The sequence below is a fragment of the Myxocyprinus asiaticus genome, chromosome 30, assembly GCF_019703515.2.
Source record: "Myxocyprinus asiaticus isolate MX2 ecotype Aquarium Trade chromosome 30, UBuf_Myxa_2, whole genome shotgun sequence".
NCBI classification, from domain to species: Eukaryota; Metazoa; Chordata; class Actinopteri; order Cypriniformes; family Catostomidae; genus Myxocyprinus; species Myxocyprinus asiaticus.
The window spans coordinates 5889833-6034011 of record NC_059373.1 but is presented as its reverse complement, the minus strand read 5'-3'; the positions used below and the strand labels follow the sequence as shown (position 1 = coordinate 6034011).

The window sequence follows — 144179 nt, the reverse complement described above, 5'->3', positions numbered from 1 at the left end:
CATGAGGTTTGAGAGTTTGTCAAAGTATTTCTCTCTCACCTCTGTACATTTCTCACAGTGAAGGAGAAAGTGTGTCTCTGTCTCGACCTCACCAATGTCACAGTGAGCACAGACTCGTTCTTCCTTTGGAAGCCATGTTTGTCTGTGTCTGCCTTTTTCTATGGCCAGACTGTGATCACTGAGCCTGTATTTGGTGAGGATCCATCTCTGTTTTGGATATCTTACAGTGTAGAGCTATTCTGCTAGATTATACGTTCTGTTTAGGGTCTGATAACATTCCAATTTGCTTTGGTTTTTACTATCATTTTCCCAATGGACCAAATATGAATTTTTGCTTTCTTTTATGATTTGGTTTATTCTGATTTGGTTTTGTTCAGCAGTGCTGGTCTGAAACTGGTGTTTGTTAGTTGTTAGTGGGTTTGTGAGTTTCAGAGCCAGCTGACAAAAGGGACTGGTTTTAGGCTTCAGCTCTTGGGTTTTAAGGGCTTCATGTTGCAGTGTGTTAGGGAAACTTGAATTTTCGGATATACCGATCCTGTGCAGGTGTTGTTACATGTGGTCTGCAACTGCAAGGACAATCAGCTGTCCTTCCTGTCTCCCTGTAGCGCTGTCTTAGGTGTCTCACAGTACGGACATTGCAATTTATTGCCCTGGCCACATCTGCAGTCCTCATGCCTCCATACAGCATGCCTAAGGCACGTTCACACAGATGAGCAGGGACCCTGGGCATCTTTCTTTTGTTGTTTTTCAGAGTCCTCTTTAGTGTCCTACGTTTTTATAACTGTGACCTTAATTGCCTACCGTCTGTAAGCTGTTAGTGTCTTAATGACCGTTCCACAGGTGCATGCTCATTAATTGTTTATGGTTCATTGAACAAGCATGGAAAACATTGTTTAAATCCTTTACAATAAAGATCTGTAAAGTTATTTGGATTTTTACAAAATTCTTTAAAATACTGTGTCCTGAAAAAGGGACGTTTCTTTTTTTGCTGAGCTTATATGTGTGTGTGTGTGTGTGTGTGTGTGTGTAAATGTATGTGTGTGTACATGTGTGTATACATGTGTGTATGTATATATGTGCATATATATGTATGTATTTTACTATGTTTTACTATGGTCTAAAGAGATTCCTAAAGAGAGTTCTAAAGAGTTCTTTTTTAAAACTTCATCGTTTCATTGTGTATAAAGGCATTTATAAGGACAAATATAAATACACATATATATGTATATTATAACATTTACATATACATACACTTAAATAAATTATATATTTGTATGTATGAATACATAGAACCCTATAAGTTGATTTTGAATGGCCTGTTTTCATTAAGAGTTGTGTTTTTATGTAAACCCCAGTTATTTCAATGTAAATAATATAAGTAAACTATCAACCATTAATTATTTAACTTGGCTATCATGACAGTTTGGCACAATCCCCAAGTTATAAAGTATTAGCTAACTGCTAACACTTGAACTTGACATGTATTAGTTTGCACATGTCAGGTACCATTAGCACCTGTCAATTGGTTTTGGGTATGGCATTTATTCTTAAAATATAGAACAACCCAAATAGGTGGGTGATCATGATGTGCAATGGTAAAACAGACAAAAATAATTAAAATAAAGTGGTTCCAGAATCTGACATTCATTATCTAAATTCTCTAATTACTGCAGCATGACTTACCACAGGAAGGGATGAGATGACAATGAATATCATGCCCCTTGCCTGCAAGATGCCAAGCAAGTATTATGTAATTAATCTCATGTTTCTGTTGGCAAAGTATCATATACACAAATGCAAGTTTAGTAATTCAAGACCCTGTATTTCTTTATTTTTGAGTGAACTACAACAGTATCACAGTCCAAAGTGTGTTCCAAACATCCTAAAGCAAAAAGAAATGTGCTTCTGCTGGCATATTACCACATCTGTGAATATTTTTTATTCTTTTTCTTTTTTCGTTCTTCTGTACTTATGTTTATGTACCTACAGTATTTGTTAACACCCCTTGTGATTTTTACATTTGAGGTTGCGTTGTCTTTATTATATGTTGTACCATGTATATTAATGAACCTTTTAATAAAAATCAATCAATCAATAAATAAATAGAACATTTGAATGAAAAACTTTATTGGTAGGATTGCTTGTTTTGTTAGTACAAAACAAAATATTAAAAAATAAAATATTTTGAATTTCTTAATTATAAACCAACATAAGCATTCGAGAATAGCCTACATGAAAGTTATATAGCCTAATATTATAATATTACTCCGTAAAAAATGTAATAAAAAATAAATAAAAACCTGTCCTAGTAATTTTGTGTAGGAGTTTACGGTGTGTTTTGATTGGCCAGCATAATAAGACTTCAACAACCACAGCAGTAAAAGTACGTTAATCTGGTAATATTCGACTGAAACCATTAACAGTAGCGAGCTGCTAATTAATTCATTAATGTCGCTGGGATCAAGTATAAGAAATATAGCGCAGTCCACAAAACACAAATACATTAAATGTCAGCCCATAAAATATACAAATAAAAGGAATAGACATGAAGTGTAACATTGGGCATCTACAAATATATGTGTGTGTGTTTTTTATTTTTATATTTCATTCTTATGAGAGCTTTAGAAAATTGCAATGATGTATTTAACAGGAGACCGCGGTCTACATCGGCTCATTTGCCTTATGCGTCTTGATTTGACGCACAAGGCTTGCAGTTGAAAGCAATAGAGTTAGTAGTTCGTCTATATGGCGACGCCTGAGGGTACCTTTTGCGTCTTAATAGTGACGCGCAAGGCGCTTGACCATGCTTCAGTTTTTGACGGGTTGGTATATTAGAAATGACTGCATTTTCAAATAAATGTCTTATCACTGTGGTACAACTAATTTCATAGTAGAGATCAAATTTGACACTGTGGACTGATACATACTGTAGTCAATTGAACCATCCTTATTAAAGTTTAAGGCAAGACAAGTTAACTGATATGGCACATTTCATACACAGTGGTAATTCAAAGTACTTTACATAAAGAAAAATTAAAAAACAGGATACAATTTTAATCTTACTTAAAAACAATTAAGAACAGGCAATGAGAATAAAAAGAAAAATATGTTTTAAAAGCTATTTTATATAAAAAAAAATCAAAAAAAAAAAAATTCATTTTTGTTCACCCCTTATATGCTCATTTTATATACCCTAAATGCAAAGTTTGAGAAAAGTAGATGAGACCATTTTAATTTTATATACCTTTAACTTTCACGTCTGTGTTCACACAAAAGTAAATGTTTTGCTCCATCTGCCACGGTGAAGTCGATCTAGAGCAATTACTGCATTCTATGAGATAAAATTGACACATTGGGATGGTACATAGGCTATTGGACTATCCAGTAGCGGATTTAGGCATGGGCGACGTGCAGTTGCCCAGGGCAGCACCCTGGTTCACCTGATTCACTTAACACATGCTCAGTTTAGTCCTTATTCCACATGTGAGGAAGTGGAGTCCTGTGGCAGTCACAGCAGATTTTAGAGGGGAAAAACTAACTTAGAGGTAAGAAAATAACTTTTTTTACTTCATTTATTTTTGTGATGGCAATGCCTGCTTTGTAGTTAAACTCATCAAAGTTAAATTATGTTTATTGTGTGTCTGTGTAGAAATTTTTCATGTAAGTTGTTAGTGCTAATGTTTTGGCTGTTAGCTGTAAGGTGAGCTAGTTCATGGCTACAAGACTCTGGGTTAGTTGTAACATCAATGAAATATGTTACAACCTACCCCAAGCAAATGTTTTGTTGTATTTATATGTTTTCTTTGAATTTCAGTATGCCTAGGTCTGGAAGAGAAAGACAAACCGAGGGGTGTCTCTCAGCATTTTGAAGAGAGCATCAGATGATGTAAAAGAGCAGGGAAAGTCTGTAAGATCTGTGGCAAAATTGTATGGCATTTGCCATGTAACCTTGTACAGATTCTGACACTCCAGGAGTGCCATACATCTGTCACCACTGTGACTCTGATGGTGAACACCTTGCACACACACACACACACACACACACGTTCAAGTTCGATTTTATTCTGGCCAATTACTATGACTGACAGTAACAAACATGCTTACACACGCATGCACGTTATTCAGTTTTATTATTATGATGCTAATTATCCCACATCCGACTTGAATGGCACGCAGCATAACCGTGTACCCTGACGAAATGAAATTTATTGCAAGCAACATTTAAATAGCAAATATTATTAGATCGATTTTTCCAGGTATTATAGACCTCCTTGGTAGATTCATATGAAAAATGATGATTTTTGAATGTCTGTTCGTGAGATGTTCATTTTAAAAAACAGTCATGCTGCAGTTAAAATTAGGCTTGCTTGAACATTAAGTGTCGTAAATGTCAGTTGGTATTATTAGTTAGCTGCGACATAATGTATGATGCCCAAAGGCATAGGGTGTCTTATTCATTGTGAAACCGTGTTTTCTTAATGGCATGAATCACACTGAAGGCGTAGACTTTTAATGCACAGCCCGCCACAGGTGGATTGTTTCAAGATTATTTTATTTTGTTTTTTGGTAATTTCAATGTTTTAATTTGATGAGAAATGTCTATTCATATATCTAATTGATATATAAATATATTGAAATATATACACTTGATTGCAGACTTTGGTATCTTGGCAAATCTGAGCACAGTTAGTGATATTGTTAAGATCTCTTCTGAAACTATAGAGTTCATTTAGTCTTGTGCTGTCTAGGAGAAACATTTGAGATTTTAAGGGGATCTCATTTGTGATTTTTCTTTCCTGTGGGTTGGGTCATGTGAAAGAAAAATCCTTTTTTATTTTGAGATTGTTAAAAAGTAATTTATCCAACCTGGTCTAATAGAATCACGCTACTGTAACTACGTTTTTGCACATTTATTTTTACGTGGCTCGTTGTACGTATCATGACAGCTTCCTGGTGAAATGAACTCTAGAGGCGCTACAATAATTGTTCACTTTCACACAAATCACAAGTACATTTGATCTTTTCTGTTCCTTACACAGTGCCATCTTATGACATCAAAACACTTTTAGTTTAGTGTATGACTTGTAAGGTGATACATTTTAACGTTTGCATTAAATAACCAAAAAGGGGTGTAAAAAGCAAGTTTAATCACGATATGAACTTGTATCAATTCTTTTAGCCAGCGGTTTGATGTTTGCCGATACTTCAAAGTCTGCCGCGATACGATTTCGATTCAATTCAGGGGCCTGCGATCGATATTACGATATTATTTACACAATTTATATGCAACCAAAATATAAGTTGAATAGTTTATTGAGCTCTCTGAAAAGTGCAAATCCAGTATCCACATTGGGACATCCACAGCAAAATATAATTCAGAAAAATAAATAATGTCACATTCATGTGATCATCAATCGTTTGCTTAAATGACTGGCGTCGTTTGAAACACTACCGTGACAATTTGTCATATTTACACCAGTCAAGCAAGTCTTTCAATGCAAAATACTCACAACAGGAGAGTATGTGCTATCTGTGTTTTTTCTTGGCTACAACTTCCACAGTTGTATTGAAAAATGCTGTTACAGTTTACTGTGATAAATGTTAGTATCAGTGTTTATGTGTAGATGGGAAAAGTTTTGTAATTGATGTTGGTGCAGGGCAAGTTAAGCCGTTTGACATGGTTGAACTGCTCCAGAGTGCTTTAAAATATAAAATTTATCATGCAGAATTCAAATGCGCCACAATATCGATTGAAGCCTGATTTAACGGCGTATGTGATCGGCTCTGCGCTATCCTGTTACCAGGGCTCGCAGCCCTGTTGATGGGCATGCACGGATAGACCAGACCGCAACTTCAGGGTTCAGTCACTTCGCGCACACCCGTGTCCCATGTGAGAAGCATATTTAGTGCTTAAAAAGTGAGATGAATATCATAAGGTTTCTGCATTGCTGACGGAAATGCGTATGGCTGTTATTAGAATATCAAAATAAACATGCATCATTTTTAAAAAATTTTTTTCATTGATTCCTATATAAACAACAAAGAAAAACCTAACACATATATAACAAATCAACATTTAACATTTAACCCCCACTAATATCCCTCCCCAATCACCAACCCCACCCTGACCCCCAACGAACACCCCTGTGGTCACATATAATAATACACACACACACATAGAAAAAAACCAAAACAGAAAACAAAGAAAATATAATAAAAATACACAATTAAACTAAACGTCTCTCTCCACATCCCCTCCCCGAGAGTCCCCCAAAAATGCTAAATAATTGCCCCATTTGTTATCGAACAAGTCCCAAAACCCCAGCCTTCAACTTGCCACCTCCTCGAAGGTTGCCACCCTCCCCATCTCCGCACACCACCCCGGAAATCAGGGTGCTCCATCTGACTTCCATCCCCTTAAAATAATTTGCCTGCCAATCATGATACTGGTCAGAACCCAATTATTTTTCTGCTTATCCCCCATATTTATGACTGCCCCATCACCCAAAATACAGAGTCTAGGGCAAAGTAAAATTTGAGAACCCAAAACTTCACAACTCTGAACCTTCAACCAAAATTCTTGGATTTTAACACACCCCCAAAAAACATGGGTTGTGTCTCCATCTTCAGATTGGCATCGCCAGCAGGTGGGTGCCTATACAATCTAGAGGGGGTCCAATAGAATCTATGTAAAATCTTGAATTGCATAAGGCGCACGCTTCCATCTCTAGATGCAGACTTGACATTTTTTAGAATCCTAGCCCACACTTCCTCCTCCAATACCAAATTTAAATCTTTCTCCCATAATCTCTTGATAGAGGTTAAAGCTCCGACCCCCAGACTCTGAATTAGTAGGGAGTAATACACAGATGCCTCATGACCTTTTCCAAAAGCCGTAATCACCTCTCCCAGAGTATCTGCCGCTTTAGGGGGGTGTGTGCTACTCCCAAAAACAATACAGAGCAGGTGGCGCAGCTGTAAATACCTATAGAACTGAGATCTGGGAATTTCAAAATGTTGAACCAAATTTTCAAAAGATCTCAACACTCCAATCTCATATAGGTTGCTGAGTGTATTAACCCCCCTCACAATCCACTCTGACCAGCAGAAATGGGACTTATTAATACATAATTTAGGGTTCAGCCATATGCTTGAGGTAACATTTAAATAAATGTCCGAATTAAACACCCTGGACACTTTTGTCCATACCACATGCAAATGTGAGATAACCAGGTGAAACTTAACTTCTCCAATTAGTTTGATAGAAAGTAGAGCCTGACCAATATGGGATTTTTGAGACCGATACCGATTTTAGAGAGGGAAAATTCACAGATTACCGATATGGTGACCGATATAGCTAATTTTTGAGCTGGAATGAAAACAGACCTTTTCTATATCAAATCAAATCAAATCACTTTTATTGTCACACAGCCATATACACAAGTGCAATGGTGTGTGAAATTCTTGGGTGCAGTTCCGATCAACATAGCAGTCGTGACAGTGATGAGACATATACCAATTTACAATAACATCAAATTAACACAACACAATTTAAAGTCTAATATACACATAATTACACACAACAATATACAAATAATAACATACACTGTACAGTATACAATACACACAATATAGATACACATTATTCAATAAAAAATAAAATAAAAAAAAGTATATATAGTAGTATATATAGAATGTACAGTAGGTTGTATTGTACTGTATTGACATTCAGGCTGACATTCAGGTTGATAGTAAGTTGTTAAGAGAGAATATAATATAATAATAATATAATTTATGACAGTCCGGTGTGAGATATAAGAGTAAGAGTAATAAAGTGCAGTGCTGATGTATTTTGATCGTGGGAGATCAAGAGTTCAAAAGTCTGATTGCTTGGGGGAAGAAGCTATCATGGAGTCGGCTGGTGCGGGTCCTGATGCTGCGATACCGCCTGCCTGATGGTAGCAGTGAGAACAGCCCATGGCTCGGATGGCTGGAGTCTCTGATGATCCTCCGATGATGTGTCTGGCAGTTCGCACCACCCTTTGCAGTGCTTTGCGGTTGTGGGCAGTGCTATTGCCGTACCAGGCGGAGATGCAGCCAGTCAGGCTGCTCTCTACAGTGCAGGTATAGAACCGTGTGAGGATGTGGCGGTTCATTCCAAACTTCCTCAGCCGTCTCAGGAAGAAGAGGCGCTGATGAGCCTTCTTCACAACGACTTCAGTGTGGATGGACCATGTGAGTTCCTCAGTGATGTGGACACCCAGGAACTTGAAGCTGCTGACTCTCTCCACTGGTGCTCCATTGATGGTGATGGGACTGTGTTCTCTGTCTTTTCTTCTGAAGTCCACCACAAGCTCCTTTGTCTTACTGACATTGAGGGAGAGGTTGTGCTTCTGACACCAGTGTGTCAGAGTGTGCACCTCCTCTCTGTAGGCTGTTTCTTCATTGTCAGTGATCAGACCTACCACTGTCGTGTCATCAGCAAACTTAATGATGGCATTGGAGCTATGTGTTGCCACACAGTCATGTGTGTACAGGGAATATAAGAGTGGGCTGAGAACACAGCCCTGTGGGGCTCCAGTGTTGAGGGTCAGTGATGAGGAGATGTTGCTGCCTATTCTAACCACCTGGCGTCTGCTTGACAGGAAGTCCAGGATCCAGCTGCACAGCGAGCTGTTTAAGCCCAGAGCCCGGAGTTTCTCATCTAGCTTGGAGGGCACTATGGTGTTGAATGCTGAGCTGTAGTCTACAAACAGCATTCTCACATAAGTGTTCTTTTTTTCCAGGTGGGAGAGAGCAGTGTGTATTGTAGATGCAATGGCATCATCAGTGGAGCGGTTGTTGTGGTAAGCAAACTGCAATGGGTCAAGAGAGAGAGGCAGCACAGAGCAGATGTAATCTTTGATTAGTCTCTCAAAGCATTTGCTGATGATGGGGGTCAGAGCAACAGGACGCCAGTCATTTAAGCAAGTTATTTTTGATTGCTTTGGAACAGGCACAATGGTGGATGTTGTAAAGCATGTGGGCACTACAGACAAAGAGAGGGAAAGGTTGAAAATGTCCGTGAAAACACCAGCCAGCTGGTTCGCGCAAGCTCTGATGATGCGGCCCGGAATGCCGTCTGGGCACGCGGTTTTGCGGATATTCACCCGTCGGAAGGATCGGGTTACATCCGCTACAGAGACGGAGAGTGAACTAACCTCTGTGGCTTCGGCCGCGAGAGCTCTCTCTGTGAGGGTGGTGTTATTTCCCTCAAAACAAGCATAAAAACTATTTAGCTCATCCGGGAGAGAGGCAGCGGTGTTCATGGCAGAGTTTTTATTCCCTTTAAAGTCCGTGATGATGTTAGTTTCCATAAGGCAGATAATGCAGCAGTCCCTCGTCCGTCTCTCGTTGGAAAGAGATCCGCGCTTTCAGCTCGCAGAGCTTGTTATCCAGAGACTGAACATTTGCCAGCAGAATAGTGGGTAGCGGGGGTCGATTTGCGTGGCGTCTTACTCTGATGAGAACGCCGGCTCTGTTTCCCCTTTTCCTTTTGCGTTTCCAAGTCCAGACTGCCCAGACAAAGGGCTCCGCTTCCGTGTTTGTAAACAGCGGGTCGGCATTGAGGAATTTGAAGTCTGGTTTATGGTGTGAAATTGCTTAACCAATGTCCAAAAGTGTTTGTCTGTCGTAGACAACAAGACAGACAACATCCAAGACAAAAAACATAAGAATTGTGAACAAAACAAACAAAACACTACCATGTTGTGTCGGAGCTCGCAACACAGCAGCCATACTCGGCGCCATCTTGAGTCTGAGTTAAATGTGGATTGTGCACCGATTTTGCACCTATGCAAAGGTACTCAGAAGGCTACTTTCTTAAACAAATATTTTTATCAAAGAACATTTGACATTATTATTATACATTGTCAACAAATTCTAGAAATGAACACTGAGAAAATAAAGAATAAATAAAAATACAATAAATAGCTTAATAAACATCAGTACTGTTAGTATCAGTCAATTGCTGACCATTAAAATAAAGAATAAATTCAAATAAAATAAATAGCTTAATAAACATCAGGGGCCGGTTGCACCAGCTATACGTACGTTACAACTTAGCCTAGTTGTGGCATAAATGGGCACTAAGTCACAATTTACGCTCTACTAAATATTTGACCGTTGCACCATCAAACTTAGGTAGAACGTAACCATACATATAAACTAAATAGCCTCCGACCAGGAGCAACTGATGGAATAAAAAAGCAGATTCATTTAATGACATCGATGAGCTCATGTTTTGGTTGACAGGCTTCAGTCCTTTCGACATATATGATGGTGTTGGCATTTACACTTGTTTACATTTACGAGAGAGAGAAAAAACTTACTTTTAAGCGGCTCTTCAGCATGAAACCGATCTAAAGGTGCAGTTTTTTGGGTGCGTCGCCTGGTGTCAGGTTTCAACACATTCAAAATATATACAGAATATTAATTTCAAAACACATTACAGACAGAGTTTAGTCAGAGATTTGATTCACAATAGAAAAGTAATTCATGTTCTGTATCAGTATTATTAATACTGAATAAGGTTTTATATCATAAATGAACAAAGATGCAGAAAGAAATGTATTCATTTTATGTTGGTATTGTTTGTGTAAAAAAAAACTTGTCATGTAAATATGTCATGATAAAAACATTGTCACGTTTATGTGTTTTGTTCATGTTTTGTGTTCATGTCTTTTATTTTGAAAGTTTAATTCCTGTTTCATTGCCATGTCGTGTGATCTCATGTGATCCTCTCTTGTTCCATGTGTTTTGTTCTCATTGGTTTGTGTTCATGAGTCTTGTTATCAGTTCTGTTATGTCATTGGTTCATGTTTCATTGTCTTATTAGTAGTTCAGTCTTGTGATTGGTTGTCTTGTTTACTTGTTACCCATGTCTGTGTATTTAGCCCTGATGTTTGTCATTGTTCTGTGTCAGGTATTGTTTGTGTAGCATTGTGTCAAGTCAAGTCAAGTCAAATCAAGGTTTTGTTTCACGTTTGGATGCCACTGTAAATAAACTGTACTTGGGTTCTCATCATCATCATCGTCATCTGCCTGTCATTGCCAGCGATTGTTACAAAAATAATTAACTTAATTTTTTGACACTCAAAGTTAATTTGTTTCCTAACTGCTGTTTTGTGCAAGGTATGGAATATGGATAAACCTTTACTAAATTATCCATTTTGGAAGCATTGGAATCAAAAGAATTAATTAGTGGTGCACTGATCAGGAAATTTGAGGCCGATACTGATACCAATTTTTTTAAAGTGCTCTTTGCCTCACATTTGCAAGTTATATGCTGCAGTTATATGTTTATGCCCCACACAGTAAAATTACGATAACGCTTTAAAATAAAGCTCCATTTGTTAACAACATTTGTTAATGAACTAATTCACTTAATGTTAGTTACAACATATACTAACACATTTTTTTAAATCAAAAGTTGTATTAGTTAACATAGTTTATAGTGCATTAACTTAACACGAACTAACAATGAACAATTGTATTTTTATTAACTAACATTAACTACGATTAATAAATGCTGTAAAAATATATTGTTTTAACTAATGCATTAACTAATGTTAACGAATGGAACCTTTTTATAAAGTGTTACCAAAATTACATTAAAATTGAATTAATTGTGATTTGCTGACATTTATTTGTATTGAAAATTGTTATGTACAATTCTGTTGTCACAAAGGTCTTTGCGACATACTGGCAACCAGAAAAAGCCATGAGAGCATCACACACAGCAGAGATACAGTACATTCAAAAATAAGATATATATGCATTACAAGCTCCAAAACTGCTCCATTGAATCATTAATATCTATGATTTGTTTACAGTCGTTGGTGTTTTGTTGTAATACAAATTACGAATTATTAAGCAAATGCATGAAGAAGCGGTGCTGTTACTGAAGATTAAACTGTTACATCTGTTAATAGTGGTATTGCGACCAGCATTAATCTGATTTAAAGGGATAGTTCACCCAAAAATGAAAATTTTCTTATTTACTCACCCTCATGATATCCCAGGTGTGTATGACTTACTTTCTTCACCAGAACACTTTTGAAGAAAATTAGAAAAATTTCTTAGCTCAGTAGGTTCTTAAAATGGAAATGGATGGTGATCTGATATTTGAAGCTTCAAAAATCACAGACAGTCTGCATAAACGTCATCTATACGACACCAGCTGTTAAATCAATGTCTTCTAAAGTGACACGATCGCTTTTGGTGCAAAAAATATCAATATTTAAGTACTTTTTTTTAACTCTAATTCATTCTTCCTAGGAAATCCCAGGAGATCAGCAGTTACAGAAATACTCAAACCAGCCCGTCTGGCACCAGCAATCATGCCATGGTCCAAATCACTGAGATCACATTTTTTCCCCATTCTGATGGTTGATGTGAACATCAACTGAAGCTCCTGACCCATATATGCATGATTTTATGCACTGCACTGCTGCCACACAATTGGCTGATTAGATAATCACATGGATGATTGTTGGTGCCAGACAGGCTGGTTTGAGTATTTCTGTAACTGCTGATCTCCTGGGATTTTCACACACAACAGTCTCTAGAATTGACTCTGAATGGTGCCAAAAACAAAAAGGGGCAGTTCTGTGGATGAAAATGCCTTGTTGATGAGAGAGGTCAACAGAGAATGGCCAGACTGGTTCGAACTGACAAAGTCTATGGTAACTCAGATAACCGCCCTGTACAATTGTGGTGAGAAGAATATCATCTCATGAATATCATCTCAATGCTGATGCGGGTTGGCGCTGTTTTGGTGGTACGAGTGGGACCTACACAATATTAGGCAGGTGGTTTTAATGTTGTGGCTGATCAGTGTGTGAGTGTGTGTGTGTGTGTGTGTGTGTGTGTATGTGTATATATATATATATATATATATATATATATATATATATATATATATATATATTTGTCTTTTTGTGAATTTCTATATATACTTATATTTTCTATTCACTTTTTATTTTTATTCAATTTTTTATTATCTCTGTCTTGTTGTATTGTTTGTGCACTGGAAGCTTATATGTGAAAGCATACTTGGCAATAAAGCTCATTTTGATTCTGATTCTGAAAAGCGTATCACCATCCACTTCAATTTTAAGGACCTACTGACTGTGGCGGAGACAGGGGCTGGCCAGGGTGCCCGGCCACCCCAGTGAAAAAATCCTGGCTCCATCTCTGCCTACTGAGCTAAGTCATTTTTTTTTTAATTTTCTTCAAAAGTGTTCTGGTGAAGAAAGAAAGTCATACACACCTGGGATATCATAAGCATGAGTAAATTATGAGAGAAATTACATTTTTGGGTGAACTATCCCTTTAAATTGGGCTCCTCACAGAATAGTGCTGGGATGAGTGACTGATGATGAGATCATATTGAGAGCACCTGGAAAGCGCACATATTTAATTGACACCAAGAGCGCATGTTGAAGCGATACAATTACCCTGTAGTGACGGTCATTATCCAATTTTGTGGACAAAACATAGTGTCGAGGCTGTGGTTAGTTCCCGTCTCACCCATCCACTAATCTTGGGTACAAATTGGCCAGCATTTACAAATTTATTAAGGAGAATTTGTGTGCATGGGTCCTGTAACAAAGTGTCTCAGTGTGTGGTTTGTGATTCACTTGCTGGGGAGGCGGAGTCGGGGCCATCTACGTCAGCTCCGCGTCAGGATGACATAAGGGAGGGGGAAATGTCGGCTTCCCCAGCCCTTAGAGGATTCTTTGCTGGGGATTTCCCTCTGGAGCAGATGCGAGACAAGACCCTTAGGCATGCCTTTGACCAAGTGAAAGTGATTGATTGGTCAACATCTTCAGCCAGAAGTTGTACTCGCATATTTGTATTTTTAAAATATGAAGGATTGTTGTATCGAGTGATGCAGGACACTCTGACAAAAGAGGATACAACCCAATTGGTAGTACCGAAGAGCCATCGGGAAATGTTATTCCAGGTGGCTCATTATAATCCCATGGCAGGTCACTTAGGGCAGGGAAAACACTAGACTGTCTGATGGCCCTTTTCTATTGGATGGGCATTGGCGGGGATGTTCGCAGGTGCTGTGCGGCATGCTGTGAATGTCAGTTGATGAATCCCACGGCCACCACAAAAGTGCCATTGCGCCTCCTTCCATTGATCGAGGTCCTCTTCGAAAGAATTGGCATGGACTTCATCGGGCCATTAAAGCAGACAGCATGCAGGCATAGCTTTGTGTTGGCTCTGGTGGACTATGCAACGTGATATCCGGAAGCAGTGCCTCTGCGCAACATCTCACAAGTTGTGAGTGCACCATAGTGCACCATATCGAAACGACCCCAGGGGTAGTGGTACGTAGTCGTCCCTACTGATTACCCAAACACAAAAAAAAGTGGTTCGGGAAGAATTAAAGGCCATGCTAGATATGGGGGTAACAGAAGAATCCCACAGTGACTTGGCCAGCTTGGTTGTGCTGGTTCTGAAGAGTGACGGCTCAGTTCTGTGTGGATTATAGAAAAGTAAATGCGGTGTCTAAATTTGATTTCGTACCCAATGCCTCAGATTGATGAACTGCTCAATCGGTTAGGCACGGCTGACATTTATTCAACATTATATTTGAGAAAGGGATATTGGCAATTTGGGGTTTTGGCCCCAAATTGATAAGACTGCAGTGATTGCAGCCTGCCTGATACCTAAGACCAAAAAGGAGGTTTCTGGGGCTGGCTGGCTATTATTGTAGGTTTGTGCCTAACTATTCGATTGTTATCAGCCCACTGACTGATCTTACTAAAAAGGGGGCACCAGATCCGGTCCAGTGGACGAAGTCATGTCAGCAGGCATTCACACAAGTAAAAGCTGCACTCTGTGGCAGGCCATTATTGCACTCTCCTGACTTCTTTTTCCCTTTTATCTTGTAGACGGATGCATCAGACAGGGGGTTGGGAGTGGTATTGTCCCAGCTGGTGAAGGGGGAGGAGTGTCCCATGCTGTACATTAGTTGCAAGCTCTCGCTGAGAGAGACCAAGTACAGCACCATTGAGAAGGAGTCTTTGGACATTAAGTAGGTGGTCCTCACAGTCCGGTACTATCTGTTGGGATGTGCTTTCAACCTCTGTTCGGACCACGCCCCCTCCAGTGGCACCATCACATGAAGGATGCCAACACGTGGATCACCCGTTGGTATCTATCTCTGCAGCTTTTTAAGTTCGAGGTGGTCCACAGGCCGTGGGTGCAGACGGCTGTTGCGGATTTCCTCTCCAGAAACGGGGGAGGAGTAAGTGACAGGCCGGATGGCTCCCTGGCCTGAGTCAGGCAATGGGGGTATGTGGTGATGGGGGCGTGTCCGAGTTACGTTTGCAGAGAGTGAGGCTGAGAGAGACAGAACAGTAAGGATTGACACCTGTGGGAAATCACCTCTAACAGCTATTTTGTGTTTGCAGTGAGAGTGGAGAGGCATTAAATGGGCAATCCAGACCGCCGGAGGAGAAAGAGAGAGATGCATGCATCCGTGTTCATGTGTGTGTGCATTATGTTATGCTGAAAAGCATCTATTTATGTTATGTGGATTATTAAAAATAAAGACTTATGTGGATTGTTTCTCCGGTTCCCACTTCCTTCATAGCCCAGCAACAGATTTATCACACTTGTATTTTGTGGCTTATATACAGTGATGAATACATTTAGACTGTCAGGTTTCTAAACAGCTAGGATAAATTGCATCTTATCAGTGTGCTTGGAAGAGTGTTTAGGCTTATTTAAGTTCAGACCTTCTCAATAGTTCTTCATTGGATCTTCATAAGATCACTGGAAACAACATGTTTTTCGATATACTGTAGTTATGAGATCTGTTATTTTTATTATCTTGTTTGGATTAAATCCAACCAGTGTTTGGGGAGGTACTTTGAAACTGTAGCTTGCCTAGATACAAGCTACTCATCATAATTTAAAGTTGCTGAAGTCAAGCAACCCTTTAGAAAAATGTATTAAATAACTGATTTAATAACTGATAAGAAAACATAGTGCCAAAAAGCAGTATTTTAGTATATTTAAAGGAATGTTCCAGGTTCAATTAAAGTTACAAATATACAGCATACAGCCTCTTATGGACTAACTTGAACTTGAATTCCACTGTTGTTTGTGAATGAAAGTGGGTTATCATGATATCAGGACAGCAGAAGTGAAATCTAGATGTAAAAAGATACAAATAATTCAGTTTAACTGAAAAATAACAATTGTTCAAACATCTGATATATGTCGGTACATTAGAAGTGCAGTTAAACACATGGAGTAACAAAGTGCTTCTTCACGATAAAAATAACATAAAAAATAGGGTACATGTATGTGCTGAGACAACATTGCACGAGATCACACCTGTTGCCTTTTTTGTCTGCAGTTAAACAACCTGCTCTTCCATGATGCGGTGGGGGGTGAATCATCATTAAAATACCATAAAAGTAGTCCATACAACACTAACGCTTTTCTATGGCCCCAGAAAGCTTGGAAAATTGTGCACAAGTCATTTGGACTACTGTTATGTCTTTCTACTGAACCTTTAATTACGCTTTATAGTATTTGTGCTTTATGAAGCTTGACTGCTCCTGCTCCTGCTCACTATATACTGTTATTCTATGGAATAGAGCTGCTTTAAATATATATTTTTATGTTCCAAGAAAAAGTAATTTTCTTTAATAGCTATGCAATAGGTATGCTATGCATACCGCATATACACATTGATGGATGTTCCTTATACTAAGACCAAAAGTTTCCCCCACTACTTGGTGCAGGCTGCCAGCTTGAACAGGGCCATGACGATTTGCTTTCGGGTTGGAACCGGTGGCAACCTGCGATAGGCGAAATATCAGGACCAATATCAGAAGGGCAACTGCTCCCTTTTGATTGCAAGATGGGAGGTGAAAGGTAAACAATTAGCAATAAACCCTCATTTCTCTATGGAAACGGCTTAAGAGCAGATTTCATACCAAAACTTATGCGACAAAGTGTTTTTTTTTTTTTTTTAGGCATGACATCACGCAAACCATTTTTATCGATAAAAGGCCATTTGAATGGAAACGGGCAGAAGACGGCAAATTTCGTAAACATTTTCTTCATGCTTTTTCACTTTGTCGATAACAAAATAGCGCGAAAAGTGGATGGAAACTAGGCTACTGGCTCACATCCAGACTTCTTCAAAGAGATGATATGGTCCAGAGGAGGAGTTTGAGTCTTGAATGCTGCTTGACATTTCAGTGGAAATGTTAAGTGTGTGCTGTTGCTGTAGCTGTAATTTTTATGTTTGGGGTTGAGAGAAGTTCGTGTGAAACATTTGCTGGGTAAAAATATTCTTATTAGAGATTATTTTGACATAATTAGAATAGATAAATTGGAGTGATACTTTAGGGTCTCTCAAATAGTACTTGAATTTGTTATGGCTATTGTAACCCAGATTAATTGAGGATTAAAAAGGAAGAATATATATTAATATAAATTAATGAGGTTGACAAATAAAAATATTGTTGATGATTGTTGATGCTATCGAATATATCTCATAAAATAAAATGTGATTAAATTAATTTCTAATTCTTAAGTGAGTTAGTTCCTTAACCAATCAGAATGTTGTGCGACAGAGCCTGCCTACTTGAGTCAGCAGATACACAGATTGCACGAGACTGGAGAAGAGAGAAGGTGGAAAGAGATTAGCTAGCATTTAGTGCTTAAGAAAAGGGAAATAACCGAGTAAAACTTTGAAAATAGTTTCAAAGCTGTTCAAGTTAGTTGAAAGAGTGAGTGAATGAATTAGTGAATTTTGTACCTGTGACGATTGATGGGTTAATCACATCTCTGTATTGCTGAAAAGTGAATATCTGAATGTGGTGAGTTCATTTTATGTATGTTGAGTTTAATGTTTATATAAGAACATGACATTTCTTTTGTAAGAAAAACAAAAGTATATTTCTTTTATGTTCATATTGTATTTTGGAAAGTTAATGTACAAATGAATCGCAGGGAGTAGTTGTTCTCACGTGGCGTGATTTGTTTCATGTGGACTGTGCTGTGAAGTACATGTGCCTGAAAAAATAATTACTTTGTATGTTTATTTTCTGGATTTTGAAGATACTTACTGAATCTGATGTTATAGGTGACTAAATGCAGTATATGTATGCATTCCTGGCCTTTTGAACAGGTTTTTCCTAAGTGGAGTTGATCTTTGTTGATGGCGAGCCAACCCAAATTGGACACTGGAAAAGAAAGAGGAAAAGTCATCACACAGGATCAAAACAGTATCTTGATTTCTTCTTTTCCTTGTACAAGGTAAAATAATTCCTGGATAGAGACTGTGGTTCTTTGTATATGGAATGAAAAATGGCTATGTACAACTCTGTATAGATTATCGAAAGCTAAATCTTCAAACAGTCAAGGATGCCTATGCCTTGCCAAACCTTGAAGAGATGTTTTCAGCTTTAAATGGTTCAAAGTGGTTTACTGTACTTGACTTAAAATCTGGTTCCTGTCAGATCAAGGTGGAGGAGATGGATAAGCCCAATACTGCTGTCATGTGTCCGCTGGGGTTTTGGGAATTTAACAGAATGCCCCAGGGGGTAACAAATGCACCAAGCACTTTCCAAAGGCTGATGGAATGGTGTATGGGAGACATCAACCTGAAAGAAGTGCTTGTGTTTTTGGATGACCTTATTGTGTTCTCCAAACCCTATAGGAACATGAGAGATGGTTGTTACAAGTCCTCACTCGTCTGAAAGAGTATGGGTTAAAATTCTCACCAGAGAAGTGCCAATTTTTCCAAACTTCTGTCAGGTACTTAGGGCACATTGAGAAACATTTTGTCCAACAGAACGATGATTCTGATGCCATCTTGGTTGAGTCTCTTGCAATTCACCCAGCTGCAGTACCTGATTGTTATGAGCGAGAAAAGAACTTGAGCGGGTTACCTGCTAAACCTCACTTGATGAAGGAAGATTTAGTTGAAAAGCAGAGATCTGATCCAGTCATTCATGAGATAATAATGTACCTGGAATCAGGTGAGAAACCTCTGCCTGTATTAAGGCAGGAATTTCCAGGTCTTTCCTTCTACTTACGAGAATTGGAACGTCTTGAGTTGAAGAGTGGAGTTCTGTATAGGAGACGACGAGATGTAGACTCGGTCTTTTACCAATTGGTGTTGCCAGAAGATCTCAGAGCTTTTGCTTTGAGCAGCCTACATGATCAAATGGGTCATATGGTTATGAAAAGGACTCTGGATCTGGTCCGTTCTAGATTCTATTGGCCAAGGATGGGAACTGACGTAGAACAAAAGGTTAAGACCTTTAGTTGTTGTGTCCGCAGGAAAACTTTGCCACAGATAATGAACATCCAAGCCACAAGACCCTTACATCTTGTCTGTATGGATTTTCTTTCTCTTGAACCCGACAAGATATCTTGGTGATTACCGATTTTTTTCACTAAGTATGCTATGGCCATACCAATGCCAAATCAAAAAGCCAGAACAGTTGCAAAATTCTTGTGGGATCAATTCATTGTGCATTATGATTTCCCTGAATGGTTACACAGTGACCAAGGACCAGACTTTGTGTCACATACCATCAAGGAACTTTGTGCAATTGCTGGAATCCAGAAAATCCGAACAACACCATATCACCCTCGAGGGAATCCTGTAGAGCGTTTATAACTGGACTTTGCTAAACATGCTCGAAACATTAGAAGAAAAAGACAAAAGTCATTGGAAAGATTTTGTTAAACCATTGGCCCATGCACATAACTGCACCAAGCATGAAGCCACAGGCTTTTCCCCGTATGAACTGATGTTTGGGTGTCAACCTCAGTTGCCGCTTGATCTTGCTTTTGGATTACCTGGTAAAGACAGTTAGCAAATATCTCATTCGCAATATGTTCAACATCTTAAGTCTTATCTGAAAGAAAGTTATGAAGTTGCTTCGCGAAATGCACAGAAAATTGCAGAGAAAAACTTAATCCGTTTTGACAAAGTGTGACGAATTCTTCCTTGGAAGCTGGAGATCGTGTGTTAGTAAGGAATGTCTGTATCCGTGGGAAACACAAGTTGGCAGACAGTTGGGAATCTGAAATCTATGTAGTTGTGAAGCAAGCAGCTGATATACCGGTTTACACGGTCCATCCGGAGACAAAGGATGGTCCACTTCACACTCTCCATAGAGATCTTTTGCTTTCTTGTAGGTTCCTACCAGTTTCTGAAATCTCAAACCCAGCTGTGAGTAAACCTACTGCAAGGCGCAGGACTCGGCTGAATCCTGATTCACAAAACCTTGACGGTCTGGATTCTGTTCCTGAGACAGATGATGAAATTCCTGATCCAATATGTAATAATTATCCAGTCAAGGAGACAAGGTTTACTACTGTTCAAGAAGTCCTTAGGCAAAATGATCCAAAGGAAGGCTCTCCTAACATTAAGTTTGTTAATTCACCTTTATCAGACAATGTATCTCCAAAGGATCAGAGTAATGACTTACCTGTAGATGTTCCAGAGCAATCCTTACCTACAAGAGCTGTAGAAGAACGCTTACCTGTTGAAGTTCCAATAGAATACTTACCTGATGTTCCAGAAAAACTTGAGGCAAGTTATCTCCCTGATACAAGCAAAATATAGAAGTGGAGGAAAATGAGTTTTCAGGAGATCTACCCAGACAATCTGCTCGACGAAGAGAGAATCCTAAAATACTTACCTATCTCCAACTTGGAAACCCTTTGATACATGTAGTACAGTCCTTGATTTTGTTTGCTTGATGTGTAAAGTGTTGAGTCACTCTAATTTGTGTCACGGGACGTGCACAGCTGGGGGGGAGGATGTAACCCAGACTAATTGAGGTTTATAAAGGAAGAATATACACTACCAGTCAAAAGTTTTGAAACACTTACTCATTCTTTATTATAATTTTTTTTTTAGAATAATAGTAAAGTCATCAAACCTATGGAATAACATAAATGGATCTATGGGAATTATATTGTGACTAAAAAAAAATCCAAAATAAATCAAAACTGTGTTATATTTTAGCATCTTCATAGTCACACTTTGCCTAGAATTTGCAGACATGTACTCTGACATTTTCCAACTTCTTGAGGTATCACCCTGGGATGCTTTTTAAACAGTATTGAAGGAGTTCCCATCTATGTTGGGCACTTATTGGCTGCTTTTCTTTATTAATTGGTCCAAGTCATCAATTTCAAAAACGTTTTTTTTATTTTAAATAAATTTTAGTTTTATAATGAAATAAATCAATATGGTGGCACAATTATATTTTTGTCTACAAAACTAATTTCAAACATTTAATCATACGCCTTCAGATCAAAAGATTTTTAAGATCATGAGAAACATTTCAGTCAAGTGTTTCAAAACTTTTGACCGGTAGTGTATATTCATATAAATTAATGAGGTTGACAAATGAAATAAATAACTTAATGATTGGTGATGCTATCAAATATATCTCATAAAATAAAATGTGAGGTGAAAATATTTCTAATTCTTAAGTGTGTTAGTGCCTTAATCAATCAGAATGCTGCCTACATGTTAAGTCAGCAGACACACAGATTGCACGAGACCGGAGAAGAGAGAAGGTGGAAAGAGATTAGCTAGCGTTTAGTGCTTAAGAAAAGAGAAGTAATGGAGTAAATCTTTGAAAATAGATTGTGAAGATACTTACTGAATGTGTTGTTACAGTTGACTGAATGCAGTATATGTATGCATTTCTGGCCTTTTGAACTGAGTTGATCTGTGTTGATGGTGAACCAACCCAAATCGGACACTGGAAAAAAAGAAGAAAAGTCATCACACAGGACCAAAACAGTATCTTGATTTCCTCTTTTCCTTGCACAAGGTAAAATAATTCCTGGATAGAGACTGTGGTTCTTCTATACGGAATAAGTAAAAGAAGAAGCTGATATCAGTGATTGATTTGAACTTTGAAAATTGAACTTACCATTATCATACGTGACATTTGAAATTGAACACCACTTGCAGACAGTGATTTTGAGTTTGTTGGATCTGAACAAATCTGTGTTATATTTCACTGTATGAGTATGTGGTAAATGTATCTCCAGTGTGAACTTAACAGTGATTTGCTTGAGTTTTTCTTTTTCTTTTGTTGAATTGATGTAATTTACTTTGAATTGTTTATTCTTTTGATTTTATTTTATTACAAGTATTTTATTTCTTTTAAAAAGGGGAAGGCCTACAGTTAAAGGGGACAATTTATTAATTTATTTTGAATACTTACCTTAATTTTGGTCTCCTGCCATCCCTCAGCAATTGCCCTCTACCTCCATAGCCAAGCTTAGTGGTCTTCCGAATTGCTAATTGGTCCAAAAAGGAGAAACTAAATTATAAGTAACACGACCTGTTACATAAAATTGGTGCGCCAGCCAGGAGGTGGCGTTGTATTGCTGAGGACAGGCAGCTGAGATTGAAACCCAGTTTTGGTGCTCAGACTAACCAAACCATTGTCAGAATGGATGTAATTGTCGAAGAAGGCATCAAAATCCCAAATGCTGTAATAGTTAGTGGGGTAACTGAAACAGAGTATGATGAAGAACTGATAAAAATTCTGCAAGAACATGGTTCTATTGCTAGGTCAATAAAAATTCAAGATCCTGAATCTGAGTTTCATCAGAACTTAATAATTGAGTTTGACAATGGGCATGCTTTACAGTCCTTAGAGCCCATGCTGCCATCCACTTGCCAGTTGACCAGTGATCCAAATGTCACTTATGTAGTGAGACCTTTACCTAGTGTTTACACCTGACAACTGGGGTAGCGCTACTAGATCCTACCTCAAAGGGTTAAAAGAGATTGCAAAACATAGTGGGGCAAATTTTGAAGCAATGAGTGAAATGCTGACAGAAATGAGTGCTTCTTCCAGCATGCACTACGTCTGAATCAGTTGACGAAAACACTAATAGACCATTTGGTCAAGAACAAAACGGCATCAGTTATAGCTCAGCCATGCCAAGCAGGAAGTCAACAGACACAGCCTGCTGCTTCTTATGTGAATGACACTTCAGTTCTTACCTCTCCCACGATACTTAACCACCTGAAGTTCAGAGGTTGCTGGCTGAACATGTGGTGAGGAGTGGAGAAGAATGTACTGTTACATCATCTTCTACAGCGAAGAACTTGGGTGTTATATTTGATACCAATCTGTCCTTTGAAAATCAAATTTCCAATGTTTGAAGAACAGCATTCTTCCACCTCAGAAATATTGCTAAGTTATGACACATGGTCTCTGTTGCTGATGCCGAAAAACGAATTCATGTGTTCATGACCTCAATACTAGATTATTGTAATGCATTACTGGGAGGATGTCCAACAAGTTAAATAAATAAACTTCAACTGGTTCAAAATGCAGCTGCCAGAGTGCTGACTAGAACCAAGAAATATGATCATATTAGCCCCATTATATCGTCGTTACATTGGCTACCTGTTAAATTTTGTATTCATTTTAAAATTCTGTTAACTACATACAAAGCTTTGAATGGTCTAGCTCCACAGTACTTAAGTGACCTTCTACCACACTATATTCCATCACGATCATTACAATCACACAATTCTGGCTTGTTAATAGTTCCTAGAATATCAAAATCCACAAAAGGAGGTAGATCCTTTTCCTATTTGGCTCCTAAACTATGGAATAGTCTCCTTAACTCTGTTCGGGACGCAGCCACACTCACTCAGTTTAAGTCTAGACTGAAGACTCTTATTTAGCCAGGCATACACCTAATTTATCCATCAACTTACAATTAGGCTGCTTTAGTTTGGTGTGCTAGAACCAGAAACATCTATCATGATCTATAACTCTGCATAAAATTGAATGACATCTACACTAATAATATTATGTTTGATTCCATGTCTAAATCTCGAGATTCATTTCTTTTACGATGGACTTCAGAGGATGAACTGATGCCAACTCCAACTGTAAGACATCAGATACTTCATATGCCACTGCTTGGACTTAGCATGGACCCCACTGAACCTCACAAAAATGACTGCGATGCACCTCACCGATCTCTGCCAGCATCATCTTTGTCTATTGATGGACTACACTCTTGAAATGGAATACATAGTCTATCATTTAATTTCCAACAAAAGCATTCATCAGCCAACGAAATAAGGACAATGCATCTATGTGAACTTCTGCAGTTAATCCAGGATGAGCTTCAAAGACATTAATCATTATTCTTACAGTTCATAAAAATTTTTTTGAACACTGGACCTTAACACTAACTTAGTTTACTAATTTAAACCATGACCTGCACTGCACATAAATAACTATTACTGGAATTATATTCATACTGTTTAGCCAGAGGGGAACTGGCTCATACAGTGAGCCTGGTTTAACCTGTTTTTTTTTTCTCTATTAACCAACATCATATGGAGTTTTGTGTTCCTTGCCACAGTCACCTTCAGCTTGCTCACAAGGGTTCAAAATACAATTATTATTTAATTATTTAATTTGTATACATAATTTACAATCATATTTAATCAAACTATACAATGATCACTCTAAGACTTAAAAGATCAAAAAAGATCACTCTAATTTTTTTGTTAATGTATGATTTTCTGTAAAGCTGCTTTGAAACTATGTGTGTTGTGAAAAGCTCTGTACAAATAAAAATGACATGAAAATGACTTGAGATGAAGGAAAAAAAAAAGGCAAATAAAAAAAAATGTAAAAAATACATATAAACCAACACAGATGTAGCCTACTGTATACATAAATAAGATGAAGAAGATAAATAATCGAAGAAATAAAAACAATAATATTTTTTAATGGTCTTGGGTCAGGAAAGTTCTCAGCATATAAGAAAGGATATACACTTTTTATTATTAATAACTCAGAAAGCATTCCTTGTTAAAACTGTGAAGGATGTGATAAGGGACCATCTGAATACATGGTCAATTTCTTGGTATTATTCATCTTCAATGTAGAATTGTTGACTGATACTGCCTCTCCCTATTATCCATTCTGTACAGTGCTCCTGTAGCGCAACTGGTAGAGCATGGTGCTAGCAATGTCATGGGTTGTGGGTTTGATTCCCAGGAAACACACAAACTGATAAAAAAAACTGTTTACCTTGAAAGCACTGTAAGTACATATGTAAATGTAGTGCACTTGCTCCCTAGGGGGGCACCAGAAAATCCACTAGCTGCTGGTCCTTGCACATATGAACCATGTATCTAGTTTTCACAATCCAATGTTGGCAGGTATGGTGTAGACAGCAGTAGGCTACACGTAGCCTACAACTTAAACACCTGTAGCATGACATCCCATTTCTCACTTAAAATGAAGAAAAACAAACTCAAATAACCCAGAATTCCTCTGCCAGAGAACACTATGTACAAAGATAATATTAAATTGGTTGAGCATCTAGAGGCACAAATGTGGCCCAACCAACTGTTCAGTTGTCCTGAGACCTTTTTGAATTCCTTTCTGGAATTTTTGTGTGCAGAATGTCTTTGTTAAACAACTATGCTGTGAGAACAACATGACTCCACTATGTGGCAAGCACGTGCCTTCTAGAACACACCTTGGTTGGTCTTATTTCTCAATATTCATTGTATGCACGCCAGTTTCATCTGGTAAAACTTTTCTTTACCCTGTAGTGATGAGATTTAATCATCTACTTTAAACAAGTGCTTCTCAGTACTTTTGAACTTTTCATTTTTAGTTGCTTTTTAGGTTCCAGTTAATATATATATATATATATTAACATATAATATATATAAAACATATATTGTTGTACTTTGTGCTTTAAAAAACCCAGAAACCAGTATGCTGATCTGAAGAAACTCCAATCAATGTAACCAAGAAATGATCTCCAAAGCACGATACAGCAAAGTTATGTTCTTTGCTGAACCTAATGTGCAGTTAAACATTGATATACATTAAGTGTATATACCAGTGCTTTCTCAGTAAACATTCCCTTTACCAAATAAAAATGGTTGGGTTACATTCACTGGCTATGACTTTTTTTCTCAAAATAAACTAAGTTACATTTACGATCTTTCTAGGCAAGCTCACAAATAAATGTCATGTACTCAGCAAATGAATGCATTTTATGACGGTCAGTCTTGGACTGGAACATATAAGACTATTACAGATATTATATGACTCATCTTTCTGCTCACAATCTCGAGATCAGGATAGGTGTTACACCTCAGTAGCTAAACATAGCGCAGTGGAATTGTGTAATGTAAGACTTAATGTGAGTTTGTTAACAGTTAGTCATTTCAAGTGCCTTTGGACAATTGCTAGTGTTGCAACATTGACGTAATTCAGAATGGAATCAACACTGTTGACGCAGTGCCAGATCTACAATCATGTTTGGAAAGATGTTCTTTGGCTTGGTCCACTACTGCTGTACACGTTGATTATGCTACTTCCTTGATGAATACACAACAAACTATTACCCAATATCTCTTGCAAAGTGTCAAGGCAATGACCATAAAACACCGCAAAAATCTTCTCTCCTCAAGAGAATCAGGAACTAGATGCTTTATTAATCGTGCCTAATATTTAATCTCATTATACCAATTATGCTGTCAATATGAAACACAAAGAAACTATTTGTAGTGCAAGGTCAAATATAATTAAAAAAAAAAGATAATGAATTTACTTCTCTTTTTTGACTGGAAAAGTGATCTTCTGACGCGCGTGTGCAACAACCGGGCTTCCCTCGATATTGTGGCGCACAGACCTCAAAACTGATGTGACCCATTTCAAAAAACAGTTGGAGTTGGCATCAGTTCATCCTCTGAAGTCCATCGTAAAAGAAATGAATCTCGAGATTTAGACATGGAATCAAACATAATATTATTAGTGTAGATGTCATTCAATTTTATGCAGAGTTATAGATCATGATAGATGTTTCTGGTTCTAGCACACCAAACTAAAGCAGCCTAATTGTAAGTTGATGGATAAATTAGGTGTATGCCTGGCTAAATAAGAGTCTTTAGTCTAGACTTAAACTGAGTGATGGCAGCAGGGCGACAGTTGCTAGGACAGGATTGGTCAGAAGCACTTTTAAGGCAGGGCTTAGCGAAGGGTCAAATAAGATACCAACCTTTTGGAACAGCCTTCGCATCGGGAGCATGCCTATGATGTCTTAAAATTTTGCCTCAGGAGGATGCTCACAAGGTTTTGGAATAAACCCATAATTTGCTGTCACAAGTCATCTATCATTGGTTGTATGTTGTTGACAACAGTTTTATTTAACATGTTCATGCCTATCTTTCAGAGCCTGTTCAATTTTACACTAGATAAACTAGATTACATATTTTTTTATTTAAGATGATAGTTGGCTTGCTTCATTACTTAGTAGGGAAGAGTGGAGTAAGATGAGTCAATTTTAACATATTTTGTGTTCTATTCATGGAAAAATTAGACAGAGGTAATATGAAAAGAGCTACTTTTATTTCAAGGCGCCTGCCATCACTTGATATTACAAAAATGAGTCTGTGACAGAAAGCCACAAACATATGGCCTTAAAACAAATGTGATCCATTGGCTCAAGCTGACCTAGGTTAGGGGTTAGTTTATCCTGGTCAGTGTGTATGCTGAGCAATTGAATTTTTCCAGTGAAACATTGAATAAAATAACATAAAAAATGTTGTATCTATAATTTCTAATCTACAGTATAATCGATTTATTTTTCAATAATAGTCTATTTTTGCCTTGTTTCCTTTAACACTGAGAATTGTTAGTACATGTAAATGTAAACTTGGATTAATCACTTGGCATAGCCTCTATTTTCGTGACCGCACTTGGCACAACGCTATGTGCAACAACCGTGCGCTACGTCTTATCCAATTTTCATGAGCGCGCTTAAGCACCACTTTCGCCGGAAAGCACAAGTGAACTTGGGTGGGAGTGTTTGCGCTATGTGGGTGCATGCACACAAACTGTGGTTGTGTTGTATGTTAATGAAGTGCTGCAATTTGCAAGTTTCCTGAGAGATAGGTCATTGCGCAAAGATGTCTAAACTCAGTTCCTGCATTTGCAGTTTGGAGATTCCACCAGGTGATAATAAAGTTCATGTCCAAACTCTAAAAATACAGCGGAACACCAAATTATGTCCATGACAATCACTGTCCTAGCCATTTTATGAAATAAAAATTTTGGACGTTTAACAGGAAGTTGATTGATCTTAAGAAAGAACAGGTTTGCACAACCTTGCTGACAGATTTTCAATACTGTGGTAATGAAAGCTGTCTGAACCTGCTATCCGTTTGCATTTATTTCAATGGCATCTGTTCAGCTAGAGCAGGGTCCCCCTGAAGTACGCTGTCGGGAGGCTGCCATCTTTGCTCATGGTCGTGTCTAGAAGGTAACCCTCTGTTCTGGCTGCCATAGGTATTATTACTCATTTTAGGTGAGCACACGCAAAATCCTTAGAAAGATAGGTGGGCATGACCGTATGCTTGCGTATGCGCTACACTACACTACTGCTTTAGCCCCATTACTTTAATTTCAATTTAACAAAATAAATAAAATTGGTACAATTTAATTTTATATGATGGTGATGAATGGGGACATGCAAATTAGCTGATAGTCTGATGGGAAAAATATTGGTGACACAATGGCACCGTTTCCAAAAAATGGCTGAGGGTTTGTTAATTAGAAGCAGACCAGAAAATGTATTAAGTGCATTGCATTGTGATGACCAGATCAAACCGGCCCAACCAGGTGAGAATCAAACAGTACATGGACCTATCTTCGTCATTGAAACTGCATATTTATAGAGGCATATCTCTCGCTGACCTATCAGATGACCATGAAGTTTACAGGTGAAATGCCGATCTTACACTTAAGACAAACAAATCTGATATAGAAGACTTCATAATACCATGATGTGCAGGCAGAGACTCTAAGAATCAAGAGGGTAAGTTCACCTTCTACATATCTAGCTATGTTACATTTGTCCAGTATTGTTTGTGGCAATTTAATGTTTAATTCTAGATACTCTAGAGAATTTCTGATCAAGTTATAAGATGGAATACAGATTTATAAGTCAGAGAATCAATGAGCCTACTAAAACTGTGTGATTTTTGTTTTTAACTAATTTAATCTGTGAGGGGGAGCTGAGAATATCAATAACCTCATGCCAGCCCTCAAAAGTTTATATTTGCTTATTATTATTATTATTATTGATTATTATTATATGAATTTCATATTAACAGGATTGAATATTCACATTATTGTTATTATTATTAATCAAATAACAATGAGTATTATTATTATTAATAATAATAATTCATATTATTAAAAACATATTATTATAAATATTATAAATTATTTTCATCTTGAAGAATTTAAATTACTGTAGGTTTTTTGTAACAAACAAAAATGTTGCACATTTTTGTGTAACTATATATATAATATATATATATATATATATATATATATATATATATATATATATATATATATATATATACAGTATATTTCTCTTTTTTCCCAATTTTTAGGGACAAACCTGAAAGCATTATTCTCTTGGAACACTACATAAACAAAGATGAATGACTACAGATTTATATTCCACTACCTCAGCGCATTTTTAGGCTTTATCGTTGCCATCGTTCTGTTTTTATACATCCAAACCTCACTAGCAGGTTTGACCATCACGCTTTTTGAAGATTTCTCCACGAAAGGTGCGTGCTCTTGTGACAGTTGCATAATGGACAAGATGGAGGATGATAAATGGTTCTTTGTGCGTTACAATCGCAACATCCAACTTATGCTCAACAAGAAGAACAGTGTTTTACGCCAGGACGTCTTGAAATGGTGGAAGGTAATTGCATTGTATTGGAATTACTTTTTTATTATTAATTTAACTTGACATTAATTGAAGAGGGATATCTGTTTACGGCCTCAGACACGCAGTTTGACTAGAATTACTCTGTCATTTGCTGACACTTTTCTCAAAAAGCAATTTACAGTAGGCTCCTGGGGACAGTACTCCTGGAGCAATACTGATTTCCCCTTAAATCTGATCACAATCCTTTTTAAATGTGTCTGCAGGGTCTACAGTATGTATCATCCAGAAGCATCCAAAAGCAGGATGCATTATCCAACTACAAAGCAGTAGTAGAGAAGTTGTTTTCACTTTTCCCAGACAAAGAACACTACTCAGACGCTGGTCCAGATCGTTGCAGAACCTGTGCTGTGGTGGGGAACTCAGGGAGCCTCAAAGGATCCTATTCTGGGCCTCTAATAGATTTCCATGATTTTGTCATTCGGTAGTACAGCAGATTCTGACTATATCTATTTTTAATTATTTTTTAGGATTGTGTTTACTGCATTGATTATGTTATGCTATATGGTTTCAGCCAATGTGCAAAATAAGATTTTCTCTTGAATCATTTTGAAGTTTGTCATTCACAAAGGTAAGTTGCTATGAAGCTATGTTTGAAGTACTGTGATTTGGGATTCATGCTTGACAGATCAAAGTCAGCTTAGTAGTGTTTAGTGCTTATAAGACCTAGAAGTGTTTCGTTTGTGAGCAAATCCGTGTTTTTGAACAAATATTTAAAGTTAACTAATCGTTCTCGTTCACCATTGTTTCTGTCGTGAACGACTCTGTGTTTTTAATGAAGTTTAATCAATTTTAATTACTCAAAACGCAAAAGAAGCTCATTTGTCACCACTTACTGGCATAGGTGAATGAATCTTAACTGAACAAATCCTTTTGGTGAACAGATTCAAAAGACTCACTGGGATGAGTCAAAATCTGAACCGTGACAAAAAATTAGATTGCAGATTGGGATTCATTGGAAAGTTATTGGTTTTCAAATCCAGTGTTTAGGACTGACAGCGCACACTGTCATTTGCATGTGGTGAAATCTGATATGTTTGTTTAGACAGTAGTATGTCCAGTGTGTCTACATTGATTGTTATACCAGTGATGGACACGTCCACATTAACCACACAGACTCATTGATGTAACTCAAAATGTATAGTTCATCCAGACACAAGGGCTTATGACTCACATACAGTATAATGCATTAAATCTAATACGTATAAATATATAAACAATTAGCAAAGATTCTTGTAATGGTTTGTATTGTTTGGATGTATTGTGTCAGGTTGTGGTCTTGTGAATTAGCCATCTGCTCATAAATAGTGTTTGTTGAACAGATCACAGAGCAAAACAGACAATTTGTCCTGTGAATAGTTTTAAAAGACTGATTGTTAGTGTATTAGGGTTGGGAAGCTCTATTAAATTGAGCTTCTCATATGATGCAAAAATTAGTAGTCTGCATTAAGAGCTAATTCTACCTGATCTTTATTATTTATTTATTTTTAGTCTATCTTAATGTATTCAGATTGACTTAGCAATGTTAAATAATATTTTTATCATTTCGATTTTCAGTGTACGATCTTTTAGATAGAATAGCTTAACCCTGTCAATGTGAGTTCCCTTTGTGTTTTTCTCTTAGGATAAACAAGGCCCCAACAAAAGGCTATGAGAAGGATGTGGGATCGAAGACCACACACCGGTTTATCTATCCTGAAAGCGCTGTGGACATTGACAGCTCTACACACCTAGTGTTTTGTCCATTTAAAATTTTGGATATTAACTGGCTCATCAGTGCCTTCACCACTAAACACATTAAATAGTAAGAAAGGTTTATTTAAGATACTTACATGATTGTGAAACAATGGAAATGTCTTTGGAGACATGGCCTGGCGCAGTGGCACATTGCAATTATATGAATGACCCAAGTTTGAATCATGCTTGTGTCATTTCCATATTGCAAGTGGCAAAAGTTCTGGGTTTACTACATATTAATTGTCAGTCACTACAGAAATAGATTTGAACATGTTTGCATTAATGTACTTACAATGGAGGTCTATGGGGCAATGTATTGCTATGTCATAAATGTAAGAAACTCACTCATTTGGAAGTAAAGACATAGAATCTTTGCATGTGGAATTCCACAGGAAGCACTGCATATTTTCATAGAATTAGAACAAAAGTCATTCACAAAGCTCTACACATTCCCTGTCCCTTGTGTGCTTATTAAATATTTATTATGATTTGATTCTGCTTTCAGCTACCAAGAAGAGTATAGTTCTCTCTGCTCTGTTTACTGTAACTCGTTTAACCATTTTTACATAAATTCTGCAGAATTAAGCAGATTTTCCCCAAATATCAGTGCAGAAAATGTGCAAGAAGTTAGCAGATTCTGTCATGGCCAGGCCATTAGACTTAAGTAACATAACATAAGTTAACATAAGATTATAGGGTGATAAAGTTGCTAACCTTGTCTGTACAGCTTCTGTCATGACCACAAAAAGACAGTAAACAGTTTCACTTCAGCATGATGTGCACAAGGATATCAGAAAGTGATTGTTCATAAATCCACCCACAGCAATTACAGTGGTAATGCATAACCAGAAGTTTATTCACCTAAAATAATGGTCACAATTGAGGACAATTTAGACAACTTTCAAGTTAAGAAAATGCACATTTTGTATGGAAGAATTAATACTTTAGCAAAAATATGAGCTACATATTTCTGGTTTAAAAACTCTGGAATGCCTTGCCCCATAGGCTTCCACTGTAAGTACATTACTGTATGGGATTTTTGTTTAATTTTACAAACCGGGGTACAAATAGATAAGCTGTTTCTTGGGGCCGGTTGCATCAGCTATATGTAAGTTTTCAACTTAGCCTAGTTGTGGCATAAATGGGCACTAAGTCACAATTTACACACTACTAAATATTTGAGCGTTGCACCATTACATTTAGGTAGAACGTAACCCTACGTATGAACTAAATATTTACGGAAGCCTCCAACCAGGAGTAACGGTTGGAATAAAAAAACAGACTCACTTAATGACATCAATGAGCTCATGTTTTGGTTGACAGGCTTCAATCTTTCAATATATATGATGATGTTGACAATTACACTAATTTAAATTTACGGGAGAAAACATTATGTAAAAAACATACTTCTTCAGCATGAAACCGATCTAATGGTGCACTTTCCTGTGTATTCCTCCTGGTGTCAATTTTCAACATACGAAATAGATATTAAAATGAATAAATGTCTATTTTTTCCAGCCTGTTGTATTAGTTTTTATTTATTGTCATATTTCATTTATTTAAATACAGTTATTGAATATTGTTATTTATATAAGCTAAATATATAATTAATGAAATCTTGTTTTATTGCGTATCGTATTTCAATGGGGATATCATTTATTACAGTTGACAGTTACGTGAGCAAACAAGGTTTGAACAAGATCAAACTGAAATGCACAGCTGTTTAACACTTCTGTGTACAAATCTGAAGGCTGTTTATTGGATCAGTTAAGGTAAATGCCATATTGTGCGACTATGCATTACTTTATGGAGAGCTTAAGACCTACTGGTTAAGTCTTGCCTTAAGAACAGTTGGTGCAACTAAATTAAGCATGGACTAGGTTACAAATTAACTAGTAGTTACTAAGCCCTTAGTGTGAACTTTACATCTCAACTTAAGTGAGACCTTAAGCACAGCTGATGCAACCCTACCTTAGAGATCTACTTGATGTTCTGAAGTTGGACCTAAACATATGTACATATGATCAGACATACTTTGAAATTCACAAGTTTAGCTGTTAGTTATTATGTCAATGGTTCAAAAGTAACCATATATATATATATATATATATATATATATATATATATATATATATATATATATATATATATATATATATATACAGTTGTGCTCAAAAGTTTGCATACCCTGGCAGAAATTGTGAAATTTTGGCACTGATTTGGAAAATAGGACTGATCATGCAAAAAACAAACAAACAACAACAACAAAAAAAACTGTCTTTTATTTAAGGATAGTGATCATATGAAGCCATTTATTATCACATAGTTGTTTGGCTCCTTTTTAAATCATAATAATAACAGAAATCACCCAAATCGCCCTGATCAAAAGTTTACATACCCTTGAATGTTTGGCCTTGTTACAAACACACAAGGTGACACAAACCGGTTTAAATGGCAATTAAAGGTTAATTTCCCACACCTGTGCCTTCTTTCTGGCAACTCAACCATGCAGCTCATTTTGTTCAAGAATCGTCATATTATGCTCCTTGAAACAACCACACCATCTTTTTCCAGAGCAGCCTGTATTTCTCCTGAGGTTACCTGTGGGTTTTTCTTTGTATCATAAACAATTCTTCTGGCAGTTGTGGCTGAAATCTTTCTTGGTCTACCTGACCTTGGCTTGGTATCATGAGATCCCCGAATTTTCCACTTCTTAATAAGTGATTGAACAGTACTGACTGGCATTTTCAAGGCTTTGGATATCTTTTTATATCCTTTTCCATCTTTATACAGTTCCATTACCTTGTTACGCAGGTCTTTTGACAGTTCTTTTCTGCTCTCCATGGCTTAGTATCTAGCCTGCTCAGTGCATCCACGTGAGAGCTAACAAACTCATTGACTATTTATACACAGACACTAATTGCAATTTAAAAAGCCACAGGTGTGGCAAAATTAACCTTTAATTGCCATTTAAACCTGTGTGTGTCACCTTGTGTGTCTGTAACAAGGCCAAACATTCAAGGGTATGTAAACTTTTGATCAGGGCCATTTGGGTGATTTCTGTTATCATTATGATTAAAAGGAGCCAAACAACTATGTGATAATAAATGGCTTCATATGATCACAATCCTTAAATAAAATAGTTTTTTTTTTTTTCATGATCAATCATTTTTTCCAAATCAATGCCAAAATGTCACAATTTCTGCCAGGGTATGCAAACTTTTGAGCACAACAGTATATATATATATATATATATATATATATATATATATATATATGTGTGTGTGTGTGTGTGTATATTTTATTTTTATTTCATTTAATATTTTGTTTCTCAGTACATATATGAAAGTGAGACCTACAATAAAAGCAAACAAAAACAAGGTGAGTTGTACTAATTCAATGAATCAGTCAACATTTTAATTTAAAATTTTTGTCTTTGGATGACCTTTATATATAAAAGATTCGTACTAAAAAAATAAATATAAATCAGAGATTTAAAAAATCTCCTGTTTGGTCTGGCATTGTTTTAGGTCATGATTCTCCATCCTGCATTTATAAAATATGTGTATGATAGCTGGTTGCAGAAACATGGCAGATATCCATCTACTGGATTCTTAACATTGATATTTGCCCTACACATCTGTGATAAGGTAAAACTTTTTTCCAGCTCTGCATTTTTCTCACAGCTGAATTTTGTTGTGCGACATTCATTTCAGGAAAAATTATGTTTAAACAAGAAATATAGCTTAATGTAACTAATGTGAAAACACTTTTTTTTTTTAAACAGGTTAGTGTGTTTGGGTTTGGACCGACCAGTGACGGATACTGGCATCATTATTTTGACAGAAGTCTGACTAACTTTAGAAGAGGTAGTCATGGTGGAGATTTTGAAAATAAAACTGTCCATAATCTTCATCTTAAAAACAAGATAATAATGTATAAGGGATGGTAATAAATACTGTATGTGTAAAATGTTTTAACACAATCCATATTCAGATGGTTTTTCATATTAAATTTAGATGATCATAATCAAAAAATCTGATAATAAGATATAAATGCAAAAATACAGTATAATAAGATATGAATGCATAAAGAACTGCATTGTGTCTTAATAAAACAGAAACTATGTACATATGTAGGATTCATCTAGTCCAATAGTGTTTCCTTATTTTGTAGGAGGGTCCAGTGGGTGGGTGGGTGTGTGTGTGTGTGTGTGTGTGAGAGAGAGAGAGAGAGAAAGAGAAAACAGCACCAAAGCATGTTATTTTAGTAAGTTTGGGAACATGATTTCTACATTTTCTTGTGTAGCTTGAATGTAAATATGGGATACAATCTAGACCTAAAGTATTCACATAACCTCTCTAGCAGAGGTTTCTCACAATGGCTTAAAAAATAGACCGTACAATGTTAAAGTGATGGTGATAACATGGTATTTTGATTTAAACTATGTTATTTAAATGATATTCTAAAGTATCTGAAGTATTTCATTACTCTGAGTTAATTTCCATTATCTAAGCATTTGTAGCATTTTGAATTTGATATTTTTTAGATTTTTATTTTAGTTTAAAGGGATAGTTCACCCCAAAATAAAAATTCTCTCATCATTTCCTCACCCTCATGCCATCCAAGATACACTATATTGCCAAAAGTATTCGCTCATCTGCCTTTAGACGCATATGAACTTAAGTGACATCCCATTCTTAATCCATAGGGTTTAATATGACGTCGGCCCACCCTTTGCAGCTATAACAGCTTCAGCTCTTCTGGGAAGGCTTTCCACAAGGTTTAGGAGTGTGTTTATGGGAATTTTTGACCATTCTTCCAGAAGCGGATTTGTGAGGTCAGACACTGATGTTGGACGAGAAGGCCTGGCTCGCAGTCTTCGCTCTAATTCATCCCAAAGGTGCTCTATCGGGTTGAGGTCAGGACTCTGTGCAAGCCAGTCAAGTTCTTCCACACCAAACTCGCTCATCCATGTCTTTATGGACCTTGCTTTGTGCACTGGTGCGCAGTCATGTTGGAACAGGAAGGGGCCATCCCCAAACTGTTCCCACAAAGTTGGGAGCATGGAATTGTCCAAAATCTCTTGGTATGCTGAAGCATTCAGAGTTCCTTTCACTGGAACTAAGGGGCCAAGCCCAGCTCCTGAAAAACAACCCCACACCATAATACCCCCCTCCACCAAACTTCACAGTTGGCAAAATGCAGTCAGACAAGTACCGTTCTCCTGGCAACCGCCATCAGATTGCCAGATAGAGAAGCGTGATTTGTCACTCCAGAGAACGCATCTCCACTGCTCTAGAGTCCAGTGGCAGTGTGCTTTACACCACTGCATCCGACGCTTTGCATTGCACTTGGTGATGTATGGCTTGGATGCAGCTGCTCGGCCATGGAAACCCATTCCATGAAGCACTGTTCTTGAGCTAATCTGAAGGCCACATGAACTTTGGAGGTCTGTAGCGATTGACTCTGCAGAAAGTTGGCGACCTCTGCGCACTATGCGCCTCAGCATCCGCTGACCCCGCTCTGTCATTTTACGTGGCCTACCACTTCGTGGCTGAGTTGCTGTCATTCCCAATCGCTTCCACTTTGTTATAATACCACTGACAGTTGACTGTGGAATATTTAGTAGCGAGGAAATTTCACGACTGGACTTGTTGCACAGGTGGCATCCTATCACAGTACCACGCTGGAATTCACTGAGCTCCTGAGAGCGGCCCATTCTTTCACAAATGTTTGTAGAAGCAGTCTGCATGCCTAGGTGCTTCATTTTATACACCTGTGGCCATGGAAGTGATTGGAACACCAGAATTCAATTATTTGGATGGGTGAGCGAATATTTGTTGAATATTTGCATTTGTTTTAAGATGGTTATTTATATCTTCAGCTTTAGTGTGTCAATAGGAAAAATACATTTTAGACTCCCAAACATGACTTTTGTAAATAGAAAACATTAGAATAGAAGAACAGGGCACTCTGCAAGAGATGGCATTGCCCCCACAAAGCCCCCACTGAACATCGTGTCTGTCTGAGATTACATAAAGAGACAGAAGCAATTGAGCCTAAATAGATAGAAGAACTGTGGTGAATTCTCTAAGAAACTTGGTACATCCTATCTGCCAACAACCTAGAAACACTGTGTACAGGTGTACCTAGGAGAATTGGTGCTGTTTTAAAGGCAAAGGTGGTCACACCGAATATTGATTTAGCTTTTTTATGTTTACTGGAATTTGTATGATGTTAACTGATAAATGGAAACTATTTATGGCATTATTTTTGAAGACATCCTCACTATGCAACATTTTTAACAAGTGCCTAAAACTTTTGCACAGTACTATATATATATATATATAGGGAAGAAATTGATTCTTCTCCCGGCTGATGAACACTCTGGCGCGGGGACGCTCGTCACTCGCACGTGTTTGCTGCAGCTAGATTATAACGTGACGGCTCACGACAGTGAATCATAATATATGTGTCACGTTCACTGTGTGTATCTTATCATGAAGAAAATCGGTGATACGCAGTTCTATTATGAAGAGAATATTTGTTTTTTGTGAGTTAAGGATGGATCGAAGAGAACGTAAAGGTGAGAGAGTGTAGTCTTAGCCCATTATACACTGGAACAAAATACATTTTTGATTAGCCTTTTTTGGCTTGTTTTCCAAAATAATATCTAAAACCACTGATATATATATATAAAACTGGATTCCTCATGACATGATAGCAGTGAAGCCACTGTGCCGCCATATTGCTATGCCCAAACATTCCAATGTCCCTATTGACTTAATAGGAAATCATCTAATTTCAGCGAGTAAACATTAGTCATTCAATCATTCAGTCACAAATTATCAGGTGCACAAGGCAGAAAGCGGCACAAAGAAGAGGAGCAGAAATAAAAAGAGCAATATAAAGGCAACGACTGTTCATGTCAGCCATTGGTGTTTATTTACTACTTTAAAACAGCTTATTTAGAACCTCTTAACAGGCACGGACACGGTGGGCCGTTTTTGCTTGTTTTATTTAAGTTTAGTGCAAGTTAAGTGCAGCGTATTTTAAAAATAAATAAACTTAAGCTTCTATAATGTTGTTTTATATTAATAATGTTTGTAATTTCAGTTATATTGCTGCTTACTTTTACTTCACCAAAAAACTCCTAAGTGTCTTCTTTTAAAAGAGACCATGATTAGGACTGTAGTCTAGAACATTCATGCTAAGCACCCTCAATTGCAGACCAGAGCAAACTACTGCCCGCGGTCGATTTATCATGAATGTTTTTTATTAGATCTTTAATTTATCTGGCTTTTGGGACCTATCGCGCATCCACAAGCGTTTAATATGCTCAGGGTTGCCAGTCTCCCAATCAGAGATTTATACATGCACAAATAGGAAATATTTCGCCTTATGTCACACTTAATTTATGCAATCTGGCAACCATGTATGCGAGTGTGCGCGCTTTCTCTCTCCTCTCTCCATAAAAAACTTAGCGCTCAATAGTGGAATATTCTGCTCAAAGAAAAATGTGATGCAGCCACTCTGTGTCCATTCGTGAGGCTGCGTGTGCTGTTTAGTGCCCAGTCTGCGAGCAGTTACGAACTTTAATAAAATCACAATAGATTGCATCATTCGCACATGGAGGGGACACACGAGCAAAACCAAGCGAGAGAGGAAAATGTTTGTTCTTTGTGTTATTTGTAAAATGCTGAAGTCACTCACACTTGTATGTGAATGTTATTCTGGCAGTAATCATTTATCAGTGTCATGCAGTGTGTTTTATTCAGTTGTGTGCTGAAAGGGATGCCAAATAAACCATTGACGAGACTAACATCATGACCCATGAGCATGTAAACGGGTTGATAATGTTTTCAGAATAAAACAACTTTATCCACTTTGTGGCAAACATTAAAATAAGCTTTTAAAATCTATAATTTCCGAAAATTTTCTTTTACTATTAAACCAGACTCCTGATGTAGAGTGTTAAATTGAATACTAAATTACCACTGCACTTAAGTATGGTAAAATAAACCATTAATAATTTTTTTCAGCCTTTATTCAGTTTTACAAACACATGATAGAAAAGTAGCAGCAAAACTTCAAGCAATCACAGAATGGTCCCATCAGTCTGTAAACACTTCAGAAAATTGTGCATCATTCATTGAGTGCATGAGTGCACTACTACTTCTGGGCTTAAAAGATACAACTATGCAGAACTTTTTATCTTCTCTCTTCCATGTTAACGGCTGATGTGGCCCCTGTACCAAAATAATTGCAAACACCTGCTCAATTGAATATGTAAGACTGATACTGTAAATTAGCAAGCAGATTTCCTTGAATCCCAGCAAACACACAAAAATCCCTGCATTTTGTGAACACAAAAATTGCTGCATCAACATCTGTCTTAATCTGCAGGCGCAACATTTTGCTGTCATTTTCAGTGACAGATCATGTGAATAAAACAAAACGAAGCAATAAATGTTTTGTACATGAAAAACTGTTACGTTGTTTTAGTAGCATTTAAACATGATTTAATCTATTAAACAATGTGCAATCACGATACATCTCCACTTTATACAGAGCACCCCCAATATTTTCAGAAGCACCCTCAGTGATTTTGATCTGGGGTGTGTCAATCGAAAATCTCACCTAGGGCGCCAACAGAGCCTGGGCCGGCCCTGCATTAAAGTGGTAGAAAACACATATGGTGAAGTGCTGTGTTAATCAAAAGAAACAATTAAACGTCTGATGTTTACTGCCAAGTGCATCCAAGTTGGCTACATTTATTTAGAAAAACTGTGGTCCATAGACAGATCGATGAGCGGATATTTGGTTACGCTACTATTCGGAACCGGATGTGACGACAAGCGGACTGTGATAAAGGCCTGTATACCTTCTGCTGTCTTGTGTGTCATTATAATAATCAAACAACCATAACAAGAAAACGAGAAAATACTCACTGCTCTTGCCTGGGTAACTTTAGTAGCTTTAAAAAGTATTCATGTGTTATAATCATACAGTGAAGACCAGAAATAGTTTTATGTTGCATTTCATTCTGAATGTTTACTTGAATACTGGATGGCCTATTGCTGTTACATTTTTTTGTTTTAAAGATGTTAAAAAAGCACTGAATTGTCTTAATTTTTATTTTTTGTTCTATTATTTTTAATCTATTTCTATTCATTGCTGTTTTTATTGTTATTTTATTACTGACTGTTTACTAGTCTTAAATAATTTCTTAAGAACTTGAAACCATTCTTCCATAAATAGTTAGTGTTATTATTTGTTGTGGTTTTGAAGCTGGTATTGAGAATCGTCAAATTTTGGTATTGTGATAAAGTATAGCCTTTACTGCACATGGTAGATCTTGCTGCAATAACATGATGAAAAAGTCGATCTCATTCCACAGAAGTGTGAGCACCCCTGCTGTTAATGGTGGCGATGGGAGCTTTCCTTTATTTGACTACCATATGTAACATAAAATAATTATCATATGACAATAGCCTCCTCCCCTACCAGGTGCAGTTTACATTTTAAGTTCAAGGAAATCCACTGTTAAAAAGACAAGTAAAAAAAAAAAAAAAGTTAAATAAATGCATGATGTTTCCAAAGTCAACGAGTAATTTTAATTGCCAAAAACGTGTTAAATAATTGCAATCTCAATATTGAACAAAATAATCGTGATTATGATTTTTGCAGCACTACTAAATACAATTATGATTTAATTATATAATTATTTATTTTTATCCAGATAAAATTAACTATGGTTTTACTGTAGTAATATAGTAATAACCATGTGTTTTGGTGGAAACTGTATAGTTCTGATGTACTAACCATGGTGTTACAGTTCCATTGTGTTAATAGTAGTTAATAGTAACCGTGTTTAATTTTGTAGTTACTATGATTTTACTAGAACAATACCATGGTGATACTATGGTTACTGTAGTAAAACCATTGTTAATTTTGTAGTTACTATGATTTTACTAGAACAATACCATGGTGATACTATGGTTACTGTAGTAAAACTATGGTTAATTTTTGTAAGTTAGGGTTAGGGGTAGGGGTTGGTGTAGGGTGTATGTGGGACTCCAAACAAACACAATAAAAATGCTGCAGTGATGCCACTACAGATGTTAATATTTAAACAGGGGTGTCTAACGCTGTTTGCACTTAGTGCAAAGAAGATGCTTTTTGTTGCTTTTTACACTTAGTTATAATATCATCTATCACTATTTGCACTTAGTGCAAACAGCCTCTGCCTAAAAATAAATAATAAATAATTTATCTACTATCCCGATTAAAATGTGTTGCTGGGAATAAAAGAAAAGTCTGTTCAAACTCCTTTTGTGTTATTGATAATTGTTTGATTATTCTTATTGAGTGTGGTCCAGAGAAATTCATTACTTTTCCATTGGAAGTGCTCAACTGTTGGGGGAGGAGCCGCGCTGCTCAGACTAAACAGAGACTAAACAGATACCTCCTCTCATCAGGTATGAAACACACATGAATAAAATATGAGCATATTTGTAAATCGGTAGAGGTAATAGATCGGTAAATGTCATCATTTAGAGTGTATTAGTGATGTTATTTAGAGTTACACTAATCGTGCTAGTCACATTTACATCCTCTTTGCTAATGATGGAGACAACGTGGTCTAAGAGTAGCACATATATCAGTGTGAAAACACAAATATTATGTGTATCTTCTGGAAATAATGTGACAAAGACAGTTTATAAGTTACAAAAGGGTGTTTTAAAATGGTTAAAAGTGTTAATTAAATTGAGTTTCATTTATATCCCTGTATAGTGTCAAATGTGGGTTAAAAATACAAGCGTTAAAAAGAGTGTATGAGTATATAATGCAGAGTTTACATTTGTGCAAGTGTTAAAATGTATAGGCCTATTAGTGTTATTATATTTTTGTAATATTAAAAATGTGGACATAAAGTTCATGTAATGCTAAAAAACTGTTAAAAAAATATGACAGAAATGCTGAAACAACAGTAGGCCTATATTTCATATGTTAAAAGAAAATCTAAAGAATCTAATGTTTGTAATATTTTCTAATTCTAACATTATGTTATCTAAAAACAATGCTCTGTCACTCCTGTCTGTTCTATATTGATTCAATGTAAAAGACAACACAGAGACTGGCAGAGAAGCAGCATTTCCATGTTCTCTGTCATTCTTTTCACACTAATATCTCCCTTCGTCAGGTGGTGAGGGTGCTACATAAACTACCTGTCATAAACTATTATTATCATAATCTGTTCAAAAGCTGTCAATCAAAATCAGACTGGTTAGACAAGGCAAATCAAAACATGTATAAAAAAAAAAAAGAAAAAGAGAGGCACAAGCAGCTTAAAAATGTAATGTTTGATAAGACCTGTATACTTATTATGTCCCCTAGGGGGTTAAGCCCAGCACAACCGATAGACCAAAAACACAGAAAGACCAAGATCACAGAACCAATGTTTGATTTTTTGGAAGTAAAGGTTTTAAAGAACAGCAGGTATTTGGCTTCAGGGTGACCCTTGCCTAAATCAATAGCAGCTTCAAAAGAAAAAGTAACTGAAACTAACCTGAAAAAGAAAAGAAAATACAATCAAATTAACATAACTTCACTGACAAAAACACAAACGATATTAAATAAACAGGGCAGGTCACTCCTACAAGCAAACTGCTATAGCACAGAATCAAAACACTATTATTGAAAATGCAAAGAACTCTCGCAGTTCTCTAGCATTTGGTGTTGGTCTGGCAGCTGGCGGAGAATGTGGAGAAGTGTATCTGGTCTGGAGTCGCGACAGCTAACATATGACAGGCAACATGGATTTTATTAGGTGCACAATCATGAATAGCCAATTGCCATCGTTTAGGTTGTTACACTTTAAAAATAAAATGCAAAAAAAGTAAACACAGACACATTTATTGACCTTTCTGTATATAAAAAACTGCAAACTCCAAAGTTCAGATAGCACCAACCATGAACTCTCCGCCCCAGCAGCGGGCACCAGGAAAAAATCCAACATGCACCTGAGCACCCGTGAATAAGATGGCACAGCTCACAAACACCTTTCTCCCACTGCACCACTCCAACAATGGATCACTCGACTTGCGTAAGATGGAAACACACTGCGCTCCGGTGTGCCCTATCAACAATCAGCTCACCTGGTTACTGCACACATGAGAGCACTTAAAAAGAGGGGGTGAAAAAAACATAAAGAACATACGCACACATTCCACTCACACAGACAAACGAAAAGTCAGAGAAAGCCGTCACACCCTCACCTTTAAAAAACCTGAAAAAGGTCACCTCTTTTAACACAGAAATGAACAACAAATGATCAGATAGTAGAAACAATGCACAGTTCTAGACCACAGGTGAACGAGACAGGGTGTATGCTAAGACATTGTCTGTAACGTTGCAAATGTCAAGGTGGTAGGGTTGTAGAAAGAGGCACCAACATATCAAACGCTGATTTGAATTTTGCAAAGGATGTAAGAATGTCAGAGGGTTGTAATCGCAATATACCACCAATGGCACGACCCCTCCTCCAACATAAACATTGAAATGTTGCAAAAGCCCCATTCAATGCAAGAGCCTCCTTGTCAATAACAAACTGTCTGGTTCACTCCACGGGAATCTTCCTGAAAAAGCACTGCCCCTGCGCCCACACTGCCCTCCAAACCAGCGACAACCTGATTCATCAGGTGTTGGAACGTCATTGGAATGTTTCTTAAGCCGAAACTCATGACTTTGTATGAAAATAAACCGTATGGAGTTATAAAAAGAGAGACATTTCCTGATCGCGACTGGTGGTTCTCAACCCTGTACCTGGAGGTCCCCCAACACTGCACATTTTGTATATCTCCCTTTTCTGACACACCCAATTCAGGTCTTGGAGTCTCCACTAATGAGCTGATGAGTTCAATCAGGTGTGTTATTAGGGAGATATCAAAATGTGTAGTGTTGGGGGGCCTCCAGGAACAGGGTTGAGAACCACTGTGTTAACAGCACTTGCCAATAACCTTTCAGGAAGTTAAATTTACTCACATACAAAGCGGCACCAACTTGATCAACGCAATCGTCTTTATATGAGGCAATGGAAATGAATTGGGTTTGGTCAGAGCGTTAACTTTCCGGTAGTCTGTATAAAAATAGAGTACCTTCCAATTGTATTCGTCAACAAACATGGAGACGCCTAATTGGATGTCAACAGCTCAGTGAGATCATCGTCAAGAAGATTTTGTACCTCTGTACCTTTTTTCGTTTCTCTATCGGGACATGGCAGAAACGTTGATCTACAGGCACCGCCTCCCCAACATCTATATCATGTTAGAGAGGATGCGTCTGAGAAGTATCAGAGAACAGGCAACGATATTCTTGAATCAAATCAATAAATTCTGTATGCTTGTTTTGACAACAGCTGCAAATTTTGCAACATCTCAAAGTATTGCATTGCACTCATAAAACACCTTCATCCAGAACATTCATCATCTCAGGCTGCCACCAAGGGATCCAGAGAATCAGCAACCCCAGGGAAAAATGCTATATTTGCATGTTTATCTGACTCTTTAGAACTGTTGCATTCATAGTACGGTTTCAATAAGTTAATGTGACTATGTCGGCTGCCTTTTTTTCTGGACAGACTTAGTTTTTTTTAAACTCAACTCACACAACCTCACAAATTTGGCCTAGAAAAGAGAAACTACCAAAGGTAAGAAAGCAAAAACGTAACCTCTGACACTGGAATGACCGTAGAGCTGAGCGCAGGGTTTTCACGGTTTCATTTTCTTTTAAGACTGACACTAATTGTCTTTGGCCAGTCTTCCAGCCTTATGAAGTCAATCCTTTAAACCACTCACATAATCACTTATATTTTCAAGAGGATCATTTGAGGACCAGTTATCATTCAAAACGGACAACAAATTTTTACCGCATGTCCAAAGACAAGATCTGTCTGGCAAGTGCTCTCTTAGATGACTTCTCTGGAGGCCAACAGTAACCAGGGTAACACCTCCTCCCATTGCCCTGATGCATTTAATGATTTTAGGGATGCTTAAAATAAAAATAAAAAGTAGAACCTTTGTGATTAATTTTGCTGTAATTGATCCAAATGGTTAGGCAGCAGGATATCGGGTAGCTTGACACATTATAGTCAACAAATAACTACTCTGAGGTAAATCCATTGATTTAGACCGAAGCAAAGGATCAACGCAATGCAGACTCAAGTACTCAAATGCCTTTGCATTGACTTCAGTTAGATAGAGGAGCAGGTTTTACTGTCCGATTTGATTTCCCAATTATCTGACAGGTTTGGAACCTTTTAATGTATTGTAAAAATATCTCTCAAGATGCTGCCAGAAAAAATAAATACCAGAGCGCACGACACAAAATATTTTTAACACCCAGTTGTCACGCAACCTCATCATGGGCAGATTTGATTATGATCCAGTGTAACAGAGCAGTAACCACAATCATTCAGCATGTAAATACAGTAAATACAGTTTTAATTGTATGCAATCAGTGATAGTGTGCAAGCAGCATACGTATCTAACATAATTCCGTATTTTCAGCAAAGCAGAATCATTAGGTAATATTTCCATTTGGTGTCACCATTGCCGTCTTCTGGGCTGATTTTAAGTCCCAGTGCATCTCTGATGGATCATTTAGCACTTTTAAGAACAGTACATTTAGCTACATTTTAAAAGAAAGGAACTGAAGTTCTTGCTCGATCATTTCTGTTTCCTGTACAGTGCCTATGTGGTTTTCACGTAACAAACGAACGGAGGTTGCGCAATGCACATGCACAAAATGAATGAATCAATCTCTGAGACTACTCGTTCTTCTGAGTCACATAAAAGATTTGTTCAAAATGAACGAATCATTCATGAACGACCCATCACTGTCCGACACAGAGAGCAGACGAGAGGACAGAAGCAGCGCGACTGGCTATAATGTTGGTGACATTCATTCTTACGTAAACAAACATTCATGTAAACACAATGGGCAATATCGAGGTCAGCAAAAATGATCGAGATCATGTCCATATATCGTATAAGTCGATAACGTAATTATCATGACAGGCCTAGTCATACGCATTCAAAACAGCTACTTTTACCATTTCATAATTTTGAACACTCAGCGCTAAGCAACGAATAGGCTTAATGGGCTTTTCCCATTACAAAATTAGAATCTAAACACGATCGGCTTTGGGCCAATTCTGCTCATTTGCAACATGCTCAGATAGATTGAAGAAAGTGTCGACGTCTGCCTCATAAAATTTGGGAGCAAGTGTCAAATTTCGTGTCACTTCACATTTTGACAAAGGACCTAGTGACTGAACTGAAACGTAAATATTCTCCACAGGAGCCAAACCTGAAATTTTTACCTCCCAAATTAATTAAAAACATTGTTCTTCAATATCCAATTTGTATTTGTATTTCTTGATGGGCAACTTCCATACGATGCTCCAATTTTTGCTTTTCCAACCGCAACAACATTAACTCTTTTTGCTGTTCAAATGTAAAAGCAAAGAGAGCAGGAAACAAAGTCTCACCCGCCTCAAGCAATACTCCCAAATTCAGCAAAGCAGACTTCACTACAACCCTAACACTTTCCTTAAGATGCTTATCGAACGTAGACAAACCAAGCTTATAAAAATGTAGCAACCTCTATCAACTGTTCTTTTGACAGTCTCTTTAGAAGTGCCTCAAATGGAGCTTGAAACAATTTTTCTAGATCAGATGACATGATTAAATTTCAATGCATGACTTCTTTTCCCCCCCACCAAAAATATTTCAAATGGGGATTCAATCAATGCACAAAATTCTAAATCTTATCTAAATTTGCAAGAAAGAAAAAAACCCCAAAACTTTTAGACGAGCCCCCATTTTGTTACACTTTAAAAATAAAATGCAACAAAAGATCTAGAGAGACGAGAGAAGCAGAAACACAGTAACAGATCTGACCCCCCACCCCCCCCCACCCCATCAGCAAAGCTCCAAAGTTCAGCCAACCACAAACTCTCCACCCCAGCTGCACTCTGAAAAAAGCCAACATCTGCCTGAGCACCCATGAACATGATGGCAGAGCTCACAAACACCCGTCGCCAGTGTGCCCCATCATCAATCAGATCACCTGGTAAATGCACACCTGAGAGCAATTAAAAAGAGAGGGAGTGGGGAAAAAAAGACCACGCACTTCCCACACATAATGTACAGACAAACTAAAAGTCAGAGAAGGACGTCACATGGTTGAGCAAACAATTGGCGAATCTGCGGCACCTGGAACAGACACACAAAGTGCAAACCATACACATCCCTTGACAGACACAGAAAGAAAGAGCAGAGCGCAACTGCAATGCACAAAAACAACTCAGAACGTAACAGCCCCACCACCAAGAATCAACACATCACTGATTACCTTGGGTAAGGGAAATATCACTGTGAAGGCAAAGGGCCTCAAAACTGTTCCAAACAGTCAAAGAATTCTGCACAATAGCACTAGGCACAGGAACACTACGTAAGGGCAGACCATCTTCATCTGGACAGTATAAAGATAAAACAGTGACAGAAGCGGCTGGGACAACAGAGCTTTTAGACTCATTGCCATCGACATGCGTAACATGTGGCTTTACAAATATTATGACACTGTAACAGCAGAAGTTCTGCAACAAGTGAGAGAGGCATCCTGTTTTTTTCATTGACAAGTGTCACCTTGTCAATGGACAGTTACAGGTCAATTTCAGCACCAGCAGTGGTGGGCAGCTCAGGCAAATCAGGAAATTGATAGGTTACACTTCAGAACATTCAGTAGAGGCCAGAAAGGTATCAGAATGCCAAACCAAATCACAAAATGTATGCAACTGCGACCGCGTAACTACACTAGTAGAAATCACAGAAAGGAGTTCAGAAAACAAATCTTTTTATTTTATTTAATCTTTTTATGGTAACACGCTGCCAAGCCCAAGTATCCAGCATCACAAAGAATTTAAACTGAGACGTTTTCTGTTTGGCCGGTGAGAGAAATCAAGCCATCAGAAACAAACTAATCATGAACAGAAATAAATACAATTTGAACTAATTCTTGATGTCTTTAATCAACACAAATTCACAAGTTTCTCAAAATGACTTGCCATACTGGACTGGCACAATTTATAAAAGAGAGTTCCCTTTTCATGGTCAAACTCCACAAATGACTGATTGGCTGTTTTTACATGATTGCAGAATTTTTGACGATAAGCTACTGTAACTAATTCGTAAGCTTGTAAAATCACTAGTGCTCTGAGGCGGTAAGTGGAACAGGAGAAACAGTGTTTGGAGCAACAGACTGAGGTGGCATGGGTGATTGTGGAACACTCACCGGCACTACATGAGAAAGGCACGTACTTTGAGCTTCTAGCTCACACTTCCTGAACCGTAAGAGCTGTGTAGAATGTTCTTGATGTTTGTCTTCCATGTCGAGCTCTTTTAGTCAGACTGCCAGTTTAAGGTCCTCTGTACTCAGACTCACACGGCACCCTGACTGAAGCCTCTACCGCAGCCAACGTGTTCGCCTAAGTCGCACAGCTTCAGCATTTTGCAACTCTGGACTGGCTTTGCTGACCTTTAGAACTCCAGCCCTCAACAATTTTTCCTGCTTGACTTCTTTAATTACTGGCTTGGTTTTAGCATTAGGAGCAGGTATGTCATAAAAATCTGCACAAAACAATAAATCAGATTTTAGTCAGTTCATTAACGGTGGTAGTGAACGCTTGTCTAAAAGCCTCAACACTAAACTCCAGAATTTAACTAAACTTCTCTTCCTCCCTTACTAGTAAAAACTGCCAATCAGAAAAATAAATAAATAAAAAAGAGGTTAGGATGCAATAAAAGTAAAGGGAGATGTGCTCCCCATACAACCCTCAGACCAAACACCCAGAAAGACCATGATAATAGAACCAATGTTTGTTTTATTTGAATGTTTTAAATATGGAAAAAAAACAGCAGGATTTTGGCTTCAGGGTGGCCCCTGGCCCAAAAGAATAAAACAGTTTCAAAAGAAAAAGAGAAACTAACTAACTAACTAACTAACTAACTAACTAACCAAGATTTTATAAGGCGCACAATCAGGATCAGCCAATTGCCATCGTAAAAGTGGAGCACACAGTTTGTGAATTGGCGGCACCTGGAACAGACACCCAAAGCAAAAACTAAATGCAAGGGTTTCAAATAGTGAAGCTCCGTCATGCATCAACATTTCAACTTTTACTGTAACACACTCTGGTGTAGGCATCCGTTGACCAATGGGAATCTCAGAGAGGTGGGACTAAATGTGCTGTGAATTCATAAAGAAAACATGCCGGACAAACTCAAATATGTGGTGTATTCATTCCATGTCCTCTATTATCGTTCTCTGTCAGACTAAAAGATAGTAATTGTGGAGAGATAGCCTGGAGATGAGTTTCAATGTTTACTGGTACATTTTCATTAAATTATTTTTTAATTAGCCATCTCTTTCTGTGACCGCCTCTTCCCTCTGTGGTACATGACTTCCAAACCGACCTTTTGCACATTCGTCAAACGCTCCATTTGAGCTTTAACTAGTGTGTAGGCGCTCTAAACGGGTTTGTTGACATTACATCATCATGGCAATGAAAGTTGTAAAACTGGCTATAACTTTACACAGAAAAGTTTAATAAGTGATTTTATCATGCTAAAATCATGTTTACACGTATATTGTTTATGTCTTGTGGCTATTCATTTGAAAAAGTGTGTATTTTAATGTTCAAAAATTGTCCCCCATTCACTTCCATTGTAAGTGCCTCACTGTAACCTCGATTTTTGGAAGGGCAAGGCAAAATTTCTTTTGTGGTAATCAATATTATGCCAGAAATGCTGTCGATTGAGCTTAACTTGTGTTGAACCCGGAATATTCCTTTACCTATTATTAGCCCATGCATGTTACTTTAGATATAGATGTTAGAACGGAAGGCATTGAAGAGGTTCCGTGGTGTAATGGTTAGCACTCTGGACACTGAATTCAGTGCTCTGAGTTCATATCTCAGTGGAACCTTCATATTGCTTGCTCATACTGTAGTTTATTTGCTTGCCTCAAAGGAAAAAAAATGACAAATTATCAAACCGTGTTATCAACTATGCACATACCGAGAAGAAATTATTTGAAAACAGTTAAAACAAACGGGATACATGCAACGTTACATTTGTGTTAAATACCCAGATGTTTTTCTTTGCACATGCATGGAATTTCATTTGCAACATGGCGGCATCCATGATGACAAGTTTGTGTTTCTTACAATTGACTAAGCTAACTTGTTCGAGGGATATGTGCCGTCGTTTGGTAACCGTATTTAATAGTGACACAATGCGAGCGAAGAGTTATATAGGCAGAAGTCATTGGCACATGAATACAACCTCACATTTTACACAGGTTCTGTGATAATCAGTGATGTGCAATATTATGGCAATGCTTATGTAAACAAGTCTTGTTTCATGTCAGGATGATCGGCTTTCATGCGTCCCAGTCGGTAAGTGGTCTTCAAGATGTTCAGGATGAAGATGTGTGATATGATAACTGATATACTGTAGCCAGTAGATACTGAAATGATGTCTTCTTGCAGATAAACTGAAGATAACATATAGTCGGAGCAGTGGACCAGGTGGTCAACATGTCAACAAGGGTAATATAATGTTGCTGTACTATACCAAGGACTATACTGATATTGTGTTCATTCCAGCACTGTGTGAAGATATTCTGCGCACATAATTGTTTATATATCATTCTGTGTAGGATCTACCTATTGTAACATAAACGTGGTCAAGGGAATGGGTTTGTCAGTAAAGCAGCCTTCTGGTCATATTAAACCCTCATGCCATCCCAGATGTGTATGAATTTCTTTCTTCTGCAGAACACAAATGAAGGTTTTTAGAAGAATATCTCAGCTCTGTAGGTCCATACAGGGCCATAACCACAATATGTGTGGACAAGTCTTCACCAATAATCAGATTTGGCCATAATTGATATTCTTGTTGCTGTTCTGCTGCAGTCCATTATGCAACGCTGTCTAATTATCATTAAGTTGTTGCAGGAATAACATAATGGTTTTAAAAGGTTTCATTTTTAGCATGCTCAGTAGTCTTAACACGTCTCGTCAGTGTCATTTGAGATAGCCAATCAAATCGATGAAGGCTGGACTCAGGTGTCAGAAGCTAAGCGGGAACCTCGTGGTAGGGATGGGCGATACCACCTATTTTCTTTTCGATCCTATACCAATCATTTCAAGTCCAATATCGTTGATACCGATACCAATACTGATACTTCAATGAAATTGATTTGACTTGGGATAAAATGGATAATGTAAAATATTATTTTTAGTCATAATTCAAGTCATTATTATTTTATTTTTTGTTACATTTGTGAGCCTAAACAGAAAATGATTAAACTTCTGTTTTGCTTACCCTTACAAACATTAACCATGGTCTCAATACAGTAATTAAAGTTCAACCATGGTATTTAGTTAAACCATAGTTACCACACAATTAACCATGGTTACTACTACAATATTACTGTAGTAAAACCATGGTTTCAGCCAAAAAATAAAAACAAACAAACATGGTTACTACAATATTACTTAGTAAAACAATGGCTAACTATTTTTTTAATTACTTATTAACAACAAATACACACAAGCTCATTATAATAAATGTCACCTTTGCATATGTTGTTATTTTAGCGTGAATTTACTCCAGAAGCTGTTTCTCTGATTTTCTATCATTACCTCTACAAGGCACTGATCCCTCTTGTTTGAATGAGCCTAGTGATGGTGCAAGCGCTTGTCTGCTTATGTCTTTCAGCATGCATGTTAAGATGAGCGAAAGAAGAAATAGTTCCCATCCTGCACAATTATTTGCTAATATAGCCTAATCCTTTTTATTTCACTTTGAAGCTTATGATTATTGTTCATGTTCATGGTAACCAAATAATAATATATATTTTTTAGAATTTATATTTTTGTGTGAAGATTGATATTTTTGATACAACATCAGTATCGGAAGTATCGATACTTTAGGGTCGATCCGCCCATCCCTACCTTGTGGATTATTATAAGATGTAAGTTGAAGTCAGAAGTTACATACACTTAGGTTGAAGTCATTAAAACTAATTTTTTAACCACTCCATAGATTTAATATGAGCAAACTATAGTTTTGGCAAGTCGTTTAGGACATCTATACGTTTGCATGACATGAGTAATTTTTCCAACAATGATATAGTCAAATAAAAGTGAAACAATCTGTCTGTAAACTATTGTTAACTGTGCCTTTAAGTAACTTGGAAATTTCCAGAAAATGATGTCAAGCCTTTAGACAATTAGCCAGTTAGCTTCTGATAGCAGGTGTATATGTGGATGTATTTTAATGCCTACCTTCAAACTCAGTGCCTCTTTGCTTGACATCATGGGAAAATCAAAAGAAATCAGTCAAGACCTCAGAAAACAATTGTGGACCTCCACACATTGGGTTCATCCTTGGGAGCAATTTCCAAACACCTGTAGGTACCATGTTCATCTGTACTAACAATAGTAAGCAAGTATCAACAGCATGGGACTACGCAAACATCATACCGCTCAGGAAGGAGATGCATTCTGTCTCCTAGAAATGAATGTAGTTTGGTGCGAAAAGTGCAAATCAATCCCAGAACAACAGCAAAGGACCTTGTGAAGATGCTGGAGGAAACAGGTAAACAAGTATCTATATCCACAGTAAAACGAGTCCTATATCGATATAACCTGAAAGGCTGCTCAGCAAGGAAGAAGCCACTGCTCCTAAACCACCATAAAAAAAGCCGGACTACTGTTTTCAAGTGCACATGGGAACAAAGATCTTTTTGGAGAAATGTCTTCTGCTCAAATGAAACAATAATTTAACTGTTTGGCTATAATGACCATCATTATGTTTGGAGGAAAAAGGGTGAGGCTTGCAAGCTGAAGAGCACCATCCCAACAAGTGTTGGGTTCGAGTCCACCTTAGTCGAGTCTGAGTCAAGTCCGAGTCCAAAAGGGGCCGAGTCGGACTCAAGACCGAGTCCATAACAGGCCGAGTCGAGTCCGAATGAATATAATTGTAACCGTAAACTCAACATCAATATTTTAAGCTTATTTTAACTTTCACAAGTAAGAAAAACAATTGTCCACATAAATGTAACAAAAACAGCTCTATATTTTATTATTAGTTTCCTGCTGAACAAACTTCAAAGTGGTTTCAGAATGAAAGCATATGCTTAAGGTGTATGAAGAAAAAACTGTCCTTCAACACACTTCTTATTGCGTTCTGTTGACATTTCAGTTATTTGTTGCTTTACCCTTCCACTCAACCATAGACTAAAGAAAGTGAAAGCTGCGTTAGTCATTAGTCACAACATTGGAACCTAAATTCAAACTACAATCCCTACATCTCAACATATAAAGGAATGTTCCAAATTAAGCTCAATCAACAGCATTTGTGGCATAATATTGATTATCACAAATATTTATTTCGACTCAGCTCTCCTTTTCTTTTAAAAAAGCAAAAATCGAGGTTGCAATATACCGAAGGGGGCAACAATATGCAGAAAAGGACAGCGACGTACTTTACGTGATTCGTATATCATTCATAACTGTGATTCAATTTGTGAATGTGAAAACATTAACGGAGTAATTTTCAGCATATCAGACTTAAGACAAAGAGCGAATGTGTGTATATTGTAAATGACTTGAATTAATGTGGTTATCTGGCAAGCTTTTGAAGGAGCTTTTTAGAAAATTCACTTGACGTCATCTCAGAAAATGACCTATAAAACACAAAGTAGAGCGTTATCACCCACAGATTAGAACAAGAACATGGTAAGACCTGTGACTTGTGGCTTCCATTGAGTTTTTAGGTTGTGGCAAGGATAGTGTCTTATACTTTACTTTTAATGCAAATACAAATATTATGAGGTATTCATTTACAATCAATTTAAGATTTTCTAGATAATTTCTTTATGTCTTTAATTCATTCTGAATTTTATACAGCATCTCCTAAGAGTCTTCTTTTAAAAGAGACCATTTTATTTTGAGTTTGTCCTTGTCAGGTCTGTGCCCAAAAATTAGCCATCAGTTAGAGTTAGTTCACCTGAAAATGAAATATGTACTTTTACTCACTCATTTACTCACCTTAATGTTTTTCAAAACCCATATGCTGTTACCTTTTCTTGAAACATAAAATAGATATTTTAAGCATCTCTATTCCATAGAATAACAGTATAATGAGTATGAGTTATCAAGCTTCATAGAGGACAAATTCTATAAAGCACTATTAAAGGTTCAGTTTAGTATAAAGTCATCATAACAGTAGTCCGTATGCTAAGTGCACTTTATTCCAAGCTTTCTGGGGCCAGACAACAGCTATGTGTTGTATGGACTACTTTTAATGTATTTTAATAATTATGTTTTTTTCCTCTTTGGACCTTGACAGGAGTGGATAATATGAACTGTTTTTGTATGTTTTTGTATTAATTTTTTAAAAAAAAAAAAAAAAAAGAAAAGATGACTGAAACAGGCAAATTGCTAGCAATTCAGACATAGTGCTTGTCTTGTATTGTGTGAACATAAAAAAGGTCCTTTATCACATTTAAAGCCTTTTATTCAGAAAATTATTGCATTCAGCACCTTTACTATTTTAAAGGACCAAAGAGAACCATTATATGTGTGACCTCAACACTCGTGATCCCCCACCCCCAAAATGGTTTGGCTCCCCCAATGTTCAAAACATGGTTACGGCCTAGGGTCCATGCAATGCAAGTGAATGGTGGCCATAACCTTGAAGTTCCAAAAATGACAAAAATGCAACATAAAATTAATCCATAAGACTCCAGTGGCTTAATCTATAAATCACCCCCTTTTACAAGCTCCGACCAGTAGGTGGTGATATGTAGAAGAATGTAAATTGCAAAAAAATAAAAGAAGAATGTGGAAGTGAAAGTGGAGATTTGTAGTAAAAAGGACTTGATCTGTTTCTCACCCACACCTATCATATCACTTCTGAAGACATGGATTTAACCACTGGAGTCGTATGGATTACTATTATGCTGCCTTTATGTGCTTTTTGGAACTTTGCACCTTCTGGCCACGATTCACTTGCATTATATGTACAAACAGAGCTGAGATATTCTTCTAAAAATCTTAATTTGTGTTCTGCATAAGAAAAAAGTCATGAGGGATGGCATGAGGGTGAGTAAATTAGATAATTGTATTTTTTATACATTATACCTAAAAACTTAGAATTCCTAATTGCATTAAATTTACATTCATTACATGAATTGTGTTAAAGAGCACCTATTATGGTTTTTCAAATATTAACTTTCATGTAGTGTGTTATATAGCTGTTTGTGAATGTAAAATAAGTCTGCAAAGTTTCAAAAATCAAAGTGCATGTCAAATGAAGTTATTGACTCCCAAAAGAAAGAACCGATTCTGAACACCTGAAACGAGTCGTTAGTAATTCTAGACTTACTTCCTGTACTAACCTATGTAATTTGGTTACAAAAAACCCGCCTCTGGTCTGTATACGTGTACAGCCAGTGCAGGCTGTTAGCCTATTAGCTGTTAGCCTCTGCTAACCGGCTAACTCGCGTTATTGTCAAACTACATTATCACTGAGAAACGTCCCGTTCTTGTTGTGCTTGCGATGTGGTTCGGGTTGATCTTCCAATGTATCACTATCGGACTCGGGCTCAAATTGGTAAGGTAAAACAGACATTTTTTCAGACGGAGCTGAAACTCAGATATGGTAGTGGGCGTTTCTTTTCTGACATGCGCTGTAAGCGGTAGACCAGTCACAACAGACTGGGACATCTGACCAATCAGATCAGAGTAGGCTCTCTGAAAGGAGGAGTTTAGAATGAATCCTTTAGAATGGATCATTGAACGAGTCATTTTTGACACTGGGAAAAAAAGCTAATGCTGCAATTTAAGTGTTTTTTGACCTTGGATGCATGAAAATCTATTGTATGAGACCTTTAAAACTAAATTAGGCGTTTAAAAACCATAATAGGCGCTCACTATCATGATATAATGTATTAAATATAATGCAAAAATAAAATATTAATAAAATAAGGAATAATAATATGAAATGACAATGAATCCATAACCAAAATTGTCACAAGTTTAATTGCACCTATAGGTTATCAGTTTGACACTAAGCTTAATTGTTTTTATAGGGCTAGCTATCTTAATATAGAGAATATTTTGTTAACCTATACTTATTTTGAAGTCCTATTTAAAAAAAGTTTTTTTTTTTAATAAGCCTTTAAACATTTTTAACTTGTTTGTCCGCAAAAACTAGGCAAAGCGATATTACTGTGAAGAGGAAAATTCCATTCATAGTGACATTGTGCAGAAAGCTTACATATAGCCAGTTATGACAGAAATCCTGATAAAAGGTAAAATGATCGGTATTGGCCGATCAGGTGACAAGAAGATTGGTATTGGCTGTTAAAATCCAGATTGGAGCATCCCTAATAGATAGAAGTAAAGAAGGAAGTTTAAAACAGATTAAATGCCTTGTGTGGGTCTGTTTACATTTTATTATTTTTTTTTTATTTAGACAGTTGGAGTTAGAATGGTCTTGGCACGTTTAAACATTCCGTCAGTGTAAGTCTACTATAACGATGCTGCTGGTACTGGCAATGACGAAGAATTGAAGAACCCAAGTGCAATTTATTACAAATGTGAAATCCCAAAAACATAAATCCAAACATGAACAACAAAAAAAAAATAAACATTGACTTGGCATGACTTGGCCAAAGCTACATTCAACAATACCTGACAAGGGACAATAGAAAACATGAGGGCTTAAATACTAGACATGGGAGAACACATGACAAAGATGACCAATGAACAGACAGAACTGATAACAAGATAACAAGTCAATGATCCAATGAAAACAAGACACATGAACATGGAGGGAAAACAGGACATCACATGACTAGGGAACCACATGACATGTGAACCAGGAACTAGAATTTTCAAAATACTGAAATACAAGAATCAACAAAATACAAATGACATCTATGGGATTTAAAAAAAAATTGTCATAGCAACCCAAGTCAGGACAGTCTGAAGATCTGTGCTGAGTTGGAGGATCAAGTTTGAAAGCTCTAAAAGGAGTAACAATTGATAGTTTAGATCTTGGTTTACGGATAAAAAAAGAAAAAAAAAAGAAACCAAAACCAAGTCTGTAGAATAATAGTATCAGTGGCGAATTCTCAGGGCCAGCAAAGCCTTCTCTGCTGGCCTAACATGCCAAATAAATAAATATTTTTCATCCTTTCATTCTCAATCACCTTTTTGCCTATGTATTTTTAATCACTTTCCACTCTTAATTAATCTACAAACAAATAAAGAATTTATTCCTTGACGCTTCAAGCGAAGCGCGACAGCTGTTTCACAAATCACATGCCCACATTTTACAACTTCCTACCTGGAAAAGTGCAATGGAATGCATCTTGAAGTCAGAATTACAACTTGTAGGCAAAATGTTTGTGTGAATGTGTATGCATGGAATAGTCATTTACAGGTGCATCTCAATAAATTAGAATGTCGTGGAAAAGTTCATTTATTTCAGTAATTCAACTCAAATTGTGAAACTCGTGTATTAAATAAATTCAGTGCACACAGACTGAAGTAGTTTAAGTCTTTGGTTCTTTTAATTGTGATGATTTTGGCTCTCATTTAACAAAAACCCACCAATTCACTATCTCAAAAAATTAGAATATGGTGACATGCCAATCAGTTAATCAACTCAAAACACCTGCAAAGGTTTCCTGAGCCTTCAAAATGGTCTCTCAGTTTGGTTCACTAGGCTACACAATCATGGGGAAGACTGCTGATCTGACAGTTGTCCAGAAGACAATCATTGACACCCTTCACAAGGAGGGTAAGCCACAAACATTCATTGCCAAAGAAGCTGGCTGTTCACAGAGTGCTGTATCCAAGCATGTTAACAGAAAGTTGAGTGGAAGGAAAAAGTGTGGAAGAAAAAGATGCACAATCAACCGAGAGAACCGCAGCCTTATGATTGTCAAGCAAAATCTATTCAAGAATTTGGGTGAACTTCACAAGGAATGGACTGAGGCTGGGGTCAAGGCATCAAGAGCCACCACACACAGACATGTCAAGGAATTTGGCTACAGTTGTCGTATTCCTCTTGTTAAGCCACTCCTGAAACACAGACAACGTCAGAGGCGTCTTACCTGGGCTAAGGAGAAGAAGAACTGGACTGTTGCCCAGTGTTCCAAAGTCCTCTTTACAAATGAGAGCAAGTTTTGTATTTCATTTGGAAACCAAGGTCCTAGAGTCTGGAGGAAGGGTGGAGAAGCTCATAGCCCAAGTTGCTTGAAGTCCAGTGTTAAGTTTCCACAGTCTGTGATGATTTGGGGTGCAATGTCATCTGCTGGTGTTGGTCCATTGTGTTTTTTGAAAACCAAAGTCACTGCACCCGTTTACCAAGAAATTTTGGAGCACTTCATGCTTCCTTCTGCTGACCAGCTTTTTAAAAATGCTGATTTCATTTTCCAGCAGGATTTGGCACCTGCCCACACTGCCAAAAGCACCAAAAGTTGGTTAAATGACCATGGTGTTGGTGTGCTTGACTGGCCAGCAAACTCACCAGACCTGAACCCCATAGAGAATCTATGGGGTATTGTCAAGAGGAAAATGAGAAACAAGAGACCAAAAAATGCAGATGAGCTGAAGGCCACTGTCAAAGAAACCTGGGCTTCCATACCACCTCAGCAGTGCCACAAACTGATCACCTCCATGCCACGCCGAATTGAGGCAGTAATTAAAGCAAAAGGAGCCCCTACCAAGTATTGAGTACATATACAGTAAATGAACATACTTTCCAGAAGGCCAACAATTCACTAAAAATGTTTTTTTTATTGGTCTTATGATGTATTCTAATTTTTTGAGATAGTGAATTGGTGGGTTTTTGTTAAATGTGAGCCAAAATCATCACAATTAAAAGAACCAAAGACTTAAACTACAGTCTGTGTGCACTGAATTTATTTAATACACGAATTTCACAATTTGAGTTGAATTACTGAAATAAATGAACTTTTCCACGACATTCTAATTTATTGAGATGCACCTGTATGTACAAAAAATGTTGAGAACTTGGTCTCTTGGCACGTTTATGGAAAAGCAGTGGAACTGTTAAGCAGATTTAGTTTGATTTGCAGAAGACAGCTATTGTTCTTGACACATTTTTTATAAACTTTTCAAAAAAAAAAAAATTTGTAGTAATTGTATAGTCAGATATACATTGTCATATATATGTTATCAATAATATTTATTCATGATTTATTTTTTTTTGTGTGTGTGTGTTTTGGTCAAATAATGAATATAAAGGGATAGTTCCTTACAAAAAATGACAATTCTCTGCTTCTTTAGTCATCGTTAAGCCAGCTCAAACCTGAATGACTTACAAATCTTTTCTTTTGCAGAAAACAAGGAAGACATTTTGAAGGATGCATCATGTTTTTATATTTATACAATACAAGTCAATAGACACTTATGTCTGGTTTTTCTTTACTTTTAGTGACCGGATCCTGTCCCCTGATTAGTTTCTTTCTATTTTTAGTTTGGGTCTTTGTGGCAGCGGGGGAGTGGTCAAGCGTCGGTCCGGAGAGAGAGAAAGTGGTAAGGGCACTTGCACCTGAGCTAGATTATGTGTAACACCTATCTCTAATTCCAGTAAGCATGGGGGGAGCGGCATATAAGCAGCCACGCCACCAGCAGAGAGGGAGAGAGAGTCTGGCACAAGGAAGGCCACGGTGCTCCTGAAGTTGCTGCGTTTGATCTGTTATGTTTGTGAAGCTGATGTGCTTAAGTTACTACGTGCCTGTGAAGCTAATGAGTTTAAGTCTACGTGCCTGTGAAGCTATTGAGTTTGTGAAGTTGTAAAGTATTGAAGTGGCCGATTAAAAGTCCTGCCTGAGCCTGGAAAAACCTGCTTCCCTGTGTTCTCCTTCCCTTCTGTCTGTGAGCTGTTTTAGTCTTGTTTTTGTTCTTTTGGTCTCATGTGTGGGTTATGTTCTTCATTTGCATTGTCTTGTGCTTTTGTCTGCTATTTGATTGCCCTCACTTGCACTCCTTGTTTGCTTCCCTGATTTCCCTCCCTTTATTTTACCTCTGTTAGTTCTGTTTTTGTTTGTCCGATATGTTGGATTGTTTTGCAGTGACTTTCTGAAAGTTTTGAAGATTGTTTCATTGATTTCTGTTGCTGTCCTCTTTGCTTCTGTTTGTTTAGGTTTTTGTTTCTTAGTTTTGTTTGCCAGCAAATTTGCTAGGTCTGGGCTTTTTTTTTTTTTTTTAGTTTTAAGTTTTAAAGGGATAGTTTTTATTTTTGGGTGAACTCTCATAATTTAAAATGCAACTCACAGCATAACTTTGAATTGATGGCTAAATTAGGTATATGCCTTACTGAATAGATGAGTCTTTAGTCTATACTTAAACTGAGAGAGTGTGTCTGAGTCCCGAACAGTGTTAGGAAGACTATTCCATAGTTTAGGAGCCAATTAGGAAAAGGATCTACCTCCTTTTGTGAATTTTGATATTCTAGGTACCATTAGCAGGCCAGAATTTTGCGATTGTAACAAGTGTGATGGAATATAGCATAATAGGTCACTTAAGTACTGTGGCGCTAGACTATTCAAAGCTTTGTATGTAGTTAACAGAATTTTAAAATGAATATGAAATTTGGCTACCTGTTAATGTAACAACGATAAAATGGGGCTAATATGATCATATTTCTTGGTTCTAGTCAGCACTCTGGCTGTTGCATGTTGAACCAATTGAAGTTTATTTATTGAACTTTCAGGACATCCTCCCAGTAATGCATTACAACAATCTAGTCTTGAGGTCATGAATGCATTAATGAGTTTTTCAGCATCAGCAACATAGAGCATGTGTCATACTTAGCAGTATTTCTGAGTTGGAAGATTGCGGTTCTACAAACATTGGAAATGTGACTTTCAAAGGACATATTGGTATCAAATATAACACCTAATTCCTAAGTATAAATAAGATCAATATTTTAAGTCCTTTGTGTTCTGCAGGAGAAAGTCCTACAAGTTTGAGAGGACATAAGGGAGAGTAAATGATGAGATAATATTAATTCCCTCTCTTAGCATTTTATGCTGAACAATTCAAAATGAATTTATTTGGTAAGAGCTTACTTCTTGTTTGGTAGACACACTAATGATATTACTATTTCCTCAACTTGTATCTCCAGATTGCAGGTGTCACTAAATATTTGACCGTTCTGTGGCTGCCACAGAATTAGTGTTATGGATTTTCAAAAAGTTCACTTCTCCAAGAATATGTCAAGAATCTGACAGAAGCAATAAGACCTTGACCTACATTACCAGTTAAAAGACACACCTACTCATTCTGTATTTCTAGTTAGTATAATGTCAGACTAGTTTAATTAAACTAGTTAATTAAAAAGGCTGCAACATAAAGCATGGGATTTATGCAGTAGCCAAAAAATGTTAGGCAAAACCAATAATTTATTTGAGCTTCTTCAAATTAGTCACCCATGGTCTACATTACAGTTCTGCACACTCTGGTAATTCTCTCAACCAGCTTCATGAGGTGCATCCTGAGAACAGTATAAAAGGAGTTCCCACATCAATGCAAAAAAATAAATAAATAAAATGTATTAAGAAATATTGCATAGGCACAATTTAAACTTGCCTACAAAGTTATTTCAAGCATTTAGGTGTATACATTCAGATCAAAAGTCTTTTAAGATCATGAAAAACCTATTCAGTCAAGTGTGTCAACTTTTGACTGATTTACCAAATTTAAGAGAAAACAGATCCATGTAACACAAACTTTCAACTTCACTATGTATAGATATTGATCACTTCAAATAATATGTGTACTTACCACAATAACAAACTTGAGCATGTCTTCATTCTCCACTATTATTACCAATCTGTAAGTGGCACATTTTTCCATGATCAATTTCTGCTACATAGTTGGAGTATTGCATGATAATCCTGTAGTCATGTTGATCCGAGGGGTTCCTCTGTTGTATAATAACGATAAGAATGACCTGTGTAGACGTCCACACCCAAAAGAACCTGTTTATGGAGACCTAACAAGCCAACACTTATCAGTTTTTCCATTTCACGTTTGATGCACCATGTATGCAGGTAGAGCTTTGTGGAATGGCTACTAAACAATAATAAATGGAATCACGGATGGATTGAGATCATGCCTCAGTGAACTTAAAACATTTAAGCCAAAACAAAATAAACAACAAAGTTTGAACAAATCCTTAACCCTTAGTATTTATAGTGTAACTTGTCCCAACAGACATGAATGATGCCTTAACTCATGCGGCTTGTTGAGGAGATGTCTGCTATTAATGTTTAAACCAGTCAGATTTATGATTTTCATCATGGTGACGATAACATTTGGGGGGAAATCCCTTAGACTTGCATTGAAGGAGGGACCCAAGCCATATCTAGCCCTCCTATTGTCTTGGGGTTATTTTAAACCCAGAACAGGTAAAGATACGTTATAAAACTGCATAGTTTTTGATGCTGGAACCAAATGGTCCTTTGTCAGGACCATCAAAACAAACTAAATAAATAAGAACATTTATTTTTTTATATATAATTGTTTTAGAGAAATAACGATTTAAAACAAATTGTTCCTTCCATTATGGGAAGAACCAGTTGTGACTTTTCACCTTCAGACCTCCTGGATGTTAAACAGCTTTTTATATATATATATATATATATATATATATATATATATATATATATATATATATATTTATTTATTTTTTTTTGTACATCTATTAATCAAATTTGACCTTAAAATTAAATTTGTATTTATTTCTTTTCAAATTTAGCCCCATCCCCTTAATATTCTGCTGCTTTTCCACCTGCTCCACTGGGTATCACTGCATCTTTCCTACAAATTCCATACTTCCCTCTGAAACAGGGTTTGTGCACACATGCACGTTCACACACACACAGCACACACAGTTTTTACAGTTTTGAACAGGTGTGTGCTTGTGTTACATATACATGTAAGATCATGTTAGTAAACTTATTTACTAACATGATCTTATATGATAGGCTAAAGGCCCTCCAAAGGGAAAGGACCTATTGCTTATAAATTTCTTCTAAAACGTTTAATGGCAGAACTATCTATTATGGCATGTTCCTAAACCCCTGTAACATGGCAACAAATAGTTTGATATTAGTGGGAGGGAATGGATTTGTAGCAATGGACATGCAAAGTGGGCCCTTTTGACTGCTGGAAAAGGCAATAGAGATCCATTTATCCGTGTGAATATGCATGTACTAAAATTGTAACTCTAAAATGAACTAGCATTTTCTACAAGCAAAATAAACCAGAAGTTGTTGTCATATAGCTAAGATATTATACAATGCCAAAATTCATTCAAATAAATGTAAATTGAGACACCCTTGGCCAATGTTTGGCAAGTTTTTAAACTGTTAAAATGTTACTCCATTAATATTCAGAATATAGCATTTATTACCCTATCATTATACACTTTTGTACCACATTGAAACAGATTTTCGTTAAAGGGGGTCATTAGTGCCTTTGTACACTAATAAAGAATTTATCTAATGGTTTTCATTACAGGTCAAAAGTGACCCAAAGGACAAAAGGAGGGTTTATATATTTACAATTTTGAACATATTACCTGTTCAAGACTGTATAAAAAAAAAAAAAAAGGTCTATTCAATGAAACAACTTGCGTAAGAACAGATTTACACAGAAATTATTTCTGCCAATGATTCATGAATAAGGCCCATTGTGTGCGTTTTGAAGGAATTTAAACCATTCCCTCAAAATGTAGGCCTAAACCGCAAATATTCCAAGCCTGTAATGTCATTCCAAATAATTCAGCACAATTCTCACCAACATAAAATTCAAAACTCAAGTTTCACATTGTTGAGCCACAAGTGTAACTACAGAGATGTCACAATGTGCATGACTGATAATGATGAAAGCAAAACTTCAGAAAAAGCATGAAAAACATTCATCATGCATTAACAAAACAATCTTATCTTCTAAAAATCACAATGCTGACTTTTGTAAGACTTATTGACAAGCTTGTGTCTCATACTCTTTCTGTTCCATGAAATCAAATTGTTTTTAGCCCAAAGCTGGGTGAGGTAAAAACACTGGTAAAACAGTGCACAGTAAGATATAAATGTTAGATAAAATACCCGTAGACCTGTATACTGTTGTAATTTGAAGATTTATTGCTACTCAACACGCGGGCCTCAAGCTATTTTTTTGTGGCTTGCATAAAGTTATCCTCATCACGGCAACTGCAATTAACCTTGTCAAACTAAGTAGAAATTCTGAATGATTTCAATCTTCTGTACTTTTATACAGCAATACCGTAAGATAATTTTAAGATAAACTTGTGTCGATCTGTCACATTTCGCAATATCAAGACTATTGATATATCTGTCTTCACTGTTGAACTTGCCACCTTCTCTAGCAAAGTTGACTTACAGTGCATCCGGAAAGTATTCACAGCGCTTCAATTTTTCCACATTTTGTTATGTTACAGCCTTATTCCACAATGGATTAAATTCATTATTTTCCTCAGAATTCTACAAACAATACCCCATAATGACAACATGAAAGAAGTTTGTTTGAAATCTTTGCAAATTTATAAAAAAAAAAAAAAAAAAAAAAAAAATAATAATAATAAATAAATAAATCACATGTACATAAGTATTCACAGTCTTTGCCATGACACTCATGACATTGAGCTCAGGTGCATCCTGTTTCCACTGATCATCCTTGAGATGTTTCTACAACTTGATTGGAGTCCACCTGTGGTAAATTCAGTTGATTGGACATGATTTGGAAAGGCACACACCTGTCTATATAAGGTCCCACAGTTAACAGTGCATGTCAGAGCACAAACCAAAGTTACATTCAACAATACCTGACAAGGGACAATAGAAAACATGAGGGCTTAAATACTAGACATGGGAGAACACATGACAAAGATGACCAATGAACAGACAGAACTGATAACAAGATAACAAGACAATGATCCAATGAAAACAAGACACATGAACATGGAGGGAAAACAGGACATCACATGACTAGGGAACCACATGACATGAACCAGGAACTAGAATTTTCAAAATATTGAAATACAAGAATCAACAAAGTACAAATGACATCTATGGGATTTAAAAAAAAATTGTCATAGCAACCCAAGTCAGGACAGTCTGAAGATCTGTGCTGAGTTGGAGGATCAAGTTTGAAAGCTCTAAGAGGAGTAACAGTTGATAGTTTAGATCTTGGTTTATGGATAAAAAAAAATAAAAAAATAAACCAAAACCAAGTCTGTAGAATAACAGTATCAGTGGCGAATTCTCAGGGCCAGCAAAGCCTTCTCTGCTGGCCTAACATGCCAAATAAATAAATATTTTTCATCCTTTCATTCTCAATCACCTTTTTGCCTATGTATTTTTAATCACTTTCCACTCTTAATTAATCTACAAACAAATAAAGAATTTATTCCTTGACGCTTCAAGCGAAGCGCGACAGCTGTTTCACAAATCACATGCCCACATTTTACAACTTCCTACCTGGAAAAGTGCAATGGAATGCATCTTGAAGTCAGAATTACAACTTGTAGGCTCGTGCAGAAATTCTCAACTTCGATTTTGCTGAGATGCAGGGGCATGATGTCACACAAACATGTCGACACTCAGGGAGATATACCAAGTGATAAGCATTCACTTTATTAAGTAATATCGATAAATGAGTTTGTTTCCACATTACATGATATTAAAGCTTGTTTAACAAATGCCTGCAGAAACAGGTGTATAAAACATGGTAAATTATAATCTCTTTTGTTAATCGTACACCTGTAGCACAAATGCTAGTACTGCAGCATTGTTTATCAGTTGGGTTGCTAGGAGACATCTCTAATGAGAGTCAAACCCCTGCTAAGCTAATGGGAGCATTGCAGTTTTGCTTCCTTAAACGTAATCTTCCGAATATCGGGGAATGGAATGCATTTATGGTCGGAGATATCAAGTAGGAATATCCCACATCCAATTTGAATGGAACACAGCATAACCGAGTACCCTGACAAAACTACATTTATTGCAAGCAACATTTAAATTGCAAATATTATTAGATAGATTTTTCCAGGTATTATAGACCTCCTTGGTTGATTCATATGAAAGATTATGATTTTCCATTCTAATGATGTCAAAATAATCTCTAATAAGAATATTTTTTACTCTCAACCCCGAACATTCAAATTGCAGCTACAGTACACAAATTTCATTGCAATGTTAGTCAGCATTCCAGATTCAAACTCTGGGTTTTAGGTCTTTGTAGAAGCCTGGATGTGAATCAGTGATTAAAGATCATCACCTTTTGTTCCTCTGTCGAAAAAACAAAACAAAAAAATGGCATAGTTCCAGATGCATCAGAAAATAATTCTACAATATATCATAACAAGCACACTACTGCATGTCAAAGCAAACTGGTTTTTCAAGACAGCCTTTTGACATTCACTCATATCCAATATGAGTGTTCACATTCTTGTCATTTACAGTGCCAAACAACTTTTTCATTACCCTTTGTACTTGTATGTAAGAACTTGTTTGTGTGAATGTGTATGCATGGAATAGTCATTTATGTACAAAAAATATTGAGAACTTGGTCTCTTGGCACGTTTATGGAAAAGCAGTGGAACTGTTAAGCAGATTTAGTTTGATTTGCAGAAGACAGCTATTGTTCTTGACACATTTTTTAGAAACTTTTCAAAAAAATGTTTTGTAGTAATTGTATAGTCAGATATACATTGTCATATATATATATATATATATGTTATCAATAATATTTATTCATGATTTACTTTTTTTTGTGTGTGTGTGTTTTGGTCAAATAATGAATATAAAGGGATAGTTCCTTACAAAAAATGACAATTCTCTGCTTCTTTAGTCATCGTTAAGCCAGCTCAAACCTGAATGACTTACAAATCTTTTCTTTTGCAGAAAACAAGGAAGACATTTTGAAGGATGCATAATGTGTTTATATTTATACAATACAAGTCAGTAGACACTTATGTCTGGTTTTTCTTTACTTTTAGTGACCGGATCCTGTCCCTTGATTAGTTTCTTTCTATTTTTAGCTTGGGTCTTTGTGGCAGCGGGGGAGTGGTCAAGCGTCGGTCCGGAGAGAGAGAAAGTGGTAAGGGCACTTGCACCTGAGCTAGATTATGTGTAACACCTATCTCTAATTCCAGTAAGCATGGGGGGAGCGGCATATAAGCAGCCACGCCACCAGCAGAGAGGGAGAGAGAGTCTGGCACAAGGAAGGCCACGGTGCTCCTGAAGTTGCTACGTTTGATCTGTTATGTTTGTGAAGCTGATGTGCTTAAGTTGCTACGTGCCTGTGAAGCTATTGAGTTTGTGAAGTTGTAAAGTATTGAAGTGGCCGATTAAAAGTCCTGCCTGAGCCTGGAAAAACCTGCTTCCCTGTGTTCTCCTTCCCTTCTGTCTGTGAGCTGTTTTAGTCTTGTTTTTGTTCTTTTGGTCTCATGTGTGGGTTATGTTCTTCATTTGCATTGTCTTGTGCTTTTGTCTGCTATTTGATTGCCCTCACTTGCACTCCTTGTTTGCTTCCCTGATTTCCCTCCCTTTATTTTACCTCTGTTAGTTCTGTTTTTGTTTGTCCGATATGTTGGATTGTTTTGCAGTGACTTTCTGAAAGTTTTGAAGATTGTTTCATTGATTTCTGTTGCTGTCCTCTTTGCTTCTGTTTGTTTAGGTTTTTGTTTCTTAGTTTTGTTTGCCAGCAAATTTGCTAGGTCTGGGCTTTTTTTTTTTTTTTAGTTTTAAGTTTTAAAGGGATAGTTTTTATTTTTGGGTGAACTCTCATAATTTAAAATGCAACTCACAGCATAACTTTGAATTGATGGCTAAATTAGGTATATGCCTTACTGAATAGATGAGTCTTTAGTCTATACTTAAACTGAGAGAGTGTGTCTGAGTCCCGAACAGTGTTAGGAAGACTATTCCATAGTTTAGGAGCCAATTAGGAAAAGGATCTACCTCCTTTTGTGAATTTTGATATTCTAGGTACCATTAGCAGGCCAGAATTTTGCGATTGTAACAAGTGTGATGGAATATAGCATAATAGGTCACTTAAGTACTGTGGCGTTAGACTATTCAAAGCTTTGTATGTAGTTAACAGAATTTTAAAATGAATTTGAAATTTAACAGGTAGCCAATGTAACAATGATAAAATGGGGCTAATATGATCATATTTCTTGGTTCTAGTCAGCACTCTGGCTGCTGCATGTTAAACCAATTGAAGTTTATTTATTGAACTTTCAGGACATCCTCCCAGTAATGCATTACAATAATCTAGTCTTGAGGTCATGAATGCATTAATGAGTTTTTCAGCATCAGCAACATAGAGCATGTGTCATACTTAGCAATATTTCTGAGTTGGAAGATTGCGGTTCTACAAACATTGGAAATGTGACTTTCAAAGGACATATTGGTATCAAATATAACACCTAATTCCTAAGTATAAATAAGATCAATATTTTAAGTCCTTTGTTTGTGTTCTGCAGGAGAAAGTCCTACAAGTTTGAGAGGACATAAGGGGAGTAAATGATGAGATAATATTAATTCCCTATCTGTCACTCACTCGACGTTGGTGTCGATGTAGTGACACTAGGGGTCACTCTTGGGAGCCCGAGACACCTCTGGTCTTTGATAAAAGGCCAATGAAAATTGGTGAGTGGTATTTGCATGCCACTCCCCCGAACATACGGGTATAAAAGGAGCTGGTATGCAACCACTCATTCAGATTTTCTCTTCGGAGCCGAACGGTCATGCTCATTGAGCTGAATAGCACTGTTCATTCACCTCTGCTGGATCTGACGGCGCATTTCAGCGGCTTCTCCCTCTGCACTGGTGCACTGCAGAGAACACCCCTGGGCGCTTCGGCAGAAAAACTAGAGAGTATATTTTCTAAAAGAGCGTTTTTCCCCTCTAAAAGAGTATATTTCTCTAAAAGAGCACACACATGGAACGTCTTTTTAAAGATGCGTCTTTCTAAAGATGCCTTTCCGTTCGTGTGTTATTCCTGGTTGCGGTCATTTTCTCTCAACTTCGGATGGTCATGATCGCTGTCTTTCGTGTCTGGGCGCGACCCACATGGAGGCAGCGTTTATGAATGGTTCATGTTCTCACTGCGAGAACATGACCATGGCAACGTTGCGGTCGCGGCTTGCTTTCGTAAGGAAGCAAGCCACCTCAGCGGCTCCCTGCCTTGGTCCTCCTACCTACGGGTTTGAGGTCAGTGTGGCTGGCGCTGGGGGCGATTTGGGGACCTCAATGGGATCGCCTCCGCCGGGTATCCCCCCGCGGACCTCCCATTCCCCAGCATGCTCGTCTGCCCCAATCGGGCTTCCGGATGAGTTCGCCGGCTCGTCGCACGGCGAGTCTGGCTTCTTGTTCGAGGCCCGCGAAGATGATGAGCTCTCGAGTGCAGCATCGGAGAGCGGGCTTGTCCAGTCGGACGCAGAAGCCTCAGCTGGGCTTCCCCCTTCAGGGGCGGTCGCCCAGTTACAGGCCGATGCCGAAATGATGGACATGCTTTCCCGGGCGGCCGCGAGTGTCGGGCTAGAGTGGAACCCTCCGCTCCCCCCTGAACCCTCACGGCTTTATGATTGGTTTCAGGGCTCGTGGCGCCGCTCAGACCAACCACGCCCCGCTCCAGTGCCATTCTTCCTGGAGGTGCATGAGGAGCTGACGAAGTCGTGGGAGGCACCTTTTACTGCCCGACACCGACTCCGCAGTTCCCCCGCTCTCACTACCCTCGATGGCGGGGCGGCCAGGGGCTATACGGCGATTCCCCCAGTGGATAAGGCTCTCGCAGTGCACTTATGCCCGCAGAGTGCCGCCACCTGGCGTGGACGCCCTAATCTCCCCTCCAAGCCCTGTAGGCTCATGTCGTCCCTGACGGCCAAGGCCTACAGCGCTGCTGGACAAGCCACCTCTGCCCTGCACGCCATGGCTCTCCTGCAGGTCCACCAAGCCAAGGCACTGAAAGAACTGCGCGAGGGTAGTTCCGCCCCAGATTTGATGCAGGAACTGCGCTCGGCGACCGACCTCGCCCTCCGGGCAACGAAGGTCACGGCGTGGTCTCTCGGGCGGACGATGGCCACACTAGTGGTCCAGGAGCACCACCTGTGGCTCAACCTGGTCGAGATGGGCGAGGCCGACAAGACACGGTCCCTTGCTGCCCCCATTTCCCAGGCGGGCCTATTCGGCAACACCGTTGAGGACTTTGCCCAGCAGTTCTCGAAGGTAAAGCAGCAGACGGAGGCAATCCGGCACATCCTGCCCCGGCGCGGCTCAAAACCCCGCACCCCGTCTGCTCGTCGCCAAGGGCGTCCCCCTGCGGTGACTGCACCGGCTCCGCCACAGCCCGCCCCTCCGGCCCGGCCCCGGCGTGGAGCCCACCGCAGGAAGCCGACGCCACCCGTCTCACAGCCGGCACCGAAGAGCCCACGGAGATCTTCGAAGCGCCCCTGAGATGGGCAACCCAGGGACGAGGGAACCCACTCACCTGGAGCTGGTAGAAAGACCACTCCATCCCCTGGTGGAGGGCCGGGTGGAAAATCTTTTGTTGCCTTTTTGTTTGATTTCGCCGCACGCCCAAGTGGCTGCGGTACCCAACAGTTCAACAAAAAAGCGGCTTCCTTCCTCCCTGGGTCACATACCCGGTGTGTACAGTCATCACCACGACTACCGTCCACGGGCTTTATCTTGCAGGATTGGTGCTCCAGCGGTGCCCTTTCCACCCCTGAGCGCCCAGCTGTGGCACAAATCCACCCCCGATGTGACAGCCTCCACGGGTCATGAGGACAGGCCTCTTCCTCCCCCGTCCCAGGCTGTTCCGGGGGTGGTCACAAGGAGCCAGGTAAGTGCTTCAATGTCCCTAGACTCAGCACGGCCATGACATGCTGTGGCACCTCGTGCTCCGCCCCGCCGCGAGGCCCCACCTGCCGGTACGTCCGATGACGTTGTCCCCTTGGTCCCCCTCGCACGGAATTTGGACGCATGGCTTGCGCTTCCCAATCCATCGCTGTTGTTGATCCGGACTGTCCGACTCAGCTACACGATTCAGTTCGCCAGGCGCCCGCCCAGGTTCAGCGGTATTCACTTCACCTTCATCAAGGGCGAAAACGCTGTTACCCTGTGCGCGGAAATCGCTACCCTCCTACGGAAGGGCGCGATAGAACCTGTCCCTCCAGCCGAGATGAAGAAAGGGTTTTACAGCCCCTACTTCATCGTACCAAAGAAAGGCGGTGGGTTGCGGCCAATCTTGGATCTGCGAGTACTGAGGTACAGGTGTTCCCCTAGAACTGGTCTCCAGGCACGTCGTGGTCACGACAGACGCCTCCAAAATGGGCTGGGGCGCTGTTTGCAACAGGCACGCAGCCACCGGGCTCTGGACGGGTCCGCGGCTGCGTTGGCACATCAACTGCCTCGAGTTACTGGCAATTCTGCTCGCCCTGCGGAGGTTCCGGCCGTTGATCCAGGGCAAGCACGTGCTAGTTCGGACAGACAGCACGGCAGCGGTAGCATATGTCAACCGCCAAGGCGGTCTGCGCTCCCGCTGTATGTCACAACTCGCCCGCCGTCTCCTCCTCCGGAGTCAGCAGCACCTCAAGTTGCTGCGAGCCACTCATATCCCGGGCAACCTCAACGCTACAGCGGACGCGCTGTCACGGCAGGTTTCCCGCAGGGGAGAGTGGAGACTCCATCCCCAGGTGGTCCAGCTGATTTGGAGTCGATTCGGTCAGGCACAGGTGGACCTGTTCACCTCCCAAGAATCCTCCCACTGCCCGCTCTGGTACGCCCTCACCGAGGTTCCCCTCGGCATAGACGCGCTGGCACACAGCTGGCCCCCTGGCATTCGCAAATACGCGTTTCCCCCAGTGAGCCTACTTGCACAGACTCTGTGCAAGGTCAGGGAGGACGAGGAGCAGGTCATCCTGGTAGCACCCTACTGGCCCACCCAGACATGGTTCTCGGACCTCACGCTCCTCGCGACAGCTCCCCCCGGCAAATTCCCCTGAGGAAGGACCTTCTTTCTCAGGGACGGGGCAACCTCTGGCACCCGCGCCCAGACCTCTGGAATCTCCATGTCTGGTCCCTGGACGGGACGTGGAAGACCTAGGTGGCCTACCACCCGCGGTGGTAGACACGATCACTCAGGCTAGGGCCCCCTCTACGAGGCGCCTGTATGCCTTGAAGTGGCGTCTGTTCGCTAAGTGGTGTTCTTCTCGACACGAAGACCCCCAGAGATGCGCAGTTGGATCAGTGCTTTCCTTCCTGCAGGAGAGGTTGGAAGGAAGGCTGTCCCCTTCCACCTTGAAGGTGTTCATTGCTGCCATAGCAGCACACCACGACGCAGTTGACGGTAAGTCCTTAGGGAAGCACGACCTGATCATCTGGTTCCTAAGAGGCACTAGGAGGCTGAATCCCTACAGACCGCCCCTCGTTCCCTCATGGGATCTCTCCGTAGTTCTTCAGGGCCTACAGAGAGCCCGCTTTGAGCCTTTGCAGTCAGTCGAGCTTAAGGCACTCTCCCTGAAGACTGCCCTCCTGACTGCGCTCACTTCCATCAAGAGGGTAGGTGACCTGCAAGCGTTCTCTGTCAGCGAAACGTGCCTGGAGTTCGGTCCGGGCTATTCTCGCGTGATGCTGAGACCCCGCCCGGGCTATGTGACCAAGGTTCCCACCACTCCTTTTAGGGACCAGGTGGTGAACCTGCAAGCGCTGCCCCAGGAGGAGGCAGACCCAGCCCTGGCGTTGATGTGTCCGGTGTGCGCTTTGCGCATCTATTTGGATCGCACGCAGAGCTTTAGACTCTCTGAGCAGCTCTTTGTCTGCTTTGGTGCACAGCGGAAAGGAAGCGCTGTCTCCAAGCAGAGGATCGCCCACTGGTTTGTTGATGCCATATCTATGGCATATCTCGCCCAAGACATGCCGCCCCCGGTAGGGCTACTAGCCCATTCTACCCGTGGTGTAGACAAGAATGACCTGTGTAGACGTCCACACCCAAAAGAACCTGTTTATGGAGACCTAACAAGCCAACACTTATCAGTTTTTCCATTTCACGTTTGATGCACCATTTATGCAGGTAGAGCTTTGTGGAATGGCTACTAAACAATAATAAATGGAATCACGGATGGATTTAGATCATGCCTCAGTGAACTTAAAACATTTAAGCCAAAACAAAATAAACAACAAAGTTTGAACAAATCCTTAACCCTTAGTATTTATAGTGTAACTTGTCCCAACAGACATGAATGATGCCTTAACTCATGCGGCTTGTTGAGGAGATGTCTGCTATTAATGTTTTAACCAGTCAGATTTATGATTTTCATCATGGTGACGATAACATTTGGGGGGAAATCCCTTAGACTTGCATTGAAGGAGGGACCCAAGCCATATCTAGCCCTCCTATTGTCTTGGGGTCATTTTAAACGCAGAACAGGTAAAGATACGTTATAAAACTGCATAGTTTTTGATGCTGGAACCAAATGGTCCTTTGTCAGGACCATCAAAACAAACTAAATAAATAAGAACATTTATTTTTTTATATATAATTGTTTTAGAGAAATAACGATTTAAAACAAATTGTTCCTTCCATTATGGGAAGAACCAGTTGTGACTTTTCACCTTCAGACCTTCTGGATGTTAAACAGCTTTATATATATATATATATATATATATATATATATATTTTTTTTTTTTTTTTTGTACATCTATTAATCAAATTTGACCTTAAAATTAAATTTGTATTTATTTCTTTTCAAATTTAGCCCCATCCCCTTAATATTCTGCTGCTTTTCCACCTGCTCCACTGGGTATCACTGCATCTTTCCTACAAATTCCATACTTCCCTCTGAAACTGCCCTTTGTGCACACATGCACGTTCACACACACAAGCACACACAGTTTTTTTACAGTTTTGAACAGGTTTGTGCTTGTGTTACATGTACATGTAAGAACATTTTAGTAAACTTATTTACTAACATGATCTTATATGATAGGCTAAAGGCCCTCCTAAGGGAAAGGACCTATTGCTTATAAATTTCTTCTAAAACGTTTAATGGCAGAACTATCTATTATGGCATGTTCCTAAACCCCTGTAACATGGCAACAAATAGTTTGATATTAGTGGGAGGGAATGGATTTGTAGCAATGGACATGCAAAGTGGGCCCTTTTGACTGCTGGAAAAGGCAATAGAGATCCATTTATCCGTGTGAATATGCATGTACTAAAATTGTAACTCTAAAATGAACTAGCATTTTCTACAAGCAAAATAAACCAGAAGTTGTTGTCATATAGCTAAGATATTATACAATGCCAAAATTCATTCAAATAAATGTAAATTGAGACACCCTTGGCCAATGTTTGGCAAGTTTTTAAACTGTTAAAATGTTACTCCATTAATATTCAGAATATAGCATTTATTACCCTATCATTATACACTTTTGTACCACATTGAAACAGATTTTCGTTAAAGGGGGTCATTAGTGCCTTTGTACACTAATAAAGAATTTATCTAATGGTTTTCATTACAGGTCAAAAGTGACCCAAAGGACAAAAGGAGGGTTTATATATTTACAATTTTGAACATATTACCTGTTCAAAACTGTAAAAAAAAAAAAAAAAGAAAAAAAAAAAAAAGGTCTATTCAATGCAACAACTTGCGTGAGAACAGATTTACATAGAAATTCTTTCTGCCCATGATTCATGAATAAGGCCCATTGTGTGCGTTTTGAAGGAATTTAAACCATTCCCTCAAAATGTAATCCCTCACTGTCAGCAAAGCAAACTCATGAGATGTGTAACTATTTGTTTTAACATCTTGACGTTGACCTTATCTTTCCAATCTCTACTTTACAAGATTTATGCATTCCATCCATTTGAACTGAGTAATCTGTACTAAAATAAAATAAAAACTAAATAGTTAACATTTTATTAATTACATTTTGTTAAACATTACACAATTTAATTTGATGGAATTTTGATATGCAATTGAAATACGTAAATATTAAAAATAGGCTAAAATAGATATTATGTTGAGTGTAGGCCTAAACCGTAAATATTCCAGGCCTGGAATGTCATTCCAAATAATTCAGCACAATTCTCACCAACATAAAATTCAAAACTCAAGTTTCACATTGTTGAGCCACAAGTGTAACTACAGAGATGTCACAATGTGCATGACTGATAATGATGAAAGCAAAACTTCAGAAAAAGCATGAAAAACATTCATCATGCATTAACAAAACAATCTTATCTTCTAAAAATCACAATGCTGACTTTTGTAAGACTTACTGACAAGCATGTGTCTCATACTCCTTCTGTTCCATGAAATCAAATTGTTTTTAGCCCAAAGCTGGGTGAGGCAAAAACACTGGTAAAACAGTGCACAGTAAGATTTAAATAAAATATTTTTAAATTGAAATAAAATACCTGTAGACTTGAGGCTGTAATTGGTACCAAAGGTGCTTCAACAAAATATTGAGCAAAGGCTGTGAATACTTATGTACATGTGATTTGTTTTTCTTTTTTTTTTCTTTTTTTTTTTATATATTTGCAAAGATTTCAAACAAACTTCTTTCACGTTGTCATTATGGGGTATTGTTTGTAGAATTTTGAGGAAAATAATGATTTTAATCCATTTTTGGAATAAGGCTGTAACATAAAAAAATGTTGAAAAAGTGAAGCACCGTGAATACTTTCCGGATGCACTGAATCGACTGTGGATGACCTGGTATCCTATTATAACGATGGACTTCATGAGATCTTAGACGTTTTTGCCCCTTTGAAAACCCGGACTGTTTCTTTTACTCACTCTGCTCCTCGGTATACTCCTGAATTACGCCAGCTTAAAACTAAAGGCCATCGGCTAGAGCGTTTGTATGCCAAAACTGGTCTTACAGTTCATAAAGAATTGTATGCTGATCATATGCAACATTAAAGAAAATATTCACAAGCAAATACTTTTAAATAATGATGGTTGTGGCCCTGTCTGACTCACTTTCTGCATTTTCTATCTTTAAAATTCCAACTGTTGATGAGATATCCTCTATTATTCGGAAATTCAAACCCACCACCTGTCAACTTGATCCTCTTCCAACGTATTTAGTTAAAGCATGTTTACCTTCTCTGTCTTCTTTAATCACTGAGATCGTTCATTCTTCACTGTCTTCTGGCTTGGTTCCTATATCATTCAAAACTGCTTCAGTAACTCCAATACTCAAGAAACCAGGGGAAGATCCTACTAATTTTTATCATTTTTGTCCTATTTCTAATTTACCATTTATTTACAACATTTTGGAAAGGAGTGTTGCAGTTCAGATTTATGATTATCTTTCAGCTGATAATTTGTTTGAACAATTTCAATCGGGTTTCCGTCCACATCATAGTATGGAAACTGCTCTTGTCAAAATTACTACTGATCTGCTGTTGGCTGCAGATTCTGGTCAGCTGTCAGTTCATACAACTCAAAAATTTTAGATCTAAATCATCACAAGTTATCACTGGCATTCCACAAGGCTCAGTTTTGGGCACTCTTCTATTTATTATTTATTTACTGCCGCTTGGTCATATATTTAGGAAACATGGTGTCAATTTTCACTGCTATGCCGATGACACCCAGCTCTACCTGTCTTCCAAGCACACTTCTTCCCTTCCTCCGCCCTCTCTGTCAAGCTGTTTATCTGGAATTAAAAACTGGTTCTCATCTAATTTTCTCAAATTAAATTGTGGTAAAACCGAAATTCTCCTTATAGGCACCAAATCTAATTTGGCAAAAACTGATTGTTTTTCTGTGACTATCAATCAGTCCACTGCTTCTGTTTCACCACAGGCTAAGAGTCTGGGTGTCGTCCTTGATAACACCTTATCCTTTGAAGCCCATGTTAATAATATAACTCGCTCTGCATACTTTCATTTACGTAATATTATTCGTCTTCATCCCTCTCTCACATTGAACAGCACTGGCATTCTCATTCATGCACTGGTTACATCACGTATTGATTACTGCAATGCTCTCCTCTCTGGTCTTCCTTCCAAACTTCTTCATAAACTTCAGCTGGTCCAGAACTCAGCTGCACGAATCATTTCTAGAACCCCCTCTATTGAACACATTTCACCTGTTCTTCAACATTTGCATTGGCTTCCGGTTAAGTACCGAATTGATTTCAAAATCTTGCTTCTTACCTACAAGGCCTTAAATAATCTTACTCATTCATACCTCTCTGATCTTTTTCATATCTATACACCTACTCGTACCCTCAGATCTTCCTCGTCAACTCTTCTTGTCATACCACGTATTCATCTGAACACTATGGGGTCTAGAGCCTTTAGTTATACTGCCCCTCAGTTATGTAACAGTGAAAGTCTTCATACTTTTAAATCTCATCTTAAAACTCACCTTTTTATACAGGCTTTTTTATGACTGTGCATTTATTGAGTTCATACTTTGTATCTTCCAGTGTTTTATTGTATATCATAGTATTGTTTGCTTAATGTTGTTATTGTTGATGCTTTCAAGGATGACTTTTTTGTGTTCTGTTTGTAAAGTGACCTTGATTGTTGTGAAAGGCGCCTATAAATAAAATGTATTATTTATTATTATTATTATTATTATTATTGTTATTACCGTAAATTCTGCGGTATGTCTGCAACGTGATTTAAAAACTCAGACACTGAGCAGAAAACTATAATCTACTCTGCAAACTATGTCACAGATAAATGGTCCAGTGTAGACTGTTTTGATTATTATAAGGGAGTGTCTCTTTGCACCCCAGTGTAAATAGCATCTGCCACACAGAGCAGCTATTTGCACCCCAAAAGTCTGGTGAAATGACAGGAATATATGACAAACTAAACGTTAAGTATCACTGCAGTGGTGTGGGCTGTAAAGATGGTGTGTGAATGCGTACTGTTGTCTTAGTGACCATGGTTCAAATCCGCTTTTTGTCACTCTTTTCCCCATCCAATTTCCTGTTTCCACTCTTAATATTTCCTTTAATACTACTAAAATAATAGATAAAAAATAATATAAATGATGATTTCATCACAGTGATTTGGTCACAGTGAATGTCTTGGAGTGCAGAGAAGGGTTTGATCCAGAGGCGAGGTCTGTCAGTCGCACTCGTTCCCGCGGCTCAGCATCGATTGGTGTGTCGATCACTGTATTAGCCTACTAATATTGTAGTAACCATGTTTTTGGCAAAAAGAATAGTTTCAATGCAGTCAACTATAGTGTTAGTACAGAAACTTGGTGGTTATATAGTAACCATGGTTAATTTTGTGGTTACTGTAAATTTAAAAACATACCATGGTGAAACCATGTTTTACTACAGTAAAACCAAAGTTATTTTTTTACTAAGGATAGGTTTAGGGGAAGGGGTTAATGTAGTGTGTCTGTGGGACTCTAAATAAACACACTGCAGTGATGCTCATACTCTATGTTAGTATTTAAATATGGGTGCAAATAGTATCTGACACAATTTGTAAATAACCCTGGTGCAAATAATAGGGTTTAGGTGCAAATAATATCTGCCACCATTTGCACTGGGGTGTAAATAGCATATACCAATATTTGCACCAGGGTGAAAAAAGCAGCTGCCTAATTATATTGTGAGCGATTCAGGCCAGAAACATTTTATGCACATATGAAAACACAGAGGTGATCCAACTCACATAGCCAAAGAGAGAGCCCGGCTGGGAAGCTGTTTGTGTGTTTGAGCTGAAGCTTCACCGTTGCACTTTAAGCGAACATGTTTATTTTCTGTTAATAAAAAGTGACATTCCTGAGTTGGAATGGCTGTGTCCCGGTTCCTCCTTTTGACCCAAATACGAATGTTTTACTACATTTTCATTTTAGGAAACAAAGGTTTGCAAGATTTATGTACAAACACTAGTTTGTCATAATGACTGCTTGCCAAATGTTGGCTATAAATGCAGTACACTTGAAACAAGTCACAGAACAAAGCAATAATTAGTGATCTATCTGAATCATCATTGCAAAAGGAGTGGTGGATGATTGATTCTCCCATATATAGCCTGTAGCCTATGATTTGAAATGAAGTGCCTATAATTGTCACGTAACTAAAGCTTTGTTATGGGTAAAAAGAAAAGAAAGGATACCGTTCATCATGCGCATGCCGAGGCCAGTTATGTTCGTAAACCTGTGTATACATGCATGATGGATGAAGTTGAGCTATAATCACACCTTTTACAATCGTACTGGGATTATTACCGCTGTCTTTTATATCAGTCTCCGTGTTGTTAACCTGTCACGTTCATTTGGAGTGCCACACACGTGCAGCTGATCAGATCAAGTGCTGTGAATTATTTTTCTCTTCCTTATTCAGCCTTTGGTAGATTTACAACATATTTAACTAAAGTGTTTGCAATGTTTTTATACAAAATCTCGATTTTGATTAAAAATAAAAACACACGTCAAAATGCAAATTCGAATGAATAAAAAAAAAAAAAAAAAAAATCTGAAAAAAATGCCCAGCTCTATGTGATACGTGCCTTTCAAACTGACCTTTCACACTCCCATGCGTCAAACACTCCGTCAGAGCTGTCCCTAGTGTGTAAGCACCCTAAAGGTATCACAAAGCAGTCGTAGTGTGCATGTGTCGAACGTGAGCTTGCAGTCAAAACAGTACACTTTGAAAGGCTAATCACTCGACCCTGCGTGAAACGAAGTGGCACTTGGAAAAACTATGAACACTGTGTGCCGGTAACAAACCTTAGAACTTAAGAGGGGCAATAGTTATCTGTAATTTGGCGCCATTAAGCCACAAGTGTTTTTATTCAGGTAAGTAGCTATAAACATATATAAATACAGTACATATTCATGCTATTGTACACTTTTTAATTCACTTGCTGGTGTACAACCTATAGACAACATGCAGTTCGGTTCTGCCAATTTGGTGACAACAAGAAACTATTAAACGTCTAAAAATGAAGCAAATTTATTGCCTGTGCAAGAAGAAAGCTGCTCTTGAGAAAGTATAAAGAACATCTATGAATAATTTACACTAATTTACTGTACCTTAATCATACCTGGAAACAACAGTGGCAAAAGACAATGAACAAACAAAGCCATGATATTTGGCTTTGATATTTAGCAGCATCTTTTGAGGTATGGCAGCGTGGTAGGTGCTATCATAATGACACAGAATGCCGAATGCTCTTGTGGCATTTACAAAAGCTTTGCATGACAAATGTGAACATGTTAGATTATCTTCTCTGAACACCTGAATTTTGATCTCCAAATAGAGTTGCATCATCGTGTCAAACTCAAAGCCGCCACTGTGGGCACCCATACAATGGTTATAAGCGGTTTTCTCAAAGTAGTGGTACCAGTTTCCATATTGGTCAGCACCAGACCCAAACGCAGAAACCTGGATGAAAGAGAAAGCAAAAAAGTCAATTTATACAATAAAATGTTAAGAATGAGAAGGGTGGTTGTTGGAAAAGGGGTGAAATTTACCTGGTCACAGATGTGAAGGGCAAATATAATTGCGAGGAAGCCAGTGGATGGATATCTGCCACGTTTCAGCAACCATATCTCATGGACATATTTATAAAGGTAGGGTGTAGAATCATCACCTGATAAAAATCACACAGATTATATTACCTTTATCCCTCTGGTGCTATCAGAAGTGCCAGAGGGATCTTCGAGACATGAGTTCTATTCCTACTGAAACCAGGAAGTACTGTAATCACATCAATGTAAACAATGGTGAGGGCACTTGAGAAGTGGCATTTTTGCTCTAAAATTACATTTGAACTCCACTGACGGTTAGGTTTAGAGCATATGGTTAAACAAATATGCATTCATGTTGACTGTATAACATCATGATGGCGCCGCGGATTTCTGCCTTGGTGTGGAGCGCTCCTATTGTTTTGTTGTTTTTGTTTGTTTGTCCTGTGTTTAGTAATCTTTTTCCAGTCAGTTTTACCAGAGACGAACTGCTCAACATTCGACAGCATATACCAGACAATCTTTTCCCAGTTTTCGAATATTCAGACGTTTTGCTGGACATTTAAGTTGGAGGCGCAGCTCTGATGTTCAAGAGACGCAGGCGAGGGAGACGAGCCGGTGCGCTGGTCAAACTCTGTCGCCGTGGATTTCGAACAGCACTGCCGAGTATTCACTTAGCGAATCTCCGCTCTCTTCCTAACAAAACGGACTAACTACATCTCCTCACCCGCACAAACAAGGACTTTTAAACCTCTGCTGCCTTGTGCTTCACAGAAACCTGGCTGAGTGAAGCCATTCCGGACAGTGTGTTACATCTGCCAGGCTTCCAGCTGTTCAGAGCAGATCGCATCGCGGAGTTAACGGGGAAAATGAGAGGCGGTGGAACATGCTTTTACATCAATGACAAACCGTGGTTTACAGCAGAGCTCAGGCAGCTTCGTCAGGCCAAAGAGGATGCTTACAGGGGTGGGGATAAAGTCTTGTACAATCAGGCCAGGAACACACTGAACAAGGAAATCTGAGTGGCTAAAAGAAGATACTCTGAGAAGCTGAAAAACAAGTTTTCAGCTAATGACCCTGCATCAGTGTGGAGTGGCATGAAACAACTCATAAATTGCAGGACTCCTACCCCCAACCCTATAGGGAACCAACAACTGGCTGACGACCTGAATGTGTTCTACTGCAGATTTGAAAGGCCCAATTTCACACCCCACACCCACTCTGACCTTCATTTCACACAAACACCAGCACCTCCTGCAACCGCCCTGCTCCCCCCTCCTGTTACTCAACCTGCACTTAAGATCTGTCTTTGTTTCTTTCGGAAACAAAAGACGAGGAAAGCTTCAGGCCCAGATGGCGTCTCACCAGTCTGTCTTCGATCCTGTGCTAACCAGCTGGCCCCCATCTTCACACAGATCTTCAATAGATCACTGGAGCATTGTGAAGTCCCTTGCTGCTTCAAACACTCAATCATTATTCCTGTCCCAAAGAAACCAAAAATCACAGGACTTAATGACTACAGACCTGTCACCCTGACATCTGTGGTCATGAAATCATTTGAGAGACTGGTGTTGGCCCACCTGAAGAATATCACTGGACCCTTTCTAGATCCCCTTCAATTTGCTCATCGAGCAAACAGGTCTGTGGATGATGCAGTCAACATGGGACTGCATCATATCCTGCAACATCTGGACAGACCAGGGACATATGCAATGATCCTTTTTGTGGACTTCAGTTTGGCTTTCAACACCATCATCCCACCCCACTCACCCTGCCCACTACTTTTTTGAACTGTTGCCTTCTGGCCGACACTTCAGAGCTCTGAGCACCAGAACCGTCAGGCACAGGAACAGATTTTTCCCTCAAGCTATCCATCTCATGAACAGTTAAATTGCCCCACTGAGCAATAACTATGTGCAGTACACAGTTTTTTATATTTATCCAACCTCTTCTGCCATTTCATTCCTCTGAGAAAACAAAACAAAACAAACAAACAAAAAAAAAAAAAAACATTTGCACTGTACATAACAGATTTGTATTTGCACTATACATAACAGATAACAGATTGTATAAGATTTGCACTACCTATGTGTATGTGTGTATGTATGTATGTGTGTGTCTGTACGTATGTGTATAATTATATTTTATTTTTTATTTTGTATTATTATATATGTCTTGCTGCTGTTGTTTGTATTGTTTTTGTATTGTTGTACACTGGAAGCTCCTGTCACCAAGACACATTCCTTGTATGTGTAAGCATACTTGGCAATAAAGCTGATTCTGATTCTGATTCTGATCATTTAGAATTAAAAATACAGTACTTGTTTTTGGTGCTACTCTGTGGACATTTCACCAAGAAACTTGAGCTCATCCATGCCCATATGTTCAAAACATATCCAGGTTCGGTCACTGGGGGCAATAGTTATAATTTCGGTACGGACAGCCCTATTTCAGGAGCAGATTCCACTGTTGCCGAATTCACAGTGAGATCAGTCAGCTCAACTATAAGTATTTTTTTCCGCTGGCCCATTTGGCAACATTTTTACAGGCCCCAACACAAAACAATTGTATATTATATTTAGGGCAAATTTGAATTGAATGAATTGCATGATGTGCTGATTATGTCACTGCAATTTAAATATTTGCTGAGACAGACCCAAAGATAAAGATAATTTAGTACATAACAATTAATGTTTTTTTAATGCACATTGGATTTGTTTTGGGAATTATATTTCTTTAATAATTATAGTGGTAAATTCTAATGGGTGGAACATAATTATGTTCTTTAGCTTCACTGTGTAGCAGTCCTCCTCAAGCTTAAAATAGTCCCAAAATACCCAAAATACCGGGGATATTAATAACCAGTGGCATGGAAGAGCAGGTTATACAACTGCAGACAAAAAAAGACAACAGGTGTGATCACACACAAAGCTGTCTAGGCACATACTTTACTCTTTTTATTGTGAAGATGCACTTTGTTACACTTAATGTCTAACTGAACTTCTAATGTAACAAAAGTTATCAGATACTTGAACAATTGTCATCTAGATTCTGCTGCTGCTGTCCTGTTGTTATGAAAACCCACTTTCATTCAAAAACAACAGTGAAATTCAAGTTCATGTTAGCCAAAATAGGCTGTATGTTTAATGTCGTATCTAGTTCTGGGAAGTAATTGTTTACTTTAAGGAATATTCTGGGTACAGTACAAGTTAAGCTCAATCAACAGGATTTGTGGCATAATTAATAACCAAAAAAATAATCTAGACTTTTCCTTAAGAAAAAAAAAAAAAAAAATCTGGGTTATGGTGAGGCACCTCCAATGTAAGTAAATAGGGCCAGTCCGCTAACGTTAAAATACTCACTGTTTTAAAAGTACAAGTCAACATTTTAGTGTGATAAAATTAGCTTACTAAACTTTTCTGTGTAAATTTATATCCAATTTTTAAAATAAATTGCAAAGTCGACGTAACGCTGTAAACCCTAAAATGACTGTTAAAACGATTAAAACAACTTTAAAGCTCAAATAATACACGTTTTAAAATAATTACTGTTAGTGCTTTTATAAAATTTTAAGTTCTACATTTCTGCCTTTGAACCTCCTTTATTTTTTAAGAGGAGGGATGAGTTTACAGTCAAACTGTCATTCAGAGAACTCACCTGATGTCTGTTGGCGCTTACACCTGGCCTCACTTTTTTGTAAGTGCTATATAAAAGACAACAAAAAAAGACCAAATTAAAACTTACAGGAAATAATAAGGTAGTACATAATCACATTATTTAGACATAATTCCCATGAGGGTGACCATAATTTTGCCAAGTCGAACCTGTTTCTAGATCAGTATGTTTTGTTGGTCCTGGAACAACATTCATATCAAACAAACAAGTAAATTGTAGGGATGTCAATATATATTCTAATAATAATTAAATAATTGAATTAACTACATGACATGCAGATTAATTGGACCCACATTATATATTACGTGACCTTAACTACTATGTACTTAACCATTTGATACTATGTACTTATTATGTACATACATGTTGTTGCATTGTAATTTCATTTAAAGTACTTGCATTTGATTACATTTGTAGTTACACTGTTAACTTTACCCCTAACCCTAACACATCCCTTACCCCAAATCCTAACTCTAACCCCTAACCCTACCCTTACTCCTAAACCTACCCATACCTCAACCTCATTAGCAGCAAATGTAGGAAGTTTGCAGAACAGCATGTAGTTACACAGTAAATACATAGTCTTGTATGTATTTAATGTTAGAACATAGCAGTTAAGTCCACCTAATATAAAGTGTTAAATTAATCATATTTATTTTTCGACAGCAATCTATTGTTAAATCTGAGTTCTCACAGTCTGTCCTGTTCTCACAGGATGTGTTCTTGCATTTTGTTTGCACATTATTTAATTATCTGTGTATGTACATGTGTGTCTTACTGATGGTATGTGTAGGTGTGTATAATTGTTAACGAGATGCAGTCTCAGGGATAGACAAAAAGTATGAGAGAGAGGATGCAAAAGAGGCTAAATATAAGTGAAGAAAACATTTAATTCATAAATGTACATAAAATCTACATACTATGATGTGTGAAGCCACAGTTGATGCCCGGGTCAAAATTGACCCACGAACATAATAGATACGTAATAGATAGTAACAATTTGTTTTAAACAGTTTTACTGTATCTCTTAAACTACTGAATTTAAAAATCTGAAGAAAAAAAAATATTATGTGTATTTTGATAGTCTTGACAAGGTCACAAAGTTTGATTCCCGTATTAAAAACTTTGTGGCATTTAAAATTATTATCTACATCTCCTGGGTCAAAAAGGACCCAAATGCAATATGAGGGTTAATAAACTATAATTAGTTGTATTTAAATAATCATAAATATATATTATAAATATAAAAATTCAGATAATTAAAATTCATTACTATATTGTGGCAGAAGAGTAAAGCATTAATCAGACAATACAAAAAGTGGCTTTAGAAGGCAATATATTGTTTATTTCTATATTGTACATAAGCCTACTGTATTATTTGCCTACAGTCCACAGCAATCCTTTTTGCAATTTGTCAATCTATCCAAGATAGATTTATCAAAAGGGCTTTTCTGAGGATGCGTCAAGGTACACATGTGTCAGACTGACACTTTTCGAGCATCTCACTTTGATTGTATTGTGTCATAAATACAATGTTTTTTTGTTGCTGTGTCAAGTTAAATGTCTTGTCTTAAGATCCCTGTATTCAGAATTGCACTCGTCCAGCTGTGTAAGAACACATTCTCATCTTGTGCTGTCACAAGTGTCAAGCAAGTCTGAGTGTGGTTTTGTTGTCTGGACAGCTGAGTTGTCTGAATAGCTGGAGTTTCACTTACTGCCCCCTGCTGAAAACAAATGGTATGAATATTCCTTTTTACAGTAGGCTCAGGGGACATGATTATTGCCATTAAATATTTAATGCGTTATTTTTTATGTAATGGTAGGAAAATACGTACTTTGGGTTGCGGCCAGTCTTGGACCTGCGAGTACTGAACCGGGTTTGCACAGACTCCTGTTCAAGATGCTGACGCAAAAACGCATTCTAGTGAGCGTCCGGCATCAAGATTGGTTCGCGGCGGTTGACCTGAAGGACGCGTACTTCCACGTCTCGGTTTCACCTCGACACAGACCCTTCCTGCGGTTTGTTTTGAGGGCCGGGCGTACCAGTACAAGGTCCTCCCCTTCGGCCTGTCCTTGTCCCCTCGCGTCTTCACAAAGGTCGCAGAGGCAGCCCTTGCCCCGGGAAGTGGGGGGTCGCAGAGGCAGCCCTTGCCACTAAGGGAAGTGGGTGTTGGCATCCTCAACTATCTCGACGACTGGCTAATCCTAGCTCACTCTTGGGATGTGTTGTGTGCACACAGAGACCTTGTGCTCACGCACCTCAGCCGGCTAGGGCTTCAGGTCAACTGGGAAAAGAGCAAACTCTCCCCAGTTCAGAGCATCTCTTTTCTCGGCTTGGAGTTGGACTCAGTCTCGATGACGGCACGCCTCATGAACGAGCGTGCACAGTCGGTGCTGAACTGTCTGAAGGCATACAGACATAAGCTTCCCACTGAAACTTTTTCAGAGGCTCCTGGGGCATATGACATCCTCAGCGATGGCCACACTGCTTGGGTTGATGCATATGAGACTGCTTCAGTACTGGCTCCAGATTCGAGTCCTGAGATGGGCATGGCGCCGCGGGACACATCGCGTGGTCGTCACGCTGATCTGTTGCCGCTTCTTCAGCCCTTGGACCGACTTGACATTTCTACGGGCAGGGGTTCCCCTATAACAGGTCTCCAGGCATGTCGTGGTTACGATGGATGCCTCCAAGACGGGCTGGGGCGCCAAGGTTCTACAATCTCCGGGTTGAGCCGGTTCCTTTTATACCCATATGTCCGAGGGAGTGGCATGCAAATTCCACTCGCCAATTCCCATTGGCCTTTTTTCAAAGATCAGAGGTGTTTGGGGCTCCCAAGAGTGACCCCTAGAGTCACCACATCAACACAACGTCTCGTTCCCTCCATCAGGGAATGGAGGTTATGAAAGTAACCAGAACTTTACTGTGTTTTGCCTTAAATTGCTTAAAGGCAGGGGTGGACTGACCATAGGGAGAACCGGGACTTTTCCCAGTGGGCCGGCCGTGAAACAGGGCCAAACACCCGAACAACCCTACTCTTTCTCTTTTCTCTTCCCAGTCCGCCCCTGTCATGAAATCATGTTGCATGTAAGCAAAAATCTCAAATAAGTAAATATGCATATAAATAGCCTAAATAATAATAATAATAATAATAATAAAGAAAATAAGAAAGTGTAAAGAGTAAGACATATAATATATTCTATAGTTTTAAATAATGTTTCAGTTCTCTGAAAGATCGTCTGCATACAAAACACCATACTCAAGATGTTGGATTGTGTATTTTCTGTTTATGTGCAATATTAAATATGTTGCTTTCTGAACAGTGTCTTCGATGTCAAGTTCACAGTTTAAATGGTTTTCTGTTGTTCTTAAAGACAGAATTTACAGTTTGGACAACATTGTTTCTTCATTTATAAATGTTGCTACTGTATATTATATGTAAACATTAATTTATGTGCAGCCATTTACAGATGCAACCAAAATAAGTTTTGTAAGAGTTTGCGTAAATATAATGCCAAAATATATATAAAATAGATAGATACACTCAAAAAAAAAAACAAAAAAAACAAAAAAAACAAATATATATATATATATATATATATATATATATATATATATATTATTATTATTATTATTATTATTATTTGGCTGAATGTGATTCAATCATGTATATTCCTATATATACTGTACAAGCTAGTGACAGTGATTGTTAGTACGCAGAATACATGCTGGTGGGAAGCAGTACATAATGCAGCAATTGCTCAATTGAGAGAGCAATAAATATCTCTCTTCACCATAATGGTAACCCCCAAAACTAGAAATCCCCTGTCCAGTCACAGTTACCCAAACCAAAAATCTGAATGTGTCCCAACACAAAATGATGATATTACCTTTTTTTTTTTTTTTTTTTTTTTTTTAAACATGTGGCACCCTGTCCATGATTGAATCACATTCAGCCAAATATTTATTTTTATTTTTAGTTTATTTTATTTTTTTTATAGAGTATTTATCTATTTTATATATTTTGGCATTATGTTTACGCTAACTCTTACAAAACTTATTTTGGTTGCATCTGTAAATGGTTGCACATAAATGAATGTTTAAATATAACATACAGTAGCATAATTTTGTTACCAAAACAATGTTACCAAACTATCATTTCTGTCTTTAAGAACAACAGAAAACCATTTAAACTGTGAACTTGACAATGAAGACACTGTTCAGAAAGCAACATATTTAATATTGCACATAAAAATACACAATCCAACATCTTGAGTACGGTGTTTTGTATGCAGACGATCTTTCAGAGAGCTGAAACATTATTTAAAACTGTAGAATATATTATATGTGTTACTCTTTACACTTTCTTAATTTTTAAATTTTTTATTATTTAGGCTATATATATATATATATGTATATTTATTTATTTATTTATTTTAGATTTTTCGCTTACATGCAACATGATCACATGGCAGGGACGGACTGGGAATAGAAAAAAGAAAGAGTTGGGTTGTTCGGGCGTTTGGTCCAGTTTCACGACCAGCCCACTGGGAAAAGTCCCGGTTCTCCCAATGCCAGTCCGCCCCTGCTTAAAGGTGCAGTATGTAAGATTCAGAAACCCTTGTTATTAATGACATCTGTGGCCGTTAATTGAACTGCAGCCAGCTACATGTTGCTCGTTGCTCGTGCTCGCGCTCGTACACACACTCCATAGGGACACAAGTGATTGAGCATCGGCCAAAACAATGACGTAACGTACAAAGAGACAACGTAATCCACCGGCATCATGCTGACAGATGAGGTAGCATAATTAAAATGACACAGTTATGATTGTTTTACTATAAACTTTGAGACTGTATATTATATTTGACTCTCCAGTGCTGGAACAGGGCTAAAACAAAGTGTGGATATAGGTCTGACTATGCGAGACTATAGTTTGAAGTTATCACTTTTCTTTGCATGATACATTGACTGCATTTATACGATAGCCTATGTCGGCATTAGCTATCTAACCAGCTTTATCAATAGCTGTTAGCTAAATTTGGTGGATGATGACAGTAGCGGTTTATAAAATAGACTGTACATTATAAATATGTAGACACAATTCAGTATTGATGTGATTCCATCACAACTGTCATTTTGATATATCGATGCGCTATTGTTTTATAATAATAGAATGTATATATTTTCTGTATAACCAAGTTACGTTACACTAATGAATGGGTCTTTTTGCATTATCTTGAACATTGTCTTGCATTCATTTCATGTGTTATTGTAGTTCAGCTAAAATTACACAGATCAATCCTTATGGCACTATATTGCACATGCTTTGCAGTTATGTAAGCTTACCTGTCCAATAAGAAGAACGCCAATTCAGGGTCGGTTTTGATCCCCAAAACCGAATGAAGGTCCCTCCAGGAATCAAATGCCCTGCCAATGTTCACTCTAGTTTTTGGTAGCTCGACCATGATCATGTTCCAGACTGGATTCAGTAGATACATTTTTTTTTTTTTTTTGGCTTACTCTGAGTTTGAATAGGAGTCGGTGTTGTGCTGGGAGCCGGACGTTTGCTGGATTCCATCTCCAAGATAACATTACCTAGTATTGCAGACTGTCTGTTGTCGCTGTTGAATAGCGGAAGAGAAGCTCTTAATGAGGCAAGGCTCTCGGGAGCGCGCATAAACGTCACATCCTTTGGATTTTCCCAGCAAAAGCGACCCGCTCCCTTTGCATGAAAATCAGTCTACAGGCTTTAATAGGCAACCTAGGAAGTCCGGGAAGGGCTCATTTTTGAAGTTGGGTTACAAGCCGTTCACACATTGGCAAAAAAATGCTAATATTACATGAAAATTGTTACATATTGCACCTTTAATCAGTACACTAATTTATCCTAATAATTTAGTTATATTTTATTTAATTAATTTATCCTTATCCTAATAAGGATTTTCCACCAAATTACTACATTAACCATTCCGTTCCTTCTCTGTTGGGACTGAAAATACAGCCTGTGTAATACCAGCCTTAACCATTAAGCCAGCACCAATAGTTTTAATTTTAAGCCTACATTATTCAGTCAGCCATTCTCACCATGTGATGTTTTTAGTGGTGACGGCACTGACGAGCCACTCCATATCCAGAATCTTTAATGCAGAAATTACCAAGTGGATGGAGTTGTCCACATCCGTAGCACTCTCAGGATAGATAAAATGGTGCGTGGTCTTAGAACCCACATCCTTCTCAAAATCTTCTGTTGGGCCCTTATTTATCCTAGCTTAAATAAAATAAAATAATAAAAAAAGCATGTCTGGGTCAAGAAACATGTAATAGATCAAAAAAAGTAAATTATGTCAGTTTGGATTTCTTGTTGACCAAATGCAAGACAAGAAAACACACAAAAAATGGTTGAACAATTTCTGTTATATCTCATTGTTTACCTAATGACAAAGTGATTAAGATCTATAAGACATCCATATTGGAATCTTTTAAGGTTCCCAGAGTTTCCCACCACAGCACAGATTCTCCAACGAGCTGGACTAGCGACTGAGTAGTGTTCTTTATTTAGGAAGAGCAAAAATAACTTGCAAGTGATAATACAATGCAAGTGAATGGGTGCTAAAATTGTGATGCTCCAAAAAGTACATAAAGGAATCATAAAAACAACCCATACAACTCCAGTAGTTAAATCCATATCTTCAGAAGTGATATGATAGGTGTGGGTGAGAATCAGATCAATATTTAAGTTCTGTTTGTCATCCACACCTATCACATCGGTTCTGAAGACATTGATTTAACCACTGGAGTCTTATGGATTACTTTTATGCTAACTTATGTGATTTTAGCTTTAAAATGTTGGCACACTTTCACTTGTATTATATGGATCAAAGGAGCTGAGAAATTCTTCTAAAAATCTTCATTTGAGCTCAGCAGATGAAAGAAAGTCATACACATCTCTGATGGCATGAGGGTGAGTAAATGATGAGAGAATTTTAATTTTTTGGGGTGAACTATCCTTTTAAAGGCTCTTGTCAGATCTGGATGATTTGTCAATTAGAAGAGAAGTTTTGAAACCTTTCTAGTAATGATAATAGTGAAAACATGAACAATGTCCCACAGGGATATTATATATAATGCTGAAATATAAACCAAAGCAAGATCATGTTTTATTAATGCATACTTTCGCTATTTCATATCTTTTGGTAAAGTGTAGTTACAGTTTTCAGTGTCGGAAGACTTTAGATCATTAGTTCTGTACAGCAGTGCCGCTGCTTCCTAAACACAGAGTATGCAGCCTGCGAAGGGCACCACATGCAGAAATACTGTCTGTTCACGCTCCAGTTGTCAATCACATGTTCGGTAGAGCAAAAGGCATTTACACTTAACATGGATGTTTACATGGATTTATACTGTTAATCAGCCCGAAGTAGCTACAATGGTTTCCAGTACCCATGCAAGGGCACGGGTTAAATACGTAAATACTGCTCATGACATGTGGGACGCGAGACAAAGTGCACTGATATATTGCTGCACTGATTTAAAAATGTACATTTAAAAACTGATGTCTTAAGAGCCCATATTTACAGAATCACCCTGAAAATGACCATCACCATGACACAGAAAAGCACGCGTTGTCATTAGAGCTACGACTTAGCTCAGCGTGCTGCCTTAAATAGGATCTGCAATTTGAAACCATGTGTAAAATGGTGTTGCATGACGAAACTATTCTTTTATCACTGTGCAGAGCGAAGAAAGTGTTTCACTTTGAAGAGCTTGATGCTGCAGCAGTGATGGACTCAGCTTTAGTGACAGTCTGTAACAGCGTGCGCAGTTGTGTGAACTTCTGCTGTCGTTAAAGTACCATTCAATAATCTCTCAATAAATTACGCATGAATTAAAATGAAACCCAGTAATGTAACAACAGGAACGCTGCCCATTGTAACGAAGTAGAAGTAAAACGTTTTCATTACAAATTTACTCGAGTGAGAGTGAAAAGTACCCACTTTTAAACCTAGTCCAAGAGTAATTTTTTCCCAAAATGTTAAATGTTGCGCGTTACTACCCACCTCTGCTAGCCCTATACATGAAAACCTATATACTTGTACCTAAATGTTACTCACTTTTTTCTATTCATTTTAAGCTCTGCACCTTTCAAGCACAATGAAGTGTAACCGAGCTTCAAATCATGATTGTCCCAAGGAAATTGCTGATATCAAGATTTAAAGTGAAATAAAAGTTATATTTTGCTCTGTTTCTTACCCACAACTGGTCGCGTCTCTTCTGGGGATATGGATTAAAGCACTCAAATTGTATGGATTATTTTTGTGCTGTCTTTATGTCCTTTTTGGAACTTAAAAGTTTTGGACCACATTGACTTGCATTATATGAGTATAAATGCTTCATATCGCTATCAAAATATCTTTGTTTGTGTTCCACAGAAGAAAGAAAGTCTTACAAATTTGGGACGTAATAAGGGTGAATAAATGATGAGAGAATTATCATTTTTGGGTGAACTATTCCTTTAACAAATGTAAGGTCAATACCTTCCAATACTTGTAGATATTACCACTAAGCACATAATTATTCCTGGTAAGCAGTGGTGGAATAGAGAGGCCATAGATTTCATTGAACCAGGTACTGTGGCTCTGCTGCCTGACACAGTTATTACACACACATATGTCTTTTGCGAGCTTGTCCACAGGGGTCAGGAAGATCATGAGCATGCAGACATTATCACATGTGACCATTGTCATATAGTATCACCTATAACACGCCTGCATTTTTTCTCTGCTTCTCTCCAGCTGAAAATTATTTTTTTATTTCTTTTGTGGGTGGTGTGGTGTAGATTAGGGCTGGTAACTGAAAGGTTGTGGGTTCAAGCCCTGCAAGGAACAGTCCCTTAGCTATCACCATTCTGCCCTTGAGCAAGGCACTCAACCCCAGGTTCAATCAAGAGGACTTTTTTCTTCGGAGCCGAATGCATGTTGTGTTCGTCCTCTCACCTTTCTCCACTCTGCTGGATTCTTACGCCGCATATCAGCGGTCACCCTCGCACAGTCGAGTGTTGTGCTTGCCCTGGGCACTTCGGCAGCTGAGTCTGCAGGTGCTAAAAGAGTATATTCAAAAGAGTATATTTTCTTCTAAAAGAGCTCGTGCAAACACTTGCCGTCTTTTTAAAGATGTCCTTCCATGTTTGTGCTACTGGATGTGGCCGTTATCTCTCCCCTCCGTATACCCATGATATCTGTCTCGAGTGCACGCCGAGGCGGCATTCGTGGAAGGGTTGTGTTCTCATTGCGAGAACATGCCCATGAGAACATTGCGGTCACGGCTCACTTCCTTCTTCATGAAGCAAGGAGCCACTGTGGTATCGGAAGCGGATGAATCTTCTGAGCTCCCACCCATGGGCGGTAGAGCACAGGATGAGGCAGACGCTAAGATGGCAGCCGTGTTTGCCCGGGCGGCTGCGAACATTGGGCTGAAGTGGAACCCTCCACCCTGCCCTGAGCGTTCATGGCAGGATGATTCGTTTCTGGGCTCGGAGCGTGACTCACGGCTCGGAGCGTGACTCATGGAAGTGCACGAGGAGCTAAAGAAGTTGTGGAAGGCACCTTTTTCTGCTCGTACACGCTTTGCGGGCTTGTCACTCTGACTACCCTCAACGGCGGAGAGGCTAAGGGATATGTCGAGTTCCCCCAGGTAGAGCGTGCCATAGCGGTGCATTTATGCCCGCAGGGCACAGCCACCTGCCGTGACCGACCAAGGCTCCCTTTCAAGGCTCCCTTCCAAGGCCTGTAAGTTCTCTTCCTCATTAATGACGAAGGCTTGCAAGGCCGTGGGTCAAGCCGCTTCCGCCCTGCACGCCATGGCCATCCTGCAGGTCCACCAGGCCAAGGCGCTGAAGGATCTGCACAAGGGTAGAACTGACCCAGGGCTGATGCAGGAACTGCGTACTGCAACCGACTGCGCCTTAATGGTGATGAGTCATGGCGCGCACCCTGGGCCGGACGATGACCACTCTTGTGGTCCAAGAGTGGCACCTGTGGCTCAACCTTGCGAAGATGCGTGATGCCGAAATAGTCCGCTTTCTCGATGTGCCCATCTCCCAAGGGGGGCTTTTTGGTGACACCGTCAAGGATTTTGCTCATCACTTCTCGATGGTGAGGAAGCAGACCGAGGCAATTAAGCACATCTTGCCGCAGTGCGACTCGGCCGCCTTCAGTCCCACGCCATGGCTGGACCTTTGGAATCTCCACGTCTGGCTCCTGGACGGGATGTGGAAGACCTAGCGGGTCTTCTGCCAGTGGTGGTAAACAGGATCACTCAGGCCAGAGCCCCCTCTACGAGGCGACTGTATGCCTTGAAATGGTGTCTCTTCACGAACTGGTGTTCTTCCCATGGGGAAGACCCACAGAGAAGACAACTGTCTTCCTCTACCCTGAATGTGTATGTGGCTGCCATAGCAGCATACCACGATACACTGGACGGGGGACCCTCACGACAGCACAACATGATCAACAGGCTCCTCAAGTGCGCGATGAGGTTGAATCCTCCTAGACCGCACCTGATTCCCTCTTTGGTTCTCTCTGTGGTCCTACCTGCCCTACAGAGAGCCCCCTTTGAGCCCCTGGAGCAGGCCGAGCTCAGCACCTTGTCTCTGAAGACGGCCCTCCTGGTGGCGCTCACTTCCTTCAAGAGGGTGGGGGACCTGCAGGTGCTCTCTGTTACCAGCGAATGCCTGAATTTTGGGCTGGCACACTCTCACATGATCTTAAAGGCCCCGGCCCGATTATGTGCCCAAAGTTCCCACCACTACTTTTCAGGACCAGGTGGTGAACCTGCAAGCGCTCCCTTCAGAGGAGGAAGACCTGGCCTTGTCTTTGCTGTGTCCAGCTCACACCCTGAAAATCTATCTGGACAGCACGCAGAGCTTTAGATACTCAAAGCAGCTCTTTGTCTGTTTTGGAGGACAGCAGAAGGGGAAAGCTATCTCCAAGCAGAGGCTAGCCCATTGGATTGCGGATGCCATTTCTCTCTCATACCAATCTCAGGATTTCTGTGCCCCTTGGGAGTCAGGGCGCACTCCACTAGAGGTGTTGCGTCCTCCTGGGCACTGGCAAGGGGGGCCTCTCTAGCAGACATATGTAGAGCTGCAGGTTGGGCTTCACCCAATACCTTTGCGAGGTTTTATAACCTACGCATAGACCCGGTTTCGACCTGAGTGTTACACGGTAACAGCAATGTAGACCGGGTGGCTGGTTAGGTATACCGCTTGCATTGCGCCCTTCCCCTTTTTCAAAGGTGATAATGTGCGCCTTTTTATCCACAACAGTTCCCCGTATCCGGTGAACCCCAGACGCCCCTCTAATTCTTAAGCACTGTTCGGTGATGAACTCGGTGGAGGAGTAACGGCACCAGGCCCAGTACTCGTGGTATGCCCCTTTCCAGGTGAGCCCGTGTGCTTGGGCTCAGTGCTCCATGCGTGGTGATTCCCCCTTGGAAATCCCATATGATGAGTTTCCATTGTTCGGTTTCCCCTTAGGTGAACCCTGTGTTTCCCCTCACCAGAGCTTTCTCTGCCTCGGCCACTGTGGCTGCATACCCTCTGGATTGGGTCCGGTGGTATCATTCCATATGTGAACTTCCTCATTGGTAAGTCCATGTGAGGTATTCTCCACATGTTAACCACCTTCTGGCAGGATGTGGTCTCCGTAGTACCCTCCATCCTGGAGAGGGAAGAGCACTTCCCAGCACTATTCTAGAAAGTGCTTGGTGGGAAATTGCTTAACAGCAAATAAGGAAAGACTCCTCCGGTAGCCTTCTTGGGTAAGTGCCTCCTTCCCCCCTTAACGGGACTAGGGAGACGCCTTACCTAACTCACTGGAAGGTCACAACGTGGTTGAGCGCTCGCTGCGAGGCACGCAGCAGCTTGCCCGTGTCCACTCTTCCATACCTCGTGACACGGTTCGGCGCCTGCAGCGTTTCCTATAGGAACCCCTAGTGTCACTACATCGACACAACTTCGAATGAGTGACAGACAGGGAACGTCTTGGTTTACTGATGTAACCTCTGTTCCCTGATGGAGGGATTGAGACTTTGTGTCCCTCCTGCTGCGGCGCTGAACCGGCCGCTGACATGGCCAGGACTCTCTATCGACTCCTCAGCATAAATTTAAATGAGTGGTGCACACCATCTCCTTTTATACCCATATGTCTGGGGTGGAGAGTGGCATGCAAATTCCACTCACCAATTCTCATTGGCCTTTTCTATTTTTAGCAAAGGTGATTGGGGCTCTCAAGATCAAAGTGTAGTGTCAGAAAAGCGATTTAAGTGTAGAATTCATTCAAATATGTAAATGTGTGTTGTTTATCTTCATCAAGCATGTAATATTTCCATTTCAAATGTTTAATCGTTTAACATAATATCAATATGAAAATGGCACGTTATGACTCCGGCTCCAGTCATGATCACACACAGGCGATGCTCAAGTAAGCTCAAATTGTGAGATTCATCTGCCAGAAGAGCAGTGCCAGAACAGGATGTAATGTATTCTTCCGCAAATTGCTTGCAATTTAACGTTTCAACCACAGATGTCGCTTGAGAGCACAAAGTTACGTAAGGCAGCTTTAACTGGAGACTGTAACTGCATGCATTGTTTGGACCTATTATTTGAACAAGAATAATATTAGTTTAGCAGGACACAGGCCTAATGATTTAAGTCACCTTTAGGATATCTGAAGGCAAACAGGAGTAGGATAGAACAGGTCCAAAATTCATGGAAGTTTTAACCCTTTCATTAAACTTACCATTGTTCTATATTGTTTAACAGTGGCAATTGTAATGATAAGGCCATTACCACACAGGTAAGACCATGGGTGGCCTCATAATACAGTGGTACCTAGGAGAATTGGTGCTGTTTTAAAGGCAAAGGTTGTCACACCAAATATTGATTTAGCTTTTTTATGTTTACTGGACTTTGTATGACATTAAGTGATAACTGAAAACTATTTATGTCATTATTTTTGAAGACATCTTCACTACGCAACAATTTTCACAAGTGCCTAAAATTTTTGCACAGTACTGTATATATATATATATATATATATTTATGTGTGTGTGTGTGTGTGTGTGTGTGTGTGTCTGTTCAAATTCCATTATTAACTTGAAAATATATGTTACATATATAAAAATGGCCATTTTTGTGGTATTTTGAAATACATGTCACATATACAGTACATATATGTTACCTTTTTATATCAGTAAAAACCTTATTAAAGGAAAACATTTTCTCATATTAAAAAACTTTATTTACATAAATAGGTTGCGCTTTATTTGATCTTTTACATTCCAGATTTAATCAGATTATAGACAATAGTACTTAAGCAAATATAGAATAAGCTTAAAGTGTGTAGATACAGTAGGTTATTGTGATTATAAATAAAACAGTAGGGTCTTCTATTGCATTTTGTAGCAAATTGTTGCCATTGTTAGCCTTCATTCGTTGACATATTAAAACCACTGAAACCATTTGTGTACTGATTCCATATTGAGCTCCATCATTAAAGGTAAATATTGTTTACCCTTCTTTATATATATCCTTTATATATTGAAATCTTGTTTCTCTGCACAAGTTCATGCATTGTTTTGTTTTCAAAATCTCCACCGTGAGGACCTCCTTTGTAGTGAGTGTGAGATCTGTCAAAGTAATGATGCCAGGTTCCATCACTTTTAGCACCAAACCCAAAAACATTCACCTGTGTGAGAAACATAGCAGTCGGTTTTTATCATGGTGATACTCAGGATTAAACAGATCAAATTTATAGTTAATATGAATCTTTTTAATTGGTTATATTTGTGCCACTAGCATAATCAAACAGAAATGCGGGAAAAAAAAATATTGTTTTCTGAACACTTTCCCCATCTGCCATTGGTAGAAACAAATTGGTCAAACAGATGCCCCAAACACACACCATTGGTTGAGCCAAAAGTTGACATGTCAGACCAGTCAAACAAACAGAGCAATGCACAGTTTTATAAGCACAGTTTACCTCATCACACATGTGAAGGGCTAATATTATTGTTATGAAGCCAGTGGATGGATATCTTCCATGTTTCTGCAACCAGCTATCATAGACATATTTAATAAATGCAGGATGGAGAATCATCACCTAGACCAAAACAAACCACACAAAACACTGATGAAATACACATCTGATTATTCTTACAGTAGGGCTTGACATTCATTAATCTACCCCTTGAGTTCGACTAATGAATGTATAATTAATTGATTGATTCATTCAATGACATGGTCTTTGATACTCACCCTGTTCTCATTGGCATTTATTGAAGATTTTACTCGTACATATGTGCTGAGGAACAAAAATATAAATTATACATAATCATTTACAACACCCCATTATATTTTTCAAGAATTATTTAAAGTTCCAATACTTTCAAATAACATCAAATCTACACTCAAAAATATTTGAGCCTATTTTTTAGATTCACACAATTCAGTTGTATACAACACAAATACAAAATACAAAATTCCATCAAAGTGAATTAAGTCCTTAACAAAATGAAATTAATTCAACATTCAAGATTTATTCAAGTTTTATTCATTTAATTTTGTTAAAGATTTTTCAATTCAATTGAATGAAATTTTGTTATGAAATTGAAATGTGTGAATCTTAAAAATAGGCTAAAATATTTTTGAGTGCAGAACACATTCTACACAACTAATACATTTGATCTTTCTTAATTTGAACCGGATTAATTAATGCTCACTGTGTGATGTGTTTGATGGTGAAGGCACTAATTAGCCACTGCATGTCCCGAATCTTAAAGGGAAATAACAACAGGTGGGTGTTGTTGTTGTCCAAGTCCATAGCACTCTCAGGATAGAGAATTCGGTGTGTAGTTTTAGAACCCACATCTTTCTCAAAACCTTTTGTGGGGCCCTTATTTATCCTGAAAGAAAAACACACCGGTAGGTGTTGAAAGGCTGAAGACTATTTGCAAAGATATTTGGCAAGAATAATACAGGAACTGATTCATGTGGTACCAATAAAGATTCCATAGTAGCTGAATGGTCTTGTTAAATGATACAGAGACCTTTTCATCATGTATGTCTTTGCCCAGTAACATGTTTTGGATGTGTGTGACAACTAATTGGAATTCATGGCACCCGAGATGCACCATTTTAGCGATAATTATAAATGCTCTATTAATGCATATGATATTTTTATACTTCCTAAAGTAATTCACTTAGTCAGCTCGCTTTTCAACAATAATAGCCAATAGGAAAGTTTGACTGTGTTAGCAACAGTAGCCTAACTATTGGCCAGGGCTTAGTGAAGGATATTCTTATCTTACCATTCTCATTAGCTCATCAGACATAAGTTTGTCACATTCCTTGTTTTCTTTGCTACCTAGTAATTGCTACTTTCCAGGGTATCGTTTCCCTAAAGCATCGTAAGCCAATGTAGATAGTAGAATCCATCTTGCCATTCATGGCTGCGTTTCCCGATAACGATTGGCCTTTGCGGTTAAGAGCGTTTTCTACGAGTGATTTTACAAACGTTCGTTATTTTTTACATGCGTTTCCCAAAACTGCACTTAACATGAACATGCGAGGATGCGCTTTAAGTGCTGCTTAAGAGAGACGCTGTCCATGAACGTGAAGTGCTGAAATGTGACCGTATAGTGCTGCTCATCATTGCATCTTCATTATATTTGTGCATAACTTTAAAAACTTTTGTAATTTACCTCGCTGGAAATATTTAAAAATATTTTCTTAAATGTACAAGGGGCCACAAAACTAACACCTTTCTGATACCTCTGCACCAGGCGTTGTGTAGTGCTGCACCTGTTGTGCATTGCTGTTACCCTTATCACTTTTGGGAGTAAAGATCTCTCTTTGATTGCTGAATGTCCCTAAAGTGCAGCTTCCACACACTTTATTTTACGCTCAGCAACAACACGGTGAATCTCGTAATATTCAATTAATGCTTGCTGTCATTAGCAGGACAATACACTGGGCATCCGCTGTCTTCACTGATCCTGGAAGCTTTAATCTGGACCCACAGAGCAAATTTTTAAAACCTCACCTGATGAACGAAGCAGTGATTGTGTCAAATAAATATATCGTTCTGCATAAAATGATTGCAAAACAAAATGCAATTATGTGGTGAATTAAGTTGTACATTTAAGAAAATATTTGTAAATATTTCCAGCGAGGTAAGTTACAAACGTTTTTATATGCACAAATATAATAATGAAGTTGCATTGACGAGCAGCACTATACGGTCACATTTCAGCACTTCACGTTTATGGACAGCGTCTCTCTTAAGCAGCACTTAAAGTGCATCCTCGCACGTTCATGTTAAGTGCAGTTTTGGGAAACGCACGTGAAAAATAACAAATGTTTGTAAAATCGCTTGTAGAAATCGCTCTTAACCGCAAAGACCGATCGTTATCGGGAAACACAGCCCAGGAATTTGCACGTTCTTGTAAGATGTTTTGATAGCTAAAAGCATAAGTAAATGTAAACTTTAAGCCTTGGGAATCTTATCATTCATTTCTGTACATTGTAGAGAAAAAAGCATGATTCAACTCATTATATTTCATGTCTTTTTTTGCATGTTTTTTTTATGTAATTTTTTATTTACATTTTTTTTAACAGACTTAATTGGATAAGCTTATCTCACAAATCAAAAAGTAATCTGAACTGAAAACTTGTGAAAACTTCAGTTTAGTTAGCTGAACTTGTAGCATGTAGCCATAACTGTGACATGCATTTATAAAAACTAATCTATAATGTTCAGTGAACCTAACTTTAATAGTTAAGTAAATCTTAAAAGTTTTACACAGTAGGATGGTCTTTTTGTAAGAGGCACAGGCTACACACATTGCAGTTTGACTGGGAGGAATATAGACATCCACACTTGACACACAGACATTAAGTAATAGACAAGCTCTTTACATCACCACACAACTATTAATCAACAGCGATGACAAAAACATCAAAAGCAGCACAACTGAATCCTGCAAATATATCAAATAATAATAATAATAATTAAGCCTACAACACTATCCTCTTTATTTATTCATGCTGCAAAGCATGCTGGGAAATCTTTGTTCTGACAACATTGTTAAGCGAGTTGAGATGACAAATACACTTATTTCAACTTAAGTACAAGTTGATATAATTACAACATAATATGTTAAGTTGACTGTACAGTTTATTTGTTTTCAAAAAAGTACCTTGACACAAGTAAATGTAAAAATAATAATAATAATAATAATAATAAAAATAAATAAATATAAAAATTACAGTGTAGCACAAACGGTGCGGGATGGCTTTCATGCCGAAGTTCAGTACTTATTAGGGGTTTAGAAAATTCCTAACCTTGAAGTATACCATATGCTGTTCATACTGTCATAATATGACGTATTACCTAATGACAACATCATGGAAGTCTATGAGAGGTCCATAGTTGGATCCGAGGAGATTTCCAGAGTTTCCCACCACAGCACAGGTTCGGCATCGATCTGGACCACCATCTGAGTAGTAATCTTCATCAGGGAAGAGAGAAAACAGCTGGTCCACCACCTCTGTATAGTTGACTTTGATTTTTGTATATTGTCGTATATGTTGTAGACCCTGTACAAACATTCAGAAAGCTCGTCATTAGAATCAAGGAAAACAAATATTTAGATTGCTTGCGTGCGTGTAGATTTGTTTTCTTTGCAAAGAATTTGTTGGAGGATCATCACGATAAATTCCTGATTTTCATACACACTTTAACATTGCGGATCAACAGGATTAAGGAGCTCCTCATAGGCAGCTCTATTAAACATAAAGTCTTATAAAATTTCCCTACATTTACACAACTAAATCTGGATACTGCTACTCATTCTTTATTATTACAATTTTTCAAATTAATGAAATATCACAAATGGAAGTATAAGAATTAAGGTCACCAATAAATAAATACATAAATAAATAATGATTACCAAATCGAAGCTTTCACATATTTTAAAGTCTTCAAAGTAGATTACTGCTCTGCACATTCTTGACATTCTCACAAACTACATTCGTAATAAGGTATCTCTTGGGATGCCTTTTAAACAGTCCTCATGTATGTGGCATATTCGGCTTCTTTTTCTTCACTATGCATTCCAACTTATCCATTTAATCAAACAACCACAGTAAAAAATAAATATAAAAAAAGTTTTGTAAAATAAATCAAGAAATAAACAAATAAATAAATACAACTAATTTATTTAGGCACAATTTATATTTTTCAACAAAACAAGCACTTGAGCACTTAAAAGTTGTTGTTGCTGTTTTAGATCATGTCAGGTGTGTCCAGAGTTTTAACTGGTAGTGCTGGCCTATTCCAGACTCCACTGTAATGTATCTGAAAACCTAGAGGACACCATACAAGTTTATACATGTACAGAATATTATTATTGTGATGGACTTACATTCCACCATTTATATGTTTCTCCACGTAGCACACTGTTTTTCCTGTTGAGCAGAGCTGGAACGGTGGGGTTGTAACGATAAACGAACCAGTCATCGTCCATGAAGTCCATTACACAAGTCCTGCAAGAGCATGATCTTTCCAAAGATAAATCATCAGAAGAATCCACAGTAAAAACCATTGGTGAGGTTTGGGTGTACAGGAGCCGACAAATTGTCATAGAGCTCAAGAACAAGGTGATGGAACGAAGTCGCAGTCTATTGAAGGCAAACATCTTTAAACCCGTTATGTTCCTGTACGAATACCCTAAAATGTTGTTGCTAAAAGGGGAGGTGGAAAATGTATTAGTATTTCATTTTAATTACGAACTGAATGGTTTAGCCAGGAACTTAAATAAAGATCTTTCTATTTGACGCTTTTCTCTTTGAAAAGTTCCACAACCACTCCATCGTCAGATAATAGATTAAATATTTAAAACTGATATAAACTATAAAACAATATTGATATACAGACCAAGTTTATTTTATTAGTGTAAAAAAGGTACATTAAAAGTTAAAAACAGTGTTTCGATAATATAAGAAAAATGCAATATCTTTCCATTATGTAGGATGACAGTTAACACTGATTGAATTTTAACAATACAAAAAGATTTCATTACACTAAAACACAATGGATGCAATATTAATAATAAAAAATGAAAATAAGTTCAATAGCCTACTATTCTAAACATTTGATCGGATTTCTAAATAAAGTTCCCATAACACAGAAGCAGTATGTTAAAACACCTACCCAATCGATCAGATTATCTGGTCGACAGTTTCCTCATTTCTTGCCGGTACTTTGCCAAATCTATCATGATATGAAATATCACAGTTATGAATAATGATTTAGATCGTTAGTGCTATACGGTTTATTCTTTATCCTTTGGCATCCGAATCCTCAAAGCATCTGACTCCTCACAGCAAAGAGGATTTCATGTCTATCATCACTCATGAAGTTAGACCGGTTTTACACGATCAGTTACGCTTATGCTACCAAAATGCAGTTGCCACTATTAAAAGTATTACATATCTCCACCCAGCCCACCCCATCCAAACAGTTTGTCTCTAACCGTTTCTAAATATATATAAAAAAAAAAAAAAAAAAAAAAAAGCATATTGCGAACTCTCACAAAGATATGTTCTAAACTGTACTGATTAGAATTGCACAAGTCATTGAAACTGGTTTGAGGTGAATGTGTCACCCTCTCTTCTCAACTCTTACCCAGTTTTTGACAAATCTTTGTGTGGATGAGTTGTACATATAATATGGCACCCTGGAGGGTTGATTGACGTACTCAGTAGCTTTTTATTAGCTTTAATAAACGAAATATGAAATAATGTTTCAAATAAAATCGGACCTGTTATAAGTAATTTAAAGCCCTCTTAAATGGCTAATGTAGGCTATAGCCTATGTAAAAATAAAACAGCAGAACCCTAGTGACTCAGAGAAGATGAATCAAGAAATACATAGCCTAATTGCAGTTGGCTTATAAAATTGTGCTATTCAATCCAGACGACTGTAAAGCCGTGGTCACACTATTGGCGTTGAACGTGCTAAATGACTTCATATTAAGCGTTTCAGGTCTCCCATGTCCGGATGCGTAGCCTATAAAAAGCGCAATTTGTTAATTTATTTGTTAATTATTTGAGAAAAGTCGTAAATTCATGAAACTGACAATGACAACGACTGTTCTTAATTTTATGATTCATAAAATCATAAATACATCAAAAATAAAATGCCTAATAAATAATAATAATAATAATAATAATAATAATAATAATAATAATAATAATAATAATAATATGATAATAATAAAATAGAGTTTTACCCACACCATGGATATCAATGAAAATGAAGCCCCTTGTACATGCATAAGAGGAAAGATTAACGCCCGTTTCTCCGCATTAACCAGTTCAAAGGAATTTGAAACCCTCTTGCACAATCCTGAATGAATCAGATCTACAGATTCAGACAGCACTGGATCCATACCATAGCCGGACTGTTCTATTTCACGGCAAAAAAGGCTTTCTGAAAAGTGAGTTTATCTTTCTTCTTTCTTTCACCCTTCTCAGTAAATGCAGTTTCATTCAGTAGGTGCTCAGAGTAACCTCGGTAAACATTAAAAATAAATAAACAAATCATCCAGTGTTGTCTGAAGGTAGTACGACAAAATCGAACTCGTTTATTTGTAAATGTATTTACCATGAATTCATTTCTTAAGTTATTGCTATTATTGTTTGTAATACAGATTTGATTAAAAAAAAAAAAAAAAAAAAAAAAAAAAAAAACTGCGTGCGCTTGTACAGAATAAATAAGAAGATAAACTAGAAAGTTTGATTATGTTCATTTAATTTATTTGTTTAGAAGCGAAACATTTCCTTACTCAACAGACTTCTTTTGCCCATTCTCCCTCTCTTTCGCCGTCTTATTATTATGAATGAAGAAGAGTTGTCTGATAAAACAAGGAAAACAAAATTTTCGATATGATACCTGAGAAGAAGCGGAAGCTAATTGTTCTTTTCTTGTCTCTTTTTCTATTCTGAATAACATCACACAACACCCTGATAGCACACGTACATCACCCAGACGTCTATTATAGAAGACGTTTCCTCTGATGTCAACGATACATTCAGCAGACGCCTTTGAGACGTTTATGATTGAAAATGTTTATACTGTAAATCTGATCTTCTTAAGATGTTTAACAGAAGTTAGATTGCGATGCTTTCCAGATGAAAAGATCTGAAAAAGTCATCTCGGAGATTAGGTACCCCTGACAGCACACGTAGACAACATCACCCAGACGTCTTTGATGTGTTTGTTTACATCTGGAAGACGTAGGCTATTTTTACGTTGTTTGCTCATCTGCAATACGTATATTAGTAGTTTCCACTTGGATGTCAATAAGACATTCAGCAGATGTCTTTGAGACATTCGCGATTTAAAATGTTTGTAATTCTGATCTTTTTTTAAAGGAACAATTCACCCAAAAATGAAAATGTTCTCATCACCCTCAAAATGCCATCCCAGATGTGTATGAAAAGATTTTTTGAAGAATATCTCAGATCTGTTTGTCTTTACAATGCAAGTGAATGGTGACCAAAACTCTGAAGGTCCAAATATCACATAAACGCATCATAAATGTAACCCACAAGACTCCAGTTGTTTAATCCATGTCTTCTGAAGGGATCAATTTTGGGTGAGAACAAACCAAAATATAACTCTTTTTTTGCTGTAAGCTACATCTTGCCATTGCAGTCTCTAGGCACGATCATGATTTCAAGTTCGATTACAATGCCTAGTGCTTGGCGCATGTGCAGAGCGCTAGATGGCACTATAGGAAGTGTAATTGAGCTTGAAATCACGATCGCCAAGGACACTGGTGTCAAGATTTATACTGAAAAAGGAATTACATCTTGGTCTGTTCTCACCCAAAACCAATAGGATTGCTTCAGAAGACATTGATTAAACCACTGGAGTCGTATGGATTACTTTTATGATTCCTTTATGAGATATTTGGACCTTCAGAGTTCTGGCCACCATTCACTTGCATAGACCCACTGAGCTGAAATATTATTCTAAAAATCTTCTTTTGTGTTCTGCAGAAGAAAAAAAAGTCATACACATCTGGGATGGCATGTTTAGCATATGGTAATTAGATTGTGATGCTTCTCAGATGAAAATGTCCAAAACAGACATCTCAGAGATGTATTGGTTGTTCATTGATAATTGTTAAATATTGTTCTTGTAATTTTTCATATTGTTATTTTTTTATTATTCAGATTTTCAGAGCTGATCTCATGAAAAGGAGTACAAAAGTACCAGTCAAATCAACTGATGCTTCTGCACACTAAACTTCAATCCAAACCGACTCAACATCAGAATCCCATCAGATTTTAAAATGCGCCTTTGTACACAAAAGAAGGTTTACTTCGTGGTTCTGCTGAGCTTCATCGGCATATTTACTGTGACTATACATAAAGAACCTTATGAAAAAATAATTTATTTTGTCAACAATACCATGGCAGAGCAGTTCTTTCATGAAGAACCTTGTGCATGTATGGAACGATGTTTGACGGCAAGCAACGATGAGTGGTTTATGGAAGTCTTCAGAGGAGACATTCCACCTCTTCTCTCTCTCGAAAACAGCGAGCTGTCTGATGACATCTTTAAGTGGTGGCAGGTAGGCTCTACAATGCAGCATATTCCAAACATTTCATACATACGGCCCATGGTGCTGTGGGTCAGCCTTTAAAGATTTCAAGTGGCTTTGGATAAAATTGTCTTTAAGAAGAACAACAATGAAGAATAATTCTCAACAGATCAATAGTCCAGTACTTTCAAATATGCCAATTTCTGAATCTGTTTAATGACATGTCTAACTATTTTAATGTTCATTAACTATTGATCTATTGAGCATTATGTAAGGTTTCTTAAGGTGATTAATGAAAGTTATAAAAAGGGTTTGTTCCAAAACCTAGTGAGCTGCCACCGGAGGCGTGCTCCTGACGCCAAGGCTGAAGGTCCCTTAATTACATGGCCTCCTAAGATATCTTGTTTTAGCCAAATTTTAAGGTAGCATCATATGTAATCCTTTCCCAGGTAGACAATCCCAGAATGCACTCTAATGAGCTCAGTGGAAAAACAGAGCTGTTCAGCCATGATGTCAATTCACAAAGGAACCTGGAAGGCTAATTCGCCATGGGTTCCCTCTGGAATTTTCCATAGGTTTTTTGAATGGGTTTATTCAATTTATGAATGAAATAAGGTCTGTGGTAAACATCTAGTTAAGATACTTGGACGTTTTGTTCTACAACATAAATTAGACACAGTTATACCTCAAACATGAATTTTTAAGTCACCGTGTTTTAAAAAAAATAAATATATGTTGCAAACAAATTGCTAAATAAGGAATATAACTACCACAAAAATGTGAGTGTATGTGCCTGACAAGGCAGAAAACTGTTGTGGTCCATATCTAGCTGTTAGCAACATACTTGCTTATTCTCTTCTGGGTTTTTGGACTTCAACCTGAACAGCTCTATCGTGAGATGCAGCGAGAGAATCCAAGATGGCAGACAAAGTGAGAGAAATATGTTTATAGCAATCCATTCAATATAGAAAAGTATTGTTTAAAAGTGTTTAAAATAATAATAATAAAAAATTACTACTTATGTGTGTTATGTAAGGGATAATGTACAGTCATCTGGTTGTTATCGCAAAATAAACCCAGACAGGGTGATCAGGTCTTGTATCAGTTGCTGCGCAGAGTGGCTGCTTATGAACAGCGTCTTTTACCAGACTCCATTTCATTGAGGATGCAGTCATAGAAGGCAACTGGCTACATTGGCTGGAGACAACAAGGCAGCTCACTAGGTTTTGATTCAGACCCAAAGTGTTACCTTTCATTTTCACATCTCCTTCTCCTATGATGATTTCTTTCAATAATTTCACAACAATGATGTCAGATACGCTCTGTATCCGTCTACAGCTTCTACAGTCTAAGAGCCAGGCTAATTACTCTCAAGTGATCGAGGAGCTGTTTGCTGTCATTCCTGGAGAAGGGCATTACAGAGACAGCGGCCCACATCGCTGTCGAACCTGTGCTGTGGTGGGGAACTCTGGCAACCTTTTAGGATCACACTATGGTCCTCTTATAGACAACAGTGATTTTGTAATAAGGTAAAATCTTGCACAAAGTAATCGCAAAGATAATTTTGATAGATAAGGTAATAAGCACAACCAAGCATTACAATTCCCCTTCCTTCAGAATGAATAAGGCACCAGTCGAAGGCTTTGAGAATGACGTGGGATTCAGGACGACCCACCGGATCATGTACCCAGAAAGTGCCGTCCATCTAGACAACTCCACCCATCTGGTGCTGTTTCCCTTCAAAATACTGGATATCCAGTGGATCACCAGTGCTCTAACCACTGGAACTATCAAACGGTCAGTGAACACACTTACACACTTACACACAAACACACACACACACACACACACACACACACACACACACACACACACACACACACACACACATCATCTAAATAGAACTGATACAAATGTATTCAGTGAGTCTTTACTGATAAATTCAAATCTTGCATGACGTAAGTATATATATATTGGCCCAAAAAAGAATTTGGACACTTCTAAAATTATTTTTAAATATTAGAGCAAGTGGCATTTATTTTAAAGAAAGTATTTGGACACTTTCTTACTGTCAAACGTTAGTGAAACATGTTTAGAGTTAATGTTTTGAACTCCATCTGTAGTTACTCTGCTAGGACATCTTAATGGGAACTGACTTCTTACTGTACATCCACTAAAAATAGTAAATAGCAGAGGAAAGGGAAGTTTGAAATGCCTCTTGCTTTATACTTTATCTAATGCAATGAAATACATACATTTTTTAAGTTTAGCCAAGTGTCTAAATACTTTTTGGGGCCACTGTACTGTATATTGTTAACTTGTTGCACAGCAGGATGTAGGCATGTACGGTATTTCTTGGAATGTTTTGACCCTTTTTTTCTTTTTTTTATTTCTCAACAGAACACGGTTTAAGGTTATAGACAAGATACAAGCCAACAAGGACTATGTAAGATCACAAAAGACTTTTTTTTATTTTAAATGAATAAACAGTTCTATTGTGATTTAATGTAACAATCTTGAACAGCAGGCAGGTCATTTAAAGACATTTAAATTGACCTTTTGAATTGACCCTTAAGGCTTAGTCCCGCCCAAAAACGGTTTTTAACCAATCCAGTCTTAGCAACTGTTGCCATCTGCCATTTACATGAGAAGCATTTGCTTATTCCAATGAGAGCCTATGGGAGTAATGTGTGTTTGAGCAGTTTTACACCAAATGATCCAAAAAATGTAAAAACATTGTTGCTCGGTCACTTGCAATAGTGACATGAGGTACCTTAGAGGATACCTACAGTGTTTTTTTGTTTTTTTATATGTAAAATAAATCCTAAATAGAGCATGATATGTATTAAACTATGTGTCATCCCACATTCCCATATGAACCCCAACAAGGACACCTACAAACTGAAGCTAACTATGTAGGTAAAGTTTGTCAAGACAAACTTTAATGCTGGCTTGACAAAGCCTTGTCAAATGTAAGGTGTGTGCTTTGTGTCACTGCTTACTGGCTTCACCAAGGAGACGTATCATCAATGGAGATTCAATGAAACATAGACGGCCTTGAGATAATTTCATTGCAAAACTTGCTGCCTTTTAGGGACACCACAATAAGTAATAGTACAAACAATGGTAACATTTTACAATAAGGTTCCATTTGTAAACATTAGTTAACAACATTAGTTAACAAGCTAACAATGAACATTCATTTTTACAGCATTTATTAATCTTAGTTAATGTTAATGAAAACATATACAAATAATTTTTTACATTAAAATTAGTATTTGTTAACATTAGTTAATACACTATGAACTAACATGAACTAACAATGAACAATTGTATTTTTATTAACTAACATTAACAAAGATTTATTAATGCTCTAATATATATATATATATATATATATATATATATATATATATATATATATATATATATATATATATAATGCATCAACTGATGTTAACGAATGGAACCTTATTGTAAAGTGTTAACCAATAAGTGTTAACTCAAGCTAGAAATGTTTGGCTTAAAGTTGCACTTAGTAATTTGTGGTTTATGTTATTATTTATGTTGTTATTATAGGTGATGGTTATGCACCCTGCTTTCATGCATTATGTGCACACTTCATGGCTGAAGAGCAAGTCTCCAAAAGCTTATCCATCCACGGGTTTCCTTGCACTAATGTTTGCACTACATGTCTGTGATGAGGTAAATCTTTTTACTCATTAATGGCCAAAAATGTATTCAGAGATAGAATTAGCAAGTCATGCGGGTTTGAAATGACATGAGGGCGAGTATATGATGACATTGTGCTATGCACTAATGTAAAGTACTCTTGTGGATTGTTTTTCATCTGTTTAGGTCAATGTGTTCGGTTTTGGTGCAAACAGTAAAGGGATTTGGCACCACTATTTTGAAAAGGTTCCCAAGTTTTTCAGACACACTGGAAAACACAGAGGAGGAGTTGAGTACAAAATCATATTACAACTTCACCAAAGGAATAAAATCACTCTTTACCCTGGGTGGTGAGAAGGACTATATGAGTCTGAGTTTGGCCAGTAAAATGAATGTTTAATAAAATGCACTTATTTACTGTATTTATGTACTGCATTTATGGCATTACCTGTTATGTTGTTTTTATCTTCAATAAAAAAAAAAAAAAAATAAAAATAAAAATAAAAAAAGAATAATAATAATAATAATAATAATAATAATAATTAAAAAAAAAAAGAAAGAAAAAAAATCAATGAAAAAAAAGTGTAATATCATCAGTCATTAATTACAGTTAATCATTTGTGTTGGGACACATTCAGATTTTTGGTTTGGGTAACTGTAACTGGGCAGGGGATTTCTAGTTTTGGGGGTTACCTGTCATGTGTATTTTCTTGATTCATGTTTTTCATGTCTTTTATTTTGAAAAGTTTAGTTCCTGTTTCATGTCATGTGTCCCTAGTCATGTGATGTCCTGTTTTCCCTCCATGTTCATGTGTCTTGTTTTCATTGGTTCATTGTTTGATTATCTTGTTTAGAGTTCTGTTTGTTCATTGGTTTATGTTCTCCCATATCCATGTATTTAAGCCCTCATGTTTTCCATTGTAGTTTGTCAGGTATTGTGATTGTAACATTGTTGGATAGTTCATGCCATGCCATGCCATGCCATGCCATGCCATGCCATGCCATGCCATGCCATGCCAATGTTATGTTTATGTCAAGTCTATAGTCAAGTCATGTCATGTCAAGATATGTTTAGTTAAGTCGTTCATGTTTATGTTTTGTTTTGTTCACATTTATAGTTAGAGTTACTGGTTATCACATTTGGAAATAAACTGCACTTGGGTTCCTTCATTCCATCGTCTCTTTGTTTACCTCATCACTCAGCAACGTTACATTACGATTATGGTGAAGAGAGATATTTATTGCTCTCTCATTGAGCAATTGCTGCATTATGTACTGCCTGCCATCAGCATATATTTTGCATGCTGACAATCACTGTCACTAGCTTGTACAGTATATACAGGAATAAAAGATTCATTTGAGATGTTACTTTGAGATGTCAAATTGTGTTAGATTTTCACAATTCAGTTAGGTTCCCTCTTCAGAATGTATCTGAGTTGAGATTTCAGAATAATTTTAAGCTAAGAAAACTCATTTCAAACCTGTGGCACCCTGTCCATAATTGAATCACATTTAGCCAAATAATATTTTTTTTTGTATTTTTTTGAGTGTATCTATCTATTTTATATATATTTTGGCATTATGTTTATGCAAACTCTTACAAAACTTATTTTGGTTGCATCTGTAAACGGTTGCACAAAAATGAATGTTTACATATAATATACAGTAGCAACATTTATAAATGAAGAAACAATGTTGTCCAAACTGTAATTTCTGTCTTTAAGATCAACAGAAAACCATTTAAACTGTGAACTTGACATTTAAGACACTGTTCAGAAAGCAACATGTTTAATTTAGCACATAAACAGAAAATACACAATCCAACATCTTGAGTACGGTGTTTTGTATGCAGACGATTTTTCAGAGAACTGAAACATTATTTAAAACTATAGAATATATTATATGTGTTACTCTTTACACATTCTTAAAAATATATATTATTTAAGCTATTTATATGTATATTTATTTATTTATTTATTTTAGATTTTTTGCTTCAATCAACATGATCACATGACAGGGGCGGACTGGGAAGAGAAAAGAGAATGAGATGGGTTGTTCAGGCATTTGGCCCAGTTTCACGGCCGGCCCACTGGGAAAAGTCCCGGTTCTCCCCATGGCCAGTCCGCCCCTGTCACACAGCATGTTGGCATGTTGCTTCCGAATGTTCCAGTAACTTGACACTGGCCACATTATGCCAAGTTACTTACATGCGCTACACCTCAACATCACACATTTTTGCATCGGTTCACTAGTAACACGTTCGTCCTGCATTGAAACCAGGAAATTATTGTGTTCACATTATCAGTGATGATCACGATTCAAAGGTTCTATTTTTCCCTCTAAAGCCATCTTCACACGGCAAAGCTGGCACAGAAGTTGCATCTAAAGTGGCATTTAGGTTTTCAGATTTTTGGATAGGTAACTGTAACTGGGCAGAGGATTTCTAGTTTTGGGGGTTACCATTATGGTGAAGAGAGATATTTAATTCTCTCTCAATTGAGCAATTGCTGCATTATGTACTGCTTCCCACCAGCATGTATTTTGCATGCTAACAATCACTGTCACTAGCTTGAACAGTATATACAGGAATAAAACATTCATTTGAGTTACTTTGACATGTCAAATTGTGTTAGGTGGGGTTCTTCGACATGCGCTGACCCAAAGTAGTGGAGCGGGCCGGGTGAGAGGAAGAGCTGCTTCTCTTCGGTAGGAAGTGCTTCATCGATTGTGATTGCTTTTGAGGCGCGATGAAGCACTCTGCAAATTCTTTCATGGTGTTGTCAGAGAGACCATCTGGTGACACCGGAGTGTCAGAGGGAGACTTTCTCTGCATCAAGAATCTCTGTGAGAGTCAGCCAGACATGTCAATCCAGAACCACCAGGTTGCTCATCGCTTTCCGAAGGCCTGAGCAGTGACTTTTGTGGCCAGCAGTGCCAAGTCTGTAGCGGTGCGGAGCTCTTTGAACTGTTCTGGATTGGGGCCTTGCTCATCTATCTCTTTGATAAGCTTGGCCTGAAACCCCTGGAGCACTGCCATACTGTGGAGTGCTGAACCAGCCTTGCCTGCCACCGTATAAGCCCTTCCAGCCATTGCGGACATCAGTCGACATGGCTTGGAGGGATGGGCAGGGCGAGTCTTCCATCCCATGGCAGTAGCCGGACAGAGGTGGGCTGCTACCACCTGTTCTACTGGGGGAAGCTTCAGATAGCCCTTTTCCTTTGTGTGGTCCACCACGGTGAGAATGGTGGGCTCTCTGATCTGAGTGCGTGACGAGTAGGGAGCGCACGAGGTCTTCGTGAGCTCCATGTGGACCTCCAGGAAGAATGGTATATTTCTCCAGACCACTCATCAAGGCGAGATTTTCCTGGCTCTTATGGAGAGGAGCATTCAAGACCGAGCTCCTCAACTGCCCGTGTGAGTACGTGAAGCAGCTCTTTGTCAGTGGTGTGTGCATGCTCCTCATCCTCGCTGGGGGTGGGGGTGGCAACATCCTCCGTGGACCACTCGCCTGCTGCTGTGAGGGACACAGCGTCATCCCAATTGTCAGAACCACCAAACGTGATAAGGCTGTGCACTCCAATAGAGGACCGGAGCTCATCACGCACATACTGCACTGGCGAGGATGCAACATCGGAAGATATAACACAGAGGAAGTGGGTGGGAGGGCACAGGAGGTGGTATCTTCCCTCAAAACTAGGGCGATCCTTGAGTGGAGCATCTGGAAACTCATGCCCTCACAGATAAGCGTCTTCGATGGCAAGGCAGAAAGAGTCTTCACCAGAACACTGTAGGGGAGCGCTGAGTCTTCTCGCTACAGGCAATGAGTCGTCCTGTCTGCATTTTGCAGAGAAGGTCCCGTCCTCTGAAAAAGTGAATCTCGACGGCAAAGCAGAGAGGGCTTTCAAGACGAGGTATGATGTTGCAGTCTTGAAGGGAGAAAATTCTGAAGAAATGGTGATTTTGCACCTGCTTATATAGGCCAACTGCACGTCTGAAGGGGTGGAGCTCGAACAGCATTGCCAATCACAGGATTGCTGTTATTGTATAAGGTCTTCAACTAGGTCGTTGAGAAGGAAACCCCATAGCATTTCCGCAACGTTAAGTGAACCGTAATCGAAAGGGAACTTTTTAAAAGGGTCATTTCAAATTAAAAATTGCTCTGGGACAGAATAACAATTTTTTTTTAATGAACTTATACATAATACAATTATTTATATTATTTGTTTAATTAGTTATATGTTGTTAATTTTACTATAGCTTAATTTTGGAATAAAATGCCCTCTGCCATCTGACATACACAAACACACACATGTTGGTGCAGCTATCCTTATGAAGACACTCCATAGACATAATGATTTTTATACTGTACAAACTATAGTTTCTATCCCCTAACCCTACCCCTACACCTAACCCTCACAAAAAACTTTCTGCATTTTTACATTTTCAATAAAACATTGTTTAGTATGTTTTTTAAGCGATTTAAATTATGGGGACACTAGAAATGTCCTCATAAACCACATTTATAGCATAATACCCTTGTAATGACCAGTTTGTAACCTAAAAAAAGTCCTCATAAACCACTTAAACCTGCCCACACACATATACACCATGAGTGAGTGTGTTTGAAAATCCCATACTTTGGTGTCTTGTGTGATGTCTACCATATAACTGGGTGGCTGTGTGATTGCCACTACACAGAGCACATACAGAGGTTACGCTACAAATATTTGATGGATATTGATTTGGAAAATTTCAATCATGGTCTATTTTTATCCATCATATTAGTTCAAATTTCCCTGACATGCAGTATATTTAATGTTATAATGTAGATACTATGTCTCAGTGTTTTCAACATTTTTGGTTAGAAAAACAGCAATGCGTAGAGTCTGATGAAACAGGTGTTCTGTTTAATAATTTGGGGGATGTATTTTTAAACTTTACTTAATTATTTATTTTTTTGGCTGAGAGCGGCAGAGCACTCTGGCAATCATAGCAGTGGTGTCTCTACATAAATGGCAGATGTGGCGCTGTTGTGAAAAATGAGTGGTATAATCATAAATTTATTTAAAAAAAATAATATATTTTCCAATTCTAGTACTTCAAGTAGATATTCTTTTGAGGAATTCTATAATTATTAAGGTCTGTTGAATTAAAGAAATTTAATCATTCTCATTTGCTATGTAGGAAGCTAACCCTTCGTGCTCCATGTTTAGGGGTGGTCCCACTACACTTTGTGCTCCATTCTCTCTCATTCACATGCATCCAAATGCATGAGACCAGAAACACAAGCTCTTGTGAAGAAATTTCTTGTTCAACAGTGGATGAAAGTTCGTTGGGGAAAGTAAAGTCCCTTTTACCATATTTACTTATGCATTCCTATGAGGAAAACAGGGAGAATATCCTATATTTGGCTATATTAGCAACGAAAAACATTATGAAAAGCTGTTGTGTAGTTCCCTTTCAAGTCACTCACTTCGATGCTGTGCAGTAGCTGATGCTTTGGGAGCTCCTCTCAGGAGTGACAATCTCTGAAACCCTTTAAAATCAAGCCAATCTATTGGCAGATGGCACTGGACGTTCTGCCCCTGATGTGCACGTTATCGAGCCTTTCAAGTCATAAAGAGCATTTTGCTTAACGACGTCTTTATAAAGATTTTTGCAAATGTTTCCACAAGCACATGAAAAAACTAACACAGTTGTTCCCAATCCTGTTCCTGGAGCCCCCCCCAACACTGCAAATTTTGTATATCTCCCTTTGTCTTGGAGTCTCCATTAATGTGCTGATGAGTTGAATCAGGTGTGTTTGATTAGGGAGATATCCAAAATGATTAGTGTTGGGAGACCTCCAGGAACAGGTTTGGGAACCACTGTACTAATGATACATATCCCTTTGTCTGATTGGCACGAGTGCTGTTTATATAAGTGTACGCATGAAACGCTTTGCTCTCTGCTCGCTTTCATTCTGAAAGCCGAAGCCGCTTCTCTCTCCTTCCACTATACTTGCTTGCGCAAAGCACTATAGGGCTGGGTCAATTTAATGCTGAAGTTATTGAACCATCTGCATCCAATTATATTGCATTCCATTCCCTGTCAAGCACCAGCGATATAAACAAAGACAGCACATTCATAAAACATTGGTAGTGTAAAGGGACTGTAATTGTAACATGTGCTGGCTGCTGACAATGACGGCAATGACGAAGACGTGAAGATGAAGAACCCAAGTGCAGTTTATTTTTAAACGTGAACACCAATAACCCTGACTACAAAACATGAACTGGACTGGACTGGACTGGACTGGACTGGACTGGACTGGACTGGACTGGACACATCCAATAACATACAATACTCCACAACTAGACAATGCAAACATGAGGGCTTAAATACAAGACATGGGAGAACATAAACCAATGAACAAACAGAACTGATAACAAGATAATTAAACAATAAACCAATGAAAACATGACTCATGAACATGGAGGGAAAACAGAAATCACATGACTAGGGAAACAGGAACACATGACATGAAACAGGAACTAGAATTTAAAAATAAAAGACATGAATCAACAGAATACACCTGACAGTAATATGTTTGATATGATTACTTAGAGACAGCTTTGTCTCACATCCGTCCTCTGGACTGGTTCATGTCAAATGATCTGAAAGAAGCATTCTTTTAATTGCAGATTGCCTCTCATTATAGGCCATTGTTGAGATATCACGTTGTTACAATAAGTGCTTTTGAGAAAGAAATAATCACTGGATTTGCACCAAACATGCCAGGTGAGTGACATCAAATCTTTTATGGATATTTAGAATATTTAGGATATTTAGAATTACGTAGCACAAAGTAAGGCAGATATCCTCGAGCAGAGCTGCATATTCTGCTTTGTTTAGGTATGTCTGTGAAAAATCATGTGATGAGGTTTTGTGTGCTGTACTTACACTATCTACACATTTTACACTACTTTACAGTGTTTTCTGTGCCATCGCTTGCAAAAACTGCATTATATAAATTATTTCTTTCCCCATGTCTATCTTTTATTATGGTTTGATCCAAGGTTTTGCATCAGTTCAGTGATGACCAATAGCATGTTCATTCCACATTGAGGCCAGGAAATAATTGTGTTTGCATAATGTGTTGAGCATGATTCTGAGGTTTTATTTTTCCATCTAAAGCCATCTTCACACAGCAAAGGTGGCAAAGAAATTGCCACTAAAGTTGCATTTATGTGTACTTATACAGACTGTCTAATGGTTCTCAGAGGTGGCATAAATACATTTACACAACTATTACAATTGCATAAATAATGTTATGAGATATTTTTATGATGTTTTCATTATAAAATGATGGATATAAAAGTATAAAATTAATGAAAAAATTAAATTGTACTTTTAAATATGAATCACAGTTTTGAAATATAGGCTCTATGATGACAAAAAAGTTTGGCTGCCTTAATGCTGCATTTCATTTACAAAGAACAAAATCAGCATCAGAACTGCCTTTGATTCTGTGGGCTAAAGTGGGTCAGAGAAGGCATAATTAAGTCTGGATTTTATGCAGCATTGCGTCTTTACACAGAATTTTGAGCAGGCTCAGAGCAGCCTAAAAGTGCTGTAAGTGCGGGCCTGGTTAGCTCAGCGAGTAAAGATGCTGACTACCACCCCTGGATTTGCGAGTTCGAATCCAGGGCATGCTGAGTGACTCCAACCAGGTCCCCTAAGCAACCAAATTGGCCTGGTTGCTAGGGAGGTTAGAGTCACATGGGGTAACCACCTCGTGGTCGCTATAATGTGGTTTGCTCTTAGTAGTGTGGTGAGTTGTGCGTGGATCCCGCGGAGAATAGCATGAAGCCTGCACACGTGCTATGTCTATAGCACAGTAATGCGCTCAACAAGCCATGTGATAAGATGTGTGGATTGACAGTCTCAGACACGGAGGCAACTGGGATTCGTCCTCCACCACCTGGATTGAGGCGAGTCACTACACCACCACGAGGACTTAGAGTGCATTGGGAATAGGGCATTCCAAAATCACACACACACAAAAAAAGTGCTGTAAGTGATTTTTTCTAATTAAATTACATTCAGAAAACGTCCTTATTATTTGTCAGAAATCATTGAAATATCACACCTGTCTCTGGGACATCCCAAGGCTCTGTAAAAAGTGGGGAAAACATTTCCATGGTCAGATCTTTTGTTTAGCCAATCAGAGGAATCAATCATTGTGCATGTTCACAGGGCAGCCCATATATGCTTGTATAAGTGCTGATTCCGTGTCCTGCTCCAATGAAACGCTCAGGGTCGGATGGCGAAACGCTGTAAGTGTGTCTGTGTGCATGTTTTTGGGGTGCAAGATTTTGGAAAGAGGGGTCATGAAAAATCATCAGCTAAGTCTGGTGGAAGTGCCTGAATGGCTAAAATGGCTTACAGCACCATTAACTCTGCTGTATTATGATGTTAAATTAAATGTTTACTCTACTGGTGGTTAGGTTTAGGGTTGGAGTTTGTGTTAGAATGAATAAAACATGCATAACTGCATTAAAAAGAGTCAAATATGGAAAAATGTGGGAATAGTAAGCTCCCACTTATCTTCAAATTTGTCAGATGTATTAAGGAAAAGACTAACCCAAGTAAAATAAAACCGTTAATGTCTACAAAAAGCCACATACCTTAATTCAGCTGACATGTACTGGGAACCGTGCTGATAAAAAAAAAAAAAAAAAAAAAAGAGTTGTTCCTTTTTCCCCCCAAAGTATAGGTACTAAAGAAATTGAATGCGAACAATTAAATCTGTCCAAATATTTACTATACAGTACAGTAGTAAACTAAAATTAAGAAGTTAATAAAAACACAACAAAAATGATGTAATAAAAGCAGACAAATATAGTTTCATAAAAATAAAAAATCTAAAATTATAAAATTTCTGTTGTTAAAAAATATTCTAATGTGTGCATAAAAAACACACAATATGAAAACTTTAGGAATCATACTACTGATACCTTCTCTTTTGTCTGACTTAATTGCACAGTTCTTCCACAGGACTCCAAAAAAATAAAAAAAATAAAAAGAAATTCTGTCTGTCAAACTAGAGGTGTTCAACAGCTATTTTGAAGCCAAGGCTTTAAAGTGTGTCTATACAGAAAAGACTTTTAAAAATAAACCTACCAGAAATATTATGGAGTAAAAAGTGTAACAACTTGCTCCGGTCTCCCCAGTAATTGACTGACCCCCACCCCCATATGTTTTTAAGAAGTGGTTGTTTTCAGTGGTTAAATGCCTGTTATGTTTTGCAGTTGCTGAAGACCAGGTCAGCAGAGACAGTCACAGGAGGATTGTGTGGAGTATTGTGTATTGTGTGGACATGACGTCTGATGAAGAAGATGGAGTTGTCTATGGGAGGCCAGTGTTGGTTGTAAAACCATCAACTTTGAGAAGCTCTGTTCCAGGAGCAACAGAAAATACTTGATGCAGACCCACACTATACTAGGAAATAATCACTTTTGTGTGATGGCAAGTGACACAGAGTATGAAATCAGTTCATTTACTGAACTCTAACTGAAGCTTCACATTGTGTATCAGATGTTTGTATATTTTATTATTGATACATTTGTTAGATTTTCACGTTTTCCTTTTATTATTGTCTCAGCATTGATATTGTGTCAATATCGATTAAATGCCTATAATAAGAGGCATAAGCTAAATGCTGATAAGGTTTTGGTTGAGCTAAATTTTAAGTTTAACCAATAAAATTAGCCAATGCATCCAGTGGCCCAATAGCTGTCAAGATTGGGATGTGCTAAATAAATTGTAACCAATAAAATGAAAGCCAGTGTATACAGTGATCCAATAGCTGTCAAGATTTAAGGGTCAAGCTTAAGGGCAGCCAATCCAGTTTGAGATAAATGACCAGTTGGGGTGACCATTGTATCCAGAAGGTGAGAAATGCAAATGTGACTCAGGTGTAAAAAGTCTCCTGACAGACAACATAAGAGGATTACTTAGCATGGCAACAAATGGCCATAACACGGAAAGAATCATCAGTCACTAACATCTGAAATGGTATATAATCTGATTTATTTGGGCCTGTAGAATTTTACACTCCCAGCCAGTCCTTTTCTGAATATGGCTGAAGTTCAGCAGTTTCTACAGAAGTCTACTGGTCCGGATACAGCTCTTTTTATGCAGTGCATTCGTCTTAGTCGCTTAAAAACTAGGGCTGGGAATTAATTTGAAAAAGAATCAATTCTTCAATTCCGAGGTGTTGGGAATCAAGAATCGACTCCAAAGCTCGGGGAATCAACTCTGCTCAGAGCATGAAATGTTCAGACTGTTTATATTCTTGACCACTAAACTTCTGCACAATCCAGAAACCTTAACTAATTCAAATCACAGATTGTAAAATGACTTCAGCTAATCGATCATAATTTCTCAACTGATCAATCCGACTCTTTTTGTAGTCAGACAGGCATCAGTAAATCCCCTAAATTCATCTTTATGAAGCAAGCCCTTCAGCACATCAGACAGCTGCTTTCAGACCGATATACTCTGTCAGCATTTTATTTTCGATCAAACAAACAATCAAGTAAAAAGCCAAATTTGTGACAGAAAACTGGCATGCAAGAACAACTTCCCCAATGATACAACACTGTCTGCAACCAGGAGATAAAAGTAGGATCAAATAACAGTTAGCTCACCAGTTCACATAAAAGGTTAAAGGTTAGGTTAAAGTTTAATTGACAAATGGACTGCACTCATAAAGCGAGAGTCCAACGCTTCTCTACTCAGACTAGCACTCCACATTTTCCATTTTTTCAAGTCTGTTTTAAAATCTTTTGCATTTTTTTTTTTTATCATTAGCCTACATTTAAAAGAATTTTGGTTATTAAAAATACTTTATCATTGCTTGAAATAAACCAGAGTTTTACAAGAACCTGGATTTTTAAATAGCAAAAATCATCCGACAAAAGTGTATTGTTTGGAGCTAGATATTTTATTTAGTGGACAAAATGTAGTGGACAATTACATGCCTCTTTCTAAATAAGAACAACTGACATGTGGTAGTGGTAACATGTGTGGAATATTTTTATCAAGTTAAATATAAATTAATCAAGTATAATCAATGTAAATATAGCCATTTTTGTCTACAATTATTTCTAAAGGTCAAGCATGGACTTTACTGTGTGTTTGGGTGTGTTTAGTGGCCTGTGGGAATGAGGCCCCTGAAAATGGAATGTGTAATCACATATGGTACTCATATATGGTAAACTTGAGTCTCATGTTTTGACACTAGAGAAAATATAGGATAAGGCCCCGTAAAGAGGTTCCAGATGGGGAGGGTCCTCTCTCATAGTTTAATGTTTTCTAAGCAGACTAAAGACACAGAACAAAATGTATGGGGTGTATTGGTCACGCCCTAGGTGAATATGTGTATATAGGCCTGTTTGAATACAGAAAGTCAGTTGTGCTGGGAGCAACTTGGCTTTGCTATCTCTGATAATAAAGTCTATCTTCTGGCATCAAAACCCTAAGACTTCAAGAGTGATGTTTCACAGAGGTGGCGGAAGCCACAACAAATTGGCACCCCAGATGGGACACTGGAAAGGAGCAGAGTGGAAGGCACAGCGAGCTATCTGGTCAAGCAACTCAAACAGTGGCCACTTAAAAAAGGTAAGCATTTTTTGCTTATATAATTAGTTTGTGTTGCTTGCCAGAATCTGCCCATGGTGGTAAGGACATTCAAAAAGCTCCTCCAAATTCAAAGAACAAAGGGTTCTGATTCCAGAAGAAATAATTGCATGCAATGATCTGTTTTTACTGTTAAGGGGGCCTTGACGGATAACAGTAAATGAAGAGCAGATATAATTGCATGCAATGATCTGTTTTTACTGTTAAGGGGGCCTTGACGGATAACAGTAAATGAAGAGCAGATAAAAATTGCATGCAACGATCTGTTTTTACTGTTAAGGGGGCCTTGACGGATAACAGTAAATGAAGAGCAGATAAAAAACCTAGGTAGGCAAATCCTGCAATGATCTGTTTTTACTGTTAAGGATGAATAACAGTAAATGAAGAGCAGATAAAATTTTAAAACTTTAAAATAAAAAAGCCAGGAAGGCAAGAGAGGCAAATCCTGCAGGACACCAAAGAGAGGTGTTTGGATAGTTGCGTTTAAGAATTTTATAGTATTTTTTTTTTGAGAGCTCTGTGTTTATAAAGGCCTTGTGTTTGTAAAAAGTGTGAAAGTTTCTGTGTCTGTGAGAGTGTTTGTGTCTGTGTTTGAAAGTGTGTGAAGTGTGACTGAAGTGCAATTGCGTATGGAAGTGTATGATTGAGTACAAATATGAGCCCAGTAGAGGGACTGGAATGTATGATGTGTCCTTAAAATAAATGGAACACAAAGTGTATGTTATAGGAGTCCTATAAATAAGAAGACAAGTGTGAATTTGAATGAAATATGAGCCTTAAAAATAAAAAAATATATTTTTAAAGGGACATGATGAATGGAGTAAATGTCTAAATGTCTTAAAGTGCATGTTATAGAAGAAGAAAAGGGAAATTGGTTGATAAATAAAAAATAAAATAAAAAAATTAATTAATTTCTTTGGGAAGATGATGTTATTCGAACAAATAAAAAATTGTTACAAAAACTGATACATTGGTAAATTTGTAAGGGTTTGTTGTATTATAAGAAAAATCATGGCAGCCACTCCTGTGGACAAATTAAAGATTAAAATGTCCATTGTGTAGAGAACTCATAAATAAGCTCTCAAGCAAACGGCAGAAGAGAACAAAGATATGATGACAAAATGGCCAAAGGAAGGCACATCTGATGTAGCGTTGTGTGAGAAAATGGAAACTTTGATAAAAAATTATAAAACTAAATATAAGAGTAAAAAAGTAAAAAGAGAAATGTGCTAGCACTGAAAGGAGAAAATTCTAAGAAAAGATATGGCAAGAAAAATACTGAAGGATGCAGAAAAAGAGATAAGTAAAAAAGGAGAGGTCCTTGTCAAATCACCTCCATATGTGCCCTCAGAAGGTCAGTTCCCAATACTCAAGGGAACTGTAGAAGTTTTAGGAGAAATGCAGATTTTGAAAATAAAGAAAAACAAGGCTGGGACCAAAGAAGGGAAAGGATAGAAAAAATTTCTAGAAACAGAAAAATGTATATGAGACACAGATAAATTGGTGAGAAATAAACGTAGACTATTAGACAGTAGGGAGAGAAAAAGTGAAAAGTATTCATCATTTGATGGAGGAAGGTAAGCACAGGGAAGAGAAAAAGGCTACAAATCAGACTCCTGTTAATGTGTTAGGGAGAGATGCATTATGTAAATTGGGAATGTTTTTTGGAATTGCAATAATGATAGGAGGACTATTGTTTTGTTGTGTACTTCCTTTATTGAGGTCACTAGTTATCAAAGCAACGGTTAAGCAAATGGAAATGTAAGATGTCAAGGAAATGAGGAAGAGAAATTAAAAAGAAGGGTGAAAATGACTAATAAGAAAATTATATTTTGTAACATGAGTATGAAAAGTAAACCATAAATGTGAAAACTTCACATTCATGTGTCTGTTTTATGTTCTGTCTGGTCCAGTTTATGAGAGTATACAATTTTTAATATTAAATTAAACACTATAAAGTCTTGATATCTAAATGTAAAAACCCATGATTATTTGTTTTGTTTTTGATTTTCTATGTGTTTAAATATGTCTGGAGAACAAATTTACATGTGAGTTGCAACTTTATCGGTGTAAACTTGATCAACCAACAAAACTAAGATAGGTAGAGTTTATTATTTTTGTTAGGGACTGTCTGGTGGAGAGATTGAGTGAGACCTGTTAGACCCCTGAATAAACAGGGACCTATGACCCCATGCTCTGTAAGGAGAGGGAGTGGGAGGGGTTATACCCCTTACTTTCTAAGGATGGTGGCTGCAGACTTTGAATGGGAGAACTCATCTCTCTTGGTGTCTCCACTCAGACAGGGGCGCCCCGAATTTAGAAAAAAAAAAAAATAGATAGCAGATTGTTTTAGTTAAGATTAGATATTTTTTATTTTATTTTTTGTTTTATATAACAGTGTAGACAATGCTTGATCATGTGTATACTGAGAAGATGCCTTTGAAACAAAAATTAAAGGAAAGAACATTAAGAATAATTTGGATCATTTTATGTTCTCTGTTTTTTTCAATTTGCTGAAGTTGTGCTCTTAATATCTGTTCTCATGATCTTTGTGTGACAACCTTACCAACATTGTGATGCATTTTCTTAGGTTTGTTCTGTGACAAATCATGCCAGATAAAATGGAAAATAAAGTCCCAACCTCCAATAAGGAGACAGAACTAAGCAAACATTGTAAACAGTTTTGCTCAGATGCTCTGATATCTAACAAAATAGAAGTTTACTCGCGATAGAAGTTCTGATTTGAAGATGTAAGAAATATCTTGGACCTATTTGATTGTAAAAATTATTGATAATGCTAAGGAAAAATTAGTGATTGGTAGTAAGTGAAACGCATGAAGAAACATTAAGTTTAAAATTGAACATCATAAATAACTTCATACTCATGCATCTAGTCTTTGATACTAACTATGTTGTATTTCTGTTATCATCATTATGTGTGTGTTGTTTCAGTAACTCAGTCTGGAACCAGTCTCTCACCATTGCAAATGGCTAGGCCAGATGATTTATTAAGCTGATAATACTGCAGGAAGATGTCCGGAGAAAAAACACTGAGAATGATGTGGGCTTTTATACGATTGATCCTCCCGCTCACATGACTGCTGGTAATCGTTACTGATTTAACATTTCAAATGTGGATTCAAATCTCTCTGGATAAGTTGATTTCAGTCTTATACCATCAATGAGATGTATAATTTACCAGACTGCCATCAATGGGTTGAATACCCAGGTCTAAATTGTTCTGAGGGTCTAAATTTAAATCCAGCATCTAACCGCTGAGTTATTGATGTGAAGGTTAAATATTACAAACTTGATGGCAAAGTTAGAGTTACCTATTGGATTGGTTACTCCCCCAAATTTTCCAGAGAGTACCCTCACTTTAAAGAAAAAGGTTAGTGGGTGCTACAAAGAGTTGATTGAGTATCTTTTTCTAGTAAACTATTTCTATTTGGAGATTAATCCATGAAAGTATCACTTTAGAGACCTACAGTTTCTGCACTGTGAATCTTGGTTTTGCCATTTAACTGAATCATTTGTCAAAAAATACTGAGAAGTATAAAAGAATACTAACTGAAAAATCTTATTGTTAAATGATGCTGAAACAGTAAATAAAAAAAAATAAATAAATAAATAAAAAAAATAAATAAAACAAGAGAATGACGGGAAAAAGAAAGTTGTATTAAATGTAAAGTGAATGTTGGGGAAAGAAAGGCAAAGGTTGTGTTTTACTAAAGATTTGATAATTTTTGTTTTAGGGATCAATTGGGATATCATGCAAGATAAGCAGTTGTGAAAAAAGACAGATTATTTTCACAATATTGCATTCGATCTCGTTCTGCTCAACTAACAGAATTAAAATCTCTTACTACTGCATGTCAGTTAGCTAAAAGATAAACAGTTCACATTTTCACTGACTTGGCTTATGCTTATGGTGTTTGACATCTATTTGAAGCAATATGTAAACAAAGAGGTTTTAGAAAAAGTAATGGAAGCTTAATTTAACATGCAGAACAGATTGAGCAGTTGATTTCTGCAATGATGTTACCTAAATATTGGCTATCATTAAATGTCAAACCCACAAAAAGGGCAATGACTTTGTCATTAAGGGAAATAATGCTGTGGAGTTAGAAGCTAAGAAGGCTTCTGGCTGTCAATTGAAGTATTTTTGAATCATAACCACAATAGGATGATATAATTCAAAATAAAGGTCCATATGAACATACTACATAGGAAAATAGGGACGCACAGAAAATCCACAAGGTATATGGCATTCTCATGAAGGACAGATTGTTGCATAAACTACATTTCTCAATGTTTTTATTTACGATGCGCATGGTTTGACCATTGCGCGAGGGGGGAAGTGATAAGTGATAAGGAAAATTAAACAGCAGGGATATTGGTCTCCATACTTATATGCAAGGATAGACGATTTTCTGTCCACATGTGAAGTCTGTACTCAAAACAATGTCAGAAAAGAAATAAAAACACCTATAGGTAACATACCAGTGCCAGATGGACCATTCAAGCATTTGGTTATGTATTATGTGGACATGATAAAGAAAGTGCATGGAAAGCATTATACAGGTGCTGGTCATATAATTAGAATATCATCAAAAAGTTGATTTATTTCACTAATTCCATTCAAAAAGTGAAACTTGTGTATTATGTTCATTCATTACACACAGACTGATATATTTCAAATGTTTATTTCTTTTAATTTTGATGATTATAACTGACAACTATATACTGACAAATTCAGTATCTCAGAAAATTAGAATATTGTGAAAAGGTTCAATATTGAAGACACCTGGTGCCACACTCTAATCAGCTAATTAACTCAAAACACCTGCAAAGGCCTTTAAATGGTCTATCAGTCTAGTTCTGTATGCTACACAATCATGGGGAAGACTGCTGACTTGACAGTTGTCCAAAAGACGACCATTGACACGTTGCACAAGGAGGGCAAGACACAAAAGGTCATTGCAAAAGAGACTGGCTGTTCACAGAGCTCTGTGTCCAAGCACATTAATAGAGAGGCAAAGGTAAGGAAAAGATGTGGTAGAAAAAGTGTACAAGCAATAGGGATAACCGCACCCTGGAGAGGATTGTGAAACAAAACCCATTCAAAAATGTGGGGGAGAACCACTACGCACAGACGTATGCAAGACATGGGTTTCAGCTGTCGCATTCCTTGTGTCAAGCCACTCTTGAACAACAGACAGCATCTGAAGCGTCTCACCTGGGCTAAAGACAAAAAGGACTGGACTGCTGCTGAGTGGTCCAAAGTTATGTTCTCTGATGAAAGTAAATTTTGCATTTCCTTTGGAAATCAGGGTCCCAGAGTCTGGAGGAAGAGAGGAGAGGCACACAATCCACGTTGCTTGAGGTCCAGTGTAAAGTTTCCACAGTCAGTGATGGTTTGGGGTGCCATGTCATCTGCTGGTGTTGGTCCACTGTGTTTTCTGAGGTCCAAGGTCAACGCAGCCGTATACCAGGAAGTTTTAGAGCACTTCATGCTTCCTGCTGCTGACCAACTTTATGGAGATGCAGATTTCATTTTCCAACAGGACTTGGCACCTGCACACAGTGCCAAAGCAACCAGTATCTGGTTTAAGGACCATGGTATCCCTGTTCTTAATTGGCCAGCAAACTTGCCTGACCTTAACCCCATAGAAAATCTATGGGGTATTGTGAAGAGGAAGATGCGATATGCCAGACCGAACAATGCAGAAGAGCTGAAGGCCACTATCAGAGCAACCTGGGCTCTCATAACACCTGAGCAGTGCCACAGACTGATCGACTCCATGCCACGCCGCATTGCTGCAGTAATTCAGGCAAAAGGAGCCCCAACTAAGTATTGAGTGCTGTACATGCTCATACTTTTCATGTTCATACTTTTCAGTTGGCCAAGATTTCTAAAAACCCTTTCTTTGTATTGGTCTTAAGTAATATTCTAATTTTCTGAGATACTGAATTTGGGATTTTCCTTAGTTGTCAGTTATAATCATCAAAATTAAAAGAAATAAACATTTGAAATGTATCAGTCTGTGTGTAATGAATGAATATAATATACAAGTTTCACTTTTTGAATGGAATTAGTGAAATAAATCAACTTTTTGATGATATTCTAATTATATGACCAGCACCTGTATGCTAGTAGTAATATGCAGACTTAGCAGATGGCTGGGAGCAGTACCATCAGCTGCTCAGGGGTTAGGAACACTAATCAACTTTATAACAAGAGAGGTAATACCTAGATTCAGAATACCAAAAGGTTCTACAGTTTTTGATGTATGTTGTTTGAATGGACAAAAGAATGTAGGGAATGAGTAGATTGAAAGTTCTGGAAGAAGTTTTTGTGAAGATGATTTAAGATGGGAAAGTTTGAAAGCAGTTAATATAATGAATTATTATAATAATCACTATTTTTACTGTTGAAGAATAACTTAAATATGTTATTGTTGATGTAAAATGAAAAAGAAGGAGTGACTGTAATGACAGTGGAGACAGTGTGAGGGAGTGGAGTGTCCCCCTCTGAGTTCCTCCCTCACCCGGCACTCTTTCACACTCTCAGTTTGATAAGTGTCTGCTTGAGACAGAAACACATAAACAGATGTTGAAGAGTGTGCTAAAAGCACATCTCTAAACTGTTTTATTTTCTTTTGATTTTCTTTTCTTTTCTTTTCTTTTTATATGTAAAATGATGTGATTTGGCAATGATGTTAGATACAGCTTTCCTTATCATGATTAAAGATTTTATATATTCAGAGGACATTTTGAAGTTGTGTTTATACTAAAGATAAGAGATTCAGTTTAGCATTCATCTGAAAGAATAAATGTACCTTCAAAAACTATCTAGAGACTATTATTGAATTAAGGTGATGTTTTTTAATTAAGCTTCCTAGAAGTTTGACAAAGGCTACACTTTATTTTGTTTTGTTTTGATGTTAGTCCCCACCATGATACATGGTCTTTTGTGATGTTTGCTAAAGGAGCAGAAATACAACTTGAATGAAAATTAATGATCTGTAAATGAGTTCAATTGTAGCATTCTTACATTAACTTTTAATTTGGACAATTTTAATAGATTGTTGAATTTTGAATAATGCTTTGTGAATTTAACCATGTTTTGAACTATCTCCATATTTAAGCAGTTGTAGATGGTTCTATTGGCTGTGACGGTTCTCAGGTGATACTCCCTGAAACAACAGAAAATATCTGTTTACTGAAACCAAATTATTAAGGATTGACTAATAGGACTGAGCGGTATCAAGACCAGTGTCAAGAGGTGATGGCCCAATGACGGGTAAGACTCTCCAATGGCAAGAAAGGGGGCAACCTAAGGCAGGGCATCACCATCCTGGAAGGGGTGATATGGGTTTAAGGAAGTGGATGGATGTTTTTAGGTCGGAAACATCAAAAGGGAGGTATAGAAGAAACCTGCCCGAAAATTGTGAGTTCCACTTAACCCGAATGCATTTCAAAAACCGCTTTATTAAAACATCTTATCACAGAGTTAAATACCAAGCATTCTGACACTGTGCCAACAGGGAATCATACCCTGTGTAGAAGATTAATTATAGATTTTGGGGGTAAAATTTTGAGAACCGTTGCAGACAAACGAGTGCCTGACTTATTAAAGAAGTATTGAAGAAACCTGGGAATATTTGTATGATGAAGAATTAAGATTGAAAGATGATTTATTATTTTTACTTATGCTTTTATTGAACTCATATACATTTTAATATTAATGAAGAATGGAAAAGAAGACATGGTGGTGACTGAAGATTAACATTGCTTGTCTTGTTTGTTTATAACCATTTAAATAGAATTGTTTAAAAAATGGGGTACACGATTGGCTAAAAGAAATATAATGATTGGAATAACAATCCTTGTGGGAGGAATAATATTCTGTTGTGTGTTACCATTAGTAAAATTATTCTTGATCCAAGCAACAGTGAAGCAGATGACACTGACCAATGTGAATGATCCAATGCAATACAATTATAACTACCCTGAATGGACAGAAAGACCAAATTGGGAGGAAATTGATTCCTCCAATGAATATATATGATGAAATAAATGATGAGCCATGCCCCGGGATGAAAGTGCTAGCCTAACCTCTCCCCGGAGGTGACCCTCTACGATGCGCAAAGTATCTGGGTTGAAGATATCTACACTACAAAAGAGAACTCTTAATATGATGATGAATATTTGTTTCATGTACTCTACATAACTGTGACAATCACAGGCAAGGCTGAACCAATTGCACGCTCATGATTACAGTATAACATGCTTATAGGTTTCATTTATTGAATGAAGAGATACGGAGACAGAATATTTTTAATCCATTCTTAATCAAACTTGAATGGAGACGTTTAGTTCTGTAATCTCCACCGGAGTGCGGTTGCATAAACTGGTCATTGGTAATGAAGCTGTGTGACTTAAGTTACTAGATAGCATAGCCGAGGCAACTGAATTATGAAACTGCACTCTGGATAAAGACAGTGAAGGTGAGACTTATGTAAGTCTCAGAGGGGGGATATGTGGAATATTTTTATCAAGTTAAATATAAATTAATCAAGTATAATCAATGTAAATATAGCCATTTTTGTCTACAATTATTTCTAAAGGTCAAGCATGGACTTTACTGTGTGTTTGGGTGTGTTTAGTGGCCTGTGGGAATGAGGCCCCTGAAAATGGAATGTGTAATCACATATGGTACTCATATATGGTAAACTTGAGTCTCATGTTTTGACACTAGAGAAAATATAGGATAAGGCCCCGTAAAGAGGTTCCAGATGGGGAGGGTCCTCTCTCATAGTTTAATGTTTTCTAAGCAGACTAAAGACACAGAACAAAATGTATGGGGTGTATTGGTCACGCCCTAGGTGAATATGTGTATATAGGCCTGTTTGAATACAGAAAGTCAGTTGTGCTGGGAGCAACTCGGCTTTGCTATCTCTGATAATAAAGTCTATCTTCTGGCATCAAAACCCTAAGACTTCAAGAGTGATGTTTCACAGAGGTGGCGGAAGCCACAACACATGCAATTTCATTTTAGGTGAAATAGTGTTATTAACATCATTTGCGATTCTTCTTTGAAATACAGGCACATCAACAACCTTCAGACAACCTTCCCACAAATTCATCCTTTGGGATTGAAGGGTCGTGCATTGGGAAGTGCATATAGGCACGTTTATTTTTTAGAATACACTATTTAATAGAAATTGTCACAAGAAAATTGTCATTCATGTTATCATAAATAGTGCAAAGAATGCTTTAAATTACCCTGTTAATTATGAGGTTTAACTTTACCTCTCGTTTTTTAGAGAATTGAAAAAGAATTGAGAAAATGAGTCTGAAATTCACTCTTGGAATCGATTCCATCGATTCTGAGACCAGAATCAGTATTGGATTCGATTCCAAAATTTCTGTAATGGAACAGCAGTTTACAACACGCTTTTGGCTCCCCTCTGTGGGCATTTCAACAGAAACTGGAGCTCACACATGCCCTTATGTTAAACAAACAAACAAACAAAATACTGCCTTGGGCACTGAGGCAGTGCTTCGGATTTTGCTAGACACAGACCGAGTTTAGCTTATTAAAAGTCAACCTACTGTAAGAAAGAAACTGTGTATTTTTAATCAGATCACCTCAAAAGAGGCTTTATTGAAGTATTTAGTGAGATTAAAAGGCATTTGATAATATTTCTACCTGTATCTGAGACTTAAATCGCTGATACCTGTATCTGAGACTTAAATCGTGATAAAGGACAAAATATATTTTAAATTGTATTATTTATTTTTTAATGCAAAATTAATTTTAAATGGATATATATTTTAGACAAAGGTATCTGCTAACGAACCATGTAAGGGAACAGGTTTTTATAAAAACACTTTCTTCTGAAAATTGACATTTGGCATTGACATTCACTTACATGTTACTATCATTTGTGTCAACTGTGTCAGACACACTAAAAAGCTCAATGATAAAATGCAATCTAGAATTTTTCTCACTGGCTTCAGACATTTGTAAGAAAGCAAGCCACCCCAGCGGCTCCCCGCCTCAGTCCTTCTACCTACAGGTATGAGGCCATGCCGGTTAGCACTGGGGGCGATTTGGGGACATCAGTGGAACCACCTCCGCCGGGTATCTCCCCATGGACACCCCATTCCCTAGCATGCTCGCTTGCCACGGTCGGGCGCTCGGACGAGATCGCCGGCTTGTCTCAGGGCAACTTCGACCTCTTGTTCGGAGCCCGGGAAGAAGATGAGTTATCAAGCGCAGCATCGGAGAGCGGGCTTGTCCAGTCGGACGCAGAGGCTTCGACTGGGCTTCCTCCTTCTGGAATGGTCACCCAGTCCCAGGCTGATGCGGAAATGACGGACATGCTTTCCTGGGCGGCCGCGAGCGTCGGGCTAGAGTAGAACCCTCCACTCTCCCCTGAACCCTCGCGGCTCCACGATTGGTTCCTGGGCTCGGGACACTGCCGAGCGCAGTTTCTGCATCAATCCCAGGTCAGAACTACCTTGTGCAGTTGAGATGCATATGAGACCGCTTCAGCACTGGCTTCAGACTTGAGTCCCGAGATGGGCATGGTGCCGCGGGACACATTGCGTGGCCATCATGCCGATCTGTCGTTGCCTCTTCAGTCCTTGGACTGACCTTGCATTTCTATGGGCAGGGGTTCCTCTAGAGCAGGTCTCCAGGTGCATCGTGGTTACAACAGACGCCTCCAAGACGGGCTGGGGCACCGTATGCAACAGGCACACAGCCGCTGGCTCCTGGACTGGCCCGCGGCTGCGTTGGCATTTCAACTGCCTAGAGTTGTTGGCAGTACTGCTCGCCCTGCGGAGGTTCCGGCTGTTGATCCAGGGCACGCACGTGTTGGTCCGGAAGGACAACACAGCAACGGTAGCATACATTAACCATAAAGGTGGTCTACGCTCCCATTGCATGTCACAACTCACCCACCGTCTCCTCCTCTGGAGTCAGCAGCCCTTCGAGTTGATATGAGCCACTCGGACACGGGCGACCTCAACACCACAGCGGACGTCACATCAGGTTACCCTCAGGGGAGAGTGGAGACTCCACCCTCAGGTGGTTCAGCTGATTTGGAGTCGATTCGGTCGAGCACAGGTAAACCTGTTTGCTTCCCGGCAATCATTCCACTGCCTGTTTTGGTACACCCTGACCTCTCAGTATAGATGCGCTGACACACAGCTGGCCCCCTGGACTACGCAAATACGCATTTCCCCCAGTGAGCCTACTTGCACAGACCCTGTGCAAGGTCAGGGAGGACGAGGAGCTATCTTGCACCCGCGACCAGACCTCTGGAATCTCCACGTCTGGCCCTTGGACGGGACGTGGAAGACCTAAGTGGCTTACCACCCGTGGTGGTAGACACGATCACTCAGTCTAGGGCACCCTCTACGAAGCGCCTGTATGCCTTGAAGTGGCGTCTGTTTGCTAAATGGTGTTCTTCCCGATGCGAAGACCCCCAGAGATGTGCAGTCGGATCGGTACTTTCCTTCCTGCAGGAGAGGCTGGAGGGGCGACTGTCCCCCTCCACCCTGAAGGTGTATGTAGCCGCTATATCGGCTCATCACGATGCAGTAGATGGTAAGTACTTGGGGAAGCACGACTTGATCATCAGGTTCCTAAGAGGCGCTAGGATGTTGAATCCCTCCAGACCGCACCTCGTCCCCTCATGGGACCTCTCTGTAGTCCTTCGGGGTCTACAGGGAGCTCCCTTTGAGCCCTTGGAATCAGCTGAGCTTAAGGCACTCTCTTTGAAGACTGCCCTCCTGACTGCGCTCACTTCCATCAAAGGGGTAGGGGACCTGCATGCATTCTCTGTTAGCAAATCGTGCCCGGAGTTCAGTCCAGGTTACTCTCACGTGATCCTGAGACCCTGACCGGGCTATGTGCCCAAGGTTCCCATGACCCCTTTTAGGGATCAGGTGGTGAACCTGCAAGCACTGCCCCAGGAGGAAGCAGACCCAGCCTTGGCTTTGCTGTGTCCGGTGCGAACTTTACGCATCTATTTGGATCACACGCAGAGCCTTAGAAGCTCCAAGCAGCTCTTTGTCTGCTTTGGTGGACAGCGGAAAGGAAGCGCTGCCTCCAAACAGAGGATAGCCTACTGGGTCATGCCATCATGATGGCATATCAGGCTCAGGACGTGCCACCCCCTGTGGGGTTACAAGCCCACTCTACCAGGAGTGTGGCGGCCTCCTGGGCCCTGGCCAGTGGCGCCTCTTTGGCAGACATCTGCAGAGCAGTGGGCTGGGCAACACCCAACACCTTTGCGAGGTTCTACAATCTCCGGGTTGAGCCAGTCTCGTCCCGTGTATTGGCAGGCACGAGCAGGTAAGTTCCGGGACAGCTGGCCAGGTGTACCACTTGCACATAGCGCCTTTCCCCTCCCTTGAGAAGATGTGTGCTTTTGACTCCCAGTCATGTTCACAGACTGTGATCCCTGGATGACTTTCCTCCCTAGCCCTCTTGCAGTTGAGTTTGCGGAGAAACTCGCTTCTGGCCCAGTACGTGTGCTAATGAGCCTGTTCCTATCATTGGGCAGATGACTTGTTCCTGATGGACCATTCGACGCTCATAAGAGCGTTGGGGGAGGTTACGTGATGGCCTGGTGTGCTGGCTATGAGGCACACAGCAGTCTGCCCATCACACACCACCAGTTCATGTAACACAGTTCAGATAGTTGTGGTGTTTTGTATAGGGACCCCTAGCGTCACTACATCAACACAACGTCGAGTGAGTGACAAATAGGAAACATCCTGGTTACTTTCGTAACCTCTGTTCCCTGATGGACGGAATGAGATGTTGTGTCCCTCTTGCCACAACACTGAACTACCTGCAGAAATGGCCAGGACCTGGTCTCGGCTCCTCAGCACAAAACCTGAATGAGTGGTTGCATACCAGTTCCTTTTATACCTGTATGTCCGGGGGAGTGGCATGCAAATTCAACTCACCAATTCTCATTGGCCTTTTTTCAAAAAAGCAGAGGTGTTTGGGGCTCCCAAGAGTGACCCCTAGTGTCACTACATCGACACAACGTCTCGTTCCCTCCATCAGGGAATGGAGGTTACGAAAGTAAAAAGGACGTTTTCCCTGATAGCACGTTCAACACCCAGACATCTATTTGATGTGTGTGTTTACATCTGGAAGACGTCTATTTTACGTTGTTTGCTCATCTGCAATACATCTATAAGACGTATGTCAATAAGCATGTCTTGGATGTCAATTAGACATTCTGCAGATGAGACGTTTATGATTTAGAATGATTGTAAATCTGATCTTTTCAAGATGTTTAGCAGATGTTTAATGCTTTCCAGATGAAAAGATCTAAAACAGATATCTCGGAGTTGTACTTGTGCTATCTGGGTTTCGTTGCACTGTGTTGGTCTGAACGGCCTCTAGTCTTTTAGAAATGCTTCAGCCATTAGTTACATGAATGCTACACATACTGAAGAAAATGTAAAAATACTTCTCTCAATGTAATCAGAATTGAATGGTTTCTGAAAAAAAAAAAAAAAAAAAAAAAAACGGTTTCTGTGCGTACCCCGAAATGAAATCTTGCAGGAAAAAGTAAGCAGAAATACTTACTTAACTTACAATGAATGAAATATAGTAGTGCAATTGAGGAAATTGTTAACAAATTGAATGTTACTGTTTATATCACTTTCTACATAAACATTGTCATATTTAACACATTATTGTTTGGTTTTTAGGCCACTTTTAGTTATTGTACAGTTATACTGTATTTTATTTAGCAGAAATTTTAAATTTTAAAATAATAAATGAGGTTTATTTGATATATGCACCTATAGGTCTTTAAACTATTTAAAATACATTCATAAAAAACTCTTTTCTTAGACTCAGCCTTTACTGGTCTCGGTCTCGACTCGGACTTGGCCCTCTCTGGTCTTGGACTGGACTTAGACTCGGATGAGGTGGTCTCGACTACAACACTGCTGGAATCCCTATCTGCAAACACACTGCAGGAAATGTCAACTTCTGGGCATGCCCGAGCCTACTAGGCCGAGAGTTAACATCTCAACCGTGACGCCGATCTACCCATGCTGTCGATAAATGCAACATATAAACTGCAGCTGATGAAGCGATTATGTTATCGAAAGATCTCATAGTCGAGTAAGACAGCATTATTTTAGAGCATTATTTTAAAATGTTATTACAGGCAGCTATCACCAGAGCCCTTATAAAGTGAGCCTACTAATTCAGCTAACACAGCAGTCTACCGTCAACTATGGGCGCTATGCTGGAGAGGAGATAAAGATCTTTCTTCGGATATGTCGACAAAGTGTAAATAAAAGATCTCCGGCATCACCTGCAGAGACTGCAGGGGTCCTTCGGCTGATCGTGACATCACACCGTTCTTTTGGCAGCAGTATGATTCCTTCTCCAGCAGCATACCACCATTCTTCGTAGGAGATTTTAGCAGGTAACAAGATCAACTTTATATTTGTTTTTCTAGAAGAGAATTCAAGCTTTTAAAGGTATCTTTACATAGCCTGCTCTGTACCTGCACAATTCAGTTTTAAGCAAACAGATTTGCTTTTAATCATTTGTTTTAAAATGCTTTGGAATAGTATTTCAGCAGAAAATTATCTGTCTAGCTTGAACGCAGTGCCGCAATGAAACCAGACTAAGGCTGGGTTCAGAATTGCATACTATTCTCATACTATTTCTGCCATTGACACACACGGTGGAGGTAGTGGGGGTGGTGTGCCATTCTGAACTCTGCATAAATCTCCCTACTCTACAAACTCAGCCTCAGTGTAAGTTTTGTACGGTGGTTTTGCATAAATGATAGAAGCATCAGAGCAGCTTTAAACTTGTCACATAAGCATATTTGATTTTATATTTTAAAGCATAATAGCCATCATCGGTTGTTGCAATGTAATTGAAATGCATGCATGCCCACTGAATACCATTAATCTGTTTGAACATTTTCCTGAATGTATTTTGATCAGTTGTTCTCCATTCTTTGACTTCAAGGCCCCCCACTGTCAGAGAAAATATTCAAAGGCCTTCCATGTAGGGTATTTTTTATTATTATTGTAACATCCGAGGTTGTTACCCCTCCTACCAACCACCAGAGAGAGCCCTCTCCCGAATACTATCTCTGTACCGTTTCTTCATTGGTTACTTCCTGTCTGAACTATATAAATGCCATGCTGTTTCCACGGTCACATTGCGAAATATTGCCAGCTTACCCTGCCTTACCAAGCATTTTGCATTTACTGATTGTTTATTTTTTTATGACCTTTGCCTGATTCCTGGATTTTCTGCTTTTTGGATACCCCTTTGTTTTGTTTGCCTTGTTGGACTGTCTTTGTGGTTTATTGGATTATGCCACCTGCATAACAACTATCTCTATTTGCCTGCCGATTTGGATTGTTTGCTTGTGTTCTAATAAACTTCCAGCACAGATCCTAACAAATCAAATCAAATCAAATCACTTTATTGTCACACAGCCATATACACAAGTGCAATGGTGTGTGAAATTCTTGGGGGCAGTTCCAATCAACATAGCAGTCGTAACAGTGATGAGACATATACCAATTTACAATAACATCAAATTAACACAACACAATTTAAACATCTGTTATACACATAATTACACTCAACAATATACAAATAATAACATACACTGTACAGTATACTATACGCTGTTTTTGTTTTTGTTTTTTTTGTTGTTTTTTTTACTATATAGATACACATTATTCAATAAAAATTAAAAATTAAAATATATATAAAAAAAGTATATATATATATATAATGTACAGTATTGTACTGTATTGACATTCAGGCTGTCGGTTGATAGTCAGTTGTTAAGAGAGACATAATATAATAATAATAATATAATTTATGACAGTCCGGTGTGAGATATAAGAGTAAGGGTAATAAAGTGCAGTGCTGATGTATATTGATCATGAGAGATCAAGAGTTCAGAAGTCTGATTGCTTGGGGGAAGAAGCTATCATGGAGTCGGCTGGTGCGGGTCCTGATGCTGCGATACCGCCTACCTGATGGTAGCAGTGAGAACAGCCCATGGCTCGGGTGGCTGGAGTCTCTGATGATCCTCCGAGCTTTTTTCACACACCGCCTTGTATATATTTCCTGGAGGGAGGGAAGCTCACCTCCGATGATGTGTTTGGCAGTTCGCACCACCCTTTGCAGTGCTTTGCGGTTGTGGGCGGTGCTATTGCCGTACCAGGCGGAGATGCAGCCAGTCAGGATGCTCTCCACAGTGCAGGTGTAGAACCGTGTGAGGATGTGGCGGTTCATTCCAAACTTCCTCAGCCGTCTCAGGAAGAAGAGGCACTGATGAGCCTTCTTCACAACGACTTCAGTGTGGACGGACCATGTGAGTTCCTCAGTGATGTGAACACCCAGGAACTTGAAGCTGCTGACTCTTTCCACTGGTGCTCCATTGATGGTGATGGGACTGTGTTCTCTGTCTTTTCTTCTGAAGTCCACCACAAGCTCCTTTGTCTTACTGACGTTGAGGGAGAGGCTGTGCTCCTGACACCGGTGTGTCAGAGTGTGCACCTCCTCTCTGTAGGCTGTTTCATCATTGTCAGTGATCAGTCCTACCACCGTCATGTCATCAGCAAACTTAATGATGGCATTGGAGCTATGTGATGCCACACAGTCATGTGTGTACAAGGAATACAGTAGTGGGCTGAGAACACAGCCCTGTGGGGCTCCAGTGTTGAGGATCAGTGATGAGGAGATGTTGCTGCCTATTCTAACCACCTGGCATCTGCCTGACAGGAAGTCCAGGATCCAGCTGCACAGCGAGCTGTTTAAGCCCAGAGCCCAGAGTTTCTCATCTAGCTTGGTGGGCACTATGGTGTTGAATGCTGAGCTGTAGTCTACAAACAGCATTCTCACATAAGTGTTCTTTTTTTCCAGGTGGGAGAGAGCAGTGTGTATTGTAGATGCAATGGCATCATCAGTGGAGCGGTTGTTGCGGTAAGCAAACTGCAGCGGGTCAAGATTGAGTGGCAAGACAGAGCAGATGTAATCTCTGATTAGTCTTTCAAAACATTTGCTGATGATGGGGGTCAGAGCAACAGGATGCCAGTCATTTAAAAAAGTTATTTTTGATTGTTTTGGAACAGGCACAATGGTGGATGTTTTAAAGCATGTGGGCACTACAGACAAAGAGAGGGAAAGGTTGAAAATGTCCGTAAAAACACCAGCCAGCTGGTTCGCGCACGCTCTGATGACGCGGCCCGGAATGCCGTCTGGGCCCGCGGCTTTGCGGGTATTCACCCGTCGGAAGGATCGGGTTACATCCGCTACAGAGACGGAGAGTGAACTAACCTCTGTAGCTTCAGCCGCGAGAGCTCTCTCCGCGAGGGCGGTGTTATTTCCCTCAAAACGAGCATAAAAAGTATTTAACTCATCCGGGAGAGAGGCAGCGGTGTTCATGGCGGAGTTTTTATTCCCTTTAAAGTCTGTGATGACGTTAATTCCCTGCCACATGCTTCTAGAGTTGGTGGTGTTAAACTGTCCTTCAATCTTGCTCCTGTACTGGCGTTTTGCTGTTTTTTGGAGGGCATAACTGGCTTGTTTATGCTCCTCCGCATTCCCGGAATTAAAAGCAGAGGTCCGCACATTAAGTGCCGCGCGAACATCGCTATTGATCCACGGCTTCTGATTCGGATAGATTCGTACAGTTCTGGTCAGAATCACTTCCTCTACGCACGTTCTGATGAAACACATTACGCTATCAGCGTAAAGCTCGATGTCGTCATCAGAGGTGGACCGGAACATCTCCCAGTCCGTGTGATCAAAACAGTCTTGTAGCATAGAGTCTGATTGGTCCGACCAGCACTGGATCGTTCTGAGGGTGGGTGCTTCCTGTTTCAATTTCTGCCTGTAAGCGGGCAGAAGCAGAATGGAAGAGTGGTCCGATTTGCCAAATGGTGGGCGGGGGAGGGATTTGTAGCCATCCCGGAACGGAGAGTAGCAATGATCCAAAACCCGGTCCCCTCGTGTGTTGAAACTAATGTGCTGGTGATATTTTGGTGCGACTGATTTTAAACTGGCTTATTAAAGTCCCCGGTCACAATGAATGCGGCCTCAGGGTGCGCGGTTTCTTGCTCACTTATACTCCCATACAGTTCCTTGAGTGCCCGGTCTGTGTCGGCTTGTGGGGGAATGTACACAGCAGTGATAATGACCGCTGTGAATTCCCTCGGTAGCCAGAATGGTCGACACAGAAGCATAAGAAATTCCAGATCAGGAGAACAGAAAGACTTGATGGAATGTATGTTCCTCTGATCACACCAGGATTTGTTGATCATAAAACATACACCACCTCCTCTAGTTTTACCTGAGAGGTCTTTCGCTCTGTCCGCTCGATGCATGGAGAACCCCGCGGGTTCAATGGCTGAGTCTGGAATCTCTGCAGACATCCAAGTTTCTGTTAGGCAGATAATGCAGCAGTCCCTCGTCTCTCGTTGGAAAGAGATCCGCGCTTTCAGCTCGCAGAGCTTGTTATCCAGAGACTGAACATTTGCCAGTAGAATACTGGGTAGCGGGGGTCGATTTGCGCGGCGTCTTACTCTGATGAGAACACCGGCTCTATTTCCACTTTTCCTCCTGCGTTTCCGTGGCCGTGCTGCCCAGACAAAGGGCTCATCTTGCGTGTTTGTAAACAGCGGGTCGGCATTGAGGAATGTGAAGTCCGGTTTTCGGTGTGAGATCGCTGAACCAATGTCCAAAAGTGTTTGTCTGTCGTAGACAATAAGGCAGACAACATCCGAGACAAAAAACATAAGAATTGTAAACAAAACAAAAAAACAATGCTATGTTGTGTCGGAGCTCGCAACGCAGCAGCCATACACGGCGCCATCTTGAGGTCAACCATCTCCATGGCCAGTTCATTAAAGAATACTTCGCCTAACATGGATCCAGCGGAAGTTTCACAGCTCCAGGCCACATTCACGCACCAGTGCGAGGTATTAAGGGGTTACCAAGACCAGCTGAACAAACTACGAGCCGCCAACAAATGTTTGACACAATACATTGCCAGCTCCCCATGCTAACCCGGTAAGCTTTGCTCTCCCTGATAAGTTTGATGGTTCTGTTGAAAAATGCTGGGGTTTTTTACGACAATGTAAGGTATTTTTTTCAAAACCAGCCTGAATCTTTTGATCAAGATACCAGAAAATGTTCTTTTTTGATGTCACTGCTTACCGGCAGAGCTCTCGATTGGGCCGCTGCTGTTTGAGAGAGATACTTAAATCCAGGTGTCATTTGATTACTTCATTCAACAAATCCACGGAGTCCTCGAGTATCCAGCGGGAGGTCAAGATATCTCTGTTCAGCTACTTCATCTATGCCAGGGTCATCGATCAGCAGCAGATTATGCAGTTCTGTTCAGGACACTAGCAGCTCAGAGTGGGTGGAATGATGTTGCTCTGAAGACTGTTTTCCATGAGGGGCTTAACCTGAAACTCAGGACGGAACTAACCTGCAAGGGTGAAGGTATGAATCTTTCTGAATATATCACTATGGCCATCAAGATTGATAATCTCCAGGAACATCAACTATTCATCAAGGCAGAGAAATGTGAGTTCCATACCTTTCATATCACCTTCCTGGGTTACAACATCAGCCATCAAGGTGTAGTGATGGATGTCTCAAAGGTAACAGTTGTCACCGAATGGCCTCGACCTACTAAACTCAAGGAACTACAGCAGTTCCTGGGCTTTGCCAACTTCTATTGCTATTTCATTAGGAACTACAGTACCATTGCAGCACCACTTACATCATGCTCAAGGGAAAGCCAAGCAAGTTGCCATGGAACGATGCCGCATACCAAACCTTCTCCCTCGAGTCAAGCTTCACAACCGCTCCAATACTGAAACATCCTGACCCCAATCTTCCCTTCGTTGTTGAGGTAGATGCTTCAGATTGTGGGATTGGAGCAGTCCTGTCACAACGTCATGGAACACCAGGCAAGATTTACCCTTGTGCCTTCTCTAGAGAGTTGAACTCAGCTGAACGTAACTAAGATGTGGGTAATAAGGAGTTACTTGCCATGAAAGCGGCACTCGAGGAATGGCCTCATTGGTTAGAGGGGGCAGTCCACCCATTCCAAGTTATCACCGACCACAAGAATCTTGAATATATCAAGGCAGCCAAGAGATTGAATCCACGCCAAGCCCGATGGTCATTGTTTTTCACCAGGTTCAATTTCACAGTCCCTTACCGCCCTGGCAGCAAGAACAGCAAGGCAGATGCTCTTTCAAGCAGACACGATCCACCTCACCTCCAACCTCACCCTGGGTCCATCCTGCCACCATCTGTCATCATAGCACTGATTAGCTGGGACATAATGGAAGAAATACAATGAGCACAACAGCATGAACCATCACCACCTAACTGCCCCCCAGCCAAGCACTACATACCCCAAGCTCTACGTTAGAGGATGATCCAATGGGTCCACACTTCCTTGAGCACAGGACACCCTGGTATCCAAAAAACAATCACTCTGGTACATAATTCCTTCTGGTGGCCATATGTGATTTATGATGTGACTAATTATGTGAAGCCTTGCCAGTTGTGTGTGTGCTCAATCCAAGACCCCCAGAGAACTGCCCCCGGGGTTTCTTCAACCACTGCCAATACCTCAAAGACCATGGTCTCACCTGTCCATCGACTTCGTCACAGACCTGCCAAACTCCCATGGATACACTACCATTCTGGTAATCATTGACCGATTTTCCAAATCATGTAGACATGTCCCTCTCAAGGGTTTACCCACTGCCATGCAAACCGCTAATGCTTTATTCCACCAAGTCTTTAGGGCCTATGGATTACCAGAGGACATCGTGTCCGATCGAGGTCCACAGTTCACGTCACGAGTTTGGCAGGTGTTCTGCAAACAGTTGGACATTAATGTGAGTCTCACCTCTGGTTATCATCCTCAGGCAAATGGACAGGTGGAACATCTGAATCAAGAGATTGGCAGATACCGTGAACAGGAGAGATGGAGCGACTTCCTGCCCTGGGCCGAATATGCACAGAACTCCCTCACCCATACTTCTACAGGTCTAACCCCCTTCCAATGCGTGCTGGGCTACCAACCCCCGATGTTCC

The 144179-nt window shown here is 38.7% G+C and overlaps 3 protein-coding genes and 1 pseudogene across 4 annotated transcripts; 2 read left to right on the top strand and 2 right to left on the bottom strand.

Annotated features, from left to right (window-relative positions):
• The first annotated feature begins 28901 nt into the window (after window positions 1–28901).
• Window positions 28902–35592, top strand: LOC127420983 (CMP-N-acetylneuraminate-beta-galactosamide-alpha-2,3-sialyltransferase 1-like). The gene is made up of 7 exons (XM_051663656.1): window positions 28902–28950; window positions 29537–29859; window positions 30090–30307; window positions 31508–31687; window positions 34956–35001; window positions 35151–35270; window positions 35408–35592. The coding sequence occupies exons 2-7, from the start codon at window positions 29584–29586 to the stop codon at window positions 35570–35572; spliced, it is 1005 nt and encodes a 334-aa protein (XP_051519616.1). The 5' UTR covers window positions 28902–28950; window positions 29537–29583; the 3' UTR covers window positions 35573–35592.
• A 13560-nt stretch (window positions 35593–49152) lies between these two features.
• On the bottom strand, window positions 49153–93716 carry LOC127421624 (CMP-N-acetylneuraminate-beta-galactosamide-alpha-2,3-sialyltransferase 1-like; annotated as a pseudogene).
• Window positions 93717–98263: 4547 nt separating this feature from the next.
• LOC127420982 (CMP-N-acetylneuraminate-beta-galactosamide-alpha-2,3-sialyltransferase 1-like) lies at window positions 98264–104462 on the bottom strand. 2 transcript variants are annotated; one of them, XM_051663654.1, is made up of 7 exons: window positions 104250–104462; window positions 103462–103780; window positions 102429–102634; window positions 99757–99939; window positions 99293–99338; window positions 99018–99137; window positions 98264–98723 (listed from the first exon to the last, which is right to left on the bottom strand). In XM_051663654.1, exons 2-7 carry the CDS (start codon window positions 103732–103734, stop codon window positions 98556–98558), a joined length of 996 nt encoding a protein of 331 aa, XP_051519614.1. In that variant the 5' UTR covers window positions 103735–103780; window positions 104250–104462; the 3' UTR covers window positions 98264–98555. The 2 variants fall into 2 exon arrangements, with proteins under 2 accessions (XP_051519614.1, XP_051519615.1); XM_051663655.1 differs by having other exon boundaries at window positions 103462–103597.
• A 951-nt stretch (window positions 104463–105413) lies between these two features.
• Window positions 105414–120791, top strand: LOC127421623 (CMP-N-acetylneuraminate-beta-galactosamide-alpha-2,3-sialyltransferase 1-like). Its single transcript, XM_051664765.1, has 9 exons — window positions 105414–105537; window positions 107282–107682; window positions 108991–109181; window positions 109270–109449; window positions 110053–110098; window positions 111232–111357; window positions 111511–111612; window positions 118009–118105; window positions 120619–120791. Exons 2-9 carry the CDS (start codon window positions 107401–107403, stop codon window positions 120789–120791), a joined length of 1197 nt encoding a protein of 398 aa, XP_051520725.1. The 5' UTR covers window positions 105414–105537; window positions 107282–107400.
• The last annotated feature ends 23388 nt before the right edge of the window (window positions 120792–144179 follow it).

Bases quoted from the DNA above. Each gene is read 5' to 3' on its own strand.
- LOC127420983 (XM_051663656.1), top strand. From the start codon at position 29,584: ATGAATGACTACAGATTTATATTCCACTACCTCAGCGCATTTTTAGGC. The intron at 29,860-30,089 runs GTAATTGCATTG...ATGTGTCTGCAG, and splicing joins ACGTCTTGAAATGGTGGAAG to GGTCTACAGTATGTATCATC. The intron at 31,688-34,955 runs GTAAGAAAGGTT...TTTGTTTCTCAG, and splicing joins ACCACTAAACACATTAAATA to TACATATATGAAAGTGAGAC.
- LOC127420982 (XM_051663654.1), bottom strand. From the start codon at position 103,734: ATGTTTGCCTTCAATAGACTGCGACTTCGTTCCATCACCTTGTTCTTG. The intron at 102,635-103,461 runs GTAAGTCCATCA...ATGTTTGTACAG, and splicing joins AAACATATAAATGGTGGAAT to GGTCTACAACATATACGACA. The intron at 99,940-102,428 runs GTAATACGTCAT...TTTTTCTTTCAG, and splicing joins TTCCATGATGTTGTCATTAG to GATAAATAAGGGCCCCACAA.
- LOC127421623 (XM_051664765.1), top strand. From the start codon at position 107,401: ATGCGCCTTTGTACACAAAAGAAGGTTTACTTCGTGGTTCTGCTGAGC. The intron at 109,450-110,052 runs GTCAGTGAACAC...ATTTCTCAACAG, and splicing joins ACCACTGGAACTATCAAACG to AACACGGTTTAAGGTTATAG. The intron at 111,358-111,510 runs GTAAATCTTTTT...TCATCTGTTTAG, and splicing joins CACTACATGTCTGTGATGAG to GTCAATGTGTTCGGTTTTGG.